Source organism: Cupressus sempervirens, chromosome 4 (genome assembly GCF_028749045.1).
Source record: "Cupressus sempervirens isolate cs-2001-9-10 chromosome 4, ASM2874904v1, whole genome shotgun sequence".
NCBI lineage: Eukaryota > Viridiplantae > Streptophyta > Pinopsida > Cupressales > Cupressaceae > Cupressus > Cupressus sempervirens.
Genome location: NC_143121.1, coordinates 585,687,074 through 585,831,252, shown reverse-complemented (window position 1 = coordinate 585,831,252; position 144,179 = coordinate 585,687,074).

Sequence of the window (144,179 nt, the reverse complement as noted above, 5' to 3'; positions counted from 1 at the left end):
GGTAGAGGCTATCCCCACAAGAAATGCAACAAGTAAAGTTGTCAACAATTTCCTATTAAATAATATTATTTCCAGATTTGGTTGTCCTCAGAAAATTGTAAGAGACAATGCAATGTGCTTTAGGTCTAAGGAATTCATTAAATTTTGTGATAAATATGGAATAACAAGGTCATCATCTTCTCCTTATCATCCACAATGGAATGGACAAGCTAAATCCACAAATAAGAGCCTATTGAAGGTTATTAAGAGAACCTTGGATGATAACAAAAAGGCATGGGATTCCAAGTTACAATTAGCAGTATGGGCTGACAAGGTAATTGTGAAGAAAGCCATTGGTGTAGCTCCATTTGATATGGTGTATGGAATTCAAGCCAGAATGCCTCAGAACAACTTGATGGGACTCTACAATTACATTTAGTTGTATGATGAAGATACTACAGATGAAATGCAAGAAAGGATGGATGAATTGGTAGGACTGACAGAAACCAAAAGAGAAACATCTCTTAAGAACCAAAAGTTGCAACTGCAAGTTAAGACACTCTATGATAGAAGAATGGTAAATAGAAAGTTTGAAGATGGATATCTAGTCTTAATGTGGAATGCCAGAATTGACGATAAAGGAAAACATGGAAAATTTGATCCTATCTAGTTAGGAACATATCTAATTGAAAATACTTGGGGTGAGGATTCTTATATACTCAAAGATTTATTGGACAATATTCTTGAATTTCCAGTTCATGGATAGTTCTTGAAGAGGTATTTTTCTTGAAAGATACTTATTTTCTCCATGAATAGTAGTTTTAGGGTTTCCTGGTGTATTGTACATTTTGTATATTCTATAAATCTTTGTAAATATCCTTGTGTAGTCTGGTTTCTTGTTTCTATGTGTTGTTCAGTGTTCTCTGAAGAAGTTATCATTCTTTACCAAATATGTGGTCTACTCTCTCAAAGATTCTAAATTCTTGCATAGACTTAGGTAGTCTGTCATCCCCAGACAGAGCCACTGTTGGTCTGATTTTTCACTATGCAAAGGTTAAGGGAAAATTTTGTGAAAAGTCATTTAAGTCTTGAAATTTTGAAAATTAGGGTCTTGTTCCTTGTATTTTTCAAATCTTTATATTTTCCCTAGTTTTGGAAAAAACCCTCAGGAAATATTCTCAGAAAAATCTTTTATTGATATATTTTCCACCTAAAGAAGGGCTTGCGCAAGCATGGGTTCATTTTTAAAACCTTATGTGGCCGTGCTTAGTTTGAAAATTGCTTAATCATGTTATTTGAAAATGCCTCAAATAATGCAAAGTTGTTACAATTGTTGATCATGTTCAGATTAATGAGTATCGCATGGTCACAATTCTAAGGTGCAAGGTATTTAAATAATGTGGGCATGCGACTTGGTGACACGTAGCCTTTACATTCTTAAATTCTAGTGAATCATAAATTGTTAGGAACTTTTGCAAGTTTGTTAGTACTTTTGCACATGTCCTAATTTTCCTATGATATCATTGGTGGATTCGCTAGTAGAGATATGCAGTTTATCACCAATAAGCATCAACCATTGATTTCATTTGAATCAAGGGCTAGTGCTTTCCTGCAAGAAGGAGATGTTCATCAGATAAATAATGTGGGGAAGCAAAAAGTGGACAAGTGGCAAGGTCTGACAATATGGACCCACCTTTCTCAAGGATGGATGTCTTCCATGGCAAGTGTCAGACAAGTTGGGATGATTGGAGACTTTGATTCATCATTTTGGCCAATGTAGTGATAAGGATGCAAAGTTTCTATAATCGTTGATCTATCAAAGATCAAAGGCCAGTGCATGCTCACAATTTGAAGCTGCACATGATTTAAATAATGTGGGCAAGTGGATTTTTGACATGTGGCAAGGTGGGGTCAGATAGTTTTAATTGTATGATGCAGTGTGCCACACTGTAAATGATTGCTGATGTGTACTGCCAGATGTGCCACTGGAGAAGTTTGACTGCTGAATTGAAATGAAGTCTTATCAACCGTAGATCTTTCAAAGATCTATGTTTATTGTAATCCCACATTATGAAGCAGCAAGTTAGATAAGAAAAGTGGGAATGCACCTTTCTGATGCGTGTCACAATGGGGCCAAATTATGGAAAATTGTAGAAGTCATGCCATAGGATCTTCCATTTGTGCTTAGCTGGAGCTACTTATGATGTGGGCTTGAAAGGTGTTATAAATGAATGCAATAGTCATAACATGTGGGTTAAAAGCAATCATGTCATTGGCCCAAGTGGATAATGTAAGCATAGAATGAAGAGTTGTTTCTAATCGTTGATCCTTGTCCTAATCAATGAAAGGTGCTTCCCTGCATTTTGAATTTGAGTGAATTTTAAACAAAGAGGGAATGTGCCCTGCAGACATGTGTCCATGGTGATGTCTAAAGATTTTTCTTAAATATCTTGTAGGGTAGAATCAGAATCATCATTGATCTTTCAAAGATCGATGACTGGCCCAAGACCGCAATTTGAAAATGCTCATTAGATAAGGAATGCAGGAATGCGATAGATGACACATGGACCAAATGATGCCAAGTATGTGTTCACTCAGAAGAAGATATGGGATCTACTGGTGTGGAATGTTGTCAGATGGCATGAGCTCATATGGCAGTTTCTTATTGGTCAGTACAGCTGACTGGTTTTTATTAGAAAGAGGATTAGTCTGATCGTCGATCTTGTCTTGATCAATGAGCGATGCTTCCCCTCAATTCTAAGATGCAAGGAATTTAAATAATGTGGGGAAGAAAAATTATGACACATAGCATTGTTTTAAAAGCCGTAAAGCTTGTTTTTTTTTAAATTAGAACTGTCCGATATGGTAAAAATCTACGCATGGGACTCAAACTTGAGTGCAAATTGGAGGTAACGGTTACCAAGAGTAAATATGATTCAAACCTTATGCATGTGATTCCAATGTATGAAAAGAGCCCATGATTTCACCATTAATGAACCACCAAAGCGTAGAGAGAACATTAGGGCATACAAAATTTTTCAGAGCCAGGGCACGAAAATCCTTAGTTAACACTCCAGTAAAATTGCAAAAGATATCACATAGTGCAGAAGCGTGAATTTTGGCAGGTAAGTACTTTGTGACTTTCTAAGAAAATTTAAAGTATTTTCTCTTGTGAAATTCCTAGGGTTTATTCAAAATGCCTCCCTAAAAATAGTTTACTGGGCAAACAGATTGTTTGAAACATTCTATGCACGATGACTTTCTTGAACAATTCCCCTTATCAGTGCATGAAATAACTAAGGGGAGGGAACTCATTCTGAAACATCCCAGAGTACTTGTAGCAGAAGGTTTTTATGATAAAGCTAATTGGGTAAGAGATGCCTAGGTTTCCATGGGGGGTTTGGAGTTGTTTAGGAAATGGTTTTTAGAGCGAAAACTAGACACTCCTATGAGCAATGTTTGGGAGTTTCATATTGGTAAATTAAAAGTCCCCATAGTTTTCTTTGATAGTGATTTATTGATGGATCTGGCAAAAAAATATGATCCAATTACTGGGTGTTTAAAAAACCATGCTGGAGTAAATCTGTTTAAAAACCATGCTGGAGTAAATTTGTTTAGGGTTTCTCCTGAATTATTTAGCGAGGTTTTTAACCTAAATCCCAACCATGTTGTGCATGAAAATATTGACATAGATGACCTTCAGGCAAGGTATGATGCACAACAAATTTACCTAAGAATAGGGCCACTGCAAGAGCATGCTGCTAAAATAATTGGCACTTTGCCTGTGATTACAGCCAGTACGAGAAGACATTTTAACTTGAGAGCTCAAGCATTGTATTTTTCTCTTTGCAAGATTTTTGGGATAGATGAAGGTGATCAAATTCTAGGTTCAATTTTCCTTATAATGGCTCAAACCCTTCAATTTGAAATGAGTACTATTCTGGATTTTGCTACTTTTCTTGCAAAAGAAATTCATAATGGCCTGGTGGGGATAGCAAGGGGAAAAGTAGACAAACCATTCAGTTGGTATTCATTGCTTATGCATGTATGCTTATACAAGGGATTCACCTTTTTCTTAAAGGGTATGGAACTGGAAACAACCAAAAATGGGGAGAGGAATCCAGTGTAGCTGTGGAGTGTAGATATGACTTCAGAAGCTATAGATGCCAGCTATGTGAGATTTGATAGATGCTTTGCTTCAAAGCTTAGGTAGCTTTGGAAAGATGATAGCCCCAGAATTCCACAAGCATTGTTGGAATTGGTTAGACCTAAAGACCATGCACAAGGAATGTTGGTTAGTCATAACTGGGGGGATATAATCCCTTATAACATTTCAAATGTGATAAGGGTATATGGTTTTGTAGGAAGGCCACATGTGTTGCCTTTTCATGTGCCCTTGAAGATAGGGATTTCTGAGCTCTTATGGCAAATTTTCATTATAGATGAGAGGGAATTGTTTAAGAAGGGTACTTTCTTTCCAATTGTTACTATAGTGCATGATTTTGTTTTTGTTCGAAAAGGGTGGCAGCACCTAAAAAAAATTTGGATAGATATAACATGGAAAAGTCTCACACTAGATTCATTGACCCTGAAGGATTCCATGACATTTTAAGAGAAAGGGTGAGAGCTTCTCATATGGTACATCAAGTTTACTATCTGGAAGATATAATCAAAAATATCTTCACATTGCAGGAACAAGAATTGAGGAAAGATAGATGGATAGTTTTTAGTAAGACCCTAGAATTCATTAATGCTTTTGACCCCCAATATGACCAATTGAAAGATAAGAAATACTGGGGAGCTAAAATACAAGCATTAATGAATAATTTTGCCATAATAATTCAAACCATGAATGAAAAGAAAGTTGTGTATGTTGAGACACATCCAGACAAGGCTACAGAAGTACAAAGAAGAATAAGAAGTTGAAATGTGGTAGCTCCTAGCCAATATACATTGCAGAAAAGGGCAGGTTATGTCCTGATTCAAAATGTGCAATAGGCACCCCCTCATAAAAAGCCAAGGTCAAGAAGCCCATCTATAGCCGGCCCTCCAAAAAGGAAAAAATTAGAGCAGGGGTCTTCTTCTTCTCAAAAGAAACAATACTCCCCAAGCTAGTCCCCAATCTAGATAGATGATGAAGCATCTCTAAGGGAACAGCTTAGACAAATGGGTGGAGAAGGGGATGTGATTGTCACTTCTACAAACCTAGATGTTGGAGAGCCACAAGAACCTCCTACACCTTCCTTGGACCTAACTAGTGCTGATTTCCAAGGTAAGGAAATTGATCCAATCGTTGCCCAGGCTCCTTAAAGATTTATTAATGATGAAAATTTTTTAAGATCTAGGGCTTTTGCTCAGTTTTTTTGGAGATTAAATATGGGAAATTTTGAGATAGCCTGTGAGAAAATCAAGGTTGAGAAACCAGATAAACCTGACCCAGTTATTAAAGGAGAGGTGAAATCAAATTTTTTTAATGATTTTGCCCAGTTTACTCCTGAAGCTGGGAGGCAAATAGTTAGACAGTCAAGAGTCCTCCTTCTGCCGGAATGGGATATAGAAAATGCTATTGTTTTTTATTCAATAAAGAAGCATAAGGATGTTCAACTAACAATTGCTAAAGAAATATTATAGGCTCATAGAGGAGTCAAATTTAGTGATGACCACCAAGCCCTTGTTATATGGTCCATGGAAAAGAGTGAAAATACTAGGATGCATGAGATTCCCACTATAGAGCATATTGGTACATTGACAGTATACAAGGCTAGTGAGGTAAGTAGTAAACAAATAATGGGAATGGCCTTAGAAATGCTAAAATTTGGTGGTGTTGTATCTGGCCAAAAAGAAGATAGATTTACCCAACTCAATGCTAGGTTTGAAGAAGTTTTGAAAGCATATGAGGAAAGGGGTATACAGATACAGTCACTGGAAATCAAAGTATCTCAAATGGAGAAGGTACTGGGGAAAAGAAAAATGGGAGAGACTAGCAAACCCAGGATTGCATACCCCCCAAGGCCACCTATTGAACCCTTCAAGTCTACTCCAATTGTTGAGATACCTAATACTCTAGAGAGACCTTAGTTCTATATTACAGATGATTTTGAAGGAGAGAAGAAAAAGTTGTATGCCATGCATGTAGAGCTTAATAATCAACATGAAGAAAAATTGAGGCATGGTATTATGTATTTAATAGATAGGATAGAGTGGCCTACATTCTTTGATCAATTGTCAAGGATTTCAGCAATCAGGGATGAATTAAAGCAAGATGAAGCTATATTTAGACCCATTGTACAAAAATGGATAGAGAGAAGCTCAAATATCACTACTATGTGTATATCTATTATTCATCTAACATATCATTAGATAGAAGGAATTTTTGACTTACTAAATAAGTTGCAAGATTTTGATGATAAACAAGATTCTTTCTATACAAGATTAACCAATTGCCTTTCCAAGTATTTTGTAGAAAATTTTGATTTATTCCCTTGTGCTCTAAAGTCAGTTGATAAAATAAAAGAAAAGGAAGAATGGAAGAGGGAGCTAGATGAAGCTTTTTGTCAAAGAATAAATAAGGTTATAAATGAAGCTGGCCATCTGTTGTGGGCAATAACAAATGAGGAATTGGTTAAAGTGCAGATATTTTATAACTCCATCTAAAAAGAATTGATTAATATGGAGGCAATTGCAAATTCCCTTTTAACTATACAAAGAGAAGTTCTAAGTTTTGATTGGCCAGATGATATTGTTTATAATAAGTGGAAGGACACATTCATGTCTATAGAGCAGATGTCGAAAGATGACAAGGTAGAAGATCATGCAGATGTGACTATTACTTTAATAGGTTATGATAAAGACAGAGAAAATCCCCAAGTTAAAGTAAACTGATAGATAACTGAAGGAGACACATCACTTTCAAGCCTCCTAGTCACTTATTCTGAGGAATCAAATGGATAAAAGAATCAAATTATTATGCCAGTTCCAGAGGATGTAACAAAAAGGGCCCACAAAAGGAATGTTTGATGTAAAACTTTTTCTGTTACTCACATTTTTGTCATCTTGTGATAAGTGTATGCAAATGTTTCTTGTAAAAGACACCTGTCACTTTCTCTTAGCCTGAAGCTTGTTGCATCTCACACTATTTAAGTGAGATTCTAGGGCTAGAGAATGGTCTGAATTCTATTCCTTCTAAGTGATATACTTAGTCTGTCTTTGGTCCATTGTTTTGGAAGCAAGTTTTTGATGTATTTTCTCTATCATTTCTCTAAGAATACATTTATATAGAATGAGATGTGTTTCTTTCTGAAGGTCATTCTAAGTCTATTGTAAATTGTATACAATTTTCAAGGAAAATGAATACAAATTATGAACTATCCCCATATCAGTTCTTTCTCAACTTTGTCTCCTTCTAATTACTTGGTTATCTTCATGTTGTATAAGTAAAGGCTTGTGCAATTGAATGCAATCCAATTAGATTGTATATCTGTTTATCACTGCTGTTAATTCAATGGATTAAGTAAAAGCTCTGATGAATTTGGTAAGGTTACTATAGTAGTGAAAAGGATTTTGAATGATGAATTCTAAAAATAATTGCTAATAATATTTGTTGTAAGGCAACAAATTAGATTTAAGGATTTTCTGTAGACTCTGAACCCCAATGGATTAGGCACTAATCAAATTGATTTAGCTAAAGGAGAAATATGTCACAAATGGTTGTCAAAATGCAACATCAAATCAATTTTTACTTTTATTTCCTATAGATCTTAAAAGTTGGCTTGTACTTGTCTACATGGAATGTTTTAACTTTAGTTAGCCACTATTGTTGAGAACGTCTACAGATCTATAGAAGAAATTTTGGCCATATTTGTTGGATGGGATTTGTTTATCAAGTTATCATGAATTGTGTATATATTTGAGGATTTGAGATGAGAATCAGAATGAAACTAAAAATAATCCTCATACATTTTTTCTAGTCTTGAATCATTCCTGGGTATACCCACATTGGTTTTCCAAAGCCAGGAGAGTAGAAAACCAGCCTTGTTTTTGTTGAAGTTGGGCCCAAATACTTTGCACATGTAATTGTTAACAAGAATTGGCTAGTATTTAGATTGTATGAGTACTGTCATCGTGGTATTAAGCATTTTTTTTCTTAGTATTTTTAGTTCATTTTAAAACACCAACACCTTGGTAGTCAACTTAGCTCAGTAGAAACTAATTCTGAGGTGATTTCCTATGTTAACCAATAGGAACTCAATTAAAATTATGAACTTACAAAATTCCTTTGGTAACCAAGTGAACTCGGTTAATCTAATCAATTTTCCTTTGTTAACCGAGTGAGCTTGGTTAACACTCTTTTCTAAAAAAATTCCTTCGATGCTTGAGTAAGTTTAGTAGATATTGCCTTCTGTATAGAGCAAACTTAGGAATGCTCGATAGCCAAGGAAAATTTTCTTCACTAACCAAGTGAGCTCAACTTACATTGGCTATCAATTGATATGACATTTGTGTAACATCAAAGACAACACACAATTAATCAATTGTATCCAACATTTGCATCTTTATTCATGCTAATGTAATTCTTTAGTGTTGTTTTTTTTTAAAACTAATGTATGATATAATAGTTTTGAATATCAATCCCGCGTACCTCTTGTTGCTTAGTTTGAAGAAGTGTGACCACTTGACCCTTTGGGTGAAGTGATCCCTTCTCCATTTGATGTACTGCAATCTTCCTTCTTCTTCCATGTCTTATTCATCCCATTCTTGATGTGTTGAACATTTTCCTTGCCTTTGCCTTTGTCAAATTCACAACTTAGTGCCTTGGACCTAATTGGACAATGTTTATGGATGTAACCAATCTTCAAATATCTAAAACATGTAGTTTGACTCAACCACCTCTTCTAATTACCACTAAATTGAGTCCTAATGTAGTTTCTTGCTACATGTCCATATTCCTAATAGTAGTGATAGCTATATCTTGTATTGTAATCCCAGTCATAAGAATTTCCATAGCTTCTTACCTTTTTTGGCTTGCTTGTTGACCATTATGTCCACACTTCTAACAATTGTAGCAATATCCTTCAAATTTTGGTGCATACATAGTTCTAGTTCTCCATTCATGTGTCTAATGACCTTATTTATTGCACTTATGATAGTGGACCATGTTGTTAAGCTTAGCATTCTAATTTGTATTCTTGCTCCTTCACACATTAGAGGTATGCCCTTTCTTTCCACAATGATGACAAGTAGGTTTGGAATTCTTACCTTTATTGTTCATTTCCTTAGTAGCTTTGGATGATTCTCCTTCTTTGATGCTTATGTAGCCCAATCCTGATGTATCTCTTTTGGATCTAGGGGATTTCAATAATTTCTCAAAGTACTTGATGGCTTCATTTGTCTTGTTAAAACTTTTAGAAAAATCTTTTTCTCTTTTTAGGTCATTATGCAGTTGTTTATTCTACAACTTCAATGTAGTTACCTCAATGTCCTTGACATTGAACTCATTATGAGCATTCATCATTAGGCTTAAGGTATCCAATTGCATTTTTGAGATCCTAGATAGATCTATTGACTTCTATTCTAATCTATTTTCCAGCATTCTTTTGTCTTCTTCAATCGTGTACTAATCTTCTATAGCTTTCTTCTTTTATTCAGTCACCTCACATAGTAGTATAGCTTGTGATTCTTTCTCCAACTTGAGATTTCTAATTTTTTTAGGTTGTGCTCTATTCTTCTCCATTAGATTTGTAATTACTACATCAAATTCACTAGAGTTACCATCTACAAATAGCTTTTTGATGTCAATCTCTTTGTATTGCGTGTCATTTTCTATTATAGCAATCTCTTTCCTTCTCTTCAAGGAACTCTTCAAAGAATCTCTAGCTTCATTCAATTGATGTAATATGAGATGTATTTCAATCTCCTAGTTCTCAATGATCTTTCTTATTTTGTAGTCTTCCATTTCAAGATCTTTCCTCTAAGCTACAAATCTTCTTGTAAGAACTTAGATCTGATACCAATCAATGGAATTACAAATGGGAAACATATACTTCTTGTGGGGGTGAAACAAAAGTTCAAACTTTGGCTATTAAAACTTTCACCATTAATTAGATGCATGTAATAAATGAGATAAAAATAACATGTAAAGTAAATGCATCTAAAACATGTAAACAATTGAACACACACACTTAACACTAGATATGATTACCCAAAAACCCTCTACATGAGAAGGTAAAACTAGGGTGGGGATGACACCCACAAATCTTCACTACTATAGTAATAAAGTGTAGCCAATTAAGGTTACAATGATTTGACCATGAAACATGATCAGCCCTATTAAAGGCTTACGAGGACTATTAAGTTCCACCTTGTTAGAGGATTTCAACACCCTGTTAGAAGTATGCCTAGCTAAAGGACTTCAAAACATCCACTTGGAATGTCACCCTATTAAATAATTTACAATAGTCTCTTAGGACTACTCCACCTAGGAGATTTAATTAAATCACCTAGTAGGATGTTTCAGCATAGATCTTGTGATTGGATCTAGTTTCCTGATTAAAGATCAAATCCATACAATGTCCTTCTTGATCCTCTTTGATCTAATATTAGAATTAGTGTATCCTTCTATACTTTTTTCTCCTCCAACTAATTTTGTCAATCACTCTCACTACTAAGTCACCTTGAATTCTCTATGGATAAATTTGATAATTCACCCCTTGTTACCTCTTGTAACAAGATCTCTTTTACTCTCTTGAGTACTCTTTAACTTTTGGGGCTTCATATTCCTTATAAAGACTTTGGTGGCTTAGGGTTAGGTATGAATCTACGACTGAGATTAACCCTTTTTGCCACATAATCCTTCCTATTTTCTTATTGGCTACATGCAAACACATAGGGATTCTACAAATAGATTTATCCTTATCTTTAAAGAATCAAAATCTAACCTTAAGTCAGCTTGAAAATGGTTTACATAGTTGTTTGTGCAATCACAAACAAGTATGTCCAATTTGTGTTACTCAACACTTGAAGTTACTGATGCTTGGCACATACTATAATTATATTTCTAACTCGGCACTTGAATTGCTCAACATCTATTATTTACTTAGCACTTGAATCACTTGGCATGGTCTATTTTCTCAATACTTGAGTGACTCGGCATAGTCTTGTATTTATATATTATACTCGGCATGTATTACTAGTTCAGCATAAACTAAGTAAATATCTTAAGTATATTGACACTCACTTGTCAAAACCAATTTGAGATCAACAAATTAGATCACTTCATTGATTAGAAGTTAAATACTAAGTTATTGTTAATAATAATTAGATATATAAATAAACATTGATTGTTGTAGTTAGTAAGTTACAAGTAACAACATAATTGGTATAATTCATAAGATAAACAATATTTTATATATGGAAAATTAAATATATTTAACTATTATATTTTAAATAAAACTAATTAAAATAAAAAATAACCCTTATAAATGTAAGCATTTAAATTTTTTAAGATTAAATAACGATAACATCTTCTTAGTTGTATGTTATTTTAAAAAACAAATAATATTATATTATTATATTTATATAATAAAAGGATAGAATACTTCTTAAATATATTAGAATATTTCTAATTTTTAAAATAAAATAGTTTTTGAATGACAACACAAAAAAAATGAATTTATAGAACTTTAATGATTATTTCAATGATTCATTTTAAAGTCATCTAATGGAGAAATAAATTTCATTATCCAATGTCATTCAAATTTACACACTTGAATTTGTAGCACTAAACAAATCTAGTTTTACATATATATTTTTCATTTAAATTTTAATGCTATTATTAATAATTATAAATGCACATAATAGGATAGGTAACATAAGAAAAAATCATGAATTCATACTTGACACTTGTATGGTAGTAATCATATATTTTCATTCGCTAATCTTATACTTGATAGTTCGCAGAAAATATAAATCAATTCAAAATTAATTTAAATTTTAAAATATTAATAGATTATAAAAGTAAATATCATTCATCATACACATGTTCTCTCTTTCATATTATTACAATATGAATAATGAAACATCATTTGTAACTCCCAATTCTTAATTATTCCAATTGTAGTGTGTACTAGTACATTCTCATTATATGGATTATATTGTTCTCTTACTTTCTTAATAAATAGTTCATAGATATATATTGCAAAAAAAAAAATGGATATACTTTTATACTATAAAATCTATTATAATACTAGTTATTAGAGTTGACACGTGTCTTTTTTTCGTGTGACATTTATAAAAATGGTTCATTGTTCCAAAAATTTTCTTAAAAGTCATCTTGGGAAATCGATCTAAGTTGATCAAATGGTACTACTATTAGAAAAAAACCTTAATTATGATGTGAATTGAATGAATTATTAATTACAAGTTAAATGTTAAACCTCGAACTAGTCATTTTAATCCAATGTTAAATGTTAAATTTTGTTTCTTACAAATTTATAGGAAAAAATCAAAAATGCCAAAACATTGTGGAAGTCAGCAAAATAATCAAATACAATTTTATATGGAACTGAAATATATTCATTGATATTTCTTGAAAATTAAAATCTATAGGAATATGCATATACAATGATTGTAATTTGACAAAGCAAGACATAAACCAAACCACAATGTCAATAGTGGAAACCCTAGTACTACTATAATACTCTATGTAGAAAGCATGACACATGATTAAGTTTGTGAATTCTTGAAGCCACCAGTTGTCCTCTTCCACTTCATCCATATTATACCATATTCAAAGAAAATTTCTACCAATGAATGCATGGCGGTTCAATTGTCCTATATTTGAACCTAATAAAATTAGTTGTAGGGCCACATTCTGGTCAAGTTCTAGAAGCTTGTGAATTTCACCTATCCAAGGGATCCCCACCCCTAATACTACATGAGAATGAACCTCAATATCATCACCTAGGTATTGTTCTTTAAAATTCATCCTAGGAGTATCAAAATGTCAACCCTTTCTCCTTTGAGGTCAAGCAAAAAGGCTAGAAAATGGGACATATTATTCGTGTTGACATAATGCTTATTCTCATTCTCCAGAAACTCGTGGCCCAACGCCATTTTCATAACATGAACAAAAAAATTTATAGTGGATCCAACCTCATTTAAAATTTAATAGAGGTTTTTATCAAGGATGATGCCTAAAAAGGCATTCTAGTCCTCTTCCAATTTGCATGTCAGAAAAATTGGAGTGTCCATCTTAATTCTCAATTTTATGTAAATAGGAGGATTCCAGAAATAATTAACTAAAGAATAATGACTACCACACAAATTAACTCATTGGAAGAAAATAACATTTTCTATATCCTATAGAGAAATGACTACTATTGTAACACACCTATTAATAAACTAGACTAGGATTTATCTAGCACTACCACTACTAGACTAGTGATTGTAGATGCATAAATCTGATTACACTAATTAAGTAATCCTATTTAGTCATCTTCTAGGAAATTATTGATTAAGTATTTAACATTTAATTGATATTTTTCATCCCCTAGTTATTTAATTTAATTAATTTAATATAACCTAATTAATAATTGAAAGTGTAACGCCTCGCCAAGGGATCCAAAAGAATTAACCTAAAGTTTTACTAATTTTTCAAAACAATTTTATTTTATTTTTTTTAAACATGAAAGATAAACCATTCATATCAAACACATAGTAGCGGAAGTAATAACGTACATACAACTAAAAGCATACATAAGCATACATAACAGGTTACATTCCTTAAGGATCTCAAGACGTTGAGTCACATTTAATCTAACTAGTACTAAGTCTAACAACTACCACATCCACATAAAAGGATAATTAAAATGTCCAATGTACATAATATACATTTTTTTTGAATGCCTCTTGGCAGTTAAATTCAGAATACTCAATCATCCATTGTACATGTCACAGGGTATGAAAAGCTTAAAAGATTAAACATATGTAAAAATAAAGATACATCATCCTCATCGAATCTATGATACAAGTACAATAAATTAAATAGAACCATGAACATACATGATACATCCATCCAAAAATAGAGATATAACAACCATCATAATAGATTGTTTATCTCAGAATGGTTTTGATATTTGAGTGCCAACACACTTAACCACTCTCTACATTACAGCAGAGCACACTACGTATGGCGAGCCACAACATGAGTTGAGTCAGATAATCCAACAGGTGCTGAGTGATCTTCAGGTGTTGAGTGAAGATCAAGTACTGAGTGACTTCAAGTGCTGAGTATGATACAAGTGCCAAGTAATACTTAGGTGTCGAGTCATAGACCATGCTGAGCAAAACAAGAACACAACAAGAGCCAAGTGAGATAGTTCTGTTATATGTGCCGAGCATCAGGAATTAGTAAGTGTTGAGTAACACAGAATACACATATGAGTTTGTAACTTCACTAATTTAGATGTAAACCATTTTTATGGCTGACATATAATGAATCTTGAAGGATGAGATAGATAAGATCAAATATTTTATATTTCCTATGCAATCTACATGCAGCCAATAAGAAAAATGGAGAAGGCATGCAACCAATAACAAAAGTGCAAGGAATGAGTGGGAAACAGAGATTCAATATGGATCATAGATCCATATCTAACCCTAAGTCTTCAAATGTCTTTATAAGGAAGACAAAATCTCATTGTATATGTGATGGATGAAGGAGTGTATGGGGAAATTATACTAGAGTTTAGAGTGAAGAGTATAAAGACTTAGAGGAAGAGAGAAGAAATAAAATATTTAGTTGATCAGAACAAAGCAAGGGATACAAATGAGTATCAGATCTTAGAGGATCAAGGTCAGAGTAAGTAGATCAAGTGCCTATATTCAGCAATCAAAGGATTGTAAGCTATCAAGTGTTGGAATTATGATATATTTGTTATTAGTGCAAACACTTATTCAATTTTCAATGCTTATCGAGCTCATCAATTAGTCTATAGTATATACCAAGCATTTAGTGGCTACCTTATAATTTCAGTAGGTAAACAGCTCTTACCAAGCATTCCAAAGGATACCGAGTGAATGGGCAGTTCAACAGTGTTCACCAAGCAAAGGAAGGTAAATGAAGAATGCAGTGTTCACTGAGAAAAGGAAGGTAAATGAAGAACTCAGTGTTCACTGAGAAAAGGAAGGTAAATGAAGAACACAGTGTTCACTAAGCAAAGGAAGGTAAATGAAGAACTCAATGTTCACCGAGCAAAGGAAGGTAAATGAGGAACTCAGTGTTCACCGAGCAAAGGAAGGTAAATGAAGAACTCAGTGTTCACCGAGAAAAGGAAGGTAAATGAAGAACTTAGTGTTCATTGAGAAAAGCAAGGTAAATGAAGAACTTAGTGTTCACCAAGCACAGGAAGGTAAATAAAGGACTTAGTGTTCACCGAGCATAACAAGGTAAATGAAGAAGTTAGCTTTTACCGAGTGACACTATATCTACTGAGTCACCAATGGTTACTGAGTTCCAAGTAGTATTGTGTGGCTAGTATGGATCGAGCCTCTACTTCTACTGAGTGCATGATGATGTTGAGTAATATAGTGGATTCTGAGTATCAGAAGGTCACCGAGTCAGCTTGAGGAACCCGATTTTTCTACTATCTAGCCGACTTAGTAATGTTATGTTCACTTATGTTTTGGTCGACCTTGTAGTTGTAAATATTGAAATGGTATATATGTAATGTATGATATCATTTGTAACATTGTAATTAAAAAAAAAGGGGTAATTTTTTCATATAAAGAAGGTATTTTGAGAAAAGTAAAAGCAAGTTAGCAACAGAATAAAAGGGAATATAGCAAGGTCAACATAGGAGTAGAAAAGTTATACCTATCACATCAAGTGATCAATGCAACAAGGATCTTATCAACAAACAGTTGTAAGCAGATCCACTACTTCATCCTAATAGGTGAATTAGTTTATAAATCCTTTAACCAGGTGGACCTAATAGTCTTTTTGTAAATCTCCTAACAGAGTGCATACTTCACTCTATGTTTGTAAATCCTCTAAAAGGGTGGATCTAGCAATGCTACTTGCTCCTAACAGGGCAGATTACTAGAAGTGATCATTGTAAGCCTTAATAGGCCAACTTTATACTACATTATTGAAGTTTTGTGGGTATCATCCCCACCCCAGTTTTACTTTCTATTTGGAAGGTTTTTGGGTCACCAAGTCTCTGTGTACATGTGCAATAAATGTTTGTTCCTTCAGTTATGTAGTAGATTAGATGAATGAATGATGAATGGGAAAAATGTTGAATTGTTTAAAAGTTTTATAAGTTACTGATTCACCCCTCCCCTACTTTGTCCTGAATATTTTCAACAATTGGTATCAAAGCTTTGTGGCTCTTAGGATAAAGTTTGATAGCTTGAGCAAAGATCAAGGACAATGGAGATATTCATGCTTGACAAATCTATTGAAAATGAAAAGCTAGATTTGGAAATGGCCATGGCTCAATTCAAAGAAGAAAAGGAGCATCTTTCTTAATCTCTAAAAAGAAGGAAGGAACTTGCAAGACAAATGAATGATCATCGATATGTTGAAGAAAAGATTGAAGACCTTTTACCATCAAGAAGTTCAAATGAAGCTAATGAAGCAATCAAGGAACTCCTAGCCAAAAATGGTTCTCTGTAGGAAGAAGTAAGGAAGCTTAAAAGAGAACAAGAAATCCAATCCATCAGGCTATGTGAAGTTTTGGAATAGAGAAACAAGGCAAATGAAGACCTAGAGGTAAGAAATAATCAATCCCTTCAGCATGAAAATCTTGTAGGGAAACTATCTAATGCAAATGAAGAAATTATGAATCTAAGATCTGAGAATGAAAGTTTGACAAATGATTTAATTACTGAAAGAAAAATCAATGCAAGCTTACAAAGTAATCTAAGATCTGAAAGACAAACCAATGAAAGTTTGGAAAATGACTTGATCACTAAAAGGCAAGTCAATGATAGAATGATAAAATCTGAAGTAGACATGATTCAATTAAATCAGCAAAGTAAGCAAAACTTTCATAGAAAAAAAGGTAAAGCCAGTCTTGGATATAAGGAAGAAGGTGAATCCTCTAGACAAGGTGCCCAAAGGAATCAAAAACCCACTTGCAAACACTATGGCAAGATAGGTCATACATCAAACAAATGTTGGAGTAATGGAAAGGAAAAATTCAATGGTAAATGCTTCAACTGTAATCAACATGGTCACAAAGCTAATGAATGCAAAGAAAAACCAAAATTTGAAGGAAAATGTCACAAATGCAAGAAACATGGTCACAAGGCATTCCAATGCAGATCCAAATCATTCAATCCAGCTGAACAACTTGTCAAAGCAATCTTTGGATGGGACTACAATACTTGGTGTATATGTCATTATTGTGGAGAATATGGACATGTTGACAAAGACTATTCAAGGCATCATTTAAGGAAAAGAGACACAATAGTAAGATGTTATACATGTACAGAACTTGGTCATATAGCCAAGAATTGCATGAATACTGAAAGAATTGAAGATGAAAAGAAAGCTAAAGTTGATAACATTCAAAAGTAGATGAGAGAACAATGGATTCCTAAATCTACCAAGCAAGACAGTTCAAATGATGGTTATGTCACTCAAGAAATGGGTGACTCCACCATTTCCAATTAAATTTAAGAAATATCAAGAACTGCATCATCAAGCCATATCTTACGTAGTTCCAAAATGAAAAAGTGCAAATGATCAAATTAGTATTTCAGGTTCAAGAACCAAAGGAAATTTATCATTCACCGTGTTGCATTTACCGAGAAAGGTCAGTTAAAGACTTTACTGAGCTAGGTCTGGAGTATCAAAGATTTTTTATCACCGAGTTGCAAAGCTTTATTGAGTAGAGTGACGACAGACTGGCAAGCACTATGTCATCTCATCTACCTTTGAACCAAGCATTAATGAAAGTATTTCCATCAAAAGGGAAGAATTCGATTTCATTTTTCACCACGACTTAAGAATAGTCAGAGCCAAAATATTTTCAATGAATCCTGAGCAAATTCCAAGTGATTTGAAGCTAATTTCCTATGAAGAATTTGTTCAAGATTTTCTTATATTTACTGAGCAGAAAAGCGAAAAGAGGTTCAGAGATGTTAATAAAGGGTACAGAATGGAAAGCACCCAATTTCAAGATTGTTTCGACCGTTGCTGAATCACTCGACCCAATTGGAGCTCAATCACAAATACCCCCCAAGGTACTTCTTATCAATGATATTCATACTCATTTCAAATGTTCTAATCAAGAAATCAAAAACCTAGAAATGGATAGTGCCCTAGGTGAAATGAGTGTAGATGGCTCTCTAAAACTTGAGTTCAAGCATCTTGAAACCAAAGGCTTGACACATATCTCACATATGCCTAGAAACTTCCAAAACAAATGGATTAGGTATATCTTGAGTCGGGTTCATAATGGACAATTTTGGTTAGAGCAGCCAATGCTAATCACTAAGAAAATGATTCACAAAATCATGGGTCTCCCTATGCTCAACAAAGCCAAAACCACTTAAACCCTAAGTTGAGAGGAGTTATAAAGGCAAACCCTAGTTGAATGGGACAGTAGAGGTTTAAAGGTAAACACTGTATCTGATTTCAAACTAAGATTCAGCATTCATGTAATTGCATATAAATTATACAGTTCCAGGAGACTAAATAGTGTACCTTTTGAAGCTATGGATTTGGCCCTCAAGGTTATGAAGAAAAACCTTGAACTTGATCTATCTAAAGTATTGCTGAAACAATTGAATAAAAATATGGATAGTATAAGGACTTCCAAGAATAACCCTTGTAAATTTGGTTCTTTTTTTATTTGTTTATTTTTCTATATTCAAAAATTCTTTCCATCAAAAGGAACTATCTTACGGAGAAAAGACATTCCAATTTTGTATCAAATAAATAAGTTTGTAGCAGAGATGGGTGAGAATTTTGATAGCATCATGGACAACTATTTTGAAGATTTCAAGGAAAGAATGAATAACAAGTTTTGGATTCCTCCTAAGCTTGTTGAGGATTATAAGGATGATGTATGCTTCATGGTTGACTGTGATAAGGTGTACATCCAGGCAGTCAGACCCCGAGCTGCATGGGTAAAACCTCTTCCCTATGAGGTAAATATTGATGGAGCTAGGGGCATCATAGAAGCATTGGTAAATGAGCCAGTAGACCCAAGGCAACAAATTTTTAGAACCTATGATGAAGCAAAGGCTAGAATTGAGCTTGAAATCAAGCTACCATAGGCCATAAGCAAAGGCAAGAGGAAGATAGCAAAATTGAAAACTACATATGGCCCTCTTATGCTAATAGAAGGAAAAGGTGAGGATGAAGGAGATGATGAAGAAGGAGGAGAAGAAGAAAAAGAAACTGAAGAAGAACCTCCAAAGAAGAAGGGTAGGGTAATAATTACCAAACCTAAAAAGAAACCTACTACAGTATTTACCAGAAGGACCAGAAAAGGTAAGCAGGAACCTATATTGGTCAGGCGTACACCTACATTTGAGGAAAGGCTCAAACAACTAGAAGAAGGAGTTGGCATCACAAATTTCAAAGCACTACAATTTGAAACTAGAACAGATGTTGAGAAGATGCAGATAGAGGAACTGGTACTAAGCAAATTGGGTAAATGGAAATACTCTTCGGACCAGCTTGCCTCCCAAATCTCAAAGGAACTATTGGAGAGATTGCAACCAAGATGGGAATCAGCAACTCAAATCGTAAAAGATATCTATGAGCCATCCCTGAAGAATCTTCAACCAAGTCTCACTAGAGTAGAAGTAAAAATAGCAATGAAAAACCATGAAGGTAAAATGATGATCAAATTCCACACATGTTTAATTTTGATCAAAGACATTGAGCGTGTTGTAAATGATGCTACAAACATGTGGAAAACATCTATCATCTGCATAAGCCCAGTGAAGACCCAGTGGAAATCAAAGATGATGATAGCAGTGACAGTGATGATATTGATGGAACTCCATCCATCATAGTTTCACCAGGTGAGCTTCATGCATTAATGGGAGAAGACAAGGAGGAAGAAGCTGAAGAGGAAGATAAGGAGGAAGATGATCCAATAAAATTTGCACTAGTAGTCATTGCATCCCTTTCTCACTCTCCACCTAAAATTGTCACATCATCAAGGTTGGAGTCAGATTTAGCAAGTTTGATAGCATCCACATCAGATTTATTATCTGCACCTACCACATCACAGCTCTAGGTATCATCAATGAAAGTGTCTACCACTTCATCTACTGAGCTACAGCCCTCTCCTTCATCTATTAATCCAGCCTCCTCAGCTCCATCATCTTCAGTCGGTATAGTAGTAAGTTCCACAATTTTGTCAGCTACATTAGCACCAATTTTTGCACTACTTAGTCTTCCCATTATAAATATTCCAACTTGTTCTACAATTTTTTTTGCATTATCTGCATCTACTTCAAATCTAGTTAGATCAGATACTGCATTACCGAGTGTATCACCATTTTTGGGAAGTACTCCAATTTTTGATCTAGTAAATACTCCTATTGGCACTCAACCCTTAAGTATACCAGTCCTCGTTGCTAGCCCTTCCATCTCCACTATTGTGTCCACTCCCAAGGTCAAATCAGTCATCATAGAAGCCAAACTAAAGAAACCATTAAGACTTCTACTCACTAGAAAAGAAATTCCTGAGGATATTTACCTAGATGCAAAAATAGTGATTCCAAAAATTGACTACGAAAATGCTACCATTGAAGAAATGAGGTATGCTAGTCAACTAATAGAGATGAAGGCAATGCAAAAGAAATTAAGGTCTGAAAGGGATAAGGAGTAAAGAATAATTGAGAATACCAGAAATATAATTACAGAAGCTATAGGTGTTGAAGTAGATTCTACTCAACACATTTTGATTCATTTAGAAGAGGCTGTAAATAAATTCAATGGGGAAACCTCTAGTGAAGAAAAATTGATTAAAAAGGCTGAAAGAAAATTTGATAATAAGGTGCTTGAGCACATTACTCAGCAGATTGCAATAAAATAGATAGAATTTTCCACAATTCTAGTTAATCTTGAAAATTCTTTTAATAATGTAACTTCACTTTTTACCAAACTTTGTGATGTTACCAAATATACCAAGGAGATTAAAGAAAAATTAAATAAAATTGATGAGGACATGAAGGTCAATGCCCAAAAGCTACAACTTGACCCCAATTCAAGTTCATCCCATCATTTCAGAATCAGATTTTTGTCAGAAAAGTAGGCAGAACTATTGAGAGAGGAAGCTAGGATCAAATCTACACTGATTGACATCTAGAATATGATTCTTCCTGTCATGGACACAATGCAGAAACATATTGCCTACTCCAAAACATTGATCCATGACAACAATTTCTTAGTTGCAGATCATGTGGTTGAACTTTCAGCTAAAGTTCAGATAGCACTCTCCACCTGCAAAATTTTGCAAGAAAATTGGGATAAGACTTTGGCTCTTATTCTCAAGGTACATTCTAAGTTTATCGCCCATTTTGTTTTTTTTTTGTGTAAATATATATTGTTTAATTTGGCATTATTGTCAAAAAGGGGGAGATAGAGTACCAAAGAAGAGATAGAGACATATGTAAATAATGAAGCCATGTGTATAGATAATAGATATTTGTAAATACTATGTGCATAATTGTATGGGGGAGATATATGTAAATCAGGATGTCAAATTTTTCACATAAGTGTTTTTGTCACTAATGCCAAAGGGGGAGATTGTTGGAATTATGATATATTTTTCATTAGTGCAAACACTTATTCAATTCTGAATGCTTACCGAGCTCATCAATTAGTCTACAGTATATACCAAGCATTCAGTGGCTACCTTATAAGTTCAGCAGGTAAACAGTTTTTACCAAGCATTCTGAAGGATACCGAGTGAATGGGAAGTTCAGCAATGTTCACCAAGCAAAGGAAGGTAAATAAAGAACATAGTGTTCATCGAGCAAAGGAAGGTAAATGAAGAACTCAGTGTTCACTAAGAAAAGGAAGGTAAATGAAGAACGCAGTGTCCACCGAGCAAAGGAAGGTAAATGAAGAACTTAGTGTTCAGTGAGTAAAGCAAGGTAAATGAAGAACTCAATGTTCACCAAGCACAGGAAGGTAAATAAAGGACTTAGTGTTCACCGAGCACAGCAAGGTAAATGAAGAAGTTAGCTTTTACCGAGTAACACTATATCTATCGAGTCACAATTGGTTACTGAGTTCCAAGCAGTATTATGTGGCTAGTATGAACCGAGCCTCTACTTCTACCAAGTGCATGACAATGCCGAGTAATATAGTGGATGTTGAGTATTAGAAGGTCACTGAGTCAGCTTGAGGAACTCGAGTTTTCTACTATCTGGCTGACTCAGTAATGTTCTGTTCACTTGTGTTTTGGCCGACCTTGTAGTTGTAAATATTGAAATGGTATATATGTAATGTATGATATCATTTGTAACATTGTAATTTTTAAAAAAAGGGGGTAATTTTTGCATATGAAGAAGGTATTTTGAGAAAAGTAAAAGTGAATCAATAGTAGAATAAAAGGGAATACAGCAAGGTCAACATAGGAGCAGAAAAGTTATAGCTATCACATCAGGTGATCAATGCAACAAGGATCTTATCAGAAAATAGTTGTAAGCAGATCCACTGCTTCATCCTAACAAGTGAATTAGTTTATAAATCCTTTAACCAGGTAGACCTAATAGTCTTTTTGTAAATCTCCTAACAAAGTGCATACTTCACTGTATGTTTGTAAATCCTCTAACAAGGTGGATCTAGTAGTCCTACTTGCTCCTAACAGGGTAGATTACTAGAAGTGATCATTATAAGCCTTAACAGGCCAACTTTATACTGCAGTATTGAAGTTTTATGGGTATCATCCCCAACCCAGTTTTACTTTCTATTTGGAAGGTTTCTGGGTCACCAAATCTCTGTGTACATGTGCAATAAATGTTTGTTCCTTCAGTTATGCAATAGATTAGATGAATGAATGATGAATGGGAAAAAATTTCAATTGTTTAAAAGTTTTATAAGTTACTAATTCACCCCTCCCCTCTCAGTAACCTACCTTGTCCTGAATATTTTCAACATCAGGTTCATTATGTCTAATACTCTCTAGCCATTGTATGAGAAAGGAAATCCTATGTTGACAGGTTAGCTTAATATCTATTTTGTAGATCCTTTAAATAGGTGATTAAATTCTTTAATAGGGTAACACTTCATGTAAAGTGTTTATAAATCATTTAATTAGGTCACTATTAACATAGTGTAAAGCCTTGAACAGGGCAGACCATCAGAAGTGGTCAAACATTATTGCTATAGTAATTTTGTGGGTATCATCCCTAGACCAATTTTACCTTCTTATTCCTAAAGGGTTTCTAGGTTACCAAAATCTCAAGTGTTATGTGGTGATGCATATATGTTTCTCATGATTATTTAATGTTTATACGCATGCACGTTCATTTCAATAATATGTTATTAAGGGTTTAAAAGGTAGAAGAAGCTAGTACTTCTGATTCACCACCCCCCCCCCCCCCCTGCCCCTCTCAGAAGCATTCTTTCTATTAAAACATTCCAACAATTGGTATCAGAGCTAAGTTCTCTCAAGAAGAAGCCTAATAGCTTGGAGGAGAAGATCTAAAGATGAAAGTTTTCAAACTTGGGAAGATCATTGAGAACTAGGTGATAGATGTGCATCTCGCTCTACACAAGGTAGAAGAAGCTAGAGTGGAATTAAGAAAATCCTTGAAAAGAAGGAAAGAGATAGCCATAGCTGAAAATGATATAAACTACAGGGAGATTGATATCACACAAGTGTTTGGCAATGGAGACACTAAAAAGTTTGATGCAACAATAGCAGAACTGATGGAGAAAAACAAAGTTCAAACTGAAGAGATAAGATCTCTCAAGATGGAACATGAATCACAGGCCATAATGTTATGTGAAATCACTGAAAAAAAGAAAAGAGTAGTTGAGGATAGAGTCATGATGGAAGATGACAAAAGGAATCTTGCAAACAAACTTGAAGAAAAATGTACTGAATTAACAAGGATCTCAAACATGCAGATGGATACACTTTCCCAAATGATGAACCTTCATCATGAACTCAATATAAAAGATATTGAGATCTCTACTTTGAGGATGAAAAATGAATTGAATAGAGAAAAAGAGATAGCAGAGAATCTCAACAAGTCAATTGAAGCCATCAAGTACTTTGAACAGTTGCTGAAATTCCCAAGATCAGCGCATGATACATTAGGACTTGGATACAATAGAATTGAAGTTGGAGAATCATCAAAGAGTGGCAAACAAAGAAGTGACAAAGGTAAGGATTCTAAACCCACTTGTCATTACTATAATAAAAAGGAGCATACTACTAATGTTTGCAGGAGTAGAAGAATCAATTAGCCAAACACACCCAAAAGAAAAAATTACTATCACAAGTTCAACACACAAGGACATATGACACAAGATTGTAGATCCAAAGTTACGAGGACAAAAAGATTTGATGGATATTGTCTTAATTGTAAGAAGTATGGACATAGAGGATTTTAATGCAGATCAAATCCTATGCGGACATCAAATCAACCAGCAAAAACAAAAGGGAATGAAAGTCACTACCATTGGGATTATAACACCAGGCATAGTTGTCATTATTGTCAGAAATATGGACATATACCCCAGAACTGCATAAGAACACATTTCAAGGGGAACTATAAAAGATGGTTGAACCAAACCACATGTTTTAGTTGCTTGAAAACTGGTCATATCAACAAAAATTGTCCTACAAGGTCCAAAGCACCAAAAACTGAATCCAACAAAGGAAAAGAAAAGATTGATGTGGAACACATCAGAATAGACATGAAGAAGACATGGCAGAAAAAGAATGAATTAAGTACATCCAATGGAAGGGTCACTTCACCCACAAGGTCAACTAATCATTTCTCATCCAATTAATCACAAGATGAGCCTACGGGGCTAATACATATAATCAAGTATCATACATCAGCCCTAAACCATGAAGAAGCAATACAAAGTATAAATCTACATGAGCCAAGATGTCAAGAAAAAAAATTTAAATGATGATGTCGAGCTGTCTTTGGATGCCGAGTAAAATTCTAGTGGATGCTGAGTTCTTAATAGCGATCGAGTTGATAACTGATGCCAAGTTAAATAAGTCCAATGGAATTTGAGTGGAGTGAAAATGTAGTGCAAGCTGAGTAATGTTAAAATCCTCTAGAATCTTAGCAGGCAGTTGTGCATTTAATGCAATGGAAATAGGGTATATTATCACGATTTTAATCATTCTTCTTCATCGTGATCAAGAAGCAAAGAAGAGAAAGAGAGCGGAGCAAATTCATAGCAGAGAATCTAGTATTCCAAGAAGATTCCAACCTCTTACAACATGTTTTCATCGATCTTGAGGTATTTTCATTTGTGTCGAGCTATGCAATTTCATATTTCTATGTAAAGGAAACCCTAGTTTGCACAAATGGCTTTGAGTTCTAGGAAAACCCATGACAAAGAGTCATTTGAAGTCCAGCTAGTATCTAATGAGGTTAAGCAGCCTAATTTTCATCCCATCCCTAAAGTTACATACAAGAACGATCTTGTCGGAGCCCTTTCTTGCATACCCCTAGAAGTTGTAATGGTTCAGGACATAAGAAGACACTATAATTGTAAAATAGGAGCCATAGGAGATATGGAAATAAGGGAAGCCTATGATAAGTTGTGTGTAGATGGAGTTTTGAAAGATGAATACAAAATTGCTGAAAGGAAGGGTTTAACAAAAGTTTTGAGTTTTCCCACCGTATTTAAGACTGAATGGATTAGACTTGTGTTAAGAAAAATTCATAATTCTAGTCTATGGCTAGAAGATGTTCCCATCAAGATCACAAAAAGAATCATTCATAGGGTAACTGGATATCCTACCCTAGATCAGTTCAAGACCTTGAGAAGTGAATCCAAGGAGGTATTGAGAAAAACACAGGTGCCTAGTGGAATAAAAGAAGAATGACAATTCACACCATTCAAGATCCTCTTGTTGAATTTGTTGTTAGAGTTATTGCCCATAAATTCTAGCAATCCAGTAGACTCAACAGTGTGCCATGTATTGCAGTACATGTAGGCTACAAATTGGTGAAAAAGGATCATACTTATGATCTTACAGAACTACAACTACAACATATTAATGAAAACCTAGCAGCTATAAGAAAGACTAAGGGTGCTCAATGCAAATTTGGAGCAATTTTGGTTTGTATATTCTTTTATGTTCAGAATGAATTTCCTTCTTTTGGAAAACTTACATGGAGAAATGATAGAACTATCATATCCCAAATTAATGAATATATAAAATAAATGGAAGACAATTTTGACACACTGATGACAAGTTATTTTGAGGATTTCAAGAAATCCATGAAGCAAAGGGTAAGAATACCAATTTTTTTAGTGGAAAGACATACTAATGATATATGCTTCTTAGTTGATATTGATTTCACCTATATCCAAGCAGTAGTTCGAAGGGTGAGATGGCTAAGGCCATTTGGTTATGAGATCAACATAGATGAAGCATCTGCAGCAATAATCGCATTATTGGCAGAAAAGACAGACAAGAGTGCCCCACACTTTGGCACTTATGATGTGGTAAGGTCAAAGGTGAATATGGAGTTAAAGACTACCTCCATAATGAAGAAGAAAGATAAATTGGTGAAGAAAATTAAGAAGAAATTTGGTGAAGGAATTGAGGCTGAAGCAGAAGAGGAAGATGATGATGACAATGATGATGATGATGAGGATGAACAAGAGCAAGGCCAAATGGAATTGACTCAAGGCTTAGGTGAAGACAAGGAGGAAGATGTTGAGGAAGAAGAAGTCGAGGAAGCACCAACCCAAGCTAAGCAAAAGAAAAGAAAGGCAATAGTACAGCCTCCATCCCTACCCAAAATAAAGAAGGGTGCTAACCCAACTCAAGCCAAGCCACAAATACTAGCTACAAGGGCTACTACAAGGGCATCTTCACAAAAATCCAAGGACCAAATCAAAGAGAAGAAGAAGGCTATTGAACAGACTAGTGAAGTGCCAAGAAAAAGAAGAAAATATGTAGCACAACTAGATTTTGCTAAGGAGGAAATAACAAAGTTAGAAGATATCAGCCAATTCAAAGTGGTAAGTCATCCTCCAAAATCAGCCTTAGATAAAATTTGTGAAAATATTAAGAATGCAGACTTTATTGATTTGAAAAGCATTGATTTCAACAAGCTAAATAAAGAAGAACAAAACAAAATAGAGGAATCAGTATATGCCATGATGGCTAAATTCAAGACTACACCTCTAGAGCTAGACAACACCATGCCTAGAGAATTATATGAGATAATTGAAAACAAATGGCATCATTGTTTGAAAATTGAAAAGGAGATAAGAGAATCCACCTTAGCATAGGTGATTCCTGACCTAACAAGAGGTCAAATAACAAAGGCTAAAAAGAAATATAGCAGAAATTTCACACCAAAGCATAGAGCCTTTGATATCGTACAAAATAAGATTGAGAATGTTGTGAGTAAGTCAATAAAAATATGGAAGTTGATATATGTCTTGACTACTACCAAAGATGGAGAAGAAGATCCCCTTGAGGGACAAAACACAGAATATGAAGAGCCTAGTGAAAAGGAGGAGGAAGGAGTAAAGAATACAAAAAAAGGAAAAGAAAAGAAGAAGGAAGAAGAAAAGAAATATGGAGAAGAGAAAGAAATAGGTGAGGAGGAGGAGACACAAAAATAGGATGAAACGGCAATAGCTAAGCAAGAGCAGCAACAAGACCAGAGTGTGCAAGACACACAATTGCCACCTTCAAGCCCTCCTCATGTACTCATCACACCTGCAGACACTATAACTGTATAGGATGTTTTAGACACTTATGCTCAGAACGTCAATCCTTTAACTGCAGAGGATCTCAAAAGAATCCTTGACCAATCCACACAACAAGAAAAAATATGTACAAATCCAATATTGGTCAGTGTGGATGAATTAAAAAAGTTAGTAGAAGACACATTTAGAGATAAGGTGAATCCAAAAGAACCACCTTCCATCATCTCTATAGCTACTAGTGGTCAACTTCAAATGCAAATAGTTGTTTCATCAAGAATAGTTGATACCATAGTACAGAAGCTGAGTCCAAAAGGAGAAAAAGAAGTAGAACAAATAGGAAAGACTATTACATTTGATCCTATAGTACAAACACAAGGTACACTTCCTAAAATTTCTATAATTGATCAAGGTAGAACACAGGAGAAGGAAGCAGAGGAAACCCCTAAAGAGAAGGAGGCAATACAAACATTGATAAATTTGCCTACCTCAGAAACTCCTTCAAAATAGCCAAGCAATGATGCAATGCCACTGCAAATATCAGCACCAGGATCAAGTACTACAAAATTTGCAAGGGTACTTCACTATGGAGACCCTGAATTAGATGAGGAGATAGTCATACCAAGTTATGACTCAAAAACAATAAGCATTGATCAAATCAATGAGGTGTAGGAAGCATTGAATAGAAGAAAGAGGTAGGAGATACTCATGAAGGAGTATAAACAAAAGAAAACATTACATGAGATTAAGGACATCTTTATGGATGCCTTCAGTTTGCAGTCACCAGATGAGTCAAAGCATATAATGGAGCAATTATCAGATATTGTTGACTAGGTGACAAATGAAGACCAAGAAACAAATGTAAAACTTACGGAATGGTCTGAAAGGAAATTCCAAGGGAAAGTAAATGAGAAAATATCAAGTGAGATTGCACTTTCCCAAGTTGAATTGGCAAAAATGCTTGACAAAGTGAAAAAGGTACTTGAGAACATATTCTCATTGTACACAAAGCTTGTGACTTTTCATGATTCACACAAGAGACAAGCTAAAAATAAATGAGCCTGGAGAGGAATCTGAAGATTTCAAGCATGCAATTACCGAAAGATCTAGCTCACAGTGAGAAGTACTTTAATCAAACACTTCACACCCTAAAAGAAGTAGTTGTGTTAACAGCAAAAGAGGCCACCATCAAGGCAAAACTGATACAACTCCAATCCTCCATTACCCCACATTTGGAATTACTCCATAAAGAATAGGTCTATGTTGAAACTATTCTCAAGAAAGATCCTAATCTTTCTACTTTAGATGGACTTGTTCACCTTGCTACAGAGATTGCCATCCACCACAAATCTCTTGAAATTGCTTTGCATAATTGGGATGCAGCTCTTAGGATGATTATGGAGGTAAATAGCACATTTTTGGAAAAATATGGTCTTAACCCTTAGCTCTCTTTGACATAAGTGTCAAAAAAGGGGAGATATTACAAGACAAAAGGGGGAGACAAGATAAAAGGGGAGCATGATATACAACACACAGCACAAAATTTTGGTTACCAAGATAGCACAAATAATGGCACAATCAACTCAGGGGGAGTTACAATAATTTTGAGTTATATATTGTAAGTTACAAAATTTTGATCAAGTTTTTAAAACCTCTGTATATACCGAATAGATTAGTGAATGTACTCATAAGGTTAGATAAATAATGCTTAGTTAAGTGTTTTTGACACTCATGTCAAAGGGGGAGATTGTTAGTCTCAGAATGATTTTGACATTTGAGTGCCAACACACTTAACCACTCTCTACATTGGAGCCAAGCACACTACGTATGTTGAGCCACAACATGAGCTGAATTAGATAATCCAACAGGTGTTGAGTGATCTTCATGTGCCGAGTATGATACAAGTGCCAAGTAATATTTAGGTGCCGAGTCATAGACCATGCCGAGCAAAATAGGAATACAGCAGGAGTCGAGTGAGATAGTTCTATTATATGTGTCGAGCATCAGGAATCAGTAAGTGACAAGTAACATAGAATGAACATATGAGTTTGTAACTTGACTAATTCAAATGTAAACCATTTTTATGGCTGACATATAATGAATCTCAAAGGATCAGATAGATAAGATCAAATCTTTTATATTTCCTATGCAATCTACATGCAGCCAATAAGAAAAATGGAGAAGGCATGCAACCAATAACAAAAGTGCAAGGAATGAGCGAGAAATAGAGATTCAATATGGATCATAGATCCATATCTAACCCTAAGTCTTTGAATTTCTTTATAAGGAAGATGAAATCTCATTGTATATGTGATGGATGAAGGAGTGTATGGGAAGATTATACTAGAGTTTAGAGTAAAGAGTATAAAGACTTAGAGGAAGAGAGTAGCAGTAAAATATTTAGTTGATCAAAAGAAAGCAAGGGATACAAATGAGTATCAGATATCAGAGGATCAAGGTCAGAGTAAGCAGATCAAGTGCCTATATTCAGTAATCAAAGGATTGTAAGCTATCAGGTTTATTGTGTCTAATACTCTCTAGCCATTGTATTAGAGAGGAAATCCTATGTTGATAGGTTAGCTTAACAGCTATTTTGTAGATCCTTTAAATAGGTGATTAAATTCTTTAACAGGGTAACACTTCATGCAAAGTGTTTATAAATCCTTTAATCAAGTCACTATTGACACTATGTAAAGCTTTTAACAGGGCAGGCCTTTAATAGGGCAAACCATCAGAAGTGGTCAAACATTATTGATGTAGTAATTTTGTGGGTATCATCCCCACCCCAGTTTTACCTTCTTATTTTTGGAGGGTTTCTGGGTTACCAAAATCTCAAGTGTTATGTGGTGATGCATATATGTTTCTCATGACTGTTTAATGTTTATACGCATGCATGTTTATTTCAATAATATGTTATTAAGGGTTTAAAAGGTAGAAAAAGCTAGTACTTCTGATTCACCACCCCCCCCCCCCTCTTAGAAGCATTCTTTCCATTAAAACATTCCAACACAGATATCCATCCATCATAAAACACATGTAAATCTAAGTGTGTGGTTCCTCCCAACCGTCAATAGCATCATTAGACCATCATGGGCCCTAGCCATCCCTCCATGCATAACATCCCAAATCATTGAAGAGATCATCGATATTATCATAGTAGGAATGTCACTTCTAAAACATACTACATCATATGCAAAAAGAAATCTAACATGCTACAACATATGCATAAGAAATCTAATCATGCAAAATAAAGCATAAGATAAGTAAATAACATTATCTATCACATGTTAATCATCAATATAAAGAAACATGTCAGTAAATACATCCATCATAAGATCCATAAATAGAATGAAGATAAATACCAATAAAGAATGCTCTAGCCACGGTGTTTATAGACGGATCTCAAATGGTAAGAGTGAAAAAGCACTACCACCTGATTGCGTGGAACCTAAATGGCCCACTCCCACTACACTGAGGAGATAATCTCAAGTCCCAAACAGGATATCAAATCACATAAAAAAAGTACTCTCTAAGTCTAGGAAATCCTAAAAGTATACTAACTCAAAGGTTCTAACACAGGATGACATCTAATTTCGAGAGGCACACAAAGACACGTAGGAAACCTACTATGTAAGCGATGAAGTTTCATTGCATGAATCACTCTAGAGTTACCCTGGTAGTCTCTCAATAGACCTCGGCCCCCTAATGATCCCTATGTGGCCACTAGTATCCTCACATACTGACGAGGCATACTATGGAATGCAAGGTCACAACCAAGCATTCTCTCTACTCTCATCCTAGTCGTTACTAGCACTCGAGGCATGGGCAAGAACATACAATTATCTTATTAGGTTCATTTTAATCCCCATTTAGTGTAAATTTTTTCACTTATTAAATAATTTACAATGAGTTACCCTGGCAACCACTTAGGGCCCCGGCCCCCATTGCAAGCCACTTCCCAACACTGCAAGTAGATAACCTACCCTAGACTCATGGAATCATAAATCACAAAATTAGCTTAGTCCTATACAAGTGACTGGAAAAATACCAAAAGATAATCCATAATAAGAACATTAAATCTCCATGAGCAACTGAAAAGCATCCATAGATAATCATGACCACAACAATTCTCTATTTGCAACTGAAGGTATCAATGATAATCACAACATCCATTGGTTCTCAACAAGCAACCATAAGGAATCTCAAAATAAATCACAATATCCATTGGTTCTCAAGAAGCAACCAAAAAGGCATCTCAAAGCAAATAATATTGATCAAAGACTCCAAAATGGTCAAGTCCAAAACATGTCACAACATGACATCATCAAGAATAAAACAACACTTCAGTCCCATCAAGGCAATTGGAAAGTAAACCAAGTATAACTAATTGATGACTCAAAAATGGTTAAGTCAAGTGTCTTATACACATAAATCTTAGCTTCACACAAGAAGACTGATCAGCATCAATGAACAGTGAATACAAACATCTCATAGAGCATACCATCACATTACCATGGTTGGATTTTAAAAAGAATCGAGACCAAATAAGATCAACATGCCATCACATCTCATAACCCCCAAGCCTCTGGTAGACATCTTATAACTGGCCAAAAATCTAGTCAACCCCAAAACACATACAACATAGAGAAACAAGATACAAACACATGGTTTGGTTTGCTTTTACAATCACATGGTTAAGCCAAATATTAGGTTTTAGATTTTGTTTCAAGTATACTTCAAGAGTATAAGATTCTTCTACAAGTCAAAAGATTTATTTTTTGAATAATGCATAGAATTATCCCTCCATTAATTTAAACAATTTTCCAAAATAATGAGAAGATGATTATTTACTTATTTAAATCACTAAACTAGTTCCCATTGACTTTTAGATAAAATCATTCACATTATTCAAAACATTAGAATAGTACTTATCAACTTTCAAATAATTAGTTTACAATTTCCTTAAAACACTTCAAGAACAATCATTTATTTAAAATAATCTTCATTGATTTTAAGTAAAATCAATCTCATTAATAATTCAATAATTATTTAATTCCACTAAACAATTATTGATATCTCTTTTCTTTTAATTTGCCCTCATTTAAAAATACATTTACCTAAATTAACTAATAATTAATTACACTTCTTCTACTATTAACTAATCTTAAATAAATTTAATTTAATTAGATTAGTTAATAAATCATATAAAACTAATGTATAATAATAAGATTCTATTTTAGTTTGAACCCAAACCTAAATCAATTTCCAAATCTTGATTCTACTAGGGGAGATTGCAATAATATTTTTAATTCCCATAACTAGATGAAACAATATGCATGCCTGAATTCCAAATTACAAAATTGAAGATTCATTCATAGAGTGCCTACCTGAACACTGATGCTAATTCCATACGCCTCAAAAAATTGTAGAGAAGCTCCTCCTCTTAGAACCACCTTCTCCTTTCCAAAAATTGCTTCCTTCTCCAACATTCACAATTCCTCCAAGAATCGAACCCCCCCAAGTGACTAGAAGTGCTTGTAGAAGCATATGAGTATGTCCATACACACTAGGAGAGCCTCTATATAAAGGCCTCTAAGATGCATCTAGAATGTGTCCAGAAGGAACTAGGAGATAAGCATGACAACTAAGCACATAACTTCCATTATAAGAAGATAAAAATGATGAGGTGTCTAGAATGTTGTAGACACCATGTGCTCAAATAATATGCTAACTTCCAAGTGTAGACAACATGTGCATAATTAGAGTGCAAACTCCTGTGTTGTCAACATGACAACTCACAAGAGTTTGCATACTCCTATGTGAATAAATATTAAAATAATGCACATTAATTTATTCAATTTCTTTATTTAATATTCATTTGACTCCTTTTTAAATTAATTTATTAATTTTAAATCTCATGCACTCACTTTATTAAATCCACTTGTTTTATCTTAATATATTTTAATCACATGCACGCATCATGTGATCTAGAATCTTTTAATAATTTTAATATCTTTTCCACTTTTAAATTTATTTTTGAAACTTAATTGATAAAATAAAAATGAGCTCTAAATATATTATTATTAAATTAATAAATATTATCACGTTCTAAATTTAAACTTATAACTTTTATCTTCAAATTTAATTATTTTATTTAATTAATTTCTCAATTAATTAAATAAAATAAATATCATATTAATTTTCCATTAAATTAAACCATTAATTAAATCTTTTAATTAGGCTTAATTAATAGAAAATACATGAAAGACTCATAAAGTAAAATACAAAAACCCATCATAGCAAAACACATACAAAATCAAACCAAGAGGGTTAATATCATGAATTACGTCATCCAACGTATTTGAAGGGTACTCAACTTAGATACTTGTCCTAATTTTCAATTAGGATAAATGGCTTAAAGGGTTGAGATTTGGACTTGAGAATTTTATCTCCCCTCTCTTACCATTGAGATAATGCGATAGGGTACGCTCATCCTAGCAATTCAGGGAAGTCGATACCTAGTACCTGCAACTTGCATAAAATCACACATGTACAAGCACAATATATACTAAGCTAAATAGGCAATGGCAGGAAGTAGTGCATCGTGTAGATCCCGACTAACAAGTGACTATGACTCCCTTCCTTAACCACATCAGAAATGTCATATAGAAAGAGAACAAACACGCACACCATACACATGCAAATATGGGGTAAGTATCCATAAGAAAACACATATGATAATAAATCATCTAACTAATCATCGTTAATAACTGCAAACACTGTAATAATCATCATACATACATGAAATATAAAGTACCAAGTAATCTCATCATATATCAACTAAATCTGAAACAATATCTGATAATCTCAAAATAATGTCACTAATAATCATCAACATAAAACTATCCTAAAAGAGTTCAGCCACAATAGCAAAATGCAAACTAGGGCAGGCACTATAGAAAGGAAAACATGTAGTTTGATTATTAAATAATCCCTTATTCACCTATTAGAAAAAAAATCACTAGCCTATTTAATTTAATTCCACATGTCCTCATTTTATTTAAAAAATCAATTCAAATAAGCCTTCCCCCCCCAACCATAGAATAAACCCCTAACTCAATTCTAACCCATGAGCTCAAACCTAACCCAACCCATTCACCCATGCTAATCCATCCATTTAGCTAATTAACCTCACCTAATTAACCCACCAACTTGCTAACACCCTCATGTGTTTCCTAATTCTATCATGCCCAAAATACATGGGCAAAAACACACCTAATTTTTTTTTTAAAGAGAATAATTAAACTTACTAGGTTCACTAGGGTACAAGAGATTGATATGCCAGTTCAAATAAATCAACTCACTCAAAACATAATTGTCATCTAATTAGAAACATATGAAGATTAACCATTTAAAACATTATTGAGTAAAATATTAATGAATGATATATAGTATTAATTCTAAGATTGATCGGGTGGAGTATAAGTCTAATTGTTTCATAGCATAGAAATCAAGAACTAATTTCTACTATATCATGTAATATAATAATCCCAACTATAATTAAACTTTATTCTAAAACTAAATCATTTAAAATTTAAGAATTATTCTAGAATAATAATAACATTAATTATATAACTAAAATTGAATGAATGAAATCTAAACTAAAATAGACTAAGACAATTAATATTTAAAATGTTTATACTAACCAAACTTATACTAACATTACTTATGATTCTAATATTTATTACAACTAAACTTTAACTAAAAATAAATATTAAAACAATCAACACAAAAACAACTAACTAAATTAGAAACTCACTACAAATCTAATTAATACTACAACAAATTCTAGTATCTAACCAATATTAACACTACATTATAATACTAACAACTTAATTGTTATCACTAACTTAACCCTATACTAAACTAAAACTAATCCTAACATTAAATCTAACTAAATCCTAAACTAAAATAAATTTTAAAAAAAAACATAATACTAAACTAAACTTACTTAAATTAACTCAAACATAAAACATACCTACCACTAACCACCCCCCCCCCCCCCCCCCCCCATACTATACCCTACACCCTACACCCCATGTGCTTATTCCTAAAACCATGCGCTTCCCAAGTGCTTGATCAAGTAAGAGGCGCTCTGCCCAAGTGTACTAAGCACTGACACAAACTTACAAAGTGATGTGGCGACCATGATAAAAGCAAAGGGCAGTTTGAAATATGAATATTTCAGTCTCCAAAGGACATAGGAACTTTAGTGCATCCTCCCAAGAGATTGACTAATGCAAACAAGGATTGGGAAGTACAGGGTGATGTCACCCTAAGTCATGTGCTTGACTTTGTTTACAACTTCTTCCATGCACTTCCAAGAGCTGGCGCCAAGGGAATAAGGAGTAGTTAATGCAAAAAGTTTATTTGGTAGAAGATAGATATTTAGGATATTAAGTTATATAAGTTATTAACTTATGCAATTTCTTGTTATTATATATATATATATATATAATTTTAAATTTAAGAATATTCTCTGTTACAATGTGACATTTAATCCCAAGCCCATACAAAATCCAGAGGGCTTTTGCTCTAGGAATGTATTATTATTTTTTGCGTCATATTTTTCTAAGTGTTGAATTTTTTAAGAACAAAAGGCATAAATATAAATATTTGCCTAAGTATGAATACCAATTTTATCCATTATTCAAAGGAGGATATATATATATATATATATATATATATATATATATATATATATATAATGCTATTGAAATTTTGCTAAAACATAGTTAAGCCAAAAATTGAATAACTTCTTTAAACAACATCGCAAGATTTATTTTTGATTTCAATAACCATGAAAATGAATCTACATTCACAACATAATTTTCATCTCAACATATATGAAAATTGAATTTTTCCTATAACATCATCATCATTTCATCTTATTTCTAATATGCACCCATATAACCGAAAAATACAAAAATCTAATGAGAAGCAATAATACTCAATCACTATTTTATTGGTAACCTGATTCAAAGGCTCAACCGGGAAAGAACCAGGAAGAAAACTTAGCATCATTTCCATTACAGCAAAGCTTTTAAATACATTTTACATAGGATTCCCATCCCGAAATTACAACAATCAAATAAATTTCTTTCATGACCCTTATCAAGGGATCCATATCATTTTCTGCAATACATTGCTAAGATCGTGGAGGGAACGAAATCTGATCAAGTGACAAATGAACACAACAAGGAGACAAAATCAACATTCATATCCATACTAGGTTTTCACAACAAGATTCAACATTGAATCAAAACTAGGGAAAGGTGGATTTTTCCAATAGGAGATGTCAGACACAACACCAAATAAGGTGCCCAATCAAGGCTATAATTCAAAAACTTCCATTCTTCCATTTTTACATGTCAAAACTCTTACATGGTTTGTACTGACAGGTAGGGGCCCATAACACCCTACCCTCTCTCCCTCTTCTCATCCTGAGAAGAGACTCTACACTGTTGGAGTCCAACTAAATACCTTTCCCAAAATTGGCCACTTCTACCTTATCCAAGGGTGAGTAATGCCAAAACACCCATTTAAGAAAACTTTGAAATTCAAACAAAAACATGAAGAAAAGCATTCAAGAAACATGGTTTCAATCCTTCCCAAGCATACCCAACATACATACAAGCATACCAAAAAGAACAACATAATCCATAAGCATAAACCAAGCATGAAACATCATGAGCAACATGAACAGCAAGAACAAGGAGATGAAGAAACTCCTACCTTCACAAAGAGGTTATGGTAAAAATAAAAAATTTTGAGAAGAGCTTTTCCTTCCTTGCCTTCAATCTTCCAAGACTCCTCTCTAAAAGTAGAGATTGGGTAACAACCAAAACTACTCCAAAAAGGGCCTCTAAATAAGATTCAAACTCAACCACCAAAAAGGGCAATAACTTCCCCCACTCACCTAAAAATCTAGAAGTTCCTAACTCAACCAATCCTAAGGTTAACCTCCAAGTGGACTTGTGGTTATCCAACTCATGGTAACAACTTTCAATTTTCGCACAAAGGCAAAAATAGACTTTTTGAGTGACCTCAAAAGTCAACAAAAGGGGCTTAGAGTGTGGAAAATGCCCCCAACCCATACCCATACCCCTTGGGTATAAAAATTTCATGATTTAAGGCCTAAGGAATAGATTTGGGACCAAACAAAAGCTAGGAATATTTATGACCATCTAACAACTCCAAAAAGTAGATTAAGCACTAATCTAGATTAGGGGTAACTAAACTCGATTAAGAAACAAATTAGCAAGAAGGGTCACTAACTTAGTCTGACTTAGGTCCAAAGGTTACATAGATAACCCTAACTAGCATGCTAGAATGCATAAGCAATTCACGAGTGTCAAGTGACACTATAAGAACATAGTTATGAAACATTAACATTTAATGATCATGGAAAGATACATTCATACATCTCACAATACAATTAAGTTACGAACAAAAAGGTTTCCACAAATGGCACATAAGGATCAATTTTGTTCCTCCGTCGGGTTCCTCAGCTAAAATATCCTGCACACTCATTGCACACATCAGTAGTCCCATAAAATCACATGCACATATGTATATACGTATCAAGGAATCACATAAATTAAAACATACATCTTTCAATCAATTAGGGTTTCTTTTGGACCCTTCTCATATTCTTAATTATTACAATTTCATAAAACATTAAATGACATACTCAAATATCTGAAAGTAAACATCATACAACATGAAATAATATAATATGTTCAAGTATCCAATAATGTCTCAACATCTTGAGTCGTGAGTATCAAAATAATAATTATGTATCACTATGCTACAATGGGTCAGGGCGAGGCCTCACAAATTCATCCCCTAACCCAAGCCTAATCCCATCCTACACATTTTCACAAATTTAAACATGGATTAAGAAATCCATACCCAAACCAAAGTCCACCCTCATGTCACATCCCTCATATCCTCACCCATATTCATTAAATGCCCTTACAAAAACATAAATGCTTCTTACATGTCCGTTACAATCCCACATCCCTCATAACTCCACTTTTTCCCCTCACATTACCCAAAATGGTCACATTCCCTCCAAATATCTAGTCCTCTCACACTCACTCTGCCTTTGACAAGTGTCACCTCATTATTGGTCCCAAACAAGCACAATCCATGTGCTTCCCTTTTTGAGAACATCTTCTCCCTCCATCATCAAATCCTTCATCTCACATCTCAACTATCCATCTCTCTACCCCTTGGCCTATAAATTAAACCCTTCCCCTCTCACAAATAACCCACCATCCATGTTAATGTTATAATGCTCTATTTTGCAACAAAGCCATCAACCACATGCTCATAATGTCAAATTTTATCCATACATCCATTCTTGAATATTCATCCATCCTCCATTGTTGAATCCATCTTGAAGATTGAGCACACATCCAACCATCATTTGGGCACATATAAGCATCAAGGATACATTTGGGGAGCTTACCATACTTTTCTTTCATTTTTCTTCTTATTTTCCATTGTCCGCTCACATATGTTGCTTTGTTTGTTCTGTTGAATGCTTAGTTTAGCTTTATGTTCCTTGGCATCATAGTTTATAGCATACATTTTGGCAAACCTAGTGGGACCTAGCATTTAGGTCATTCTAGCATCCTCTTGTTGGTTTTTGGTCATTTAAATGCTAACTCATATCTAACATTTTGTGTTTTTTTTATATTTGTGTTAGGTTTTTTGACATTGCTTGCAAGTTGTGAGTCTAAATGAAATCAACATGTTCCTAACTATATCATTATTTTTTACATGATAGTTGTAAAAAAAAATCAATTTCCACTATCACACAACTATGAGAACGAAGGCGAATATAGGATGAAACATGATCCCATGATGGTGGGAACACAGCCAAAATTGTATCACTTCCAACACATAGCTTCTTCTCTTTCCTCTATCTTCTACTTTCTCTCTCTCATTCTCATCTTTGTGGATACACTCATACAGATTTGGGAGAATGAAAGTACAAACAGCAAGAATTTTTTATGAAATCCTTCAAGTGGTAAATTAATTATAATTTTATCTATTAAACCCACAATTATTCATACTTGTGGGAATGCTTGTGGAACCTATGTGAATGCTACTTGGTCGGATAGCTCTATGAGAAACTTCCTCACTACCCTTTGTTTATCAGTTTGATTTTTATTTTATACCAATTTTGACCACATTCTTGTGAGCCTTGATCACATTCCTGTGTCAACAAGAATTTCTATTGACCCCACAAGATTATTGTCTTAGATTGACTGATATTTAATTTTGGTATGTAGGGACATGTTGAAAATAGTCTAAATTTTTCTAGAGTTTAAAATTTATTCACACTTCATTTGGGCATTAAAAATTAACCAACACAATATTGGGTGTCTTAAGGAGAAAAATAAATAATGCTTTGATAAAAATACTTCATTTTGTGCATTTAAAATCAATCAATTCAATCTTGAATTCTTTTTAAGGATAAAGAAATAATGCTTTGATCAAATGTTTCAATCTAGGTATAAACACAAAGTAAGCCAATCTTGAATTCTTAAAGGGTAAAGGAACAAATGCGATGAATACTTCAATTTGGTGCTAAACTGAAATATTTCAAAAAAAACACTTCAATTTGGGGCTTAAAACAAAAACACAAAATCTTGAATACCCTAAGGTCAAAATACTCTTATTCCTATCTTTTTTAAAAGCTTTCATGGAATATTTATCAAGTTGACCACAATTTTTCTATGTTGATGCATGTTGTGAAGTTGGAAAGAACATACATGATTAATCACAAGTGCTTTCAATCTTAGATAGGAAAATCTTTAACTTGAAATTGGAAAAAGACCAATTTTTTTATTATTATTTTTGTATTTTTAAACATGTCTTTGAGTTATCTTTTATTTTTTGAAAATTAGAATCTATTAATTACATGACACATCTACCAAAATTTGTTAGCAAAATCATTTGCAACAACCTAGGAGTGTTTCTAGAGAGGCTTTTCCTTTGGTAAGTGTGTCCCCATTAGAGAATGACCTAAAATTGGTGAATTCTCCAGTTGGTATATAAACAAGGTTCTCTTAAAAAATGTCTCCTTATGTCCATGCAAGTTTGGGTGATGTGTTTCTAATGGTAGTATGAGGTACAAAAAAATTCCTATGATGTTAGCATTGTCAAGATAGACTCTTAAGTGGTTCACATATATAAGGACTATTTGGGAGGACTCTACAAACCTTATTACGAACCAAACTAGTCACCATCCTTTTACCATTAGTATGTTATTCATATTCTAAGGGAGACAACTTCCTTTTAAGATTACTCACCACTGATCTCAACTAGTAGAAGCATAGGGCTACTTCATCACCAAGAGTCATTGTTCCCACAAAAGGGGGACTTCTATTTTCCATGTCTTGAAGATTTTTTGATGTTTATCATTTGTCAATCAACTCCTATATCAACTCACCTCTTAGATTGAGAGATAAATATAACACTAGAATCAAGAGACACCTAGTTGTGGGCCCATGAATAACATATTACAACCAATTTGACTTTAAGGATATTGTGTGTTTGAATTGTATTTATTGTAAATGGACCACATGAAAAGTATTTTTTGAACATACATAGTGGTACTATCAAATCCTTTTGCCAAAGAGATCAATGTTTTATCACTCTCAAAGTTTATTTTTCCTTTGACAAATTATTTATTCACTTGTTCTACTTGTTATCAAAAATTATTAGAACTACACACCAAAAGGTTGTTAACAACTCCATTCGCAAAAAATCTGGGCCTATTTTGTTCTATTGACCTTTTAGTTCAACCAATGTTATTACTTCAGCCTTTGAGTAAATCATTTGCTTACTTGAAAAAATATTTTACCAAGTTACATGTCATCCAATCTAGGTTGAAGGCATACTTAATCTAGTCACTACTCTAATCCAAAAGTTGTGAGTAATCCAATTAGTAAAGTTGAGTCTCCATGTCAAATCAACCAAACCCAAGTTTAAAAAAGTCAAGCTCAAACCATCACCAATTTATAGATAAATAAAAGCAAAAAATAAGAAAGAAGCACCCAATCCAAGAATTTCCAAACTAGAAAAAATTGAGAAGGAAGGCATTGAAAGCATACTACAAGCTGAGTGAGAGTGTAAAATTGACAACTTGAGGTCTAAATATGGTGTTAAATATACCCTTATTATAACCACAACTTATGACTACTACAATTAGATCCATCTTCTTCCTTACACACATTTCACTTATTCCATCATAGAGTTATCCTAAAGGAATCGTCATATAGGTCTTTGTTCCACCATGGAAATTCATAGATTTATCATCTTCATAGCATATTTTAGAAAATCCTTAGCAAAAAAAGTATCATCCAATCAAATCCTAGATCAAAATCCTCCATCGTCCTGAAAAACACTTGGTGTCATTATTTCTTAGAGTTGTCTATCCTACATCCTACATCCATCACATCATCATATCTATCTCTTGACCACATATTATCTAGGGTAGTCTATATTTTTCACTTTTGTCCCTCATTACTTTTCTCTATAGGTTGGGATTCATAGTTGATTATCATGTCTTCCAAAGGGTCAGTAGTCTATCTTAGGTTGATATAATCACCACATCTTGAGCTTTCATTTTAGGGTAACACCTTCCATACATTGGCATCACATTGGTTATCTAATGGGTCCTTAGGCATCATATCTTTAGAGTATGATCCTCCATCATCAACTTTTGCATCAATTGTCCCTTTGTATTGGTCATGCATCTTTAGATCTTTGGGAATCCTTTTTTTCATCATAGGGTAGACATAATCTCATTTAGTCCTAGATATCATCTTGCACTTTACATATCATCATGCATTCCATCCTCATTTCATATCATCTACCACATATCTATAAAAAAATTAAGGAAGAAGAAAGACATGGATACAAATCCTAGTAGTGGTGTGACTAGAGTGCAATTTGATGTAGAGATTATTGTTGTCACATCTAGGCCACCTCCCCAAAATCTAGAATATTTAACACCCACACCATTGGCCTTAGAGGCATTTATGAATTGACCTTGAAATTCATTCCTTATCAACATCATCACATCCAACCTACAAAGAGATAAGGATGGCGCATTCAGCTTTGGGAGAACACAGCCACCAATAAGGAGGGAATAACCTTCACATCCTCTAAATGGGATGTTCCCACCATTTATGGATGGATTAATAATCCCCTCTTTAATCCCAACATACAATATTTCATAGTCCCAATCATGGGATCAACCCAAATCAATGCCCCCACTCCCCAAAATACTCAACTTTTCATCCCACAATTCTTGGTTCACACCACATCTCAGTTATCTACCACCACACAATCTGCATCTACCAACATTCTTGTCATTTTTTATTGCTATGAACCAACCCATATCCATACCATTTAATATTGTAGGACCCTCCACCTCTCAAGTATGTGCTTCTATATCATATATACCTTCTAGTGGGGCTTCTAATCCATTTCAAAAATAGGCACAATTTATGCCATAATTCACCACAGGAATGTCACCAAAAAGGCCTAATTATCAACCCCCCATTCCACAAAATGCTAGCACTAACCCATTTTCTCCCATGCAAGGTGTTTCCACTTGAATTCACTTGGTCCATGGGGATTTCTGCAACAACAAGGGAAGGTCACTAATCTTCCAACTATCAATCCTTTCATGCTAGTGTTTCAAACACAACTCCAACAATCTCCACCTCCAAATCTATTTCTACCCATCACCAAATATTTATCTATGCCTCTCATGGAGAGTAGGGAGCTAAAACCACCACAAAAGAAATGATAAATAGGGGGAGTCCATTATATAAATTACCTAGCATCATGCATTACCCAGGTACCTTCTTACATAGTCAAACATCCATTCTATATTGGGTAGAAGATGGCTTCCCAACAATCGCACCACCATATCAACCACCACCATTACAACAATAACAATATGCACAAATACTCATACAAACCCACCCACCTATACAATAGACACACAACTATAGCAACAACACCCTTCCCCAAGAACTTTGAAATCCCCAAATTATACAAATTCAAGGGAAGGGAGGATCTAGTCACCCATGTAAAAGAGTTTTGCATGCATTATCAAGAGGTGGCCTATAATGATGTATTTCTCATGCACCTATTACCCAAATCCTAGGAGACCCAGCTTTTGAATGGTTCTATTAGATACCCTAGGTCACCAAGAACACATTTTGAAATAATTTAGAAGCCTTTGTAGCACAATATAGTCACCTTGTTGAAACTAAGTTGTCATTAGTTGACTTAGATCAAACCAAATAGAAGGGGCAAAAAATCCTTTTTGACTACCAAAAAAGGTGGCAAACTTGTTGTCACTGAGGTTTGCACCCTGGTCCAAAGCCTATGCATGAGGACAACCTAGTGAAACATGGAAACAACCTCCAAGTTGTGGGACTTGAACTGTGAGGTTGAGTCTCTGGAGAAGGCTGGCTTCCTCTCACTATCAGGGCACACCTAACTATTCTTGGAGAGGAAAAGGGAGAAGGAATGCATGGAAAACAAATCTACCTATTCTAATCTAGGGAGGCGATGCACCAAAATAGAGTGTTCGGACCAAACTCTGCCCATATATGCACTATTGAACTGGAATGAAAGTAAGGATATACACATTCAAACTTGCTTTAATATAATAATCACATGCAGATCAAAAGACCAAGATGAATGACACAAGGAAAGAGAGATTCACTTATATTATCATTCAGAGGCCAAGGAGATACAATCATGCAGATCATAGATCTCTACAAAACACTAGTAAGAGGCAAAGAGTTCTTGCACTTTCATACCAATGGCTGAAAGAGATAAGGCAGAAAATCATGTAGTTTAGAGGCATAGGGGAATTTACACTGAGAATCTACAGAGCAATAACAAAGAAAATAGAGAAAGGTCGACCCCTACAAAATTTTTCCTTTATAGCTCAGGCATAACTAGGATTTCCTCCAACTATAATTACTTCACAACAACCTACCATTAAGTCCTGCAGAGAACAATCATGAAGAAAATCTGATCTGGATACGGATCCAGATGCAATGATATCTAATCTTCTGTGTCAAATAATGCCTTGAGAGGATGGAAATAGTGCCATTAAGCCATTCTGACTAGGTAGATGGATCAAAAAATGGGTAGTGGAGTCTCCCTCTCGTTCTGCACTCATTCTGGGTTGGTCAGATCCGTAAGATAACCCTGGTTTTCCATCATTTTGGCTCGTGAATCAACAAGTTAATGAGTCAAACTAAAATTGCAAGTAGGACAAGCCACGTGGGCTAATAATTTCTTTCCTTTCTACCACCTCACAAGGTCTTCCCAAGTTGATCACCTCTTTCATGACTAACCACGCCATCCTCTTTAAAAAATCCTGACCGCAATGTTATACTAATCGCTGGCCACTAACTGTCAATGCCTTAACTATTGTCTATACCTTAGCCAAACCCCATGATCCTAACTAGCACCAACTAGCATTTTCATAATACTTGGCCCCACCCTGCCACACATCACTGAGGTGCTATGTCGCTATGTGTATCCTCTAAGAAATTTCCCATAGCGAGATAGAACCTACTATAGATCCAGACTAATCTAATGATCGTGAAGACTCATCGTATTACTACGCTATCTCCCTTAAAAAAACTTGAAAACTTGGGCCCACGAACCACTCAGTACACCTGGCATCTTCATCTTGGCATGACCTTGCCCCACTAATCCATGTGGCACAATGGTGCTATGTCACTATGGGTAATATCCTCGCAGCTTTCCATAGCGAGATAGCACCCACCGTTGATTTTCCTTAGATCTATGGCAAGCAAGAAAATTGCATGACTACACACCGAGTTGGCTAAGTGGATCAACAAAATACCACCATTATACTATGACCCACCTAACAACTGCCACTAAGGATGAGCCATAATATTACTTTGGAGAAGGGTGGGCCCATGATGTCATCTGTGTCACGCATCGTCGAGGCGCTATGTCACTATGGGTAATATCCTCATAGCTTTCCATAGCGAGATAGCACCCACTATTGATTTTTCAAGATCTGGTGACGAGCAAGATAGATCCAACCTATCAGTATACCAACCAATAAGAAACTAGCCATGTGCCAACCTGTTTAACAAATCCTCATTTGCGGCCGCCAAGTGAAGCAGGACCCACATTCTACATAGTCATACCTTAGCCAATAAACAAAATTGACCAACTTCCAATGCATGCCAAATTTCATCACTAGTATCTAACAGGGCATACTTGGGACCCACCTTCCTTCTAATGTTGCCATAGTATCACTTTTTTTCTGGGCGCTATGTCGCTAACGGCGAGGAACACAGATTTTTTGATAGCGCCATAGCGCCCTCCGAGGATCTATCAAAACTTGGTGCCAAAGAAACAACAAGAAAAAGGGAGGGCCCACCAGCCATGGGGCCAAAAGGTGCTATGTCACTATGGCAAAATAACATGCAACTTCCCATAGCGAGATAGCACCAACCATAGATATCTTTTGATCTGATGATGGGGACTTGTGAGCCCACAAAAACATTAAAATGCGCAGGGAAGAAATGTCATAAAGTTAGCATAAGGTATTTGTGCCCCTTTTTGAATATTTGGATATTTAAAACTTGTGAACATTACTACGTTGAATTCAAATGTGGTGATTCTGGCGGGAAGGAAAAAATGACCAACAAAACCCTCATAACATGGATATCCTTCAACTTACTAGAGTGGCACCTTGTAAAGATGTTCATCAACAACATGCACCCTAAACTCCTACACTCAATAAGCATGAAATTTGTACAAACATACAAGGACATCAAGGAGAAAGGCATGGACCTTAAGAAAGGACTTATTAATGACAAAATTGTAAAGCTCTACAAAAAAAACACCCAATAGAGAGGACTCTCAAATGATATAATATAGTATTTGAGCAACAAGAAGAATAAAATAACCATGATGCCGCAAATACATGAGAAGTCCATGTGGTTTGCGCAATGCGTGTCAAGGTTAACCACAAATAGAAATAATAATTACATGAAAATATAACCAATATCAAAAAATAATAGAGCGCACAAATGAGAACACAAGACACAAGGATTTAATGTGGTTCAATCAATCTCTAGCTATGTACCCCAATAAAAAATCAAGTATTATTATTATACAATGATTACAATATGCAATCCCTTACAGCTCAATACCGCTAAAAGAAGACACAATATCACCATACATTATTAAATCACTAAACCTAATCCATTTTATACAAGATTTTTCCACTTACAAAATTAGGGCTAGAATAAGTCATCCAATAGAAAAATAGTGGTCGATGCCTTTTCTAATATAAGGTTATTTGTGGCTTCATGGTCAGTGCCCCTGAAAACCCCCGCAAGGGTATTTCCCCTTGACCCCACCCTATATTGTGAGGAGGAGCACACCTAGGGCACTACCCTAGAACCCTATAGGGGTGTTGCCCCCAAAACCTAGTAGAAATAATCTAGGGGGAAATTGTAGTGAATAAACCTCTGAGTCTATTTAGGCTCAACATCACAATAATGCCCAATACATCAAACTTTCCTTATCAAATATCATTCCCACAAAAATAATCATATCAACAATCAAACACATTCTATAAGCAACTATCTAGACAAACACAACAAAAAATATTGATAAAGAGCATAAACATCATCCTAGCAAGCACAAGAAAATCAAATGAATGCTATAAATATTATAGCTGGGAAAAAACCATCGGTTCATAACAAACCCAATAGAGGTCAGACTCCCTTAGGGGAATCACTTGACATAATCTTTGACAAACTAGTAAAGAACAACCATGCAATCTATTCATAGATACAACCATTAGATGTGAGCCATCCTAAGGTCAAATGGTATAGAGAAAATGAGTTATGTGGTTTCCACTGCATCAAGGGACACCTCACTATCAAGTGTAGGAAACTTAAGGACTATGTGCAAGACCTCATAGATCGCAAGGACATCACACAAAGGGCACAAACTTCCCTCGATGTAGGATAATAATCTATCAAATTTTATTCCCACCACATGAGAATAGAAATATGGGAAAAGCACCCATCTAGAACAACAATGCAAACAACAACCTAACCTAAACAATGTGATTGTCATGACAAAATAGAAGATTATATCTCAATGAACCTTGGCTATAGCAGTATGATCATATGTGTATCTTAGGCTAAGCCCTCTATCAAGGTTCTAAATATCAAGGGCCCAAATAAAAAATATGTTGTCATAACTTAAATTACCTAATGCAATATAGTAAGCTCATCTATCACTCCTCTATTGAGAGTACAATATAACATTCTAGAATACCTCAAGGATATACCAGCCCAAATCTTCATTTTGGATCTCCTCCATACTATCCCACTCCATAAGGAGATCCTCAATAATTCCCTCAATGAATTCCATGCCCCCATAGACATCAATGCCACCAAATTTTGAAATCAAGTAGGATACCTATCTGCCACATGTGCATTATCTTTCAAACCTTTTGACATCCCCAAATTTGAGCTAGATCATAACCTCTCACTCTGTATCATTATTATGATTTTTGACTTTGTAGTGAAAAGGGTCATGATAGATAATGGGTTACACCTAAACTTGTGTACATCAAAGTTCATTAAACACGTGAGGTATACTAATGTAGATATCATAGGTGAGACCATCATAATCAAAGCCTATGACAACCTAGAAATAATTTTAGAGGGCACTATCATCTTGCCAATTAGAATTATCCCTACCACTTAGGAAACAATATTCCATGTGGTTGGTCTTAACCTACCATTTAATGTCCTTCTAAACTATCCTTAGATTCATGTAATGAAGGTCATTCCATCCATATATCACCAGTACATCAATTTTTTGCATTTAGGCACTAAGATTCTAATTCACATTTATCCTAAACCCTTCATGTACTACTATGCATTTGAAGTGTCTTATCCCCATCATAATCATTATCATGGAATTAAGATTGACACTTTCATTGTGAGTTCTACTGGCAGCTATCATGATCCCCACACCATCCTTACCTCCACTCTCTCTACCATTAAGACCAACCACCAAGGCTATGGTAAATATAGCTTATCAGATGTATTTTTTGTTGGAGCCCCACCCCTTAACCCACACACTCAAGGGAACCCATCTCATTAAGGCCCAAAGAAAGATCCAACACCCTAGCCCAAATAGATTGGTTCATCCACTTTTATCACCAATGGAATCCTAAATGGATAAGAGATGGACCTAGATATCAGTGCCTAGTTATACAAAGAACCACCTCCAAAAGATAAAGGACTCCTTGACTACTTAAAACAAAAATATACCAAATCATATCAACTTGTAACTAAATAGTGGGGTTATTAAGGAGGCAAGTTAGGCTAAGAAGAGTCAAGCATTAGAACTCTTGTAGAGGCATATAAAGAAGCCAAACAAAAAGGCCTTGGTTTTGTAGTCCCTCCAACTAGTGGTCTAATTAAGGATGGCCATACCTTCTTCAACATCTAAGGAGAAATCATAAATGTTGAAGACATCCCCAAAGAGGTTGAAAAGAAAACCTACAATGATATCCATGATGATGACATCTTCCTGGCATATTATATTCTCTATGAACTATCCATTAACCTCATTGACCTTCTTCTTTCCCATCATGAACTTGTTGATTGGGACCAACCCAGCATACTTCATGTTGATGAGTTCCCTATTGAGGATGCACTCCAAATCTTCAAGGGAGCCCAAAAATCACATAAAAGGAAATGTCACCATTAGCCTATGTCTACAAATTGGACTACAAAGGTTAATTTGGGAAGGAAGAAATCTCTAGTCACAAAAGTGAAAAATAAAAATTAAAGTAAAAATAAAAATAAAAAAACAAAAGCATCCCATGGTGAAAACTCCTCTAGAGCACCATCAGATCAAGTACAAAAGAAATGGAAATAAAGGATATATTTGACAGTGAAAACTTTTTTGATGTGCCTAAAGATGGACATTCCTTCCTTCCCTTATAGGATCATAGACTAGAGGTGTCAACTATTTTGATCAAGGAAACCCAACCAATCAATATCAGTCTAATAGAGGCTCCCAAGAAACTCTCATCGCAACATCCCTACCATGAGACTGAGTAGATGATCTCATAGAAGTATTTTATGAAAACATTTTTCTATTTGTATGGTCATATCAAGACATGCCAGGACTAGATCTTGAGTTATTCATACATCATCTAGTAGTAAATCCAAAGGCAAAACTAGTCGAGTAAAACTTACAAAAGATGCATCTTAAGGTAGCCTTACTAGTCAAAGAATAACTAGAGAATATTTTGGAAGCCAAAGTCATCCACCTAATTGATTACTCATAATGGATCTCCAAAATAGTACCAATCACCAAACCTTCTAGAAACATCAAAATTGGCATAGAATTTAGAGATATCAATAAGCCTTATCCTAAGGATGACTTCCCCTTGTCGAACATAGAGATGATTGTCAATCACATAGCTAGAAACAAAATTTTGTCTCTTATGGATGGATTATTAGGATAGAATTAGATCTAAATAGTAGAATAAGATCAACATAAAATGACATTCACAAACCTATGGGGTACCTTATGTTACAATATGATGCCTTTAAAACTAAGTAATGTAGAGACAACCTATCAAAGAGCCATGACAGTCATCTTCCATGACCTTATCCATAAAACCCTTGAAGATTATGTGGATGACATATTAGTCAAATATACCAACACCTTAGATCACATGCCTAATCTAGAAGAAGTGTTAAACCACCTAGAAAAGTACCACCTCATGCTCAATCCAAAATAGTGTATCTTCAGCACTAGATGAAGCAAGCTTCTGGGATTCATAGTATCACAATGTGACATTAAAATTAATCCCCAAAAGGTCAAAGCCATCATGGACATGCCTCCTCTAAGGACACTAAGATAACTTCATGGTATGCAAGGTAAACTTCAATTAGTTAGGAGGTTCATTTTATATATTTTAGATAAGTGTTAACCATTTATATGTCTATTGAAAAAGGACTAATCCTTCAAGTGGGATCTCATATGTCAATGAAATTTTGAGAAAATCAAGAAATATCGAGCCAATCCACCCACTTTGGTCCCAGTAGTTGTGGAAGACTATTAATTTTTTACATATCAGCTAACACAATAGCACTAGGGGCACTCTTATCCCAACTTGATGGTGACAAAAAGGAAAGGGGCATTTACTACATTAGTTGCACCCTTGTTAGCTATGAACTAAATTACACTCCAATAGAAAAAACATGCCTAAGAATGGTTTTCACCACTCAAAAGCTTTGTCACTACATGATTAGTCACACAATTAAGCTCATTTACAAGATTGATCCTTTAAATTACATGGTCTCACATACTACACTCACAGGATAACTAGCTAAATGGGTCATGTTGCTCAGCAAGTTTGACATCTAGTGTGTTGACAAAAAGGCACTAAAAGGACAAGTTATCCCAGATCAGTTAGCTAATGCACCTATAGATAATTTTTATTTACTGGTTATGGAGTTTCCATGTGAATACCATTGTATGATAATGGAGTAGCCTCCATGGAAACTATACATTGATGGGTCTTATACATCTCATGGATCAGGAGATGGAATATTGTTGGTTAACCCTCAAGATGACTACACCGCCAAATATTTTAAATTGTGATTCAAATGCACAAATAACATATCAGAATATGAGGTTCTCATTGAAAAACTCAAAATGGAAATTGAATGGTACATAATAGAGTTGCAAGTCTTTGGAGACACATAATCTATAATCAATTAGGTCCTTGATGGATACCAAAAAAAGGATGACAAGATGGTACCCTACAAATAAATAGTCAATCAAATGAAACAACACTTCACCAAGATTTAGGTCACACAAGTGCCAAGATTATAGAACAAGGTTTCAGATGTAATGACCACTATTATATTACTCCTATAAATCCCCTAGGAAGCTTCACAATATGACTTCTTATTTGAGCAATTACACAAATTAGCATATGAGAATGATGAATCAATATGAATGTGTATCCTAGTTGGTCCTCAATCCCCACGGTACCATAAGATCCATGCTTACCTAAAAGATGGTATCATATCCCCTCATCTTACACAAACCCAATGCTAGACTCTTATTTGTAGAGCATCCCACTACACTATCATAGCCAACACCCTAGATCATTAAGTCTAGCATGATGTTCTCTCCTAGTTTTCAGACTAGAATGAGGTTGCAATGACACTAAAAGAGGTACATTCCTAACTATGTGGTGCTCACACAAGTGGTATAATCTTAGCTAAGAAATTCCTACAAATTGGATACTGCTTTCCCACTATTAAGCATGAAACTTGTGACTTTTTCAAAAGGTGTTTACCTTGAGAGAAACATGCAAACATGATATGAGTGTGATTACCAGCACAAAATATCTGGACTATTGTGCCAGCATGGTTGTTTTCATGTTGGGGGTTTGACCTTGTTGGTGTTATCACAACCCTTTCTTTAGAAGGCCACAAATGGATCATCATAGCTAAAGATTATTCTACCAAGTGGGTTGAGGTAGTTCCACTTATCAACACCATGGGAGTTCAAGTATCTAAATCTTTCCTCTACTATATTTTGTGCTACTTTGGTATCCCTTCCACCATTTTTATAGACCACATAACCAAATTTGAATACATGAATATGGAAGAGTTGTGCACCTCCCTCCACATCCAAAATCATTTTTCTAGCCCTTACTTCCCACAAGGTAATGGTCAAGATGAGGCAACCAATAAAACCTTACTCAAAATCTTCAAAAAGGTTGTCAATAATTCTAGCCATGACTAGAATTTGCAGATCTACCCCACCCTCCTAGCCTATCGCATTGTATTATGTGCATCCATGGGTACTACCCCATACTCCCTAGTCTACCACTTGTTAAGTTTGAACTCTGTGCCTTGCACATATCTTTGCAAGGTCAAATATTAAATGAAGACTATAAAGTTGCTAAACTCATCCAACTAGATTTGCTTTATGAAAAAAGGAAACAAGCCTATGACCACCTCATGGTCTATCAAAACCACCTAGAAAGGAAATTCAAAAAAAAAAATCATCCTCGACACTTTTAGGTAGGTAACATGGTACTAAAAGAGAATATGAATGTCCAAACAGATCGATAAAAGAAAAGAAATTTTGAGTGCACCTAGCTAGGCCCTATGTTGTTACAACATCTTTCAATTTAGGAGCATATCAACTATGAAACCTAGAAGGTGAACCTTTGGATGATCCCACCAACATCATCGACTTCAAGAAATTATTTTCTTGAGCCACTCTATATACCTTGTAGTCCTAGAAAAAAGAAAAAAATATCTTTAAATGTCTTGAAACAATCATCATCATGGTGAAAACCTAAAAAAATTAGGAACTTGGTGATAACAAAAAAGAAAAAGGAAATAGTGTTGGCTTCTATTTTGACACAATTTTAACAAACTTCTAAAAGATGAGAATACCTAGGGGTTAGCTAGAAACCATAATGGGTATTCTAAGAAACAAATTAAAAGGACCAACTCACAAGAATCTGTAATGTCTTCTCCACTTTGAACTCTACAAAATTCAAGCAATTATTCCTAGGAAATTACTCTTTATCTCTTCAAATTTGAAAGTCTCAACATGAATTCCTTTATAGAAGATAATTTGACCTTAATTCTTATAATTCTAGGACTGTAAGTGAGATGATAAATGGCTAATCCATCAAACCCTAAAACTCCATGAATCAAGTATAGGATCACTTTTCAATTGTTTCAACAATAAAACATAATAGGTTGATTTATAAAAGGTTTATACCATATAGACATTCCAAACTATACCAACTGCAATGGATGACTAGTGCTTTATCTATTGGGCTATTATCTCACAAGATTTTGACATTTCCTATCAAATCTATCTTGACACTCTATGGTATGAATAATAATATTCAGTTCTAGATCTCATTATGATCAAAAGATCCATTGAAATTCAAGGAATTCTTCTAGTTAACATTAAGCATTTACATAACCCATTTACATTATAAGAAAAATGTAAACTAAAATATAATTTAAATGAGTTACAACTGAGATTTAGTAAACTTTTTATTAAATCTTAAAGAATTAATTGATAATAAAAGAAGAGACAAGATCTAAAATGTATAGCCAACTTTCTACATCTTTGTATTACTTTCTTTAAATAACATACAATTCAATGCCAATTCCTATCAGAGAAAACTCAAATAGACTAACAATTGTTAACTTTTTTAATTCTATCTTTTGGAAAAAAAACATATACAAACTCAAGAATGAGCAAAACTATGTTTGACCAAATGAATCTTGGACCCTCACTCCACATCTTGGAAATCCTTGTATAGAATATGGATTGTAACAAGCTTTAGATGGGAGGATACATGTTCAAAAACTATATGTAACAATATTATTCCATATGAAACAAAGTAGTTACATAATAGAACGATGGTGATAGTCCAAAATTGAATAGCTATCATTTTGGATGTTCAGGATCAACTTCATTGTTTGTAACAAGAAAATACCCACAACAAGTGAACCACAAAATAAAAGTATCTCTTTTAGATATTTTCCTCCCTCTTCATGTTACTTTGACATTTTCTAGCTCATTTAGTCACTATCTTTAGATTGTATTACTTTAATATTTACTATGACTTCCCAAATGGTAATATCTGACTCTTCATCTGGCTAGGTGGATTCTCTAATAGTATTCAATTCATTCAGGTGCTTATTCCATTTGGTATCTATTAAAGCTCTAACCTATGCAACTATTTTATTGATGTCTACTTCCATTTTGTACAAGATGTCAATAATATCAAAAACTCTAACAATATCAATTTCCCCATTGCTATAAGAAATGAATCTTTCATGTTTGAAGATATTATCAAAATAATCAGACCATTCTTCTCATTTCCTTAAGTTTTTATCATCATCAACAATTTTCTGAATGAAGCTAGGTGTCTCATTGGTAATGGTCTTCATTTTATTGTTTATTAATTGTAATTTTTTAGAGAAGAAGTAATTCAAATCTTTGAACCTGTTTATCATTTTCCTTGTGGAAATGATAAGGTCCTTAGGTAATTCCTTTTTTTACGCCAAAATTGGATAGTCATATCAAAAAATGAGATGTATGGGCCTCACTTGGTAAATAATGGAGAAAGAATAGCTAAAGTTTTTGAACATTGATATTTTTCTCATTGTAGAGTAATTATGAGGAGGTTGGGGGCATCCATGATGGAACAATTATCCATAAACCCTTATGATAGAGAAATGTAATTTGCATAGGGATAGAATCTTTTCTATACCCTAGTCCACAATTCCACTAGCAAACTTTCTCCCATCTCCTTTGTTCCTTCAATAAAATTAGGATAGATGTTCCATATGTTCTTGTATATGATTATAGGCATTAGCAATAAATAATGGTGGAATTTGAAATTCCCCATTTCTCCCTTCTATGCAATTGTGATTTCATTGTACATAACATTTGTTATATGGGTAAAAAAAACATAACCTACATTATGGTGCAAATCTTGTATATCTAGGGCCATGATATACATGTTACCAAGAGAATTCATAGAGTCATCTAGCTCTATCACCTTGTCCACTCCAAAAAAATGTGTACTAAAAATATTTGTTGAAGAATTCCAAGGGCATAAGGTCTCCTACCTTTTTAGGGAGTTCACCCTTTTCCTTTCTAGACTTAGGAATGTGCCTTCACATAACCCTACCAGTGAAGAATTTACTATGACTCTTGAAGGTCTCATCAAGCTTGTCCTGGTCAATTATCTTAGTCATAGATCCTCCAAGGTTGAAGATTTATATGAATATTTCTCTATCTAGTTTACACAGGACACTCATATCTTTTCTGTGAAACCCATGGGTTATAGGATTATATGCCTTTATCAATGCTTTCACCAAATCTATGTAAAAGTGACTTCTAGCATAATCAATTTTGCCAAATTTGTATTTTAGGGATTTGAGATAAGTGGCTCACACAACCTACTATTATAAAAATAATAGAAAAATTCATTACCATTTGTTTCTAGTAGCTTAGAATCTTTGTAGAAACTATATGGGTCTCTAAAGATGTGTGAACTAACTGATTGAACATTTGTTGACCCCGGCAAAAGATATACCCATTCATCAACATTAAAACTAGTTATCTTTGTCTTTCCTTTCTCTGTGCATTGAGAAACTTCTTTGATATTTACTTGTGCAATAAATTTTCTTTTTTCTTGTGTCATTCTACCTAAATTCAAGATCTTCAAACACTTCTCTATAATTCAACCTTTTGAACAATTTTACACCCAATCTCTTCTTGGCTTGAAACTTTTTGAATGTTGTGAATGAAATTTTGGTAAATTTCCCTTTAATAGTGCTTGAGCATGAGAATGGCATTGATGGCATTGTTAAGACAACATCCATGAAAAAAATTTAAAATTCAAAAATGTATGACTTTCATGCTTTACGATGCTCAAACTACTTGTATTTAAATCCTTTTTACCCTTTTCAGATAGTACTTCATATTTTAGAAATTATGAGATCACAATAGTCACTTCAGCTCTTTAATGTTTTATGTAGCAACCATGCAAATGCTTAGCATTATGAGTTGTTCATGGCATTGCAAGGCTTGATTTTTAGTTCTTTTGCCTTGCTTACAACCACGCAAAACCCCTAATCTCCACTTTGCATTTTGTCTTTACACTTAGCCTTTAAACCGTGCAACAAAGTGAACACTTATAACATCACCTTGTCATTGCTTTGTGACTTCCCTCTTTCTTTGTGATCTTAACTACACAATAGAGTGATAACCATAAAATTTTCAGCTTTTAACTATGTCATAGGGTATCAGCCATTTGCATTAACTATAATTCTTATGTTGCAAAGCCATGAACACCTTTAGTCTCATGTTTGTTTCTTATTGATAACACTAGTATCTTTATCTTGTGATCATGTGTTATACCTTAGGTCTGAGAGATTGATGCTTCACCACTTCTATTTCACTTCACAATTTTAACTGCATGAATGAGTGATCAAGCATCACATTTATAACATTTGCTTGTTTCATCAATTTTTGGCTATCTATCAAATTGAAATATTTAGCCTTGTGACTGCAAGATCAAAGTTGATCTCATCACTCCTCAATACTAACTTTTAAGTTTTCAAGTTGTAAAGCCATGAATAGTTTCTCAAACATTGGTCTCCACTTTGCTACTTAGTTTTATATGTTGTAACATATCGTGCCATCTTTAGATGCTTATATGTTTCTTATTCTTATGCTATTATGAGGGTAGAGATTGAGCATGAATGCCTTTCGCACAGTCACCACTTAAACTAAATCTTTAAGCCTAACCATGACAAAGCAGTGAAAGTTTCTCATTTGACCACATCACACCTTTGCTGCTTGAGCCAACCATTTGTAATAAACTATGGAGACCTTGTAAACACTCCCTTACTAACTAAGTCACACCATCACACCTTTAAAAAATCTTAAAACTTGACAAGGTAGTGATGAAGAGATAAGCCTTGGTCATGCCATTGCTACTTGAAAATTGAATTTTCTTTTAAAACCTATAAATCTCTACATCCTTATTTGAAAGAAAAAATGGGTAAAACATGAAGATGTGCATATGGATATGAAAATAGGGTTTTTCTACAAAATCTTTGTAATGTGAAAAATGTAAACCCTAATTGTATAAAAAAAGAAAATTTTCACAGTAAGTTTTAAAAAATTTAACATGGTGAAAATATAGGCCAACAAGTAGTAAAGAGAAATAAGCATCTAAGAGTGAAAAAATGGAAATGATTTAAGTGTCTTAGATAGGTACCTTGGTGAAAACCTAGAAATAGGTGCCATGTGTGATGGGACCTACTCATTATTTATCAATACCCATCCCACCAAATCCCCATAGCATCCACCCATGCATTATCTCATGGTTTCATGGTGTTCCAACATCATGTGATAATAGCACAAATACTACTATCCTAAATCCTAAGCTTGGAAATAACAAATCAGCACAATGTATGATATCATGATGCTTTCACGATGTATCATAATCAGCTTCACATGTATTATATCCACTCTACTATATCCCTCTCATTCATTGTCACCTCATCCTGAGTTTTTCTCATTGTATCATATCATATTGATTGCTATCTTATCATACTGAACTTTTGTATTGTAGCTTCTTTTGTAAATATCTTGATCTATTAGTTGTATATCCCCTTGTCATCAGTCATTAGTTTGGTCATGTTTTCTCCTAATTTGAGAAAATTTCAACAACCTTTTACAAGACTAGAAAACCTAGGAATTAGCTAAAAACCATTATGGGTATTCTAAGAAGAAAAATAAAAGGACAAACTAACAAGACTTTAAGGTCTTCTCTAATTTAAATTATGTAAACCCTAAAACTTCATTAGTCAAGCATAGGCTCACATTTCAAGCTTTAATAATATAATAGTAAAAGATTGATTAATACGAATTTCTACATTATGTAAAGCATCCCAACTAGACCAATTCTTAAGAAAGGCCAATGCGTTATCTATTGGGCTATAAAATCATAGGGATTATACATCTATTTCTAGATCTTATCTTGACACTTTATGAAAAGATTATTAGTATCCATTTCTAGATCTCATACTTATCATATCTTCAATTAAAACCATGAAGTTCTGCCAATTTACATTAATAATTTACATGACCCATTAGATTATTAGAAAAAGAAAATTGGAATATAATTCAAAATGAATTACAATTGAAACTTAATAAACTTTGTCATCAAATCTTAGAGAATTGAATGGGGATAAAGAAGAGACAATATCTATGACGAACAACTAGATTTCTACATTTATATTAATTTCTTTGAAATTGATATACAATTGAATGGTTATCCCCATCAAAAAATAACACACGTAGACCAGCAACTATTAACTTTCATATTCATATTTTCCAATAGTGGAATGTTTTAATGGTTAAGTTGTTGAGTTGTTATCCTTGCAATCAAGGTTCAAATCTCATGGGGATGAGGTCCCCTATTTGTGGCCTCACTAGTTCATAGCTCCAAGTCAAAGCGTTTACCCCTTTTTTTTTTAAATAATAATAATAATAATTAACTTTCATATTCAACTCTAGAATAGAATTACAATATGCATGGACTAACTTAGATAATACAAACTTAGTGTAGCAAAAAGAAACTCGAACCCTCCTCTAGCCTTGGATACTAACTTATATAGTGTGAGTTGCAACAAGCTTCAAGTCTAGAGAGAAAAGGATAGTTGTTATTAGAACAAAAGAAATAGATATAAGACAATATCACTTTCAAGTCTTACATGAGAAGAACCAAAAAATTTATAACCTTTTGTTTGATATCGGAATGACTCCTTCATTAGTTGTTTTGTTGTGGGGCAAATTCTATTTTGGAATTTCTTGTTCCTCCACTATACATGATGATTGGTCTTTTTCTTCTTTCTTTTTCTCAAGTTGTGGGACCACCTTTTCTTCTTCTATTATACTTGGCTCTAACACTTTGATATCTGTATCAATTATTTGATCTTCTCTTTTATTATTTTTTTGGATAACTTTGTTGACTAAATGCAATTTTCTATGGTTTTTTCCTTGTTTGCAAACCTATCCTCATATGCCACCTATAGCAATTGTGAAGACAAAGAATATTCTACCATCCACTTGCTGAAAACTGTGTCATCTGGCCAGTTAAAATCCAAGATTTCTCTCTCTTTCTTCAAGATGTCTTTTTCCAAATTATTTATTTCATCAATCCTTTTCAAAATAATCAAAGAATAATTGGAGTTGAATGACTTATTCAATTGTTCTTTCAAACCAAATATAGTTCTCTTTATTTACTACATCATTCATTTTGACACTCATTATTTCCTTTAGTTAATTTCCCCACTCCTTTCTTTACATAATACCTAGGCCTTTTAGCACATGGGGAAAAAGATCAAAATTCCTACTAAGGTACTTAGAGAAGCAGATTCTTAAGTTCATTTGTAGCATATCTCTTTTTTGGTCAAAAATTAGTAGATCATTTGCTTGGTCAAAAAATTTCTCAATATGCTCATCAATTATATCAATGAAAGAGAAATATAGAGTAGTGATTCCATTATCCCTACTGATCTATTTAATGAAAATTTCCCTCAAGGTAGCTTCATTTCTCTCTAAATTCTTCCAAATACTTACCAATATTGATAACTCTAAATAGAAAATAGGCCAATTTACTCTATCTACCCAAAAAAAATTGTATCCCTTACCATGTCTTCATATTTAATTTACACATCTACCTATGTTTCTCTAAGCTTGGCTTTTTCCTTGCTGAATTCATCTACAATATAGACATCTTGATGTTGAGGTGTACTTAGGATTTCTATTATGGGTCCAATGGAAAGAGGGGGGAGTAGGGGAGGAAGAAATTAAAGGTTAGTTGGGTTCTCCCACCTTTCTCTTTCCTTGTTGCTTCTATAGGTTTAAAATGATTTTCTCCATTTCATTTATTCTTCTTCACCTCTCATCATATACTTTTAGCACTTTTTCAAATTTTGAATTTAGCTCAAGAAATTTAATCTTGTCTTTTGCAGCTACACCAACACCAAAATTAGCTACTTCTTTATTCATTCTAGCAACTTTCTCACTATCCACTTCTCCAACCTTGTACACCACTAGGCTTCTCGTATGCTCAGCATCAAAAACTTCTTGGATTCTTTCCTTATCTCTCTTCTGTATAGACCATATTACTAGGGCCTTGTGATTATTGCTATACTTTATCCCTTTATGGGCTTCCTTGTCGTATTCCTCAGTACTGAATTTTATTTCATTTTCCTTTCTTACTTCATCAAAAATTATTGCATAAGAAATATCCCATTCTAGAAATATGAGTACTCCTAAATCCTTTAGTAATTGCCTTCCCTTGAAGGGGTTATCTAACTAAACTCATGCATCAAAATAGCCTTTATTTCCTCTTCTATATTAGATTCTTCCCTACTAGGTTGCTCTATTTTTTCTGTCTTACACTTTGCCTCAAAATTTTCTATATTTCTCCTCCACAAAAATTGGATGAAGGCCTTGGATTTCACAAAATTGTCATTATCCATAGTTTTTTTGGCAACCTATTCTACAATAGGATCCATCTCTTTCCCTTTAAAATCTTTAGTAGTGAGATCTAAGAGTGGAACTAGAGGTTCTTCAGGTGTCCCCTCCTCTACTTCTGATGTTGTTATTAAGATATCATCATAATCCCATATCCATTTCAATTACTCCCTTAAGGACTCTTCACTATCAAAATGGATAGGGGTTTGGGATGGGGAATATTTTCCAACTCTAGATGAAGATCCTTGCTCCAATTTCTATCTTTTTGCAGTTGGTGTTGAGGATGGGCTATCTAAAAATTGCCTTTTGTATATTGGAATTGCTTGTGCCCCCAAATTCCTAGCATCTACATACCCTACTTTCCTCTGGAAGGTGTAGTGCCCTAGAATAATTATAACTTTATTAGTCATTCTCCTCTCTACCTCACTGGCTTGATCTAGGTATGTGTTTATTAGTATTTGCTTCTTCTCGTTTAACATTTTTGTAATCCCAGCAAAATGTTCCATGAGCTTATTTATTTTATCCCCCCAATATTTGATGTCAGCTAAGGGGTCATCCTTCCTATCTATGGAATTGAAAAATTCCAAAACTATACTATATATCTTCCATTTTTCTTTCTTTACTTCCTACTCTTGTAGACAAAATTCATTCCCAATTATATCTTTAGGAAAGTAAACTATTTGTTCATATGATTTGGCTTTAGTTCTTTCTTTGAACATCTCATATAACCCCTCTAGATCAATAAAACAAGAATGGGATTGGGCCATTTGATATTTTTCAAGGAACTTACCTAAGTGTCTTCATCTTCCTTTAGTGAGCACAAAATTGTGAATGATTATGAAATCTAGAAAGATAGTTCCCCTTGATCTTCCCACCAATTCCCTCTCTTCAAGTCCTCCAACCTATCATAAGAACTCAACAATTCCTACTTTCAAAGGCACTTGGTATGGTAGGATATAAGAATTCCCTTAGAAACCATATACTTTGAATACAGTTGAGACTAAGTAAGGGATAATGTCTTCCTAGTTGTGACTAACGTTGAAACCTTTAGCATGATCTTTAGAATGATCAACTTGAACAAGGTTTGAGGAATTCAAGGGTTGTCTCCAAATAAAAACATCCTCATCCTTGAAGCAAATACCTATCAAAATAGAAAAAACTAGCATCTGTGACTTCCCAAGTCATGTTTTCACTCCAAAGCTAAATTGGTAGCTTCTCTCTGTGCTTTTATAGCTCTAGTTTCATGTCTTTTGCAAAGACAAAAACATCCTTGTATAGGCACATGTACATCAAAAATGAATATTAGAAAAAGGGCTTATCAACCTTACTATTCTTAATGCCAATTAACGAATTATGTATCTCCTCAACTAAGTAAGATGCAAAATTAAAAATAGAACTCATACCATACCACAAAGTTTGAGCAATCATAAAGACCAAAGACCTCTGAATGTGATCTTGCTTATTTATGCCAAATGTTTTTCAAAGGGAGATATAAAGGGCATGTGCCTTAGGATTTAATAAGGGCTCTGGGCTATGAGATGTTACAAGTTAAATATGCCCTACCTTTGCAAATTGCTCTTGTAATGATTCTCCCCAAAGGTATATTCTATGAGAATCATATCTTGATTGCAGAACATCCTGTTAGATTGTGGTGACTGATCAGGAAAGTACTGTACATACTTCATAAATAGTGGGGTTCGGGGCATCGCCCCGAAAAAAAAAAATTTTGGAAGTAGCTGACATCGACATGGTAGCCGACATATTATGGCCGACATATGGCCGACATGTTATAACCCTAAAGCGGTTTAATACTTGTATAAAAAGGGCTTAGGGTTGGGTATTTTTTGATATGTGGTGATACGAAATTGGTTCTTGCGGCGGTATTGAGCTGTAAGGGATTACGGATTGTAATCAGGTTGTAATCACTGGATTGTAATAAGATCGGACTTGCTGTTTGGTGGACGTAGCCCAGGGATTGGGTGAACCACGTTAAATCTTGGTGCCTTGTGTTCATTTCTGTGTGTTCTATTATTTTCTGTTATTGGTTATATTTGCATGTAATTTTTATTTCTGTCCGTGGTTTATCCTAACACATCCAAGTCAATTTTTTCATGTAATGCGAGGTTAGGATTCAGCATTAAAACTTCTTTGATCACCCCATTTGTCACCCTAAAAAGGTTATCTTCAATGTGGTTCTTCACAAACCTCAATATAGGATCATATCATTTTTCAAACATTGTTAGCAAGTCATCATCCATGAAAACACCAAGGATAACCAACTTCCCAATGTCTAACTCCCAGATATTACTCAATAGGGTATCATGATTCTCTATGAAAACCATTTTCTAAAAAGCTTCAAACTACCCATTGATGTCTCTACATCTCTCAACCATTTTCTAAATAGCTCCAAACTCCTTTCCTTTTGTTGTTTCCTTGGTAGAAAGGGGAAATTGTTTGAGGAAATCATCATGCACATTCCTATGTTGATAATCCATCTTAACAAAAGAATCTCTTCATGGTGGCATTTTTCCAATTCAGCAAAAAAATTTAAAATCAAAAATCTCTAGACAACAAAATATTAGGCACTTACTCATAATTTCTTCAATCTCAGCAAGACACTTTGTTCATAATAGTTTACTATATGGAAACCCAAAATCCAAGCTCTGCTTAACTATGCTTCAAATATATTTGTTTTATAATAAGTTATGGAGTAAATTATAAACTCTTGCAGAATTCATCTGCATGAGGTTGTTTTGAAACATCATTAATGCTCTAACACTCGAATTGTGCATGTTATGCTAAGAATTTGAAATTTTTCCATTGATTTGGATAGAATCTAATGGCCCTTTTACCTAGTAGGACGCTTCAAATTCTTGCATTCTCACTTTAGTTAAAACTTGAACACTTTTATTATGTAAGAATATGACCACCCTTGATCATTTTGTATTTGAAAATCAAGAAGCAACCTTGTTTTCTTAACTTTCTTTTCAATAAATGGACTCACTGAGACACACATCATCTCCTCACATTCTCACTTTAGTTAAAAGCTTCACATTTTGACTTTGCAAGAATACAATAGCCTTTGATCTTGGCTTGATCTGATGGTTGGGAGAAATTATTAATCTTTTTCATACTCAATGCTTAGAGAAAATCAAAGTATGCTATCTGGTACTCTATGTTGATAGCATCCCTTTTGCAACTTATAACACAAGTTGGTCCCACAAATTCCATGTGTTGATTTCTTTCTTTCTCACTTTGGTTAATAATATGAATGAGGCAAATGCCTAAAGAATGAAAGAAAGAGAGAGAAGAGAGAAAATGGAGCCACTGGCTCATTACAAGAACTACATAGTGATTGTGTGTTGTAGAATGCGAGAGAAGCATCTCTTATAAAGAGATGAGAAGAGGAGTTATTTGTAACTCCCAAGTGAATGAGTGCCACATTCATAAGTGTGTGCAGAACAAGTGTCATAATCCTCTTAAGGAGGAATAAACTATTTTCCTTAATAAAAGAATTACAAAAAAAGACTTGTCCTCATATGTGGACTAGAGGACAAACAACTTAAGGGATACCTTGGTTTATCCCATTTAATAAATAAAACCAAGGAAAGATTATAAATTCTAACACCACCATTTAATCTTTACTTGGGGAAATTACATCAACGGGTATTAAACCCAAATTTTTACAATAAAAATAGCAGCAAATTGATCTTTGACAATATCTTCTTTTATGCAAAAGGTCTCTTGTGAGTGTAGGTAGATCTTTGTACAGCCAAGAGAGAAGTGGATAGGTCATTAAAGTACACCAAATCTTATATGTGCTAGATGGATTACCTAAAAAACATAGACACAAGAAACAAGACAACTATCCAAAGGAAGTATTTCATCTTATATGCAAATTAGAAATCCTTTGAATAAGGATAATAAAACTCTCATAGAGAAACAATGAAGAAAATAAAACACGTTACCATAAAAACAATGGAGATAACCTGATATCAAAATGAAGTATATGCTCAAAATATTATCAAAAAGTTTGATCAGTATTCTCATGAAACGTATATTATACTAATGTACTAATGACCACAGACAAGGCCAACTAATCATAAGTGCATCAACATTGCATCAATCGCGTGGATATAGATAGTCCATTTAATGAATCATCCCACTGCAAGTTAATGGGTGATCAATCCATAACATGCATGAATTATGATCTAAGCAATAAAGTATGCAAATCATTATCACATTAATATATGAAAATAAATTAAAAAGAGATACATGCTGATCAAATTAGTATTATCATGATTTTTGTTAGGATACTCAAATGAATGGATTATGAGGGTGTAACAACATATTGCCTTCAAATTGGAAATCCATCATGGAAAAGCAACATCATTGCCATGAGTAAAAAGATCAACATGGGTCAAAACAACTTTCTCAAATAGAGTCTCCAATATTGGAGTGCTCCAAGATATGGTAGCCTCGTCACCTATACAATAAAAAATGAGCAAGGTGTAGGAAGTCATACTATGAATAAATCACAACTAAGAGCATACACCAAGGAGACAAGGAGATTGGAATGGAAAATCCCCATAAAATATCATCCTCACATTGAGGAACAAAATGGAACAACATGGAGGGAAACTCCATAAATATCAACCTTTCAAAGTAGAGCATATAGAATCAAATGGAGGAGAACTCCATATAAATATTAATATTACAAAGTGGAACCAAGAGAACCAAATGGAGGGAAACTCCATAAAGAAATTATCATATCAAAGTGGAACAAATAGGATCAAATGGAGGGAAACTCCATATAAAATGAGTGCACACCAATATAGGATGGAGGGATACTCCATGGGCCAGATAAGGAAACTATGTATCAGTTATACTGAGGGGACCTACGTAGTTATCCTTGAAAATTTGCTCCCTATGCAACTCAAACAAAATATCATATAAATCATGTAGATCAATGGTATAAAACCATAAAGTGCCAACATGGGCATAGAACAATGCTATAAAAGCATAATAGTTCAATTATGTGCACATCAAAATATCACAATAAAGTTGAAGGAAAATGTGTAAGATAACTCATAATCCATTTAAGGTAAATGCAAGTATCCAAGGAAGATTAATGGAAAAATAAACAAAGGATGGATATCAGGTATAAACTCCTTTGAGGGTAAACATGAGTACTTAATTCATTATGTGAAGGTATATATCAATTTTTTGAATCATAATAGTCATAAAATAAAATTATATATTTATCTAGGTATATATGTGTGCACCCATATATACTTAGATAAGTCACAATATTTATATTTAAAAGGCATTGATAGGATCCTTCTATAAAAATATATACATCAAATAGAATGAATATTTTGAATAAAGATAGAATGTCTTTAAATAGTAATTTTTGATAAATTGAAATACTGAAATCTATCACAATGCATGATCATCAGGAATGACTACCAAAGTAAATAGAGTACTTTTTTGTTAAAAAATAACATAACCAAAATTTCAGAATGATGAAAGCTGAAAAAGCATATTATATGAACCAAAAACCTATTTTTTGTGCATACATGAACAGAGACATTAAAGCAATGATAAAAAAGTTTAGCAGATACAAAAGAATATAACTAGAATAGATAGATGCAAGTAAGCCAAAAAAAAAAATCTACTAACATGCATTAGGTAGTCAAAAATGTAATCGAATAGAAAAGAAAAAAAAACTTCTATAAGATGCAAACAAATAGAATGAAACAGAGAGAAGCATTAAGAGTCTTACTCAAAAACTTCAGTCGAGTTGATTCTAGGTGAAGGTAAAGCATATGCAAGTAGAGCATGCAAAAGTATCTTTTTGTCATGAAAAACTTATATTCCTTATGTATTTTTAATGCAAGGTGCAGAGAGGAAATGGATCACAAAGTGATGAATCTCTGAGTGATGATTCCCATTTTAACATAGGAATTTCCACTGGAGTCAACATACTTGAGTGGAGATTTTGATGAGCTATTTCAAGCAATGCCTGGAGAGGTGGAGCATGCAATAAGGAGCATAATAGGAGATGGGATGTTGAGGCCAAGGGCACTGTGACCTATCTATCAGACTCAAGTATTGTCCATAGTGTACTCAAACATATATGATATGTTACCTGAGTACAAGACATTGATGAAGATTCAAGAGATCTGTATTAATCCATCTTTTGTGAATGCATATGTATTAGATGAAGCAATCAGTGGTTATATGTTGCATGGTTCAAAGGCATGGGTGGGAGGAATTATTCCCATCAAAAAGTTTGATGAGGATATGGTACGAATGACCCTTTTGGATACTATGAGGATAGGGTTGTGGCTAAGGAATCACATGTATTTTGAAAGGGAAATGATTCATATTGCAGGGCTACTGCCAACAGATATGGTGGCTAGGTCATATGCATTATTTGATGCAATCTTAGTGGTGGTCTGATACTGTGAAAATAAAAGGGTTCATCCTTAGATGAGGGCCACTTTTGGGGTGACAACATAGGGATTATAGTGGAGTCGGTGGGTTCTACTAATCAAGTGTAGGGGTTTGGGTCTAGAGGAGAGGGTTAGGACAAAAAGGCATGCAATAGGTTTAGGTTTAATTATGATAGAAGAAAAAAGAAAAATTTATGTACTAATTTCATTTGAAATAGACTTACTAAATTAATTTCCTGGATGCATTCATTTTAACATAGGAAAAGATGATTTAACGTTGTTAATTAGCAACAATTTTTTTTAGCAATGATTTCTCTTTATCATGCAATGCTGCAAATGAAAGTATTGGTAATGATAATTATTTTCCCTTTTGAAAGAGTTAATCTAGAGTTTTAAAAAAACTTGTCAGAGAATAACTTAAAATAGATGTTGATACAGATGAATAATAAAATAGACCTACAATAAAATGTTAGAGGAATGATTCTTCTGCAATGTAAGAAAAGAAAACTGATACAGAACAGTTATAATTATTAAAGAATCTACAAATTTAAAAAAAAAATTAAACGACTAGAAGTCAGTCATATCTGAATATGAATACAAGCCAAATGTACAAGTTATAAATGAATAAGTTTTGTTTTTGTAACTTGCAACATAATAATTTATAACTTATAAAAAGTGAATTGAACTAAAGGAAATAACCAAACTTATAATTAATTTATAACTTATAGATTATAACCAAATTTTATTACTTGTGAATATGGAAACCTAATTAATGTTTTTCAAAGAGTTTGAAATATAAGAATGTCAAACATTAAGTTATAAATCAATTTTATAACTTATGTTACAACCATTCTAAAAGGCTTATTAAATAAAACTAAAAATAAAGATTTATTAATAAAGTAATATATAAAATGTCATTTAAAACTTAAAGCATTCATGCTTTATTGATAAGAATTTAAAACTTTATGTAAGCGTAGCCATTGTTAAAAATTTAGAACAATAACTTTTTTAAAAAAAACTCAATTAGTAAAACAATTTAAGAAAAACTTTATATTAAACTTTAAAATTTATATTAAACTTTGCTTAGAAAAAAAAATGACTTATTAAAGGTTAACTAAAAACTTTTTTTTAAAATAGCTAATTAAGAGCTATTAAAAAACTTATTAATTTTTTTTCTTAATACTGCACAATAAACTTATATGCCCGAAGTCATACATGCAAAAAGGGAAAAAAGAAACAAAAAAAAACAAAGATTTGAACAGGTGGCTTTGCTCCTGTCCTTACATCGGTGAAGGTAGCATGGATTGATGGGAAGGTAGTGAATTTGATATTATGCAAGAATGTTTTGATTAAAATTTGAGATACATCCAAAGTATCCCTTAGAACCAAAAAAGTGCAAAATTAAGACTTTATTGAGTTAAAACTACAGGTTGAGGATCGTTAAGACCAAAAATTGCAGATTTAGAATCTTAAGAAAATAAAATTACGGATTTATAAAAGCCTTTGAGGTACCCATAAAGGAATCTTAATCAAGCGAATGGCTATTTCTAGCATGTATATTTTAAATTTCATTCCGACAGAAATAAGATAGGCAGGGGAGAAAAAAATGGGGTTTTTGCAGACAATAGTGAGGTCAAGTAGGGGAAAGCAATGGCAATGGTAACTACTGAGAAAATGCCTGCAACTAATCGGCATGACCATTCTAATGCTGACGATCCTTGTAGTTCTACAAAAAATCACTCCAGGAGGTCGAGGGTTCGAATCCCAAATGGCTTGCCCCAGGATCGAACTCGCTGCTTGCACGAAGCTTAAGGCACAATTAAGAGAATATGGTAGCAGCTACAGCAAAGGAAGCATGTGAAGGGAAGGAGGAAGGATGATACAGGTTACAACCAAGGATAACGAATCGTTAGAGCTACCAAGAGTGTCATTTAATAGCCGTCCAAAACAAAGATAGACACACGCAACAACAAAAACATCCGCAAGGAGCAAATCTGAACGCAGTGACCAAAAGCCAAAAAAAAATTCATGAAAAACTTCTAAAACCATTACAGATGCATTGTAATGCCACATGAATTGAACCCTCATAAAGAGATGAATGAAAAACCAAAAAGATCTAAGCCGGACAAGCAATCAGACGAGACAAGCAGTAAAGAATGTAGGCTCATCAGAATTCCTTACAAAAAATAATTACAGCAAGAAAAAAATGATTGAAACAAAGCGCAACAACCAGATAAATACGTGTTAGAGAGAAGAATAAAAAAAAATAGATAGATAAAAGAGGAAAGATACTAAAAACTAGATCAAATATGAAGAGTTTAAAGGACATTTCTTAAAAAAATATAAGGATTTAAGTAATTAAAAAAAAGCAAATTAAATATATATAAAATATGATTTATTTAATTGAGAATTAGAATATAAGATTTGAAAATAATAGATATTGTTGAGAATATTAAAAAAAGAATATAGATATTAAATATTTAAAAATAGTTGAAATAAAATAATATTTTTTTTAAAATAATAATATGAATAGAAACAAATCTAATCGATTATAATGTAAGTCCTAATTAATATTATTTAAGTGTTCCCTCCAATCAAATGTAAGGAAAATAAAAATGTAATTTTAAAAAAAAATAATAAATACTATTAAAAAAATAATAAGAATAAATACTATTAAACTAAAATTGATAAATGCTACTTGTTAAAACAAGAGCAAAAAAAATTTATTTTTTGAACAGAGATACCTAGGTAGAGATTATTTAATAAGATGCGCTTCCAATGAATGACAACCTTCATCACTTAAAACTCAAAGCAAGGATTAGTCACTCTGATACCATGTTAGAAAAAATAACATCGAAATGAACTAAAATAAAAGAATTATCAATTAATCCAAGAGAGTTTATGAAAATAGTTACCATAAACTCATATCCAAAGAGAGAGTGAAAGAATGAACAACCACCAATGAATCAACAAGAGGAGACAAAGATTTTAAAGGGGAAAGCAAAGAAAACCCCTTGTGAATAATATGAATGAGGAAAATGCCTAAAGAATGAAAGAAAGAGAGAGAAGAGAGAAAATGGAGCCACTGGCTCATTACAAGAACTACATAGTGATTGTGTGTTGTAGAATGAGAGAGAAGCATCTCTTATAAAGAGATGAGAAGAGGAGTTATTTGTAACTCCCAATTGAATGATTGCCACATTCATAAGTGTGTGCATAACAAGTGTCATAATCCTCTTAAGGAGGAATAAACTAGTTTCCTTAATAAAAGAATTACAAAAAAAGACTTGTCCTCATATGTGGACTAGAGGAAAAACAACTTAAGGGATACCTTGGTTTATCCCATTTAATAAATACAACCAAGGAAAAATTATAAATTCTAACACATCAAAATCTCGTAATGTCACTTTGTTTAAAATTTGAACATCTTTACTTTGTGAGAACACACAAATCATTGATCTTGGCAAGAATTTAGGGCTAGTATTAAACTACTAATTTTTGCATTTCCTTAAATCCCAAAGAACATGTGGCATCCCCTTGATTTCTCATTTTGGGCAAATATATTGTATCTCCAAATTGCGAGAATGTGAGATCTATAGATCTTCAAGGAAATCAACAGTTACAATAATAACTCACCACGAGGGTAACAAACAAGTAATTTGTGAAATAGGGATTAACCACAACATAACTATAGATTGAAATAGATTCATGGGTCAAGGAAATAACCTAACTTCATAGAAATTCAAAAATAACAAAGAAAACCCTTATATAGAGGGGGAAAAAAAAATTAGAAAGGTACTATGGTTTTTCAAAGATTTTTCCATTAATATTCAAGGTTCAATTCGAATTTCCCACCCTGCCAAGGATACGATTGTTAGATTTTTCACAAATATTGTAAAGATTGTAAGATAATAGGACATAAAAACTAGGGTTTTTTCTAAGATAAAAAGTACGTGAAAAATGCAAACCCTGACTACTCAGATAGTTAAAAATGGATTTTCACAACACATCTTCAAGATTTCTAACAAGGTGAAAAAATAAGGCAATAGGTCCATTGTATATATCCCAATTTTTTTGTGAGTTCACATCTATTCATACCCTATAGTCCTCTCTACTAACTGCTTCATTGAGTCCTCATATGAGATCACTTATCATCAAAGTGTCACCCTAAAGGTTTCAATTTTCTAGATGTACCCTAGTTCTAGATGCTACTAATAGGTCCTTGCAGGATGCATCCTTCCTCATGTTTGACTTTGGTCCATCAATATCCATTCCAACCAATCTCTTTGGAAAAAGGTTCCCTTTTTCATGGATTTACTCTTTCTTTTGATTTCTTTTTATTTTGAGATTTCAAACTTGGATCTTAAGTATTTTTTCCAAAGCAATTTAGTTTCTCCATCCTCAAGGTTGCCATGATCTTTTATATTTTGGTGTACTATGAATGGAGCAATTTGAGAGCAAGGTCTTGATCAAAAATTATGTTTTCTTTCTATTTTGACATGTGAATTAGTCATATGTGACCCTTGCATATTCAAAACATGTGATCACTTGTGGTTGCATGGTGCACTTGGGAAATATCATTTTCCTATGGGTTACCCAATATTATTTTCCACTCTGATTCTCTTGAGATTCATGTGTGATGCTGGGGAAACCCTTACATGTCTTTTTTAGTTAGTCTTATGAAATATTGATGAAAAGGCCTTAATGTTCTTAGTAATCTTGGGAGGTCCTCAATATTTCTAAATTAAACTAAGTGCTAAACTACATGGTGGTACTCCTTTTTTTGGGTACCCCATGCTCAATCATCAATAGATTCAAGCCCCCGCCCTCCCCCCCCCCCCCCCCCCCGCCATCCCCTCATGGAAACAATGACACCTACTTTTTAGCAAATCCCCAAAGATCCAAAGAGAATTAGCCATACCATTCCTACCAAAGCATATATCCTACAAACTACAACCCCAAATAATCCAAAGTTTTGCAAATGCCCCACTCCACTAAGGGCACCATTAATCAGTGATAAATTACACTTTAAATTGCATATCCTTCCATTTTTTAGTTCTTCCATTGCATCCCCATGTTGCATTATCATTTTGTTAGATTAAATTGTAGTATCATTGCATCTTCATTTTAGTTACTCATTTGTATCCCCATTTTTAGTATAGGTTCATTACCATTGCATCTTAATTTGCATTTATACTATCATTTTGGTTATCTTACTATTGCATTATTATTTTTTTGATATATTATCATTACATTGTCATTTGTCTTAGTTCAAATTATATCATTAGATTCATTTTTAGTTCTTTAAACATTTATTTCATTTAGATTGCATCTTAAGTACATATTTTAGATCATTTACCATTTAAGTTCTTTTCGCCATTTAGATAATCTAAAAATCATGTTTCATCCATCATTAGGACATACATATAAGCATCTAACATAGAAATCCATCACCATAGCATCTTATTAACCTCATATAAGCATGCAAACATTTTATCATAGAAGTAACTACATATACATCCCATAACATCATCAAAATCCACATATATGTGTCATCTAGAAATAGAAATCAAATCATATGCATCACATTTTGCATCATAGAAAGATAGTCATCACATCATATTAGTCTGCATATATACATCACACATAAATGGATAAATGCACATAAGGTCCATCATGCATCACACCCTACAAGAACAAGTCAGTCGCATGATACATCACATATATCAAATATAGTAATCATCACATCCTGCACACACACATTAGTACCATCACATAAACATCATAAGCATCTCATAGAAAAAATAAAGGCACAAGATCCATAACACATTTATACCACCCAAAAATGATCATCATCATCATCATATATATATATATATATATATATATCCTACAATGAAAAAATATAAAATTCATTAGTTTCTAAAATTCCATATCATACATCAGGATACGCTCTCAAAAATAAAAAGATACATCATGATACATCAACAAATGCAACATACCAATGCTCATTTGTCCCCTTCTCTACAGGATCATTGTTATGTGTTATATATGGATGATACCCTAGGCAACCTATGGTAGTCCTGGTAGTTATGGTGGCAACATCACCATTGTACCTCTCACCCTCCACCCATTCTCATCTCTTCCCATGGCTCCATCTCCTCCAATCCCTAAGTGCTCCCCCTCATCTCTCCTCACCATTATCCCCAAGCTCTGCCTATAGCTCTGTCTAGACCTATGACTTTGTTCAAACCTATGGTTATGTCATGTCTTGTAAGAGCCATCAGTCTTCTATGATCCCCCAATTCTCTAACTACTCTCTCCACCTAACTGCATCCTTATTTATGTACTTCTCATGCTAGGCTATGTTAGCCACCCATAATGATATATTTGATATGCTAGCATAGTTGCATGGTACCTCCCTCAATAGAATCCTTATCTCTCCCACATATCCTCCACCTCTCTCTAAAGTCTCCTCATCTTTTCCATCCCTTTGCCAACCACCATGTAGGCCCTTAAGGTCACTACGTCCACCAGCAGTCTATCTCGCTCTACCTATACTCCATCTACCCTTTACTAGAGTCTATCCATGTCTTCCTCCAAAACCTCAATCATCACCTCCTACCTATCATAATATATTCATTTCCCATCAAACTCCACTCATAGCCTACTAAAAAATTCTTTCAAAGTGTCACACTCTTTGAAATTGATCTCTCTCAATTGTGAGATGATCCCACTTTGCTTGTGTATCATGTGGTAACTAGTAACTAGATCATAACATCATGTGTCTACTATAGTGATGTCAGATGGGTTACTAGACCCTTGTCCTCCACACCACCTAATGATCCCCCACCACCTAATCCTCCCATCGACACCTATGTCTCTTGTACAACCTATGACTCCTAGTTGTCATCAATGTTTGTCTACTAAACTTCATCCTTCTCCTCTCCCTCTTGTTCTCCACTCCTCCTTGATGGATCATTCACTTCCTTTGCCTATTGTCTCAACCCCCTCATGACATATGTCCCCCTCCTTACAGCTTGAGCCACCTCTCCTACCACCACTATTGTTATCACAGCATGTGCCCTCCCAATTGACCCTAGCCTTTAAAATTTATCTTTGTAGTCTTTTTTTGACTCTATGTTTGTCAACCCTCCAAACCAATCCTAGTCCATCAATTGTATGTCCTACCATTTTGCTAACAAGGCCTCCCTCTACATTGGTTGTCCAAACAAAGTAACTGGCTCCCTAGCCACCCATTCGTACCATATTGACTCTTCAAGTAGGTCTTGTGGACATCCCAAGTGTTTCCATGTCCTATCGAGATGATACTGCTCCACCATATACTCTCACTACCCAAACAAAAACCTTCTAGTAATGGCATATGATAAATGTTCCCTCTCCTCTAGCCATGACCCAAGACCCATTTATGGTCTCCATATAATGATTGTGATCTTTTCAAACTAGGCTCACTAGTAGTCCATAACCTTGGTGTAATGATAGGTGAGAGTATTACCCCAGCTAAATACAATAGGATTATCTACCTCTACTCATGGTGCCCCATTAGCTAAAGCACTACAATATGCTTGCATCCCCATGCTTGGAACAAGGTTGGAAACCCTATACTCCTCCCTTGATGTTGACCACCCTGGTAAACAAGGTATTATAGATCCCTATATAGCTTAGCTAACATAAAGCATCACCATTTTGTTGGGACCCCCACATCCATGATCAACATGATCATCGAAAAAAGTGCCAATGTAACACCTGTACCACCTATGTTTGGGGAAATACACCCTGATATAATCCCACAGACATAGAAATAAATACATCATGTGATCCAAATGCTCATCCAATAAAAACTAGCTAGACTAGAGCCTCCATAGAACTCCTAACCTGACTAACCTCTACACAACCTACACTATTATAACACTTTTGGTCAAAAGAATTGGCATCCTATAAACTAGCAATCTAAATATATAGTACACATCCTCTAGTGTGATAGTCATCTCCCCAGTTGGAAGATGGAAGCTAGTTTTCTCACTATGTCATATCTCATAAAGTGTCATCACCATTTCCATGATGGTTTATGTGTGCAACATCCTATCCAGATACCCCAACCCAATAACCTCTATTTAGGCCCACTCTATTGTTTAGAACTGCTCCCCTACTTGTAGCACCACTATGCGATGGGCCACTATATCCACAATCATTAATAAGTGTTAGTCCTTGATCCTAACCATCTAATTACCCTACTAACTACCCCAACCCCTTCGCTTGAGCTTCTCATCCCTTCCCTACATTCTCGCAATAGGAAGTGTGATCTCACATCCAATTTTGACTTTACATTCTTGTAGCTGTGAATTTTTGTGGGAACACTCCCCACTAAACCAAACTCTTTTGTTAATGCAAATAATGTTTGCATTGACTTTTCCCCAACCTAACCCTTTTCCTATAGGACTGTGTTCCTACTAGAGAGACATTATTCTCATGTCATAATCTTTGAATCCACATAAAATTCAAGAGGGAACACATTCCGATAAAATATCAGTGGGAATGCTCCCTACTAACCCAAACCTATTTGTCAATGCCAATAATGATTTGCATTGACTTTCCCCTAACCTAATCCTTTTCCCATAGGACTACATTCTTGCTAGTGAGACATCATTCTCACATTTCAATCTATGAATCCACATAAAATTCAAGAGGGAACACATTCTTTTAAAATATTGAAACAAACCTCTTTCCCCTACCCTAGCCTCAACCATTTTATAGGATCGAATTCTTGGTGATCTCATTAGTACCCACTAGACTTGAGCTCACAAGAACGCACTTTTGAAACACAATTAATGAAAAAACTTCCAAATGAAAAAATAAAATAGCAAGACTTTAGGCATATCAATATGTCCATAGTCCTCACACTCACACATTCCTCGCCACATTTGATCAATGCTTTAGTCGTGTAATGCCCCACCCAGAGATAAATAAAAGCCAAAACATATTTTTTTTAAATGATAAGAATGGATTTAAAAAAAATCAACATGTAATCAATAAAAAGATTGTAATGGAAGACATAACCAAGAAATTTAGACATCCAGTGAATCTTCAAGTGCCACTACTTACCAATGGATCCAAGACCAACTATGAAAGTTTACACAAATAAGAAACCAAAAATCTTTGACCCATCAAGACCTAGGAAGGGATGCAATTCAAGAGGGTACCCAAAACACTCTTCAACTTTCAACCAATAAGTCTAGAGATACATATTATTTTCCTAAGAAAGTTTTTGCATAAAATTCAGGCGATATTTTCTAGTATCATACGACATTGTACAATACTACTGGTTAATACTTTTCTAGTATCTTGTGATACTTCTTATAACTATTATGCAATACTTTCTAGTATCATGTGATATGCCTTGCTACCATGCAATAATTTACTAGTGTTGCATGATATAATTTACTACTACCATGCGATACTTTCCAGTATTGCAGAATATTTTTTCTAAGTTGTGTGATACTTTTCCAATATCGCCCAGTGTTTAAATTTTGTCACCCAAGATTGCAAAGACATAGCCCAAGGAACAATCAAAAAGGAAAAAGAGTTAGAACCTCCACACCAGGGAGTACTAAATCCACAATAATTGAGAAGTAACCACATAAATGTGCAAGGAAGATCACATAAAACTAACATCTCAACCATAACATCTAATCCAAGCATCTAATGTAATCATGCAGAAAAAAACATCATAGTAAACATACATGTACACAAATCAACTTTGTCTATGAACTAAAATAACATAAATCACATGGAAACATACTAAAAAAGATACAAAGAACCATGTAAGCATCCAGCTCCAAAATTTAACATGGAGGAGGGCCAATTATGTACGCAAGTCCCTAGTAGTGGTAAAGGTAGCTATGCTTCCTAACCACATGAAACCCATAGCCCCACTCCCATCACATTGATGGAGATAGTAATCCAACCTCACACACACAATATAGTCATCCATGGCTAATAAGATCATATACTTTTCCTTTTCCTGAGTTCAAATACCAATCTTCCCAAAAACACATCATTGATTCTCTTAAATTCTTGGGAGGGCCTTTTGGCCTATAAATTTGTATAGTATTGATATATTGTCATATCTTCCATCCATGTTTTGTGAGGAAGACCTTCCCACTCCTTTGAAATATCCAAAATGAAGATAAGGAAAGATAACATGAAGAAAGGAAAGAAATTAGCCAAATTAATAACCCTTTATGTAGTCCTTCTGCTATCAAATCAGCCCAATCAACAAATTTTCCACCTCCCACAATCTTCTGAATGAAGAAATACATCCAGTCCTCCCAAGGGAAAATATTCTCATTTCCTTTCACCTTATTCAAGAGGAAAACTATATCAGTAATTTCCTTTATAAAATGCTCAATAGTTAGAGGTTTGGGTAACCTTGACCCTCTAATTACTGGTTTCAAAACCCAACTTTGTACAATCATAGAGTTATAATAGTTCTCGTTTCCTTCATATGGCCATGCTATATCTTAAAAAACCTAGGGCCCAAACAACTCTTTGTGAGGGATTTTCAAAGCTAATATAATAGTAACCCTACATATCCTTACAAGCATTTCACTTGAAATCTTACTTATACATCTACTCTGAGGATCATAGTAGTTTGTACATTCTATTACTAACTTAGGACATCCCATAGAAAGAGGAAAAGGTGCAACCTCTAAGAACCCACTATTGGTTAATTGTTGATACATGGTTCCATTATGGGCACTTTTGGTTCTTTCTACTTACTCCATTAAGTTCACATTTACTAAAAGTGTATCTCAAATTTCAAGAAGGAAACTCAACAAATAGTTTTTTCAAGTTTTGGGAGCTTTGGCTGAAACATAGTCATGTTAATTTGAAAATGAAAATGACCCACTACATAAAGTTGCTTGAAATTCTTAAAGAGAAACTAGAAAAGGAAAACCACATGAAATGTTCCTTTGAACTCTCTAATTTTGTGTACAAAATTATTCCTATAAACCCTTACCAACTTTGTCACTCTAGACTCTAGAATAGAAAGTTTAGGATAAATGGTCAAGAAATTAGTACTTAAGGTGCAAATTCTGAGAAATGTGATTAATAGATATGGGAATGTGAAATAATTAATACATCCATGTGAAGATTTATTTGACAACACATTTTATTCTTTTCAATTAAATATTCCTATCAAATGGACACATGATATCACACTTGAATGACCTCAGGTTGCAATCACACTTCACTCAATGATGACTTGTACTTTGACACATGCCTCACAAATGTCACTATCATGATGTTTTCAACATCTAACTATGCCATCATGTGTAGTTTATAAATATTTTTACTTGAATCCCTTCTTAATATAAAACCTAATAAAAAATTAGGGCCACAAATAAGTTAGTAAACATAATGTTGAAGTCAAACTTGAAGTTGAAAGGTTGGAGTTTAACTTTGACTTCAACTCTTCAAATTGACAAACTATCAGTTGAAGACTAGGATCCAAAGAGGTCTTAACTTTTGAAACTCCTATATAACTAACTTGAAGCTAAAGTTGAACTTGAGATTAAATGAAGGTTCAACTTCAACTTCAACTTTGGAGATAGGCAAAAAAGTCAAAAATGCCCAAAATGATAAGGAATTTTATGAGTATAACAATCGACTCTAACTAGGGACTAAGAGTATTAAGGATTAGGAATATACCTAAGATCATTGGACTCTTAGGCTAAAACTTGAACTGGCTCAAAAGAGAGGAGACACAAAAATGACAAGCACAAAAAGAAAATAGAGGAAAACACAATGGAAAATAGGTATGCATAATGTAAAAAGGAGCAAAGGTTTAAAACTAATACAATTTCAAGTGTTGCCATGTTGGAAATATTCAAGATATTATATGTTACTGAGAGGGGAAGGTTGAATTAGTAACATCAAAACTTTTAAAACAATTCAGCACTTTAACCATATATACTATTCTCAATTCATTCATTTAATCTACTGCATATATGAGAGAACAAACATTTATAACACATGTAAATAGTGATTTGGTGACCCAAAAACCTTCCAAATAGAAAGTAAAACTGGGGTGGGGATGATACCAACCAAACTTTGTTACTGTAGTATGAAGTTGGCATGTTAAGTCTCCCATTGACCACTTCTGGTGATCTACCCTGTTAGGAGCAAAAAGGACTGCTAGGTCCACCTTGTTAGAGGATTTACAAACATACACTAAAGTATGCACTCTATTAGGAGATTTATACAAAGGTTTTTAAGTCTACCCTATTAAAGAATTTACAAAACTGATTCACCTATTAGGATGAAACAATGGATCTACTTACAAACTTGATTTTCTGATTAGATCCTTGAAGTATAGATCACCTCTTGTGACTGATGAATCTTTACTGTTCCTTGTAGACCTTGTTGAATATTTTTCTCTTCTGATGATTCGTATTTATACTTCAAAACATTACATGCTCCTTTTTGTACTCTCATCCATTCATTGTAAATGATATAATACATTACATATATATCATTCCAATAATTACAATTGCAAGGTTGGCTAAAACACAAGTGAACAAAACATTACTGAGTTGTCCAAACAGTAGAAAACTTGGGTTCACTAAACTGACTCGATGACCTTCTAATACTTGGCATCCACTACATTACTTAGCATTTTCATGCACTCGGTAGAAGTGAAGGCTCAGTCCATACTAATCACTTGACGTAGTCCTAAACTCAATAACCATTAGAGACTCGATAGATATAGTATCACTCAATAAAAACTAAATCCTTTATTTTCCTTGCTTTCACTCGATAAACACTACACTTTCATTACTCGATAAACATTGTGCTTCCATCACTCGATAAACATTGCACTTCCATCACTCGATAAACATTGCACTTTCATTACTCAGTGAATACTGCACTTCCATCACTTGGTAAACACTATAGATGCTCGATGTAAACTGTGAAGCTCGGTATGAACTACTTAAGTGATGAACTATAAGGTAACCATTGAATGCTCAGTATACACTATAGATGCTCAGTGTAAACTATGAAGCTCAGTGAGTGTAAGAAACTGAGTGCTAAGCTTGGTAGCTATACTGATATGGATAAGTAAACATATCACTAATGGCAATAATAACTTAATGCCAACAATCTCCCCCTTTGGCATTAGTGACAAAAAACTTATAAGTCAAAACATATGTACATTACCTAACTCAATGAATTTTGGTTTTTCAAAATTGATCTTTGTAGAACTGTTGCATATACATTTCTATATACCTTCTTGATGACTTATAATGTATATAAAATGATACTTATGTACACATGCTAACTCTAATGAGTGCTAACTCCCCCTATCACTTATAGTGATAACTCTCCTCATTTATTATGCTGAAACTCTGAATCTCTCCCCCTTTTTGACAATAATACCAAAGGACTGCATATATACAATTTATATGGCTACACCAAAGTAAGATAGAAATTCTTGATGTACCTTAAGGATGGTTGCAAAAGTACTATCCCAAGTCTGCTACAAAATTTGACAGGTGGAGAGAGCAATTTGAACTTCTATTGATAATTGGATCAAGTGATCAGCCACTGAGAAGTTCTAATCTTAGACCAATGTTTTGCAATGAACAAGATGCTTTTGCATTGTGTCCATGATAGGAAGGATCATGTTCTAGATGTCTATGAGTGTAGACCGGATCCTAGCTTCCTCTCTCAATAGTTTTTCCTATACATGTGCCAAATATTTGATCTTGGTGTGATGGGAGGTTGTGGTGGAGGAGTCCACCTTCAACTTGGATGCACTTGATTTCATATTAATGTCAATCTTATTTAACTTATCCTTTATTTCTTTGGTAAAACTAGAAACATCACAAAGTTTATCAAAAAGTGATGATGCATTATTAAAAGAATTTTCAAAATTTCCCAAAAATGTTTACAATTCAACTTGCTTTATTGATATCTTTTGAGCAATATTCTCTAGCACCTTATTATCAAATTTATTTTCAACTTTCTCAATAAGTTTCTCTTGTTCAAAAGAATCCTCATTAAATTTCTATAAAGCCTCTTCTAACTAAATCAAAATGTGTTGAGTAGAATCTACTTCAACACCTATGGCATCTATAATTATATTCTTGGCATTTTCAATTATTCTATATTCCTTATCCCTTTTTGATCTTAACTATTTTTGCATAGCTTTCATCTCTATGAGCTGACTAGCTAACCTCATCTCTTCAATGGTAGCATTGTCATAATCAATCTTTGGAATCACTATCTCTGTGTCTAAGTCAATATCTTCTACAATTTCCTTTCCAATGATCAAAATTTTTAATGGATGCTTTTCTTTGACTTTTGTAATGACTGGTTTGACCTTAGGAATAGACACAATAGTGGAGATAGAAGGGCTAGCAGTGAAAATTGGGATAGGACTTGAGGATTGAATGCCAATAGAAGTATGAACCGGATCAAAAACACTTCCCAAAAATGGTATCATACCTAGTAAAGTACCCATAGTAGAATCTGAGTTGATTGGAGTGGAAGTGGATACAGATAATGCTAACGAAAATAAAACTGTAGAACTTACTAGAATTGATGGAGACAAAATTGTGGAACTTAATGGTACACTCACTGATGATGAAAAAACTAAGGAGGTTGGCTTGGTAGCTAAAGAAGTGACAAATAGCTCGGTAGATGAAGTTCTTGGCACATCTATTTCAGATACTTGGAGCTAGGAGGTGGCCGATGAAGATTGAGCAATTGATGTGGCAATTGTGCTCACAATCTTGCTTGCAGAAGTTGTCTCCATAGTGGATGTAACAGTCTTTGGTGAAGAGTGAGGAAGGGATGAAATCACTTATGCTGTAATTTTAACTAGATCCTCTTCATCTTTTCCTTCCTCATGTACTTCTTCCTCCTTGTCTTCTTCCTCTTTTTCTTTCATTAGTGCATGCAGCTCTCCTAGAGTAACTGTAATGGATGGAGTGCTATCAAAATCATCATTGTCACTGCTATCATCATCCTTGATTTCAACAAGGTCATCACTGGGCTTTTGCAGATGATAGATGTTCTTCCACATGTTTGTTGCATCATTTACAACATGCTCAATGTCCTTAATTAAAATCAAACATGTGTGAAATATAATCATCATTTTACCTTCATGTTTCTTCATAGCTGCCTTAATGTCTGGGCCAGTGAGACTCAGTAGAAAATTCCTCAGGTATTTCTCATATATGTCTTTGGCTATTTGGGTGGCTAACTCCCATCTTGGTTGCAATCTCTCCAATAGCTCTTTAGAGATTTAAGGGGTGAGCTGGTCCAGGGAGTATATCCATTTACCCATCTTATTGAGTACCAGTTCCTCAATCTGCATTTTCTTAGCATCAGTTCTTGTTTCAAATTTCAATGCCTTGAAATTTTTTATGCTAGCTCCCTCTTCCAATTGTTTAAGCCTTTCCTCAAATGTGAGTTTTACTTGCCTTTTCTGGTTCTTCTAGAAAATATTGTAGTAGGCTTCTTCCTAGGTTTGTTAATAATTGCCTTACCTTTCTTCTTTGGTGGTTCCTCTTCAAATTCATGTTCTTCTTTTTCTTCACCTCCTTCTTCTTCTTCATCATCTTCTTCATCCTCAACTTTTCCTTCTGTAAGCATAAGAGGGTCGGTAGCATTTTTCAACTTAGCTATCTTCCTCTTGCCTTTGCTTATAACCTAGGGTAGCTTGATTTCAAGCTCAATTCTGGCCTTTGCCTCACCATATGTTCCAAAAAAAATTTTCTTTGGGTCTACTAGCTCATTCACCAATGCTTCAATAATTTCCTTGGCCTCATCAATATTAACCTCATAAGGAAGAGGTTTCACCCATGCAATTCGGGGTCTGACTGCCTGAATGTATACTTTATCACAATCAACCATAAAGCATACATCATCTTTGTAGTCTTCAACCAATTTTGGTGGAATTTGGAACCTATTATTCATCCTTTCCTTCAAATCTTCAAAATAATTAACAATGATGCTATCAAAATTTTCACCCATTTCTGCTACAAACTCATTAATCTGATAAAGAATGGGAATATCTTTTCTCCACACTATAGTTCCTTTAGATGGAAAGAATTTTTGAATATAAAATAATAAAAAAGTCAAAAGAGAACCAAATTTATAGGGATTTTTCTTTGAAGTCCTTATACTATCCATGTTCTTGTTTAATTGTTTCAATAGTAATTTCAACAAGTCAAATTCAAGGTTCTTCTCTACAATTTTGAAGGCCAAATCCATAGCCTCATAAGGTACATTGTTTAGTCAATTAGAGCTATAGATTTTGTGGGCAATGACATGAGTACCAAATCTTAGTTTGATATTAGATACAGTGCTAACCTTCAAACCTCTACTGTCCCATTCAGCTAGGGTTTGCTTCTGTAACTCATCCTATCCTAGGGTTTTGGTAACCTTCACTTTGTTGAGAATAGGGAGACCCATGATTTTATGAATCATCTTCTTTTTTATTAACACTAGCTACTCTAACCATAGTTTCCCATTTTGCACCCAACTCAAAATATATCTAATCCACTTGGTTTGGAAGCTTCTTGGCATATGCGAGATATGAGTCAAGCCTTTGGTTTCAAGATGCTTATGTTCAAGTTTCAAAGAGCCATCAACACTCATTTCTCCTAGGGCATTGTCCATCTCTAGGTTTCCAATCTCTTGAACACAACATTTAAAATGTGTATGAATATCATTTATAAGGAGTACCTTTGGTAGAATTTGAGATTGAGCACCATTAGGGTCAAGTGATTTTGCAATGGCCGGAACAATTTTGAAGTTGGGCGCTTTCCATTTTGTACCCTTTACCAGCATCTCTGAACCCTTCTTTGCCTTGGGGCCACTACTGCTCCTAGATGCCATTGATGCTCAGTAAAAGATAGAAATTTTTTGAACAAATATTTCGCTAGAAAATCACTTGGAATTGCACAGAATTTCTTAAATTGCACCTAAAAATTTCTTAGCTCTAAAATTGCGATGAAGAATGAAATTAAATTCTACTCTTTTGATGAAAATTTTGTCATTAATTCTTAGTACAAAGGTAGCTAAGATGACATAGTGCTTAACAGGCTATCATTGACTTTCTCGATAGAAGCTTGCAACTCAATGATCGAACAAAACTTTTTTTACTCCCGACCTAGCTCGGTAAGGTCTTCAATCAACTTTCCTCGGTAGATGCAACTCGGCAAAAGATGATCTTTGCGTATCTGGAATACTGATTTGATCATTTTTCTTTCTTTTATTTTGGAACTACTTGAGATATTACTAGAAGATGCAGTTCCATTTCCTTATTTATGGATCTAACTAGAGATGGTGGAGTCACCCATTTCTTGAGTGACATTGCCATCATTTGAACTATTTTGCTCAGTAGATTTTGGAATCCACTATTGCTTCATCTACTTCCGAATGTTATCAGCTTTAATTTTATTTTCATCTTTGACTCTTCTTATGTTCATGTAGTTTTTAGCTATATGACTGAGTTTAGTGCATGTAAAACACCTTACAGTAGTGTCCTTCTTCCTTAGGTGACGTCTTGCATAGTCTTTGCCAATGTGTCCATATTCTCCACAATAATGACATATGCACCAGGTATTGTAGTCCCATCCAAATATTGCTTTAACAATTTTTTCAGCTAGATTGAATGATTTGGATCTACATTGGAATGCCTTGTGACCATGCTTCTTGCATTTGTGACAATTTCCTTCAAATTTTGGTTTCTCCTTGCATTCATTAGCTTTATGACCATGCTGACTGCAATTATAGCATTTACCATTGAATTTAGTTTTTCCATTACTCCAACATTTGTTTGATATATGACCTAACTTACCATAGTGATTTCAAGTAGGTCTTTGATTCTTTTGGGCACCTTCTTTGGAGGTTTCACCTTCTTCCTTATAACCAAGTCCAGCTTTACCTTTTTGTCTATGAAGATTCTACTCACTTTGTTGATTTAATTGAGTCATGTCTGCTTGAGATTTCATCATTCTCTCATTGATTTATTTTTTAGTGATTAAGTCATTTTCAAAACTTTCATTGATTTTTCTTTCAGATCTCAAGTCACTTTGTAAGCTTTCATTGATTTGTCTTTCAGTGATCAGATCATTCCTCAAGCTTTCATTTTTAGATCTCAGATTCATAATTTCTTCATTTGCATTAGATAGTTGATCCACAAGATTTTCATGCTAAAGGGATTGATTATTTCTTGCTTCTAAGTCTTCAGTTGCCTTGTTTTTCTGTTCCAAAACTTCACATAGCCTGATTGATTGAATTTCTTGTTCTCTTTTAAGCTTTCTTACCTCTTCCTATAGAGAGCCATTCTTTGTTAGGAGTTCCTTGATAGCCTCATTTTCTTCATTTGAGCTACTTGATGGTAAAAGGTCTTCAATATTTTCTTCAACATATTGATGGTCAATCATTTTTCTTGCAAGTTCCTTCCTTCTCTTCAAGGATTGAGAAAGATGCTCCTTTGCTTCTTTGAGTTGAGCCATGGCCATTTCTAGATCTAGCTTTTCATTTTCAATAGCTTTGTCAATTCTGAATATCTCCATTGTCCTTGATCTTTGCTCAAGCTATCAAACTTTATCCTGAGAACTACAAAGCTCTGATACCAATTGTTGGAAATATTCAAGATATGATATGTTACTGAGAGGGGAGGGGTGAATCAGTAACATCAAAATTTTTAAAACAATTCAGCACTTTAACCATATATACTATTATCAATTCATTCATTCAATCTACTGCATATATGAGTGAACAAACATTTATAACACATGTGCACAGTGATTTGGTGACCCAAAAACCTTCCAAATAGAAAGTAAAATTGGGGTGGGGAAGATACCCACAAAACTTCATTACTACAGTATGAAGTTGGCCTGTTAAGGCTTACATTGACCACTTCTAGTGATCTTCCCTATTAGGAGCAAAAAGGACTGCTAGGTCCACCTTGTTAGAGGATTTACAAACATACACTGAAGTATGCACTCTGTTAGGAGATGTATACAAAGACTGTTAAGTCTACCTTGTTAAAGGATTTACAAAACTGATTCACCTGTTGGGATGAAACAGTGGATCTACTTACAAACTTGATTTTCTAATTAGATCTTTGAAGTATAGGTCACCTCTTGTGACTGATGAATCTTTACTATTCCTTGTAGACCTTGCTGAATATTTTGCTCTTCTTCTGATTTGAATTTATACTTCAAAACATTACATGCCTCTTTTTGTACTCTCATCCATTCATTGTAAATGATATAATACATTATATATATATATCATTCCAATAATTACAATTACAAGGTCGAATAAAACACAAGTGAACAAAACATTATTGAGTCGGCCAAACAGTAGAAAACTCGGGTTCACTAAACTGACTTGGTGACCTTTTGATACTCGGCATCCACTGCATTACTCAGCATCATCATGCACTCGGTAGAAGTGAAGGCTCAGTCCATACTAATCAGTTGACGTAGTTCTAAACTCGGTAACCATTGGAGACTCGGTAGATATAGTATCACTTGGTAAAAATTGAATCCTTTATTTTCCTTGCTTTCACTTGGAAAACACTACACTTTTATTACTCGATAAAAATTGTGCTTCCATCACTCGGTAAAAATTACAATTCCATCACTCGGTAAACACTGCACTTTCATTACTTGGTAAATATTGCGCTTCCATCACTCGATAAACACTATAGATGCTCGGTGTAAACTGTGAAGCTCAGTATGAACTACTTACGTGATAAACCTATAAGGTAACCATTGAATGCTCAGTATACACTATAGATGCTCAGTGTAAACTATGAAGCTTGGTGAGTGTAGGAAACTGAGTGTTGAGCTTAGTAGCTATATTGATATGGATAAGTGTTGTCACTAATGGCAATAATAACTTAATGCCAAAAATGCCCATTATAGGACAGGGGTAGTTCATCTCCATTGGTATTTTCAAGACAAGTTCAATATAACAGACACCAAATTTGACTGTTTTAGTAAGCAAGCAGATAAACAAGCACGTAGAACAACAAGCAAGTGATATCAAGCATGTCTAAAAACAATGAGCAAGGGCAAAAGCAACCTTGCACATGAACAATCAAGTGACTTAGTATGCACTGATTCCTAAGAGAGCTAATTGTGTATGTTTTTGAAAGGTTTTGCAATCACGCATACATCCCTAGAAAATAAAAGTTGACCTCTCTAAGGTTTTTAGTAATGGTTTGACTTTGCAACTTTTATGACTCACAGGGGTGACCTCCAATCTCGGTGCACCGAGGTTTTGACACAGTTCGAGAACTTAATCTTCAAGAGCTGCTAGGGAGATCTGACAACCCACAATGAACCACACCCATGGAAATTTCTTCCACAAGGACATTTATATAGCAGTTGTCACTACCACGTCGAAAATGGTTATTACCGCTCAAGGTTTTGTCAATGCAGTTTTCCCTATAGAGGGATTGTTTGCTATGGTTAACCCTCTCTAAAGGTGACCAACTCACAATAGTGTACCACAAGGGGACTTAGCTTCCAGTTTCAAGGTTTTGACACCTTTTCACTTTTAGCCCAATCAAAGCAGACAGATTAATCTGACATACTAAACTAAGAGTATCTCTTAAAGATCTATGATATCAACTCCCAGTGATCTATCAACCTCTCCAGAGAAAGGATGCCTCAATCAACAAGTTGAAGATTCATCTATCTGCGAGATGCTCAAAGTATCCTCCCCACCTACAAGGAATCCATCTTAGACAGGAGTTTCACTAGGAACCCACTCCCTCAAGATCCACAAATAGTGTTCATGGGGGCCTAATTACTATGTGTGTATAGATGTTAATTCTCGAAAGAAAATCTATCCAAAAGCAATCAAAAATTACAAGGTGGTACACTTAACACTTTAACTATTGTGAGGTGAGTCAAAAGATGTGGAACATTTAACCCCCCACACAAGCCAAAACAAGTCCACAACTCAGAAACTAGTGAGTTCTACAAAGCACAAAAGGGTTTCCTTATGGAGCATTTAACGCTTATTTCCTATAGACCCCTCCCCTTTAACGTGGTGCTGATCTTGCAACCACAGGGTGGAACGAGGGGCCGACAGATTAGCGAGTCCAATAACCCAAGATAGCTAATTAGATCTATCACTAGTAACTAAGCCTACTAGATGAAAACTAATGGAGATCACAACCTAGTATCAAATTATGCATGTGTTGTAAAATTAGAACATGGAAGGAAATACACACAAGCTTGACACAAGAGATGTTCGTTTTAGATCCAAATGAAGTGTTATCAGTCAAAGAGAATTACTTGGTAATCCTCACAATGCGCTTAGTAGATGTTTTACCTATTTTTAGCAACTTTATCACGCTTTTCCAATTGTCCCGCAAACCGCTGTTATGCTGCAAAAAAATCATAAAAATGGAAATAAAGATGCTTAAGAGAAAACAGGTTAGTGAAAACTAAACCTTAACTATGGGAAAATAAAATTTAACTTTTTTTGTTCATTTTTATACCCATAAAAAAGCTTAGAAAATGCTAAAACCTATGAAAGCATCAAAAATCAAAATTCATTTTATACTCTTTTTTTTTTTTACATTATTTTATCTAGAAAATTGGAAAAAAATTGTCTTCTGTACTGCTGTTACAAAATTTTAGAAAACGCAGAAAAACCAAAGACAGTGAGTAGTTAGCAAAAAAACCAGAAAACACAAAAATCAATGCAAAAAATAGCATTTGTTAGCAGAGTCTTGCACAAAATTTCTGACAAAGCCGGGCGAAGTTATTTCTGTCTTGCGCGAAACTATTCGAAACCTATGCAAAATTGTTTGCAGCCCACGCGAAGAAACAAGTGCCGTGCAAAATTTTGAGCACTCGGGCACTTTCTCACGCAACCCAGAGAGAATCTTCACACGAACATTCTAGATCCTCGTGCAAAAATAAATAGTCTCGCGTGGAGATTCTCGAATCTGTATAGAACAGTACAGACAGAGAACACGAAAATGATTAAAAAAATGCAGAAAGAGGCCAGAAAAATTGGTTTTTTTCTACCCCACGGTGGGTGCCAGAAATGTATGTGTGAATATGTGGCCTCTGCTAACACACAAACTTCAACACGGTCATTGTATGCGGATTCATCTCGAAATGAATATTGGATTGTTCATCCAAAAATTAGCCTGCAAAGCGACTTATTGCCTTCTATCTAAAGGAAATTGCTTCTCAGATATCCTCAGATTTGAGGTGTTTAAGCAACCAGACCTTGTAAGAAGGAAGGATTTGAATGCAATTTAAGCTATATGAATGTGCAAGTAATCTAGATGAAGTGCAAGCAATTAATCTAAGAAATAAAAGACATTAAACTAAAAATGTATGCATTATTAAGCTAGATGAATTTAAACTAAGAATGCAAGATGTATGTAAAAATATGAGAAAATGTGAGTATGAATTCCAGGAGCAATTCAATGCAAATTCTCCAAATTCATCCTCTTCTAAAATGAAGAGATGAGGGTCTCTTAAATAGACTTTTTTGGAATCCATCAATGGTTGAGATCGATTCCAATCAACAGTCAAGATTAAAGGTGAAGTTCAGTCATAAAGGGAGATTCCCAAATTAAAGGGAGTTAACAGATTTAATTTGAGTAAAATAAGGAGTTAACTGATTCAATTTGAGTAGAAAAAGGAGTTAACTGATTTAACTCATTTTTGATCAATAGTGAACTGGAAATTTCCCTTTTTTGAACTGAAGAGAGATTTTGTTGAGATATTTAATTTAATAAAATGAGATATGCTCTCATAATTACCTTTTCTATTTAATTAAATAATTCTTTAATTAATTAGAGACAATTCTCTTATTTAATTAAATAACTTCATTTAATTTATTAGGAATGGCTTCCCATTAATTAAATAACTTTGTTTAATTTATTAGAAGTAAGTACTCCATTTAATTAAATAATTTCATTTAATTAATTAGAAATAGCTTTCCTATTTAATTAAAAAATTTGTTTAATTAATTAGAAATAGCTTTCCCATTAATTAAATAATTACATTTAATTAATCAAGATAGGTGTATTTATTAAATTAAATAAATTTAATTCCATAATACATTAGCCTTAGGATATAATTTAATTTAATTAAAGTATAAATACTTTAAATTAAATTATAATTAAATCAAGTAGGTTTAATGCGACTAACATGAGTGCGTACTATAGGAATTAAATAAGAAATATGATGAATGCAGATTAGGGTCTTCTACATCTGACAATTAAGTCAAGTAGTGAATAGCGGGATGAGAATTGCCTACTAGAATAGGTCTTTAGGATTGGTTAAAAAAAGACTAGAATTGGTATCATGGCAATGAGCCAATTTTGAGGTATTACATATATGAGGGAATACCTCTTTGCACAGGGAAGTATTGTGTTGTGCATGAGAAATTACTTTCTCACATGAGAGAACACACTTCTTGCATGAGGGATCACCAAACTATTCGACAGGCTCTCAACAATTGAGACCAAGGCTTTGCAAGAGAATGTCCAGCCTTATATGAGAAAGTACAATCTCAAGTGAGCATTCACCATGGATCCACATGAGAGAAGGGTTTTCTCATGCAAGAGAATACATTCTCGCATGAGGAAACCCCTCTCTGATATAATTTTTGACATTAGCAAAGAGGAAAAGCAAACCTACAAATGAAGAGTAGAATAATTCATCCACACTGGGGAGCACAAGATCCACAAATATTGAGGCTCAAATACTCAAATGAATGTAAAACATCTAAGCATGCTAGAAAGGATGAATCAACCAACTAATACTCTAATCCATAGCATCTAGTAATCATGTGGAAAATAAACATCGTAGTAACATACATGAGCATAAATCAACTATTTGTATAAACTAAAATAGCATAAATCACATGGAAACATACTCCAGAAGAAATAAAGAACCATGTGAGCATCTAGCTCTTGAACTAAACATAGATAAAGGCCAACTCTGTATGTCAATCCCCAATAGTGGTAAAGGTAACTACACCTCCCAACTATGTGGAATTCATAGGCCCACTCCCACTATGCTAATGGAGATAGTGATCTGACCTCAAACACACATAAGATAGTCATCCATGGCTAACACTCATGCCAAATAGTATAGAGGACTAAAACCAAGATCATAAGACAATGCAATACAACAAGTCCTATTTAGACACTTTATGGGACTTATATGTATAGACTATAGTGGAGCGTAGACTGCTTGGGACTCCCAAGCAAAAGATCATGTCAAAACTCTCCCCTGGAGCTCCCTTTGGGAGGCAATCACATTGTGTCCTCAAATCAAACTATACAAACTCATACCCTCGGATCAAATTGTACAATTATTCCACATTTTATTATCCAAGTTTGTTACCCATTAATTTATTTATGTATCACTTAATTAGAAAGTTCTTCATGTTAACCTTTTCAAGAACATGACCCAAGGTTAAGAGAGAAGCCCCTCCACTTGTTTACCCTACATACCCATGCTCATCATACCATTGAGTGCTCATAGGCAATGTAGTTTTCCAACCCAACATGAATGAACATAACTCAATCAAAAAGAAACTGGGAGCGAGGGTCTCAGAATACTAATAAGTGCACACTCATGTGCTTGTGTGTGGGCACACCAACTACATGATGATCATAGTAACAAGGGTTGGATGAGAAACATATAAAACACCAATAAAATAAATCATTCAACTGGCCTATATACGGAAGTACAAATTTGGCAAGAATCCTAATGCAACAAAAATACATCAAGGGTCAACTAGATATCCCTATGGATAATATGGACCCATGACCAACTTCCATTTAAGGAAAAGCCAAGAAAACTAGGTTCCACATAAATTGAGGAAAATTTGAAAATAACAAAAACATTAAAATTAAAACCTATAATGGTGTTGGGTATAGAAGTCCCAAATATCAAATAAAATTTGGGTTCAGAGTCTGTATGCAAAAATAACTAGCATAGTGGCACAAAACCCCAAACCCCCAAGTCCAAAAAGGGAAAAACACTCATACCCACCCAACTAGGTAGAGCTAGCACACAGAAAAAAAAAAGGGGGGAAAACTAGTTCTTAACCTCCAAAAAATTTACTACCAAAAATAGACACTCAAACAGAGAAAAAACCATAAAATGGGAGAGCCCTACCTCATAGCCAAAATGGCTAAACAAAAATGTGCATGATAAAATAATTGCAACATGGTCACCACCAAAAATCTTGAAAAACAAAGGTCTCCCTGAGCTAAATGCAACGAGCTCAGCCTCAAGACGATCCCACGCTCATTCCTTCTACAATGGGAAAAACCATAAATCTTTCAAAGAGGAATTTACTCTCCAAATTCCTATTTCACAAGTGATAAGTAAGGAAATAATTGCCTTTTGGGATATATATTCACTTTTTAAATTGGAATATAATATTAGGAAATTCACTAACTCAATTAAACAATCCCTTTTCAACCTAGACAAAATTAGACAATGCCAATTAAATGGAATTCAACTATAGAAAAGTTGCCCAGAATTAAAATAATTAAGTCAAATATAAATTTCCCTTAAACTATAAATCACAAAATTCTTTAATTACTTCTACGACAATTACAAACCTCTAAATGCACAAACAAGCTCATAGATCTAATCACATAATGCAAATGAGTCTGGATTTATTAAATCATTAGAGGGTTTAATTAATCAATTAAATGGGCTACGTTGACCATATAGGGATGACATTGGCTAGGTAAGAATAGTTGAATCTGTTAGGATAAACTACAGACAGAAATAAAAACTACATGCAAATATAACCAATAACAGAAAAAATAATAGATCACACAGAAATGAACACAAGGCACCAAGATTTAACGTGGTTCGACCAATCCCTAGGCTACGTCCACCAAACAGCAAGTCCAATCTTATTACAATCCAGTGATTACAACCTGATTACAATCCGTAATCCCTTACAGCTCAATACCGCTGCAAGAACCAATTTCGTATCACAACATTATGAAAAATACCCAACCCTAAGCCCTTTTATACAAGTATTAAACCACTTTAGGGTTATAACATTTCGGCCATATGTCGGCCATAATATGTCGGCTACCATGTCGGCTACTGCCCAAAAAAAAAAATTTGGGTTGATGCCCCGAACCCCACTATTTATGAAGTATGTACAGTACTTTCCTAATCAGTCACCACAATCTAACAAAATCACTAACTCCATGTGCTATTGCAAGGAATTTGAATCATGCACACTGAACAACATGATCAAGTGCAATTACATATAATAATATAGCCTAAGTGATAAATGCATTAAATCACATTAAAATAATCTATTTGAATCACTCATGCATCATAAAACATCTCAAAGAAAGAATGAAGCAAATAGTTGTAGGGTCAAATCAAAGTATCTAGAATCTAGTAAGTCCATCATATAATCATAAATAGAGTATATATCTAAATACAAAATAACCAGATATCATCATAAAGTATCATGTCACATCAATAAGCATCATCATGTAGATATGATCAAATTGAGCAACATAGCAACTAGCATCCATGATACTGGTAAATCAAAATATAGTATCTAACAATCAAGTTATCTCAAATGTCCTCAAACATGAGTATCAAATTATCTCTCAAAACTAAAATATGACAAGGTATAGAATGCAAACATAGGAGGCACTACATATTCTCCCACTAGGCATAGGCTTACTCTTGGAATCCTGTAAAAAGATAAGGGTACAAATCTCTCAATTATGTAGCATCTTCCCAAGTCATAGAAGTCTCATCACTCGGGTCCCGCTACACCCTTAGCTGCTTTATGTCCCAACCTCTAAGGGTCAACATATGATGTTGAAGGATATGAATGGGCTCTAAAGAAACTTTCTCATCCTCCACCTACAAACCATCCCTATCAAGTACATGGGTCACGTTGAGAATATAATTTCCTCAAAAAAAAAAACATGGAAAATATCATGGATGCACGATAGGTTGGGTGGTAACACTAGTTGATAAGAAAAAAGATCAATTCTCTTGAGGATCTCAAACATTCTAACAAAATGTGGTGCTATATTAGAACCTTTCCCATAATAGATGGGGCTCTTCTATGGATGCACTCTCAAAAACACCCTATCACCAACTGAAAAGTGACAATCCAACCTATGGGCATCTATATATTTCTTCTACCTATCCTAGGCAGTAACCAAACTCTCTCTAATACAAACAACCTGCTACTCCATATCCTAAAGCATCTCTAGAACTAAAGTCACTCAGTCATCTAAAAAATCCCAACTCAAAGGGGTATGACATGGTCTACCATATAAGGCCTAAAAAAGTGACATACGAAGAGAACTATGCTACCCATTGTTATAGGAAAACTCAACAAGGTATAGATAGTCCTCCCACTTCACCTACATGTCCATCACATATATGTGAAGCATGTCTTCCAAAACTTGGTTCACTCTCTTTTTCTAATCATTAGTCTGTAGGTGGTATGTTGAACTAAAATTGAGTTGTGCACCCAAAGCATGCTGGAGAGATGTCCACAGTGATGAAGCAAACATTGGATATCTATTTGATACAATCTATTGAGGGATTCCATACAAGTGAATAATGTCCTCCAAGAAAACATGTGTTACAAAAGTTGTGTAGGATTCTTTCATGGGAAAAAAATATCCTACTTTGGACAACGTGTCCACTATCAGCATGATACAATCATGTCTCTGCCCTCACCTCCTAATACCATGTGTCACTAGGCAAGATCTCTAGGATACAACCTCATAAATCCATTTCCAATGACAAAACTGATATCTCATGGCATCTCCTACTCAAGTCATCTACAACAACATTTTCTTTCCCTTTGATGTAGTGAACATCAAAATCATATTCACATAGGAACTTTATCTAGTGACATTGTTGTGTATTCAAGTTTGGCTGAGTAAAGATATATTGTAAGCTACGATGATCACTATGTAGCTCAAACTTCTAAGTCCCAAAATGAAATGTCTCCATCACACAACCACATGCACAACTGCCACAAGTTCCAAATCAGGAGTGGAGTAGTTGAGCTCATGGTCCTTGATCTTTCTAGACTCATATGCAATCACATGACCATCCTACATCAACACTACACCCACACCCTCCAACAAAGAATATGTGCAAACCATAAAATCACCTATAGAATTAGGCACAACAAGGACTGGTGTATTGGTCAATCACTCCTTCGAAGCCTCAAATACTAACTCACACTGATCTAAAAAACCATTCTTCCCTTTCATCTAAAGAGAAGTGATAGGATGAGCCACTTGTGAGAAGTCCTTCATGAATCAATAGTAGTAATTTATCAATCCCATAAAACTATGAACCTCAAAAACATTAGTGGGCACTAGCCAATCTATGATAGCTTAGATTTTCTTTGGTTCTACTGCAATACCATCACCTATGATGATATGCCCCAAATACTTCACACTTCACCTCAAAGTGGAAGAATCTACATTTACCCAAGTTTCCATACAACTTATGATCTCATAAACATTGTAACACCTAGCATAAATGTACCTCATGCTCCTTAATAATTTTAGAATAGATAAATATGTCATCCAAAAAGACAAGGATGCATAGATTGAAGTACATAAAAAATACTTCATTCATCAAACTCATAAATACTAATGGCACACTGGTTAATCCAAAGGGTAGAACTGTGAACTCATAATGCCCATAGCATGTACAAAAAGTTATCTAATGAATGTCAACCTCATGAATCTAAAGTTGATGGTATCTTAGCTTTAGATCAATCTTCAATAACACTCTTTCTCCCTTCATCCAATTAAATAATTCATCAATCCTTGGCAAAGTCTTCACCATCACCTTATTCAATTGTCGGTAGTCAATGCATTGATGCAAGGATCCATCTTTCTTCTTCATAAAGATGACTAGTGCAACCCACAAGGATCCACTAGGATAAATATGGCCCTTGGCCAATAATTCCTCCAAATAAAATTTGAGCTCACTCAACTCTTAAGTGGTCATACAATAAGGATCTCATGAAATAGGCTTTGCTCCTAGAATGAGATCAATACAAAAATCAATGTCACAATCTACTGGCATCCCTAGTATCTCATTAGGGAATACATTTGCATACTCATGAAGGAGTGAGTTATCTTCTAGCATCACCTCATGGATGTTAGCCTCCTCAAGGTCACTAATAGAGACCACAAACATCTAACATCCATGTCACACACTTTGCTTCAGCTGCTTAGTTGAGATTATTCAAAGTGAGACTAGCCTCTGGACCCCTACAAGATCCACCTTCCCACCTGTGTCATACATACATTATACCAACTTGTGTTAGCAATCTATGTTCAACTAAAGAGAAGCTAACCAATCCATACCCAACATCAACTCTAGGAGTGAAGGTTCCCAAGTCCAACACACAACCACTAACTATGGAATCCATAATCACCTTAGAACCTATAGCTAACTCAACCTGCCACTTATCAACCTATTGTGTAGCCACTAGCCCACATCATTTAACAAGGGATGGTGAAATAAAATAATCTGATGGACCTTAATTAATCAATACTATAAAATAATTACCATGCAATGTACCTATAGCCTCAACTATAGTACCCTAGTGCTTAGCTTGATGGTTTTTAACTACCACAAAAACTTTTTGGGATCTGCTTGCATCAGCATCAGCCATAACTTTGATAGGCCCTGAAGATGTCTTTATAGGACACTCCACTAATTTATGGCCAAGTTGACCACATGAAAAACATGCTCCTTTGAAACTAGAACCAGATCCACACCTACCCTAGGAAGCACTAGAATATGGTGCACTCCATTTTCTAGAGTTCTATTGATTACCCTGAGGTGGATGGCTTAATTAGGACTATTGATCTTGACTCTGGTCACACCCTTTTCCTCCTATAGTACCTGAACTCTATCCATCTCTCTACAAATAACATTAGTTTCATTGATCCTGATGACTGCGACCACCTTGTGAGGGTGATGACTGGGCTTGACCCTACCCTATGACCTATGTATGATGGGGTGGTACACTCTATCCTATGGATCATTTACTATGGCTCTAAGATCCTAATCTAACACTAAGCCCCCTAGCCACAATGCTCTCAACAATCCTTTCCTTCTCAATGTGAGTGCAAGTATCCTAGGTTGATGAAGATGGACATCCTCAATGACAAAGCCTTTAAGAACCCTAAAAAAATGATGTGTGAGGAGTATCTTGTCATAACACTAGTTGGAGTAGTGTCTCAGACCAAAGAACTACCTCTTATACTGATCCACTATCATGTTCCCTTGTCTAAGTTCATGGAACTTGTCACCATGAGCCTCTTGGTGTTGAGAAGATAGGAATTTCTCCCTGAATCTCTCCTCAAAGATCTCCTAGGTGATATCTACTATACTAATTTGGAGCTTCTCACTCTCCATATCCCACCACATAGACCCATGTCCTCTTAGTTATCTAATAGCACAATAGGACTTCACGTTGCTTTCATATAGATGTAATAAAATGCAATGCCCCATATCCAATAACCATGTCTCATCCTTGAGACCTCCTCTTAGGCCATCAAACAATGGTGGTCTAGACCTCTAAAGGTTTCTCATCATGTCCATTCACATAGAATCTCCATCATCCTGACCATGGCCTCTCTTAAAGTTACCTACACCACTAGGTGGTGTACAAGAACACTCACTTTCATGCCCATGCTCTTCTTTGTCTCCATGCTCTAACATGTGAGAGTACCCATGGTGAGATTCCTCTTCTTTGCCATGGTCCTATCATTTTTTTTCAACTCAAGGTCCCAACCAAGCTATAATCTCTTGTAATAAAGGCAATAGTGCCCTGATATCACCGTGATTGTTATCATGTTGTCCTCCCCCAACTCCTTGACATTCTTCCTCAAGGTGTTCTTCTTCATCATTATTCTTTTGGTTATTCCTTTGACCACCATGTCTTCATGCAAGAGGCATCACTAAAGGTGCAACAAGATAAGGATCAAACATTACATGTAATAAAAACAATATCAAAGTAGGATCATAACATAAAGATCCCAATGTTGCAACATGGGCTCAAATACTAAATGTAATGACCTAACTGGAGATTCATGGAACAAGGATAAATAAAATCCAATACATATATTTTTTAAAGTAATAAGCTAGGATTCAAAAAAAATCAACATGTAATTAATGAAAAGAACACAATAGAAGACATAACCAAGCAATCCAAACATCTAATGAATCACAAAGTGTCACTGCTTACCAACGTGTCCAAGACCAACTATGAAAGTTTACCAAAAAAAGAAACAAATAATCTCTGACCTGTTAGGACCTAGAAAGGGGTGCAACCTAAGAGAGTATGCAAAACACCCTTTAAATTTCAACCAACAAGTCTCGAGATTCCTATTGTTTTCTTGAGTAGGATTTTGCGTAAAATTCAAGTGATATTTTTTAGTATCATACAATACCATACAATATTACCTGGTGATACTTCTTATAACTACCCTATGATACTTTCTAGTATCACACAATATACCTTACTACTACCATGTGATACTTTACTAGTGTTGCATAATAGAATTTACTATTGTTTTGTGATACTTTCTAGTATCACATAATATTTCTTTCTAAGGCATGCGATACTTTTCCACTATCACCCAATGCACAACTTATGTCACCTAGGATTGCAAAGAAATAGCCTAACAAATAATCAAAAGGGGAAAAGAGTTAGAACCTCCACACCGGGGAGTACCAGATCCACAATAATAGAGGAGTAACAACTTGAAGGCATAAGGAAGATTGCATAAAACTAACATATCAAGCATAACATCTAATCCAAGCATCTAATGTAATCATGCAGAAAGAAACATCACAGTGAACATACATGTGTATAAATCAACTATCTCTAAGAACTAAAATAACATAAATCACATGGAAACATACTCCAGATGATATGGAGAATTATGTAAGCATCCAGCTCTAGAACTGAATGTGGAGGAGGGCCAACTTTGTACATTGATCTTGAGCAATGGTAAAGTTAACTAAACCTCCCAACCACTTAGAAACCATAGGCCCACTCCAACCATGCTAATGGAGATAGTGATCTAACCTCACACACAATACATTCATCCATGGCTATCACTCACACCAGATAATACAAAGGACTAAAACCAAGATTATGAGACAATGTAATACAACAAGTCCTTCTTAGACACTCTATGGGTCTTCTATGTAGGGACTTTAGTGGAGAGTATATCACTTGGCATCATGGATCCCAAGCTAAATACCCAGTGGAAACACTCCCTCTGGAGGCCATAGTGTTATGTCACTGGATGAACTACGTAGACATTAGGCTCTTGGATAAATTAACAAGCACATACCTTTAGATGAGTTGTATAGGTACCTAATATTTTCTTATCTTAGTTAATAATGCATGAATTTATTTTTTTATCACTTATTAGAAACTTTTTCATGTATACCTTACTGGGAACATGACTTAGGGTTATGAGAGAAGCCCCTCCACCAGTCTACCCTACATAATCATACTCATCACATGATGACTTCCCAAAGGCAATGCGATTTCCTAACCCAACCCTAATGAACATAACTCAACCAAAAAGAAACCAAGAGCTCAGGACTCACAAGACCCTGACAAGTGCATGCTCATGTGCCCGTGTTTCGGCACACCAATAACACAATGATCATAAACAACAAGTGTTGGATGAGAAACAAATAAAACACAAGTATGAAAATCACTACATCAGCCTATATCCAAGACTATAGATTTGGTAGGAATTAAAATGCATTAAGATACATCTGGGATTGGATAGATATCCCTATAGATAATTTGGATCCATGATCAACTATAGTGCCAAGAAAACTCGAGAAAGTAAAGTGACACACAAATTGAGATAAAAACCAAAAATGCCCAAAAACTTTGGAATTAAAACCCATTATGTTGTTGGGTATAAAAGTCAAAAATATCAAACAAATTTTGGTTTAAGATCTTGTATGCAAAATATTTCAGAATAATAGCACGAAACCCAAACCCACAGGTCCAAAAATCTACAAAATGCTTATACATGTCCAACTGGGTAGAGTTAGCATGCAAAAACTAAGGGGAACACTAGTTCTTAGCCTCCAAATAGTTTACTACTAGAAACAAGCTCCAAAATGAAGTAGAAATGATAAAATGAGAGATTCCTATCTCATAGTCAAGAGGGCTAAAATAGGAGTGCATGCAATAAAATAATTGCCCCGTGGTCAACACTTAAAATCTCAATAAACGAAGGTCTCACCAAGATGGATCCAACAAGCTCAACCTCATGATGATCCCATGTCCATAGCTCCTATAGTGAATAAAATGGAAAATCCTTGAGAGAGGGTTTTGGAATTTTCTCTCTAAATTCCTATTTCACAAGTGAGAAGTGAGGAAATAATTCCCTTTTGGTATATATATTCACTATTAAAAGTGAAATATACTATCAGGAAATTAATAGGCCCACTCAAATCACCCTTTCTCAACCTAGAAAGAATTGGGTAATTCCAATTAAATGGAATTCAACTATGGTAAATTTGTTGGGAATTAAAATAATTAAATCAAATATAAAATTCCCAAAACTATTAAATGACAATATTCCTTAATAACTTTCATGAAAAATGTGAACCTCTAAATGCACAGACATGCTCATGGATCTAATGACATAATGCAAATGAATCTAAATTGAATAAACCATTAGAGGATTTAATTAATCAATTAAATAGGATACATTGACCATATAGGGATGACATTGGCTAGGTAAGAATAGTCAAATCACTAACTCCATGTGCCACGTTCGAGGATGTAAATCTTGCACACTACACAACATGATCAAGTGCAATTGCATATAATAATTTACATTCGAAGTGATAAATGTATTAAATCACATTAGAATAATCTATTTAAATCACTTACTACATCATAAAACATCCCAAAGAAAGAATGAAGTAAATAACCATAGCATCAAATTGAAGTATCCAGATTCTAATAAGTCCATCATATAATCAAATAGAGTATATGTCTAAACACAAAATAAGCAGGTATCATCATAAATCATCATGTCACATCAATAAGCATCATTATGCATATATGATCAAACTAAACATCATAACATCTAACATTTTATGATACTGGTAAATCAAAATATAGTATCCAACCATCAAGTCATCTCGAATATCCTCAAATATGAGTGTCAAAGTATCTCTTGAAACCAAAATCTAACAAGGTACAAAATGAAAACATGGGAGGCACTACAAGTCAGACCTCTCCAACCATCTTGTACTCGCAAACCAACACTCACAAACAATATTTTCTCCTTGAGAAAGTAAGAGGAATTGATCAATTTTTAGTCCTTCTAGCCCTTCTATAGGCCCCCTTCCATGCTTGTTTTCTTTGTGCTCCCACCTAGGTAGCCCTTTTTTTTCCTTCCCCTATTATTTTTCCTCTTGGATGCAATTTTAACTCACTTTTAGCCTATCTAAGTCCTCCTTCTCACCCTAGTCTTTCTTACTTTTCAAGAAGCTATTAGGCCTCATTTTCTCTCCCTGCCACCTTCTTCAGGGGGCATCACACAATCTAGTCTTTCCTCTTTCTACTTGAAACTGGGGCAACTTCATTTCTTTAAAAGAATATTCTTCATGTCATCTATCTTCAAACTTCTTCAAAATAATATTGCCCTAACACTATGTCGAAGAGGGGGAAAATGTAGACACCTAAATCTAATTACAGCAATTAAGTAGTCATATTTAGTCATATCCTAGGACATTATCAATTAAGCATTTAATATTTAATTAATATTTTTCCTCCTCTAATTAATTAACTATAGTCTAACTAATAATTAAAAGAAAAGCCTATAGTTTGATTATTAATTATTTCTTATTCTCCTATTAAATTAAATAATTGCATTGGCCTGTTTAATTTAATTCCACATTTCCCAATTTGATTTAATAAATCAATTTAATTCAAATCCCCTCCCCCTCTCCAACCACAAACTAAACCCCTATCCCATTACTAACCCATGAGCTCAAACCTAACCCAACCCATTCACCCATGTTAATACATTCATTCAACTAATTGAACTCACTCAGTTAACCCACCTACTTGCTTTCATCCAACACCCTCATTTATCTTTTAAACCATCCCCTAACCCAAGCCTAATCTTATCATAAACATTTGCACAACTTTAAACATGGATTAAGAAACCCTAACCCAAACCAAAGTCCCTCATGTCACATCTCTTATGTCCTCATCCATATGTATTAAATGCCCTTAGAAAAACTTATATGGGTCTTACACACACCTTAAAAAATCACATCCCTCATAACTCCACTTTGTGATGTAGGGTGCTCCCCTTAATACAATAAACTCATAACAAAAACAAAGAAACAATAGCAAATGTGAAAATAAAATATGGACTTCTTATTTGTGCCACAAATGCAGAATTACAAAATTCATAAGTACAATATGCTAGCAAACATGGGTGCCTTCAATACAATTATTTGCAAGACAAGCTACGAACTATCACCCAAAGTTGTCCAAGACAATGTTTAGGCCTTTCTTAAATAGGTAGTTTTATGCTACCTAAGAAGGTTCTAGATGCTCAAACTTAATACCTAGGGCCAAAAACCCTAACAAATATATAGAGTTAGCCAAATACATCTTTGACAATTATTTTAGAAATTTTAGGTAGCCCAACTTTGGAAGACCATAACTCACAAACCGTTGCTCTGATTGTCTGTCATAACCACTTTTTGGAAATGCTAGCTCTTGATCTACAGGTTTAGAATTGCACTAGCACCCTTACATTAGGTTTTTGGACCTCATATGGGCACTCTAAGGCCTCCAATAGTGAGCCTAAATATTTTTCTACAAAATTTTCCACCGAAAATCCACAATAACTTCTTTGATACTTAAGCTAGAGAAATGAGTTTTTTTATGGTAAGCTAGAGAAATGAGTTTTTTTATGGTAGGCTTATATCCCTAAAATGAACCATCTTGTAGAAAATGAGAACATTCTAAGCTCATATGAAAAACTTACTAAAAATAGAAAGTCCCCATAAATAGTAACCACCCTATCTACTAGTCCTTATTACAATAGAAAAAATTAAAAATTAAATATTTTTGGGTGATGCAAGATTGCCCTTACACCTAGGATGCTCCTACATTAGACACTTAGGATAATTTGAGAAGTGACCCTGTCACATCTCAGGTGTTCAGAGAAAAACCAAGACAATTAACCTCCTTCTTTGCTGGCCATGATGAACCCTCAACTAGCCTCCCTTTCCATTTGACTAAATATTCCTCATAAGTTTTGTTTCTAGTACTTTTTCCAACATGACTGTCTAGTATCTCTTTAATCTCCTTTGTAGTTGAACTAGCTGCTAGAATGCTCCACTGTGCTTCTACAAATTCATCTCCATCACCTCCATAATACTCAATCAAATATTAAATATTAAATACTGGTGAAATATTCAATTCAGTAACCCTACTTCATACACATTTCCAGAATCATGCCTTTTCACTATCTTGCATAGTCCAAACTTCTTCATCTCCAGCTTCTTATATGTACCCACCAAAAAATGCTCCTTTCTCAAATGAACCATGACTTCATCTCCAATCTAAAATTCCTTATATTTATTTTTCATATTTTCCTTAGCCTTATATTGTGTATTCATCTTTATGATGTTCTTCCTCACCTCCTCATGGATGTTCTTCAAATGTTTAGCAAAATCTTCTACTTCAGCACTACTTATCTCTCATTTATCCAACTACCTCAATTCAGAAGCATTTCTAGGACTACTCCCATATATAATCTAGAATGGTGATTTACCAATACTCCTATTGACATAATTATTATATGCAAATTCTACATACATATATCCCATCATTTTGTTTTATCTTCAACCAAGCATCTCAACAAGTTTCCCAAACTGTGATTCATAGCTTCTATCTATCCATTAGTCTATGCATGATGTGATGAACTGGACTTCAAATCTGTCTTCAACTTCTTCCGCAATGTATGCCAAAAATACCCAACAAATTTGGTATCTCTATTTGAAACTATACTCTTTGGCAGACCATGTAATCTCACCACTTCTCTGAAAAACAACTCTACTACATGAACAACATCACTAGTCTTCTTGCAAGGAATAAAATGTGACATCTTTGAAAACCTATCAACCACACAGAAATAGAATCATGCCAACATTTTTTCCTTAATAATCCAAGAACAAAATCCATCCTGACATCCTCCCACAACTTCTCTGGTATAGGTAATGGCTGATAAAACCTTGTATTCTACTTCACTCCTTTTGCCATCTAACATACTCTGCGACTTTGTACAAACTTTATCACATCTTGTTGAAACTATGGCCAATAATAAGTTTTAGCAACTAAAGCTATGGTTTTATCTCTACCAAAATTTCCATTTAATTCTCCACTATGCTTCTCCCTAATGAGATTCTATCTCATTGAACTTTTGGGAATGCACAATTGGCTTCCTTTGAACAACATACTATCCTGGATCATAAAATCCAACCACTTTGTCCTATCAAGTGTAACAAGTTCAATACAAGCCTTCCATGGTTCACCAAAATTAGGATCATCTAGATACAAATTACTAAGTTCCTTAAACCCAAAAACCTCTATCTACATTTCTGTCTGCATAAGTTGTCTTCTACTAAAAGTATCTGCAACTTTGTTAGACTTCACACTCATGTGTTTGCCTCTGGTTCAATTTTCCTTGATTATTCAAATACTACAAAGTTTGATGATCAGTATATAAAACAAACTCCTTAGGAAGAAGATAGTGTCTCCACTTCTTCAATGATTGAACTATAGCATAAAATTTTTGATCATAAATAGACTATTTTCTTTTTGCATCATTCAACTTCTCACTAAAATAAGCAACAAGTCTACCTTCTTGGCTCAAAATAGCTCCAATGGCATTACCACTAACATCATAATCTACTTAAAACACCTTGTTAAAATTAGGAAGTCTAAAAAGGCTGCTCAGTAACTTTCTATTTCAACAAATTAAAACTCTTATCTACTCCTACAGTCCACTTAAACTCTTTCCTATCTCCTCTCATTATTTTAGTCAAGGGTCTACGAATACTACTATAGCCTCTTATGAACCTTCTATAAAATCTAGCCAGTCCATGAAAAGATCTTACCTCTATTACACTCCTTGGAGTAGGCTATTTAAGGATAGCCTTCATTTTCTCTGGGTCCATTTTTAGACCTTCTATTGAGACTACAAATCCCAGGTATGTCAGCTCCTTCTTTACAAAACTACACTTCTTTAGGTTTATCAACAACTTTTCTTCCCTCAACTTATCAAACACTTTACGAATATGAATCAAATGCTCCTCCAATGTCTTACTAAAGATCAATATATCATCTAGGTAAATAATGACAAACTTTCCTAGAAACTCCTTCAGTACCTCATTCATGAGCCTTATGAAAGTGCTTAGTGCATTGGTTAGCCCAAAAGGCATGACTAACTGATGAAGACACAAACCACAACTAGAATAAATGCAACAAGAAAAAAAGGGAAATATTATTATCAGTAAAATATGCTACTATATTTAGTACATGTAAAAAGACCCAAATACATGCCCTATGGGCTTAGAATGGTCAGATCCTAGACAAAAATCCTCCTCATAGTACCTTCTCTCAAATTCCACCAAGAACTACCTTTACAATGCCAGAAATGTTCTTAAATAATCCCCAATTAGGTTTAGGGTTAGGAATACATTGTAAATTGTGTCATTTGGAATCCACTGCCAAAATAAAAGGTTCTAGAAATCATGTTAGAAGCCGATGTAAAATTAGAAGAATCTAGAAATGGTAGTCCAACTTTTGGGAGGCATAACTTTTGATTCGAGACTCTGATTGACGAACTGTTTACATTTCCAAAAAGCTCTCGAAGTGCTCTATAGCCCTATAGATAGCTTTTTTTGTTCCCCATTTTTTGGGCTCATAAAAGGTCATTTAATGCCTCAAATCTGACTTAGAAGCACTCTTAGGAGGTCTCCAAACAACTTAAAACTGTAATAAATTTCAAACCATAAAGCCTTTTAACTTGATTCTTTTTTTGGAGTGTTTTAAATTACAAAAATAATAATCCCTCCAACTTACACCCTCTAACTCATCATAATTATGGGTCAATTACAAAATAACCCATTTTTTACATTGATGCGTATCCCAAAGTCCTCAAAATTTCTAACCCAAAAAATCAATAGTGTAACTATGAGAGTTGGAATCTTTATTTGACCCAAATGGGTATCTAGAAATGAAAACACTTTAAACAAAAACTAACACTAAGCATATTTTTGGGTGATATAGGATTGCCCTTACACCACTGTATGCTCCTACATCACTAACCACTCATACAATCCTTCCCTTTTCTTGAAAGTGGTCTTCCACTCATCACCTTCTCTTATAAGAATATGATGGTACCCACTCTTCATATCTATGTTTGTGAAATACTTAACTCCACTCAAACAGTCCATAATATCATCCATCCTTGGCAATGGAAATTTATGTACTTTATTGTGATCTTGTTGATAGCACAAGAATCTATACACATCCTCCATTCTCCATTATTCTTTGGTGCTAATACTACTAGTACAACACATGGACTCAGACTCCTTGAATCAATCCCTTCTACAACAACTCATGAACTTGCTTGTTCAACTCTTCACTTTCTACTAGTGTCATTTTGTGCACTACATTGTTTGTAAAACTAGATCCTAGAACCAAATATATCTAGTGATTGATCTTCCTCATTGGGGGCAATCCAACAGGTACATTATCTGATACAATATCAGAAAACTCTCCCAATATATTTGCAATTTTTGCAAGTACCTCCTCTACTTCTTCTTTATTATCTTTAGGAATTATAGTAAAATACATATGCTCATGCTTCACACCTTTAAGAAACTCTTTTCCATAAACAAAACATTTTCTGGTAGCAGTACATACCTTTTCTTCTTTATCCTTCAATGCCTTCAACTTATGTTTCACTCCATCCTTAGTTAGAGAGTAGGTATTTGCTTGCCCATCATGTACACCATATCTGTCAAACTACCATAGCCTACCCAACAACATATGACACATGTCCATAGGTATGATATCATATAGTACCTCATCCTAGTAGCTTCCAAACTTGAACTTCATTGAGCACTACTCGTTGACCATGACCTTGTGGTCATCTTGCACCCAAGCAATATGGTATGGATGTCAGTCTTTTTGCCTCTTTAGCTTCAACTTGGTGACCATCATTTTGACACCATATTGTCACCATCAATAATCACATTACAACACTTATCTTCACATCTTCATGTTGTGTGAAACAAGCTCCTTCTTTTCTCAGGTTCATTCTCACCACTCAACAGGACTCCTTGGTTAACTAGGACTTCTCTTTCAGCATCTTTTGAATGTAAGGATCTAGCATCTTCATTAACATGTGCAACTCTTGTCTGGCCTTCCATTCTTTGATCTATCCTTCCTTAGCACTAGGTACATTCAAACGCACTATGCCCTTCTTCTCATTTGTATAAACATTTCCCACGGAAGCCACCTCTTCCAAATCCTTGTCCTCTGCCTTTTCCTCCCTGATCTCTATTGTTTTGATCATGGAAACAATTGCAATTGTTTCCCCTTTGGTTTTGACTACTACTTCTAACTTCCTCTTTGTTCTTTTGATCATTTTTATGACCACCATAATATCGTCCACCAAATCTTCTACTGTGACCTCTTCCAATGTTCTTATTATCAAAATTCTTGCTTAGTTTCTCCTCAACTCTTAGGGAAAATTGGTATGCCTCCTCAATATTGTTTATTTGAACCAAACTCAACTCATCCTAAATTCTTGGCCTTGACCCATCAAGATAATGGACAAATTTCTCCTTATTAGCTTCTGCATGGCCAGTTATAATGAGAACTCAGAAGAACTCTTTGGTATATTGTTGAACAGATTTTCCACTTGCTTAAACCCTTGCATTTTCTTCAACAGATCAAGCTCAAAATCCACAAGAATTAATTTTCACTTTAGTTTACTTGCCATCTATTTCCATCTAGTGATTTTGTCCTTTCCCTTTCTATTTCACTCTAATTAAACTGCCTACCACCAGATCTTTGCATGTCCCTTTAGTTTTGCCTTTGCATGGTTGACCCTATCAGGATCTTTAATATCTTCATATTCAAAGTACTCTTCCAATTCATTGATCCAATCATTCAGCTCCTCTAGATTAATATTTCTCAAAAATGTGGAAACTTCAACCTTAGGTCTTTTTCTAATCTTGGAGATGACCCTGAAAAGCCTCTCTTCCTCTAGGTTTAGAACTACCTCTGCTCCAGCAATTTCTTCTACTTTGTCCTCATCCTCACTTTCATCTCTTACAAGAAGATTTATTCCTTTGTTCATTTTTTCTTCCAATGCTTGCATCTATCTTTTGAGGGCTCTAAAACCCTTAGGTGTAACACCTGCAACTCTCTTTGTGGAGGCATTTTTAGCACTTCTGCTAAAACCGTAGTGCAAACTACCTCACAATTGGTGATTTGTCTACATGCTCAACCCAAACCATGTTCCTAGTGTGAACTACCTCACAATCAACAATTTGTACACACACTCAAGAACTCTAGCTCTGATACCACTTGATGTGGGGTGTTCCCCTTAATAACATAAACTCATAACAAGAACAAAGAAACAACAAAAAATGTGAGAACAAAATATGGACTTCTTATTTGCACTACAAATGCAGAATTATAGAATTCATAAGTACAATATGCTAAACCACATGGGTGCCTTCAATATAATAATTTGCAAGACAAGCTATGAACTATCACCCAAAATTTTCCTAGACAATATTCAGGCCTTTCTTAAATAGGTAGTTTTATGCTACCTGGGAAGGTTCTAGATGCTCAAACTTAATACCTAGGGCTAATAGATCCTAACAAATCATATAGAGTCAGTCAAATACATGTTTGACAGTTATTATAGAAAGTTTGAATAGCCCAACATCGGAAGGCCATAATTCACAAACTGTTGCTCCAAATGGCTATTATAACCACTTGCTCAAAATTGTGTTGTCGCCCTTCTATCAAGTTTTTGGACTTCATTTGGAACTCTAAGGCCTCCAACAGTGAGCCTAAAGATTTTTCTATAGATTTTTCCACCAAAAATTTGCAATAACTTCTCTAATACTTAAGTTTGAGCAATGATATTTTTTATGGTAGGCTTATATGTCTAAAATGAACCTTCCTGTAGAAAATGAGAACATTCTAATCTCATATGAAAAACTTAATAAAAATAGCAAGTTCCCATAAATAGTAACCACCCTGTCTACTAGTCCTTATTAAAATAGAAAAGACTGAAAATAAAATATTTTTAAGTGATGCAAGATTGCCCTTACACCCATGATGCTCCTACATCACTTTGTCCCCTAGAATTCCCCAAAATGGTCATATTCCATCTAAATACCCCATCCTCTCACACTCACTCTCCTTTTGGCAAGTGTTATCTCCTGATTGGCCCCAAACAAGCATAACCCATGTGCTTCCCTTTTAGGACATCCTAACCCTCCTTCATCAAATATTTTATCTAACATCTAAACCAACCATCCCTCTAACCCTTGGCCTATAAATTAGACCCTTTCCCTCTCACAAATTGTCCACCTTCCATGTTAATTTTATAATTCTCCATTTTTCAACAAAACCATCCACCACACCCTCATAATGCCAAATTTCATCCACACATCTATAGTTGAATATCCACTCATCCTTCATTGTTGAAGTCATCATGAATTTTGAGCACATTTGAGCACACATCTAACCATCATTTTGAATTTGGACACACCTAAGCATCACGAATATATTTGGGGAGCTTACCATACTTGGTTTGCATTCTCCTTCTTTATCTCATTTGTCCTATCATATATGTTGCTTTATTTATTTTGTTGAGTTCTTAGTTTAGCTTTGTGTTCCTTGGCATCATATTTCATAATATAGTGACTACCAAAAATTATATGAGGAATGATGAAGGAAGAAACTCAATTGTTTATAAATAAGCTCAAGTGCCTAGAAATTTATTTCAACTTAACCTTAGTCCCTAACCATTTGTCCTTTTAGCCCAATTATTTTAAATGATTAAAACTTTGGAAATCTTCTTGATAAATTTAGGTTAGTGCCAAACAAAATGTAATGTGTATACAGCCAATGGGAGATGGAATGTCACTAACAAAGACAAGAAATCTTTTTAATGTCCATTGTAAGTGGTACAAGGTGGAAGGAGATGTGTCACCATTTTAGAGACTTGAACAATCAAACATTTAGTCCAAAATAAACCTTAAACCATTGATATATAATCATAATATGGCAGTCTGTTAATGGATATTATGTGCACGTTGGAGATATGACATATTATTTGAAACATTTCCCAAGAATCCATCACTTCAGACGTGCAATCCAAACTCGTATGTGTACTTGTACTTACTAGAAAAATAAATTAAGATTCACACAAGTTTAAAAAGTAATAATTAAATACATCATCTAATTAGTGTAAAATAAATAGAGCCAAAAACAAAATACCATACCACTGAAATATTAACAAAAAGGGATTTTTCTTTGCATTATATTCTTTGTATCTACTTTACATTTCATCTTCATATATATATATGCTATACCAAAAATGGTTGTGGTTTCCCTCAAAAAGGGAAGCGACAAGCTTCCAACCATTATATTTTATTAAAAAATTGATAAGATATTTTACCAAAAAACCCCAAATCAATGATTCTTCCCTTAATGCTTCTTTTATCCTTCAAAACATCTCAAAAGCATTAAAGTTCCACATTTTTTGTTCCATCACATTTGTAATTTGTTCTTCAAAATTAGCAGGGTCAAGACCCATTTCAGTTAACACTATTAAGAGGTCTATCTTTTCCTACTCCTTTTCCAACTCTTTCATGGTGTCCACATGATTAGTAGAGAGAACCTAAAAAACCATCATAAGCTTAGTAGTAATATCATGTTTCTCATTATCCTCCTCTAGAGTCAAATCTAGGTTGACAACAGGCCTTGGATTTTCATTCGACGATCTCTCTACCACAAGCAGTCTCATTTCTAGCAATCAACTACATTTCTAATAATGGCAAGCACTAAGAAGGGTGTCTACAATTTAAAGAATGTTTTTTCAACCAAATTCCATTCTATCATAAATGCAATAGGACATTCCACATGTGAGCCATCCTTTAGATACCTCACTTTCTTATCAATATTTGATTTAATACTAATCGTAATCTTTTGATCATTTGACCAAAAAAATGATAAATATATAATTAATTTCTAGTTGTTGATTCATTTAGTAATCACTTCATTTGTAGATGATATGACCTTAGTTGTTGTCTTGAAGTGCACATTCACCTATGCATTATACTTTTTTCATTAAAAGTGAAAAATCATCTATTCCAATATATATTTTTTCCATTAAATGAGAAAAATCACCTCATACGATATATATATATATATATATATATATATAATTTTATTTTATTTCAATCACAAGGGACAAAATTGCCTCTTAAATTATATATTTTTTCTATCGTGAGGTAAAAAATTGCCTCAATTTTATGAAATTTTACTATGGCCTGAGAAAATTTTGCATCTAAAATTAATCTTTTCTCAATGTTAAAAAATAATTGCCAATAGAAATTAACATTTTCCCCAGAAACTAATGTTGGATTCACCATGAATTTATATATTTTTGTGGGAGGAGGTTTCTTAAAGTTATCCATGTGGCTCTAAAATGAACCAAGATAAGTGACCCTTGCAAGGTGCACCAAAGAACAAAATATTCTAATATGGTATTCAATATAAGCTAAATGAAATAGAAGATCTAAGATGAAAATGATATGCAAGGGAAAGTAAAGTAAATCTAATCTAAGTGCAAGAAAGTAAATCTATGACAATGATGCAATATTAGGCTATATGAGACTATGCTAATATTGATGCAAGTAAGATGATAAGTTAGGATGCAAGTGAATAAGAGTGCAAGTGGGTGCTTAAGTACTCAAGAAATCAAAATGACAATATAACATTAGCATGAAGACATACAATTATGAGAGAGTGGGGAGGGAGCCTCCTTTTAAAGACAATTGATAGTCAAGATTAAGAGGCAAAAGCAATGGTGGATCTTAAGGCTTAGTTGATCCATTTGCTCATGTCTCTCAAGAGACAAAAGGAGTGGCTGAGATTAAGAGGGAAAAGAATGAGTGGTGTACATAAAGGGGCAAAAACCTTTTTTAAATGTCAAGAGATTTCACTCACCTTTAAAAGTGTGCATTCAAGGTGTAGACAATTTTTTTTCTTTTTATTTTTAAATTAGAAAATGTGTTTTCATATGCACATTGGATAGAGTGGGTCTTTTATTTAATTAAAAGCGGTCATGTTCTTCTAATTAAATAACATTTAGGATAAGGTGGTCAAACTATAGGATAAAATTAGATAAATGATAAAATGATGATTTGATCAAAGATAAATGATTACTCAAATTATGTAACATTAATTAAGCACATAGCATGGTCTAGCATAGAGATTAAAAATGTTGAAAAGGGGTTTCTAATTTACTAGAACAAAATTAGGTGATTACAAGTCAATGCTTCTAAGCTAGATATTAAAGCAACAACTCCATGATCAGCAATGCCACAAACTATAGGAGGAATCTCTAATATCAATAAATGAGAATGATACAGTATTATAAAAAATACATAGAATTATTTACAACAACACCACCAATTAATAAATTATGGTACATTTGTGAATGTGCCACCACATTACTCATTGTGTGGTATCAATTTTGAAGTTACAACATTTATGTAGTGAAGATGTATGTAAATTTATAACACAACCATTCATATAAGAATGTACTATTGACGTACCAACTATAATGTATTATACATACATACTTTTGGAGACAATGATGTCATCGCAAAGCCAAATGATCCCATGTCAGCATCGCCATGACCACTTTGACTCTAGATATTAATCATTATTTTTCCAATTAATCATTCATTTATCAAATAAACATAATCAATTAAATCAAATTAATATGAAAATAAAGATACCTCTACATGAGTGGTATGGCTCTAATGCTCACTGTCCAATGTGAGCATCAATAAGCCAACCATGAATTAATACACATGCACAATAAGTTATAAGATAACCATTCATATAATTACATAAAAATAAAATTTATTTATTCAAATTATTCATTCAATACATACTTATGGAGTCATCAACATAGAGTAAAATAAGATGGGGGGATCATTACTAGTCTTACCAATAGCCTAGCCTTGAATTTTGAACATAATTAATATGTACTAATTTATTATTCATTCATTTATATAGGAATGTGATAAAATTAATATTAATATACTTATAAGTATTTACTTGTGTATCAATGCAAAATTTTGCATGGAGATAATCATTGGTCATCAATCCATCATCATCCTCCTCTCTGATAGGAGTGTCAAATGACCACAATGATCTACGTGATTGGAAAATATGGGCCCATCTAGACTGACCATGATCACCCTCGTATAAAGAAGTGACACAATGAATGAGAATCTAAGTCAAAGCACTAATCATGCCTAGTGTGCCCACCTCTACATATTCCTTTAACTAACACAATCCACCTATGTCTTTCTAGTAGGTGTCCTAGATTTTATAAGGTCACAATGTGCCCCATGTCTATCAAATGTTGATCCTCCAATTCTACCCTAAGAGTCTAGTATGTCAAAATAGTTTGGGACCTTCCCAAGGATAAACTTGCAATAGAGTTTCCTTAATTAAAATATAGGAACCTCAAGATTTCTACAAGGAGAGGAATTATATACCATCCACCATCTATCCCAAAAGTTACTTTTTATCTCATCATTAATCAGCCAATGAATAGGGAACCTATTCATTGTAGTTCTAAGTGTGTCATTTTCCCCTAGCTTTTTCAAAAATTTGCATATGTCATATTTTGTATTAAAAAAATTCAAGTGACAACTTATTTTCATAATAATACTTTTTTTCTCTCTTATTATGCCATAAATTAAGTTGCCCACTAACTGAGCCTACATGGGTCAAAATTGATTCAATTAATTGGATTTGTTTGAATTGAATTTTTAATTATCCTAGCTAATGATTCCAATTAAAAGTTTCCTCTTTTAATTTTATTTTGTACTAGAAGAGGTCTTTGGATTTGTGGAGATTGTTGGGATTCACTTTCTTCATTTTTAAGGTTTTGTTGAGGGTTTGCTAAAGGATTAACTTCTTGCACATTATTCCTCCCTAGAAATTAAAAGAATATACTTTAAACATATAATAAAACAGAAAACACTTTGAAAATAAAATTGAATGAAAACTTTAAAAAGAAAGAGAAAAAACCACTTACTTTGACAATTAGTTTTGGCTACTCAATATCATGGAGGCATTTTTTATCCAACTTGGTGAAGAAAATTGCAATACAAGGCACACACACACAACTGGGAGGGTTGTTTTTTAAATACAAAACTAGATAATTGAGCTGAAAATGAGATATTCACCATGGGTTTCATTTTTTATGTTTTTTTATAGTGCACAGACACTATGTTTTGAATTTCCTGAACCTATGGTTAAGGCGATCTAAGCCATAGAGCATGTGGATTATGCCTTGGATGGGGGGGGGGGGGGGGGGGGGGGGAGGTGGAAACTTTTTGGTCCCACAACTTTTTAGACTTGACTGAAGGCACATTTTTTATATACTAATAGCTATTATATGTTAGATGGAATATAAACCACCATCGAATGTAGTTTTAGGGCCTCTACAATTATGTTTTGCTACTGCACATGCCTCCTCAACTTAACTATCTGAGAAATATCACACTTGCATCACATATAAGTAGCTTATAAGAAATAAGATCACATGGATACAATTAAAAATACATGGACTTGTATACATCCCTCTTAAGATTATACTTTATTTATAGTGGATGCATGACTCAAATCTGTAAGCTAGAATAGATTTGAAATAGGTCACACTTCCTTAGGTTGAAACACAATGATTCTCAAGTAATCCAGTAATTAAACACAAAATTCATTGACAATGGTTATTATGAACATGATATGAAGAGTTTTTTGGACTAAAACTAAACCACATACTACATAAAGGATGAGCCAAAAAATATGAACCACCAAGATTTGCATGACACCACTAAGGCTTGAAATTGTAAAATAATTAATGTACAAAAAATGATAGGCAAAAATATTGGTACACAATTTTCTGGTAAAAAATAATCAATATGCAACCAACTGATACACCAAACTACTAGAAGATAGTTACCAATGCACTAGACCTTGATAAATATGTTAAAATTAAAAACAACTATCAACCTCACATTCTAACAATATTTGCCTTTGCCATTGATGGAAACATTCATCAATAATAAAACACATAAAAATCAACTCTAGAAAACTCCAAACTTCTTCAAATTTCTCTCCCTTTGACAACAATGACAAAGGGATAGGAAATAAATATTTATCCCCCTTACAAACACACTTTTAGAGGAAGCCTTATAGAATTGATCTAGAAAGATAGATATGCAAACTTCTAGACCAATGCTCACATGGGTGTATTCTATTGAATGTAAGGTAGGGTAGAATGCCTAGCTTTCCCTTGAGGTTCTTGAAAGAATCCTTGCACAATTATTTTATGAATATGTTTGAAGTTTACTCCTTTGTGGGTATATATTTAATTTTAACTTCTCCTTCCTCATCCTTCTCTCTAATAAAGTTAAATTGAATGCCAATATTTTTTATTTTGCAATGTATTACAGGAATCCTTGACATACTTATAAAAAGTGAATTATCACATATGATAGGAACTAGTTCAAAGAAACTAATTTAAATATTCTTCAATTTCTCCCCATCTATAATGCCTGACTAAAAGATAAGGATGTTATAATATATCTTGATTCAGTAGTTGAGAGTGTTAAAAAATCATGTTTCTTTCTTGACCAAACAACTAAGAGCCAAGAAATAAGGCTCCCCCACTAATACGCTTATGGTCATCCAAAGACCCTTCCCAATTAATATATATGTAAGCTATCAATGTGAAATATAATCCATTTGGATACCAAAACCTATAATTTTTCATTCCTTTTTAAGTATTTGAAGATCCTTTTCATAACCATGACATGAGATTCTTTTTTCTTGTAGAAATCTAATTGCCAAGCATATTGGGTATATGATATCTAGTTTAGATGTAGTTGGGTACAAAAATCCTCCAATCATTTATCTATAGTTACTCATATCTTCTTTTGGTGATTCATCCTTCTTAATCAATTTTCTATTAGAATAAAGAAGCATCGAGAGGGGGGTGAATTAGTGCAATAATATTCTTTAGCCTTCTTCTTAATTTAAACTACAATTTAAAACTAAACATAAAAGCATTTAATCAAAAAAAGGTCCAATGAATAAATATCATAGCATCATAAATTTTTATTAAGGAAAACATGGTCTATAGGAAAACCCCAATGGGGATGATGTCCACAAATAAGTACAATATAAAAAAAGCAATCCCAAGGAATAGAATTTAATACCCCGAAAGGTCTCTATGTTAGTTTTCCCTAATGCAAATGTAATAGCACTACCATAATATGTGGTATGTGTCCTCCAAATGGCAATAACCTTTTATTTATAATGAGCAAGGGCTAAGAAGAGACATGTCCATTCATGGGTCATGTCTATTTGTTAACTTGAATATATATATATATATAATTATATTATTATATTATTATATTAATTTTTCTCATTTTATAAACTTATATGTAATTATATCTCATATATTATTATTGTTAGAAAGTAAAGTCCACCAGGATAACTGAGGGGTGGGGGGGTGAACTAGTTATCCAACTATTTAAATATTTCTCAACCTTATTAATTCTTAACCATGTAAATAATATATAACCTACAACCATAAGAAGATACACATACACAATGACACTAGATATGTTAACTAGGGAAACCCTTGATCAGAGGGAAAGCTTTGGTGGTGATGGTACCCATAAAATGATGTACTAATGTAAAATTCTCTTGTACTCTATTAGGATCCAATGAAATTCATTAAGTACATATCAATCCCTATTAGGAGACTTTGAATCCTTGTTAGGAGATTCCAACTCTATTATGAGTTGTATCAACCCTATTGGGAGTTGTAGAACATAGAAGGACCTACTATCCAAATAGCTTCAGGGAAAGAGCACTAAAAACACTATCTAACTAATATCTATATAATTCCTTGTAGAATAATATATATTAAATAACTTGAACTCCTCTTTCCTCTTGACTAGACCAAACCTCTTCAGACCTTAATAATAGATCTTCAAAATTGCAATACATTGATCCCTTTGTATCACTTACATGCATTTACCAAATTTACATCTCCAATACAAGTTCACTTGCTTACATTCATTACACACTTCATTGTAAGGAAAATAACCTTCCTTTATACTGTATCCTCAAAATAATTCTTTGAGTCATCCTTGAGGCTTTCCCAATTAATTATAATAGGACCTCATTAAGATATTACAATTCATTACATCTTTCGCAATCATAAAACATTGTCAACTTATGGTAAATACAACTTCTCATATGTGTGACCTCAAACCTTAGACACTTATTGATGTCATTATCTAGTTTTCTACTAGCAGTGTCTAACTTCTTTCATCATGATTCTATCCCTGTTACGATATACAATCCAAACATCAAAAATTAGTTCTTAGGTACTCTGTCTACATACTATATTCTATAATTCTTTAATAATTCTTGCATGTCTTTGACTTTTCATGTGCACTTGTCCACTTCATTAGGACATAATGTAGAACATATCGTTAACTATGCTTGACCTCATCATCAATACACAGTCCATACAACCTTGTTCCATTTTTTCTACTCTACTAGTCTTTACAAAAACAATATTATGTTGACGTCAATGAAAAACAAAATCATGAATGGAACATGTCTTCATTCATACTAATAATCTCCCCCTTTGGTATTGATGGAAACATAGATGAAAAACATATAATTTCCAAGAACACCAAATTGAACTCTTCTATTGTTGTTACTCTCTTTTTTTTCAAATCCTCTTCATCAATCAAATCTGAAACTCATAGGAATGACTCTTCATCTATGCTTCCTTATTCTTACATGGCTGGAAATTAGTTGTTCATACTTCTCCCTCATTTATATAAATCACCATTTCTCCCTATTAACATCAATACATCCATGAACAATTATCCCCCATACATACATCTCCCACATACTACTAGACAATGTTTTCATGTGATCATCTCCCCCATTGCCATCAATGATAAAGGCTTCATTATATCAATCATCTTCTCAAAGTCTTCAACCAGCTCAAGTGTCCAAAGACAATGTTCTATACCAACTACCAAGAGTCCTTGATGACTCTACACATCACATATACTCCCCCTTATAGGAAGCATCAACATTCAATCCAGATAAACAATAGTGCTATGTACCACTAGATTAATGTACTTTCTACATCATCTGCTAGAAGTAAGTAGGGGTATAATGCCAAGCATACCATTCAAATACTCAAATGTATCCTTAGTCAAAGGTTTCATAAAAATATCTTCAATTTTCTCTTTTTTATTCACATACTCTAGTCTAATTTCTTTCTCTACAAATTTCTCTATCAGAACATGATACTTAATAGATATATTCTTGGTCTTAGAATGTAACACAGGATTCTTAGACATATTTATTGTACTTGTGTTATCACAATGTATGATAACAAGTTCTAAAAACTCTACCCCAATTTCCTTCATCATTTGTTTCATCCACATGATCTAATTACAATTATGTGTTGCTTCTACATACTCTTCTTCTATTGTACTCTGTGAGATATAGTCTTTTTTCTTTCTTAGCCAAGAAACCAATCTCCCTCTAAGGAAAAATTCTCCACCACTTATACTCTTTATGTCATCAATATTTTTATTCCAATATACATCATTATATGCACACAAAGTAAAGTTTCTTGATCTATCATACCACACTCCAAAATTAGGTGTACCTTTCAAATATATGAATATTCTTTCTACTACTCCATAGTGTGATTCATTAGGGTCTTCTTGAAATCTTGCTACTATACCAACTACATTTGCTATATCTGGTCAGGTGTGAGTTTGATATTACAAACCTCCAATCATGGATATGTACTTCTTCTGCTCCATTGTAGGTGTCTCAAATTTCCCAGTTAACATGAGACCAATTATTATAGGTGTAACAATAGGCTTACAATGTTCCAAACCAAATATTTTCAATAAGAGGTGCAAGGCACCTAGGTGATATAATGAGGTTGCTGATCAACTTGAAGGAAGATCATGGTGGAAAAAAATGGGGTGATGATCCACATCATTAATATGATGGTTTTTTGCTTATTGTAATAAGGTTGATCCTTTTGTGAGGTCCAGGAACTTAAGGTACCTTTATAAGCCTAAGTTCACTGAGTCCTAAGGATCTTTTTTTTTTTTTAAAGCTATTAAAATATCTCTAGGTGTGATTTATGAGTCATTACATCATATTAGGATCCTAAGTGTTGCAAATGTCTAGGTGATTAAGTTCTAGGAAGAAATAGTTGAAAAATTGCCTTTTGCATGAAAAGTTGTTAACTTTTTGTCAATTTTGACATTTTTTGCAAAAATGTTACAAATAGTCTTGTAACTACTCCAATAACCTAAGTATAAGTTGGGAAGGATGTATTTGGATGCTAATACCCTCAGAGATGTAATGTGTTGTATGTTCAACAAGTTTTACATGAGAAATATTAGGATTTTTTGAGCATTTCTCTGTGGTGTAGAACTATACAGATTGGGAGACCAAATCCAGTTGCATGAATTTGTAGGTTTCTAATTATAGATTACATTACACTTGATTTCATTTATTTTTTAGTTTACTTTGAAGAAGTTTACATCAAATTTACTACAAGTAGGTTTACAAACCCTTAAATTGAGGGTTTAAAGGAAGATGTGGCCCTAACCTACAATTCCATGGTTGGTTTTTCATGGTCTTCTAGAATTTGTAAGGTTGGGGCATGTTCTTTAAGATTCCAAAGTGGTATATTTTTCTTAGGTGATTCAATGGTCCAATGAATGTGCCCTAGGTTGAATATGGCAATGTATTCAGTCAAGAAAGTGTTGATTTCATGGGTAGGACTTGGAATGAGGCCCTACAACTTGGTGAGTGGTCATTTCTTGGTGAAATAAGTGATTTAATATCATCTTCAACAAAAAACCATACCAAAGTAACCATCTTTTCTAATTATCAGGTGTTACATGCTTGATTTGGCCAATTAGGCCTGTAAGGCTTCTATAGATTCAAAGGTGTTGGAGTAGGTTGGGAAGTTGGTATTTGGGGAATTTAAGGAAATTCCAAAAGGGTATCTAAAACCATAATTTTTTTTACCAAGTTTTATAGGAAAAGCCCAAGTCACTACCCTAAAACTAGTAAAGATGCTAGAAGGGAATTAGGCCTCTTAAGAGCAATATTGCATAGTAGAAGTTGAGGAAACTAGATAATTATAGAATTTCAATCTTTGAGTGTCCTTTGGAATTTTATAGGTGTTATTTTGGTCCAAGGAATAGATTGGATTCCATTTCCTAGTTTTAGCCCATTTTCCCATTATTGATCCCTAGAGTCACTAAAGGGAAAAGTTGCTTTGAAGGTTGGAAGATTGGATAGAAGTTGAAAACCTTTTGATATGTTCTTGAAAGGATTTTTTAAGGGCTCTAGAAGAGCTTGATAAGGTAGAGTTACATTAAGGTATTGAGTTTGTGGTCTCACTAGGCTTTGGTGTGAGTGCTCTGAATCAATAAGTCTTTCAAATACTTAGTATGTGATGAGAAAATACCATCACTATACTGCAAAAATTATAGACCTAAGAAATATTTCATCTCACCTATCATACTCATCTCAAATTCATTCTTCATTTCATCAGTGAATTTGTCACTTGCTTCATTATTACCTCCAAAGATTATGTGATCCACAAATATCACAATGATCAACAATCCATTCACAATTTATTTCAAATACAAATTACTATATGCCATACCTTTAGAAAATCCCAACTTTTCCGAATACTCTTCGAACCTTGCATACTAGGTTTTAGGTGCTTGCTTTAGTCCATACAATGACTTCTTCAATCTACATACCATATCCTTTTCTTCTGTCAAAGGAAATCCCTTAAGCTTCTCAATGTAGACTTCTTCTTCAAGTTCTCCATTAAGGAATGTTGACTTTACATCCATTTGATACACTTTGAACTTCTTACTTGTTGCATAAGCCAAGAAAATTTTTATTGCTTTAATTTTTGCTATAGAAGAAAATGTGTCTTCATGGTCTGTACATTCTTACTGTTAATATCCTTTTTATACCAGTTGAACCGCCTCACAATAGGTGTTCCATAGTCATGCACTAGGCCTGGCTTAGGAATAATCTATTCAAGCTAAGGACTACTTTTCCCCTACCATGAGGCGCATTTAGATTGTCAACCCAAGGACGTATACTTGAAATGGTCGGCACAGTATGTGCACTAGGTACCTTGATGAGTCATTATGCTTGTGCTGCAGGAAAGTAAAAATGCAAAGGAAGGAAACTACACTATTGTTGTGGAAAGGAAAATACTGAATCTATGAATGTTGAAAACATAATGACAAGATAACAGAGATTCCATCTCGACTCATCCACTAGACTATTCTTGCATATGTTGCAGGAACATTCATGAAGTGTGATGCTGCAGGAAGGAATTAACTAGCTACATCTTACTTAAAATACTACTAATGCTAGTAAAATGAATCTATTCTATCCTAATCTAATCCACCTTCCAAGTGGGCCCCCTTGGTTGGCTTCTCTAATCTACCAATGCAGGATAGAAGCTAAAGAGAACTAATTCATTTCATTAATCAATCATTACATGATTCAGAAGTGTAAAACACAACTGCAACAAACTGTGAATTAGTGTTCTCTCTTACTCAATAAAACTTATCAAAAACCAAAACTAAAAACTTCACACACAGGATTCAATCCTGACATATATAGGGAATCTACTATTTATTACATAACAGAAAAGTAACTATCCTAAGTTAAGTTTGTAGGAGAGAATATAGGAGAATAACTGAAAGTGAAAAGAAAGAATAACGGAATTGAGGAGGGAGCAATGAAGTCTCGGCATCTACTTGTTACAACATAAATGTAGAGAAGGAAATGGCTCATAAAAGCTCCTCCTTATTCGCTGCCATGATTCCTAGAGTGGTTATAACTTCCTTTTCGTGGTTGTTCCTTGATGCTCGTTTCTCCTTGAATGTTGTCAGCAACCAACTTCTAGATTCTTTCGCTCATCTGTTAATCCTTATCATTAGGTTAGTTATGATATAAGACATATTTGCAAATAAACATCCATCAAACTAAATTCAAGCATAAGAAAGCACATTTGGATATTTATATGAAATACTGCATATTAGATATAATTTAAGCAAAAGATGACATAGTTTTTCTACCCCATAAATCATCAAAGGTTTATCAAACATAGGCTTATAAGTGTTAAAACAAGGATAAACGGAGTATCACAAAGTATCTTAAACATAACAAAATAAAGACATTTTTTAGACTCATCATCTGCCCCTTGCTAAACTAATGCTTGTCCTCAAGCATTACACTTCTTTGTCAAAGATCTGAGCTCCCCAACTTCTGTCTTTCCCTTTCTACTGCTCTTGAAGGTGTAATAGAATCCTCTGGTCCTTTCCCATACTTCTCGCTTGTGGTCTTCCTGCAACTTATCAAGTTTTTCAGCATCAATATCATACAGGGGCCATAAAAACATTGGAGGTTGCATGGTCAAAGGAAACCATAGCTCTGGCCTTAGTTGCTTTCCCAGTTCTAAATATTTTGGAACTCTATATAGTGTTGCTTCCAAATTAATAGGACTGTGCGGCTCTGATTTCTTGAGAGAATCAGGTAACCGTGCCCATCTACTTCTTACTCTGGTCATAGCTCTCTGGAATGCAAAGTAGGGCAAGTTTTCATAATCGGCATACATTTTGGCTCTAGCAGAAAATACCTTCTTTCTAACTTCTGGATTACTCTTCCCATAGGTTAATGTAAACCAGTCTCGAAGCATTTCTTCTGGTTGTTTACTTTCTGCCCTCAAGAGTAAAGGTTTTGTTCTCTCCTCATCTCTGTAATTAACCAGTTGTCTGTCATAATTTGCCTCATTAGAAATCCATGACATAAAAGCTTTAAAATGCACATCTCCTATATAGAGCAAAGGATTCCACTTAGTTTCTGCAGGAATGACAAAATTATGAATATACAACTCACACAATAGATTTTTCTGCCATGGTGGTAAGGTTTGATACAGCCCATAAAACTCTTGTGCGGTTTTGAATTCTGCATTTACATTTCTGAGGGTTAACATCAACTAAAAAAAAAGATATTGTTCTTCCAAACAAAAAGCATATACTCGAGGAGGTGGTCTGCAAGCAAGAGCTTGATCAGCTAATTTAAGTGCATGTTCCATGCGCTGTTTCTGTCATTCTAGCTGTTCTTTCAATTCTTCAATCTCCTCATTTTGTGATGTTATGATCTTGCTCATTCTTTTCTTCTCCTCTTTCCATAGTGCTTCAGCAAATAAATGTTGTCCATATAATTGGAAAAAGAGTTTTTGCAAGGTGACGGCACTGTTATCCTCTTCATAATCCTTTTTCTTTTTCTGTTCCCTCCATAGATGTTCCACCAAACTATTGAACCATGTTGACTTATATGGGACTAGGGTAGTATTCAAATCATGACATTTAGGAACTACTTCATTCTCATGGCTTGAAACACCTGATAAATCCATTAAGGTTTCGTTAATTTCTTGCTCACATGCTGCAGGAGGATTACCAGAAGCTTCTGTCATCTCAGTGTGAAGGAGAGAATGGTCAGAAATTATCTGCACATGAGACTCTGGAGCAGGTGCTTTAGACAATATAGGATCTTTAAAAATTTGCCCTCTCATTCTAGGGCTTCTCTGCAAAGGAGTCTCTTCTTGTACTACTGTATTTTGCCTACTTTTCTATTTCGGTATCACTGCTACAAGATTAATTGCTGCAGCAACCTTCTTTGTTTTCTTTTGTTGCTTAATTGCAGGACTATGTTTTTGTTGAGTAGCACTTTCTTTTGGTGACTTCCATTTCCTTTTAGCTTTACTAGTAGTGGGTTTAGGGATGTCTTTTTCAGGTGGAGGCACATTCTCTTGAGCGGAAGCAAATTTTGGTTCAATCTCTTGTGCGTTTTTTGTTTCAGCTCCCTCAATATTTTGTTCTGCAAGCTCACTACTGGGAACTACATTTTCCTCACCCTGTCATTCACTAAGGTCAACTTGGGGTTGTAGGGTTTTAAATTTCACAATGTCATCCCATGTCAAAGGGAATACATCCCTAAGAGACCTTTCTATTAACAACTTAATCAAGGCATGGTGAGTGACAGAATTATCTTTCCCTTTTTGAGTCTCTTCTGCACTAATACAGAGCATATTATACAAAAAATTTGGAATATTCATAGCAATATTGTGCCTTACACAACTAAGCAACTTAAAATGGTGTGCATGTAAGTGAGAAAATCTACCTTCATAAGTAAAATACCTGATGACATGCATTGCTAGGTCAGGGTATGGACGCGAAAAAGACAATCTCTTGCACCCCTACTTTGTAACATCCAATTGAGGGTCATGTGGGGTAGTGAACTGGGCCCTTGATGACCTAGCATCATGCAAGCTCGGATAATGCTCTCCGACAGAAGGTAACCCTGTTACTTCTGCAATTCATTCTTCTATTGCAATTAATGTCAAACCCCACACAGAAGCTTCACCTTCATCAAATGTTCTGGTGAATTCTATAGATGCTTCTTCATCATATGCTATTAAATTCAATCAATAACCTAACCACCCGCATGCATTGAATCTTCTTACTGCTTCTACGTCAGAGAGCAACAAAATGTGCTCAATCGGCTCTTTTCTCTATAAACCTCCTCCCATTTCTTCATACTTCTTCTACTACTATGTTTCTCTCTCCCTTTCTAAATGCAAACTTCAAGACTCTACGTTATTTCTCAGATGCTTCACCACTTCTTTTTGGGAACATCAATTGCCATAACTAATTGTTATGTGCCATAATTAAACTTTAGGTAAAAGTAAATCATGAATTTGAATAGGAATCATTCGAAAAAAATTTAAAAATAAGTCACATCATGGCTTAGCACAAAAAATTAAAAAAAAATCATTTAGAAAGTGGGAGTACAACACTTGACATGGCATACTTATGGCAAAAAGTTCTCATTAATAAAGGGTAATGCCAAGATTTTAGAAAATCATCATAGTTAATTAGGGATGTCATTGGATAGTACGACAATCCCCTGCCCCCTACTAATTTTATGACAAGTGTCCTCACTTGTCAGATTAGTATGGGTGAGGGATTGGAATACGCTGTAATTATAGAGACTATGTAGTATTATATATAATTAACAAAATCTACAAACTTATAAATGAATAATAGTTTGAAAATGTTTATACCTGCCAAGTGGATTGTCACATGCTCCAAAAAAAAGGTGGCAGAAATAATATAAACGGCAGCATCCATCAACATGTGCAGATTTGATTGAAAACACAAAAACTTAATTATGTAGAAAGTGAGTGGATGGAGGATTAAGGAATGGAGTGGGGTGGGTGGATGGAAGATTAAGATATGAATGGAAAGAAATATCATGAAAAGAAAATGGACTTTATGTGAACATAAAGTTATTATTGTGGACATGCAAATTAGAATTAATGTTGAAGAGGAGAAGGTAGAAGGTTTTCACCTTCTGTTGCAGGAAGAGATACTTGAGTTGTTGTTGGATCTGGTTGTTCGAATTGTTGCATGAATTCAGCTTTTGTTTGAGGCTATTTGTAAAGTTTAAGTCAATGACCGTTGATCAACATTTCGAAAGGCACATCATCAATTGTGGTTAGTTGAACTGTTCCATTTTCAAAGACATGGATGATTTGATATGGTCCTAACCATCACGTATGTAGCTTCCCTGGCATATCCTTAAAGTGGGAATCATACAATAATGCCCAGTCACCAGCTTTGAATTGTTTGTTGAGGATATGAGAATCATGCCAGTATTTTCTCTATTTTTGCACCAGTTCAGTGTGTTCTAAAGCGGTCTTCCGTATTTCATCCAAAGAATTAAGATGTAAGAGGTGTTCTCTTTGTGTTGCAGGAAGATCAATATCTAAGGTTAAGGTTGTTCTTAAAGTCTTGTGTTCAAATTCAATTGGAAGCATTGACACTTTCCCATACAAAAGCTCAAATGGTGTGAATCTAGTAGTGGTTTTCCAAGTTGTTCTATAAGCCCAAACAGCTTCTTGTAACCGGTTGGTCCAATCCCGACGATGCAAATGGATTGTTTTAGTTAGAATATTTTCCAGCTCACGGTTGGTAACTTCTGCTTGTCGATTGGCTTGTGGATGATAAGGACTGGATCTGGGATGCCTGATGTTATACTGTTTCATCAATTCTGAAATTAGGATGGAAGTAAACTGTGTGCCTTGATCAGTAACCAATTCTTTAGGAACTCCATAGTGTGTAAAAATCTCTTCATACAGGAATTCGACAACTTTTTCATCCAGGCATGCTTCATAGCCTTAACCTCAACCCATTTGGTTAGGTAGTCAGTACAAACCAGAATATAAGACTTCCCATTAGATGGAGGATCAATAGGATTGATGAAGTCCATTCCCCATTTGTCAAATGGTGTTAACACCACTTGAGGATTCAGAGGTATTTCATCTGTTTTGGTTGGGCGACCCATTCTTTGGCATTGGTCACACTTCCTTGTATAATTGATTGCATCTTTATGAAGGGTAGGCCAATAGTAACCAATGGCTAAGATTTTGAAAGCTATTCTTTTGGCTGCAAAATGTCCTCCGTAGGGCTCATTATGACATGCATGCAAAATATCATATGTCTCATCTTCTCTTACACATCTGCACATAACTTGATCAGGTCCAGTATAGAATAGAAAATTGTCTATCCATGAGAAATGGAAGCTTTTTTATATGAGCAGCTTTCTCTCCTTATAAGAAAAATGCACTGGTATCTTATTAGCTACAATGTAGTTAGCAATATCTACATACCATGGAACTTTAACAGCAATATGAAACAAATGTTCATCTGGAAATGCATCATCTACTAGAGTAGTATCAGTATCATGATGATTGATTCTTGACAAATAATCAGCTACGACATTTTTTTTTCTAGGCTTATCCACTATGGTTATTTCAAATTCTTGTAGCAATAGTAACCATCTTGCTAACCTACCAGTTATAGCAGGTTTTTTCATGAGATATTTGATTGTTGCATGATCAGTATGAACATAGATAGGATAACCTGTGATGTAATGCCAAAATTTATTTAGAGCATAGACTACTGCTAACAATTCTTTTTCAGTCACTGTGTAATTCAGTTCTGGGCCATGAAGACTCTTACTGATATAATAAATGGCATTTTCAAGATTTGAGTGTTTCTATGCTAAAACTGCACCTATGGCATAATCAGAAGCATTTGTATATATGTGAAAAGGTAGGTTCCAATCAGGGCCTTGTAAAATTGGGGCTATGGTCAAAAGTTGCTTAAGCTGCAGGAAAGCTTTATCACACTTAGGTGTCCAATCAAATTTAGCTTCTTTGGTGAGCAACTTGTACAAGGGACTTGCTATTTTACTGAAGTCTTTTATAAAATGCCTATAATATCCAGCATGTCCCAGAAAAGATCTGATATCTTTTAATTTAGTGGGTATTTGTAATGTTTGAATTACCTCAATTTTAGTTGGGTCTACTTGTATACCTGCAGTAGATATGAAATGACCAAGTACCACACCCTCTTGCATGAGCATGAAACACTTTTCACTATTTAGTGCCAAATTATGTTCTTGAAATCTTACCAAAACTTTTTCAAGATTTATCATTGCTTCTTCAAAAGTAACTCCAAATGTTATAAAGTCATCCATATAGATTTCCATAAAATCATGTGATATATCAGCAAAAATACTAATTACAGCCCGTTGAAACGTTGCAAGAGCATTTCAAAGACCAAATGGTAAAAAAGAGTATGCAAAAGTACCCCATGGACAAGTAAATGTAGTTTTGTCTTGGTCTTCAGGAGCAATACTGATTTGATTATAGCCACTGTATCCATCTAAAAAGAAGTACTTCTTTCCTGCTAGTGTATCCAAAACTTGATCTATGAAGGGTAAAGGAAAATGATCCTTTTTAGTAGCCTTATTCAACTCCCTATAATCTACACAATTTCTCCATTTTCCTCCTTTCTTAGGTACTATAACCAGTGGTGATACCCATTTACTATCAAATATAGGATAGATAAAGCCAGCATCAAGCAGTTTCTGCAATTCTGTTTTGACTATTTCTCTGAGGCTTGGATTTATCCTCCTCTAAGGTTGACGAAGTGGTAGACAACCTTCATTAATGTATATCCTATAGGTACACAGTGTAGGTCTTAATCCTTTCATATCACCATAATCCCAAGAAAAATTCTTCTCATGCTTCTGAAGCAATTCTTTTAATTGTTCCATCTGTACAGATGTCAATTTGGGGTTAACATGCAGTTTATGGCCTTTACTCAGTTCAATAGGAATAGTGGATTCTACCATAGCAATTCCAAAGATCGGGCTTCCTTCTAATTCATAGGGAAGTAGTGAACAAATATTTTTAGATTCCTTAAGTAAAGTACAACTTGTATCACACTCCTCATATGTAATCAATTCTAATACAGAGCTTTCAAACACATCTTTTCCTACCACACAAGTGTTGGTAAGGATGCTTTGGATTACTGAATCTTCTTCTTGCAGCTTTAGAAAAGATTGCCTATGTAACATCATAAGTTGTACTATGGAATTTATCTCTTCGTCTTCATCTCCTAAATTTGGCTAAAAAGATGTACTCAAATATGGTAATGGTTGTGCAAGAGGATATAGATCAACTTGCTTGGTTGCTTGGCCATTTGATATGGTCATATTCCCTGATCTGCAATTTATGTTTGCATCAGCTGTGGCCAACCATGGTCTACCTAGAATGATAGGATAGCCAGATAGGTTTACTTTAGGGGACAAAATCATGAAGTCCGTAGGATATTCTAGGGAATCTAAGGTCACAACAATCTTTTCTATCATTCCATCAGGAATGACAGTGGAACTATCTGCAAGCTACAGAATAGTTGGTGTGGGCCTTAATCCTTCTATTTGTAACTTCTTCATGGTTTCTTTAGTCATCACATTTATAGAAGCTCCCAAATCTATTAAGGCATTTTTAACAAATTGACCATTTATGCTAACACTTACTACTGGACTCCCTGGGTCAGAATATTTTGGTGAAAGCACTCTTCCTAACATGATATCAGCTAAGTGTCCAACAACATGAACTGTAGTAGGATCCTTCTTCTTCCTTCCAAGTTTCTTTAGACAAGCTTCCCTTATAGCCTTTCCATAAGCAAGAATGTCCTTAATAGCTTGAAACAAAGGTATTTGGACATGCATATTCTTCAACTGATTAACAATGTCAAAGAGTTGTTCCTTGCTTTGTTTAGGTTCCTTTTGTATTAGTTGGTCTAGAAAAGGAGACTCTACTACTATTTGAACTGTTATTGGTATGGTAACATTAGTTGGGTCAACAAGTTCATCAACCAAAAGTTTTGATGTTGTAGGAGAGTTTGATACTTCAGTTATAAGAGGTGGCTTTGGTGCTGGTAAGGTCATTCCAGATCTCAAATGTATATCTACGACATCTAGGGCATAAGCAGGGTACTGTTGGGTATCAGCACTATACATGGGGTACTATGGTTGACTATTTAGATTTGGCTGAGGCTGTGTAGGTAGCTATGTTTGCTTTTGAGGTCCACTATTTGCAGGTGGTGGCATTAAAATAGGTTGTTGAGCTGGAGGGGGTAATTGTGGAACACTAGTATTTTGGTTAGGTCATTGTTGAGATCCCTTCCATTGGTTTGGAGATGGCCAATTCCATTGGTTTGGAGATTGCCAATTCCCTTGGGGTGGTTGCCATTGGTTCTATTGGTTCTTGGGCCATTGGTTATTCTACTGGTTAGGCCATGGTTGTTGGGAATTTTGAGACCATTGAGACTATTGTGGGTTATTTTGCCCAGCATTATTCCAATTGGGTTGGTTTTGAGGAGGACCTTGGGTATTGTGTTTTTGCCATTGATTACCATATTAATTTGAATTTTGCAAGGGGTCTTGAGGCATACCTTGATGTTGAGTCCATGGTCGACATTGAGCAACAAAGAATACTTGCTCACCATCCCCATCTATCTTTACATATCCAGTTGGAAGATGCTGGTTCTCCATGCTTGCAACCAATTTACAATGGCAATCCTTCTTTTTCTTTCGGCAATGAGGACAGTACTCAGCTAGTTGTAACTTAGCCTCTGCTTGCTTCTTCTTTATAGTCATTGTATCCAACTATGTAGCAACATCATTAATGATGTCTTGTTTGAAATCTGACAACAAATTGGATATTTCAAGTTTTGAAATGCCTTGACTAATTCCTTTTGTAATCGTAGAATGGGGTCCTCGACCTTTCTTCATGGTTGACCTTGAGTAGTTATGACATATCTTTTTGAGGTCATCCCATTGAGCTTGATATACATCTCCACCGGCCATCAGGTCCAATGCTTGCAAATAGTCTTCATTCACTCCTCTTAGAAAGACTAGTTTTTGAGAATCTTCAGACAATGTGTGCTGAGGATTCTTTTGTAGTGTATATAAAAATCAAGAAACATATTCTTCTAATGTCTCTTCCTCCTTCTATGATATCCTAAAGATATCATCTCCTCTTGTGCCAGATGCTTTGCAATATTCTTTATATTTTTCCAAAAACAAGGCTTGCATTTCATCCCAATTCGCAGTTGCATTGGCTCCTAAGCCCATGAACCATCGTAGAGTTGATTCTTTCAATGTAGCTGGAAATAATTTAAGCTTATGGGCATCAGTGTTGTAGTCAAAACTACGACAAAGGATGTTGAACTCAAACAAGAAGGTATCAGGGTCTTCAGTTGCAAGGCCATAGAACTTTGAAAGAGTAGTGGGAGGTATATTCTTGAGATTGGCATTGGTTATGAGACTTGGAAGTGGAAATGGAAAAGTAGGTTGTGCCATGACTAGTGGGACTGGATTATGAGGTTGCTGCTGAAAAGGAATGTTAGGCACTGGATGATTAACAACTGGTGGATTCAAGGTAGTGTTATCAAGAAGACTGGTCACTATTTTAGTGAAAGGTTGGAGACCAGATATATCTAGGGATTCAACTCTTGATGATGATACTATGGGAAAAATAGGACTTGCATCTTCAAAGGTCAACTCAACTTCTTCTTCAACTTCTTCATTCAAATTAACAGATCCTTGTGGAAGAAATCTTCCATATTCATCTCGTTGCCTTCCTCTTCGATGCATGCAACTAAAATTTTCACACTGGTAAAAAGAACTTAATCTAAAAACTATGACTCAAAAATGCTCCTAGCTTGACACCATCCCTGGCAACGGTGCCAAAAATGAACTGCCTCACAATAGGTGTTCCATAGTCATGTGCTAGGCCTGGCTTAGGAATAATCTATTCAAGTTAAGGACTACTTTTCCCCTACCATGAGGTGCATTTAGATTGTCAACCCAAGGACATATACTTGAAATGGTTGGCACAGTATGTGCACTAGGTACCTTGATGAGTCATTATGCTTGTGCTATAGGAAAGTAACAATGCAAAGGAAGGAAACTACACTAATACTGTGGAAAGGAAAACTGTGAATCTATGAATGTTGAAAACACAATGACAAGATAACAGAGATTCCATCTCGGCTCATCCACTAGACTGTTCTCGCAGATGCTGCAGGAACGTTCATGAAGTGTGATGCTACAGAAAGGAATTAACTAGCTACGTCTTACTTAGAATACTACTATTGCTAGTAAAATGAATCTATTCTATCCTAATCTAATCCACCTTCCAAGTGGGCCCCCTTGGTTGGCTTCTCTAATCTACCAACGTAGGATAGAAGCTAAAGAGAACTAATTCATTTCATTAATTAGTCATTACATGATTCAGAAGTGTAAAACACAACTGCAACAAACTGTGAATCAGTGTTCTCTCTTACTCGATAAAACTTATCAAAAACCAAAACTAAAAAATTCACACACAGGAGTCGATCTCGACATATGTAGGGAATCTACTCTTTATTACATAACAGAAAAGTAACTATCCTAAGTTAAGTCTGTAGGAGAGAATATAAGAGAACAACTAAAAGTAGAAAGGAAGGATAATGGAATTGAGGAGGGAGCAATGAAGTATCAGCATCCACTTGTTACAACGTAAATGCAGAGAAGGCAATGGCTTGTAAAAGCTCCTCCTTATTCACTGCCATGTTTCCTGGAGTGGTTATAACTTCCTTTTCGTGGTTGTTCCTTGATGCTCATTTCTCCTTGTATGTTGTCGGCAACCAACTTCTGGATTCTTCCGCTCATCTGTTAATCCTTATCATCAGGTTAGTTATGATATAAGACATATTTGCAAATAAACATCCATCAAACTAAATTCAAGCATAAGAACGCACATTTGGATATTTATATGAAATACTGCATATTAGATATAATTTAGGCAAAAGATGACATAGTTTTTCTAACCCATAAATTATCAAAGGTTTATCAAACATAGGCTTATAAGTGTTAAAACAAGGATAAATGGAGTATCACAAATTATCTTAAACATAACAAAATAAAGGCATATTTTAGACTCATCACCAGTCTTTCTTTATTTCTCACAACCTCACTTGTTCATTAATTTTGTTTTTGATAACCCATTTAGTTCTTATAACATTCATGGCTTTAGGTCTAGGAACTAATTCTCATGTCTCATTCTTCACAATCTTACCTAGTTTTTCCTTCATTGCTTGAATCCAATGATCATCCTTGCATGCCTTATCTAAACTTTTAAGATCTAGAGATGCTAAAAAATGGTTCATGTCTACAATTTAATCACATTTTCATACTAACCCATCCCATTTTCTCATTTCACTAATCCTAAAAAAATTTCCAAACTAGATTATCATTTCATTATATTTCAATAGTATCCTTCATCACTCACACTCTCTTTCAAATCAATTGTAGATCACTTCAGAATCAGTTCCCATTTTATCCAAACTTTCCCAAATCAACCCAAAACCATTTCAACATCATTGAAATCACATCCAATTAACCCAAAACCATCCCAAATCAACTTGGAATCATCCCAAACAAACCCCAATCAACCTAAAATGGGTGAAATATCTCAAATCAATCATCATGTGTCAAACCCTAAGCATTGGCATGGCCCCCAGTAGCTTAGAAACCTATCAAATGTTATCAAAACGATCAAATATGACCTTAGTACTATCATTTCCCTTAGTGCTATGTCAAAATATGTCATTCTTATCATCTGATCATTGACATTTTTTAGTCCCTCAATGTTAGATCCTGGTATTATCCAATAAATTTAATAACATTGACAATGGTCATTGATATTTTTATGATCAATCTTATCAATCAACTTTCAATCCTTCAACATTTATGATATGTGCTAAATGTCACATGTTCTTAATCCATGTCATGTGTCCTTGGCAAGTTATCAATCCTAGTCAATCATTCAATTTTATCATGGCTTTGATCTACCCATCATTGTCCTAGTCGATATGCATAATTGTCACATTTCATTAAAGGATATTATCACATTTATTTCATCAAATTGGTCAATCATTTACTAATTTATCCTATAGGATTAGATGACCCATAATCTAATCCCATGTCATTCCAATCATTTTCATCCTGCATTTACTAATTATTCTGAATAACCAACTTTTCTCAATTAATTGATATTTTATTAATTAATTCATTCATTCTTCACAAACTATGGAATTTATCAATTTCATAAGTCCTATTTTCCACTTCTAATTTCTATTTTATTAATTTCCATTTGTGTGGATATATGAGTTTTTAATTCAAATATTTCATCTATATTTGACACATGGACATGATGTGTCATAGATATTATCCCTACACTTGGTTAAAATATGTCATATTTGATATATTTTATTCCTTACAGATGTCTATAATAAGCCTTCATCATCATAGATTCTTGGATACAAGTGGCTTTGAAGTGTCATATGAAAGTCATATATTCTTCTGCACTTTTAGGCATGTTGATTTTCATGCATCATATAATCTTATATATTGGCATATTTTGGCATGGTTGTCATAGATATTCTAAGGAATATCATGGAAAGTTGCACATTCAAAGTGACAAGTGTCCATCCTCTCATTCAATTCTCTCCTCTTGCACTTTGGCTATAAATTGGGCCATCTTGCTCTGATTTTTTATCCTTAGAATCCATAGTCTCTATTCTCACATCATGCCAAAACCACACTTCTAGTACTCTCAATATCATCATCCCATCATAGTATTTTTCTTTCAATTGTATAGGCAATATAGGCAATTAGAGCTACATCAAATAGAGAAGAAAGAATAACATGGGAACTACAATTAAAGAGGGAGTTTTGATTATGTTTACTTTATTTATTACAATTGGTTTTCATGGTAGATTAGAAGGGTTCAGTGTATTTTGATTGATTTTTGTGGTTTCTCATAGTATACTAGGTTTTAACCCATTTTCTAGTCCTACAATTGGTGAACTCGACGTGAAGATCATGATTACTAACTTGCATTTCTTTGTTCTGTTCTTGTAGGTGCAAGGAAGGAACTTGTTTAGAGGAGTCTAATGTTTTTCTTTTCTTTCTTATCACATCTATTCTAATTAGTAGACCCAATAACAATTTTATGTCTTTCATTTATGCATTTAAGTAGCTTGTTATCTTAGGTGTGCATTATACTCTATCAGGGTGCACTTGTGGCCTTTAAGAAGTTGTTTTAGGGGCCTAGGAGTTAGTATAGCCTCTATATATTGTTCACACCTAACCAAATACACTCCACAACCACCAATTATGCCCTCCTGTGCCCCAAGTGCACCAGGTGTGCACTCTGCACTATCATAGTGCACTTGGTAGTATAGATTTTATTTTTACATGTTATGGGTATCATTTTGACCTCATTTCCCCTAGTTTTCACCTAGTCTCCCAATTGTGGTATGAGACTACCAACTGCACTCTAACTAACCCACTACACCAGGAGTGTAGTTTGCCCTCTTTGAGTGCAATTGGGGACCTCTTAAGTGTTTTCTTTCTGGGGTAAAGTTGGTTCATAGAAAGGTCACGTTTTGATTAGAATCTACATCTAAGGTTTCAATTTCATTTTAGGACCTAGGGTAGATGTTTTTCTATTATTGATGACCTATTTGTAGTATGTGGTGATCATTGGGAAAAGACATATCTATTGAAAACTACTAATTTTTTATTGCAAGACATTGACAAAGACCTATGTGCTTGTTCAAACTTTGTGTATGGCTTTCTTAGACTAGATAACACTTTGTTTGGTACTCAAAAATGAATTTTCTCTTCTATTTGGCATATATGCATTATTTAGAACCCTAGGAGTTGCATGGATGTATCATCCCCCCTTGCCATTCATGGATCTTGGGTGCAAGAGAAATTCACACAACTTCTTTAGAGAGGCTTGTCTTCAAACCAAGACTCACCAGTTGGCGTGTCCCAGGGTCAACCTCAAAGTGGTAAAGGGCCAAAGCTAGGCCTACACTCCATCACTATAACAAACTCAATACATTTAATTTCATGTCAGTGGTATTTTTTCATGTTAACTCTCCTCCAATACCCTTGTGGTGCATCAAACCTTGGTTCTCAAGGTTGGGAGACCTTCTGAGGAATTTTATCATTCACTTGCCAAATAGAGTGCCCAAACTAAACATGTTGTCTTAGTGGCCAAAATCCATTCTATCCATTGGCTTAGGGGGTCTGTCATGCCCATGAAGAAATCCCACATTCTCACAATCCTTAGTAGAGTTAACAGTTCCTTGGGAAGTGATGACCCTTGGGAAGTGATGACCCTTGGGAAGCGAATCTTGGTAGCGGCCTCAAGAAGTGAGTGCACTCTAAGGGGGAGCCTATGGTACTAAGATTTTAGATTGTCCACTCTAGATAAGTGTGGCTAAACTTTAATTGAAGTGAGAATTCAGTGGATACAGTCTTAAAGCCTAGGTTATGATGCGTCTTTTAAGTTTAACAACTTGTCGACGCTTATAATTGTCCCAAAATACTATATTAATATATTAATATTTCCCATGATTTTAAAATGTATTATTTATTAATTAATTATATTTTTCATATTCTTCTACTGGTAGTCCCATGTTGGTCGAGCTCTGGTGCAATGAAATGTGCTCTCCAAGTTGTAATCTCTCGATAGGATCTATCCTTTTCTCTGGTTCTCTGTTATCTAGGTGTGTAAATGATTCTTCTAAGAGCCCCTTGGAGGCTTATATAGGCCCCTCAAGGTCCTCTTTCGAGCCCATAACCATTCCTTGGCCCTATCTACCCTTGTTTATCCCCAAGTCTTGCAAAATGTTCATCTATGTCTTTTCCTTCCCTTTCTTTTCTTCTCAGGTATTTTTTTACTAAAATTATGCAAATTTTGATTTTGGCCTTATTTTTGCAAGGGGGTACCCTCCTCACATTTCGTCATTATGATGCAACCCCTAGGGCTTCTCTCCTCTCTGGGGCAACCTATATTTTCTTTTTTTTGATATAATATCACCTCGACATCACATTAAAGAGGGGCAAAATGTAGATGCTTAAAATTGTCCCAATATATTATACATTTATTAATATTTCCCTTGAAATTATAATTGATTATTTTCTAATTCATTATATTTTTCATATTCTCCTACTTATTTAATTAAATAGGTTCACTTCCCTAATGTATTTAAATTTAATTTGAATAGTTCCCCCTAATGCGTTACATTTATTTAATGCATACTACTCCATAAATATCCTTTTAAATAAATTCTAATTTATTTAATTTCCCTCCACTTTACTAAATTATATAGTCCTATGATTAAATTTAATCCTATTTAATCTAATCTTAATCCCACCTAAAACCTAGCCTATCACCCATCACCGTCATCATTCTAAGCCTACCCACTAATTAATCCCACTTTATTATCCTAAATACCCTCATAAACACCTTTTAGCCCCTAAGTGGTTGCTTACACATGTGTGAGCAACTCAAAGCCCAAGAAGCCCCCTTTCATTAATTCCTCCCAAAATTATCTTACACCCTTGTCTCCCTTTCCTTTCCCCAAGGTTTCTCACACATGTGAGCATACCTTGAGCTATTTTAATCATAAAAGACTTATGTTGACCTTTGCATGACTTGTCCCCTTAGCTCATGTGCCTCCCTTGTGGTATCTATGTGGATATCACATAGATGTCACCTCTTCAAGGCCTCCCTTAAGCCTATAAATAGAGCCCTCATCTTGAGCATTTTTCATCTCCTCCATTGCATTGTTATTATGCTAGTATAGTGTTAGAGCTTTCTTAGATATTTTCATGCTTAAAGCTAATCTTTGGTAGTTGTTAGTATGCATTGTTTTAATTCCTAGTTCTTGCATATTTTAACGGTAGCATAACATTATTAGTTTACTACATTGCATCCCATTTCCACATTCACATCCTTTAGAATCCTTTAAGGTTGGCTTAGTCATAGTCATTTCTTGAAGGTATCATATATACATTTTAGTATAGATTCATATTTGCATTCTTGCATTCATTCAAATAGTTCTAAATGGATTCAATCATAATTGTGTTGAGGAGAACACATCCACGTCCCTCATTATTGAGAACACCAATAAGGCCTTTTGTGGTTGCCCTTGTTGAGTTGCTCTAAGGTTGCATGGGGACTTTTATCTTTCAATTGCATTAGTTTTAAAACTCCAGTAGATTAGTTGTATTTCAATTTTACTTGAATCTTGATATACATGTACAACTAACATTTAATTATTTATATGTGCTCTCAACAAGTTAGGTTTTCACATATGCATTTTAGCATGCCTGGTGGGACTCATGTCCCTTTTCCACACTTAAATTTAATCAAAAACTTAGAGTTTTTTGTAAAAATCATGCATTGTCATCTCTATTAGGATGCATTGTCGTCTGCAAAGATGCTTTGTCATATTCGCAAACCCTCATCTTGGTAGTTTGGCATCTCCACCAATGATAAACTTAATAACCCACCTAAAAATTGCAAACAAATTTTGTTCTTTCATCTTTATTGTTTTGACATCTCTACAAACTTAACTCTGTCATCTACATCTTTGTGGCTCAAAGTTTTTGTCATCTCCAGAGATTTTATGTTGTGTCATCTACATTTTGGGTGGCTGAAAGTTTGTAGTTTTTGTTGACTCTCATCTCCATAGATTTTATGTTCTATTTTCTATGTAATGGGTGGCTAAAATTCCATAGGTTCAATTGTTGTCTTTGCTTCTACTAGCATCTACAAGATCTTTCATCTGGGAATCTCTCTAATTTTCTGCAATCTACAAGTGTAAGTATCAAGTATATCATACTTGGTTATTTTTTATCATCTTCATTTTTTCATTTCTGAAGCTTTGTCATCTACACCTGCATTATATCATCTTAGATTTTTTATAGATTGACTAAATTCTTGATACTTAACTAACTATTTGTTTGACATATAGGGATTACTAATTATATTTTATTGTAGGAGAAAAATTTTGGAGGACATAAGAATTAAGGGATAAATGAACTTGGATGGTTTAATCATTTTTCCTTGGAATGAATGTTGAAAATAATACCAAAGTCCAAACAAACTCTCAAATGCATTTAAAAGTAAAATTACACACATACTCTAGAATGTCCTAAAGAGAATTTATACACATTTCATTGGAGTGGATGTTCAAACACAATCTTGAATTTTTTAAAGGAATGAACAAGTTTTTCATTGAAATGGATGTGTAGAATAACAAAACGCAATCTTGAGTGTCTTAAAGTAATTGACAAGTCTTTTATTGGAATAAATGGTTAGATTGTAAAACACACTCTTGAATGCTTAAAGATTAAAGAAGAATAAATGAAATATTTTGATTTGGGCTTAAAACATTCTTATACAGTCTTGAATGCTTAAGGGACAAAGAATCTTTCTATGAAACATTTGGACTTGGTGCTTAAAATGAACACACTCAATCTTGAATGACTTAAGGGAAATTGTTGTATCTCTACCAATTTTCTTATGTTGACACTGATTGATTTATTTTTGTTGATAATTCCTCAATTTTATGATGTTGATGATGTTGTCAAGTTGGAAAGAACTTTGTATGCTTAAACACGAGTATCTTCAAAAGTAGATAGAAAATCTAAAGCTTCAATTGGAAAAGAACAATTATATTTTAAACCCTAAGGCCACTTACATATTCTCTCCTTTTGTTCCTTTGGGTGCTCTTGAGTGCACAAGAAATAAGTGGTCTTATTTTTATTTTTAGAATGCATGCTTAGGGATTTCATCACCCCTTGGGATGACCTCAACTCCAGTGTTCTAGCAGAGTATAAAATCGAGAGGTGTATCCAAAGACTCCTCTCTTGGAAGTAAAATTTTGTTACTCTTGGCTAAGCCCCAAATAATTTTATACCTTTAGGAAGTGAAGGTGGAGATTTGGGTTACCATCTCCTCCAGGCTGTGTGACACTATTTTCTTTTATTAATAGATTTGGGCCTCACATACTGTTGTCACTTAGGTTTGCACCCTTGTCCAAAGCATATGCATAGGGACAAGCTAGTGAAACATGGAAACAACCTCCAAGCTGTGTGACTTAAACTGTGAGGTTGAGTCTCTGGAGAAGGTTGGCTTCCTCTTACTATCAGGGTGCACCTAACTACTCTTGGAGAGGAAAAGGGAGAAAGAGAGCATGAAAGAAAATCTACCTAATCTAATCTAAAGAGGTGATGCACCAAAATAGAGTGTTCAGACCAATCTCTGCCCATATATGCACTATTGAACCAGAATAAAACTAAGGATATACACATTTAGACTTGCTTTAATCTAATAATCACATGTAGATCAGAAGACCAGATGAATGACACAAGGAAAGAGAGATTTTCTTATATTATCATTCATAGGCCAAGGAGATACAGTCATGCAAATCATAGATCTCTACAAAACACCAGTAAAAAGAAAAGAATTCTTGCACTTTGATACCAATGGCTGAAAGAGATAAAAATGAAAATTATGTAGTTCAGAGGCATAGGGAAATTTACACTAAGAATCTACAGAGTAGTAACAGAGAAAACAGAGAAAGGTTGACCCCTAAAAAATTCACAAAAATTGCCTTTATAGTTTAGGCGTAACTGAGATTTTCCCTCCAAAACTATCCTGCAACCACCGCCATCAAGGCTCTGCCAAGAACAATCATGGGGATCTAAAGAAACATTATCTAAGTATAGCTTTAGGTACCAAAAGATCTGACTAATAACTAAAATAGGGCCTTAAGAAGACTCAGGCAATGCCATTGATTGTCTTGATCAGGTAGATGGATCAATTGGGGGCAGTGGAGTACTTTTCTGCATTCAACATTCATTCTAGAGTGGGTGGCATTGATCATGAAGATCAAATCGCATAAAAAATCCTGACTCTCTTCATTCCTAAGCACCTGAATCAGCAGGGTCAGCAAGTCAACTAAACTTTGCATCCAAAACAGGCTACATGGACCAATAAGCTCCTTTTATCTTACCACCTCACGAGAGTCCAACGTGGTTGACCATCTCTTTTCATTACTAACTGTGCCAACCCTGCAACCCTAACCTCGACAGTCACATTAATTGTCAACTTCTAACCATCAATGCCTTATCTGGACCCACTGGGACATGTCACCGAGGCACTATGTTGCTATTATAATATCTTCATAGCTTTCTATAGTGAGATAGTGTCGACCGTCGATTTCCTTAGATCTGACGATCGTGGAGACTCGCCATATTACTGCGCTATCTCCTTGAAACTTCTAGGCCAATGAACCAACTCAGCACACCTAGCATCCAATTTGGCCCAAACTGGTACCATCCTTGTAGTTTCATAGCACTCAGCCCCACCTTGCTACATGTCACTGAGGTGCTATGTCGCTATGGGTAATATTCTCTTAGCTTTCCATAGCGAGATAGTGCCTACAGTTGATTTCCACGAGATCAACGATCATGGAAGATCCTCATAATACTGTGCTTACCTCCATAAAGTTTCTGGTCCATGAATCCATTTGGCAACCACCTAGCACAACCTAGCATCCTCATCTTGGCAAGATCTGGCCCTACTAATCCACATGGCACAATGGTTCTATGTCGCTATGGATAATATCCCTACAGCTTTCCATAGTGAGATAGTGCCTACCGTCGATTTCCTTAGATCTATGGTGATCAATAACATTGCACGACTGCACATCGAGCTAGCTGAGTGGACCAATGAAATATCGCCACCATACTATGACCCACCTGACAACTGCCACTGAGGAGGAGCCGTAATATTGTTTCAGAGAAGGGTGGGCCCATGACATCATTTGTGCCATGTTTTGTTGAGGCACTATATCGCTATGGTTAATGTCCTCGCAACTTTCCATAGCGAGATAGCACCCACCGTTGATTTTTCTAGATCTGGCAATGAGCAAGATGGATCTGACCTAGCAGTATACCAACCAATAGAAACTAGCCATGTTCCAACCTGTCTGACAAATCCTCATCACTGATATCCAACGGGGCATACTTGGGACCCACCTTCCTTCTGATGTCGTCGTAGTATCACTTTCCATCTGGGTGCTATGTCACTAACAGTGAGGAACACATATTTTTTGATAGTGTCATAGTGCCCGTCGTGGATCTAGAAAAATTTGGCGTCGAAGAAACAATAAGGAAAGGGAGGTCCCACTTGACACACAGCCAAAAGGTGCTATGTCGCTATGGAAAAACAATATGCAACTTTCCATAGTGAGATAGTGCCAACCATTGATATCTCTTGATCTGACAATGGGGACTTACAGGCCCGCAGAAACATTAAAATGCGTAGGGAAGGAAATATCAGAAGGTTAGATCATTTAATTTTTTTGATATTCCTAGGATGTTTAAAATAACATTAAATCAAGAAGTGATCGTTGGGCAGGCAAGTATTTAAAATTCAAATATTTTGCGGGGGGCACAATATGTAACATTTCTAGCGACTCACAGGGGATGCTAGCCTGCTATGCATAAGACCAGTGGCCTAAAGCATCCATTGGGTTACAGAGTCAAAAGATGTAGATCTTGGGTATACTATGAAACCCTAATCCTACCTTTAAGAGGGAAACCCTGAAACTCCTGTCTCTGCAACTAGAACCAAAGACCAAAACCTCCTTCTGCAACCTTCAAAATTTCAAAACTTGCTATCTCACGGAGACAATCCTATGCTTGTGCACTTCTTAGAAAAGCAGGGAACAAACTAGAAATGAAACTAAACTAACTATGTACATGGAATCTCAAATCCTCAAAAACATGGCTTGAGATAGATCCCATTGACTAGGATGGGCAAAATTTCACCACTAGGCCTGCTTAACTAGAAAGCATTGGCCTGCTTGAAATTGACAATCAAATAGGGACCACTCCATAATGCATCAAACTTTGAGTGTCTTCCTAGTTTTTCCCTATCTGTATCCCATTTCATAACCAAATCTCCCTCCCTAAAGATTCTAACCTTAGCCTTCTTGTCCAAACTCTTTTTTACCTACTGTTGGTGTGTCTCCAAGGTCTACATGGATTTACTTCTCTTCTCTTCCAGCTCCATCAACTCTACCATTCTTACTGTCATGGCATCATCTTCAATCAACTCCAGCTAATGAGCTAGCTCTAGGGATGGGAACTCTAATGAAATTGGAAGCCTTGCTTCTCTTCCATAGACTAACACAAATGGTGAATTCCCTATTGACCTTTTAGGCATTATTCTATCAGCCCATAGTGCAGTCTTCAGTTTTTTATGCCAACACCTCTGGTTATCTTCTATTGTCCTTTTCATGATCTTGATCAGGTTCTTGTTGGAAGATTCAGCCAAACCATTACCCTGAGGATAGTTATTTGAGGATGTGCTCAAATAGATATTATGATCCATTGCCCATGCACAAATCTAAGCTCCAACAAAAGACTTTACATTATCTGGAATAATGGTTGAAGGAGCACCAAACCTAGTCACAATTCCATCAAGGAACTCAACAACTGAAGATTCAGTGGCATCCTTCAATGCAACTACCTCTATCCATCTAGTGAAGTAATCTGTA